Source organism: Coregonus lavaretus (genome assembly GCF_964263955.1).
Source record: "Coregonus lavaretus genome assembly, chromosome: 14".
Classification (NCBI taxonomy): Eukaryota; Metazoa; Chordata; class Actinopteri; order Salmoniformes; family Salmonidae; genus Coregonus; species Coregonus lavaretus.
In genome coordinates this window covers 34,896,765-35,040,943 of record NC_140001.1, presented here as the reverse complement: position 1 = coordinate 35,040,943, position 144,179 = coordinate 34,896,765, and the positions used below count along the sequence as shown (strand labels likewise).

At 43.1% G+C, this 144,179-nt stretch overlaps 6 protein-coding genes across 7 annotated transcripts in view; all 6 read right to left on the bottom strand.

Moving 5' to 3' along the window:
* Positions 1 to 4,758, bottom strand: part of LOC311141966 (rho GTPase-activating protein 25-like) — a 13,566-nt gene extending 8,808 nt beyond the window's left edge. The window contains exon 1 of the mRNA XM_084177498.1: positions 4,331 to 4,758. Within this exon, the coding sequence (XP_084033624.1) occupies positions 4,331 to 4,394 (64 nt within the window). The 5' untranslated portion in view covers positions 4,395 to 4,758. The remainder of the gene's footprint in view (positions 1 to 4,330) is intronic.
* A 9,743-nt stretch (positions 4,759 to 14,501) lies between these two features.
* Positions 14,502 to 31,842, bottom strand: LOC311141968 (phosphatidate cytidylyltransferase 2-like). Its single transcript, XM_084177500.1, has 13 exons — positions 31,595 to 31,842; positions 28,970 to 29,112; positions 28,403 to 28,499; positions 27,661 to 27,758; positions 26,979 to 27,118; positions 25,779 to 25,837; positions 20,368 to 20,450; positions 19,554 to 19,641; positions 19,304 to 19,372; positions 19,055 to 19,207; positions 18,367 to 18,486; positions 17,973 to 18,076; positions 14,502 to 15,864 (listed from the first exon to the last, which is right to left on the bottom strand). The coding sequence occupies exons 1-13, from the start codon at positions 31,658 to 31,660 to the stop codon at positions 15,741 to 15,743; spliced, it is 1,344 nt and encodes a 447-aa protein (XP_084033626.1). The 5' UTR covers positions 31,661 to 31,842; the 3' UTR covers positions 14,502 to 15,740.
* A 13,113-nt stretch (positions 31,843 to 44,955) lies between these two features.
* LOC311141970 (low molecular weight neuronal intermediate filament-like) lies at positions 44,956 to 49,142 on the bottom strand (the record flags this gene model as incomplete). Its single annotated transcript, XM_084177504.1, has 4 exons — positions 48,178 to 49,142; positions 46,187 to 46,510; positions 45,715 to 45,839; positions 44,956 to 45,280 (listed from the first exon to the last, which is right to left on the bottom strand). The coding sequence occupies exons 1-4, from the start codon at positions 48,919 to 48,921 to the stop codon at positions 44,956 to 44,958; spliced, it is 1,518 nt and encodes a 505-aa protein (XP_084033630.1). The 5' UTR covers positions 48,922 to 49,142.
* Positions 49,143 to 64,459: 15,317 nt separating this feature from the next.
* Positions 64,460 to 86,768, bottom strand: LOC311141937 (max dimerization protein 1-like). Its single transcript, XM_084177453.1, has 6 exons — positions 85,895 to 86,768; positions 85,107 to 85,206; positions 79,878 to 79,907; positions 68,054 to 68,168; positions 66,035 to 66,194; positions 64,460 to 65,763 (listed from the first exon to the last, which is right to left on the bottom strand). The coding sequence occupies exons 1-6, from the start codon at positions 85,959 to 85,961 to the stop codon at positions 65,558 to 65,560; spliced, it is 678 nt and encodes a 225-aa protein (XP_084033579.1). The 5' UTR covers positions 85,962 to 86,768; the 3' UTR covers positions 64,460 to 65,557.
* A 1,016-nt stretch (positions 86,769 to 87,784) lies between these two features.
* On the bottom strand, positions 87,785 to 92,589 carry LOC311141475 (U4/U6.U5 small nuclear ribonucleoprotein 27 kDa protein-like). The gene is made up of 6 exons (XM_084176816.1): positions 92,454 to 92,589; positions 91,536 to 91,659; positions 90,985 to 91,097; positions 89,561 to 89,640; positions 88,650 to 88,714; positions 87,785 to 88,146 (listed from the first exon to the last, which is right to left on the bottom strand). Exons 1-6 carry the CDS (start codon positions 92,488 to 92,490, stop codon positions 88,092 to 88,094), a joined length of 474 nt encoding a protein of 157 aa, XP_084032942.1. The 5' UTR covers positions 92,491 to 92,589; the 3' UTR covers positions 87,785 to 88,091.
* A 15,270-nt stretch (positions 92,590 to 107,859) lies between these two features.
* On the bottom strand, positions 107,860 to 134,033 carry LOC311141025 (beta-adducin-like). Of its 2 annotated transcripts, XM_084176305.1 has the most exons (16): positions 133,813 to 134,033; positions 122,666 to 122,877; positions 121,830 to 121,977; positions 121,433 to 121,584; positions 120,873 to 120,953; positions 118,384 to 118,533; positions 118,010 to 118,153; positions 117,638 to 117,736; positions 115,829 to 116,005; positions 115,165 to 115,410; positions 112,491 to 112,598; positions 112,287 to 112,373; positions 111,907 to 111,975; positions 111,553 to 111,679; positions 110,616 to 110,699; positions 107,860 to 108,958 (listed from the first exon to the last, which is right to left on the bottom strand). In XM_084176305.1, exons 2-16 carry the CDS (start codon positions 122,828 to 122,830, stop codon positions 108,690 to 108,692), a joined length of 2,106 nt encoding a protein of 701 aa, XP_084032431.1. In that variant the 5' UTR covers positions 122,831 to 122,877; positions 133,813 to 134,033; the 3' UTR covers positions 107,860 to 108,689. The 2 variants fall into 2 exon arrangements, with proteins under 2 accessions (XP_084032431.1, XP_084032432.1); XM_084176306.1 differs by lacking the exon at positions 111,907 to 111,975.
* Between the last annotated feature and the right edge of the window lie 10,146 nt (positions 134,034 to 144,179).

The window sequence follows — 144,179 nt, the reverse complement described above, 5'->3', positions numbered from 1 at the left end:
TCTGTGTACATATTTCCATTGACATTTATGGCTTTTGATCCTCTGATGAACTATTGAGGGTAGCCATGCAGTAGATAAAATGTGTGTACAGTGTACTGGTGTAAGGAAAATTACAGATGTCATGTAGCAAAGTACATCAGGCCTTCTCACACAGTCACTCTCACACACAAACACAAGTCTACAGAGTCACAGCTACTGTTCTGCCATTTCATCAACTTCCTGCTGAAAGCACCAAAGAGTACAGAGGAAATTAAAAACGCCTTGCTGGCTGAACATGTGCTTGAGATGAGGACTGGTGTTAAATTCTCAGGGTCGTGAGTGACTGACTGGTAAAGTATACTGTGTGATAGATTAAGCAATCATAGAAGTCACATCTTAGAAATCATGAGTAACTTGCTTCCCAGCAATGCTGATGTGTAACCAGTAAACTACGTAAACCTGTTCATTGTAGATAGGAGAAGTATCCACACTGTTTTTTTCACTGACAGGTTGATGACAACTGCAACACTCCACTAATAGATTCAAAACATAGAATCTTTTAATTTAAATTATTATATAAAATTCTTGCTACCAATGGAATGTTATTTATATGGGGGATACAATCTTCCCAGCTCTGCAGATTTTGCTGCGAAGAGACAGAATCATTAGATAATTTGTTTTGGTACTGTCCATTTGTAGTTTGTTTTTGGACACAGGTCCAGGAATGGCTAAAGGATTGCAATATTTACCTGGAGCTAACCTTGCAGATAGCATTACTGGGTGATCTGAAAAGTCATAGTCAATCAATCAATAATATAATAATACTTTTAGCAAAAATGTTTATTTTCAATTCACAATCTGTAGAAACAATGAGAATAGAAAAGTTCAGAACTTTTGTAAGACATCACAGTACAGTTGAAATATATATGGCAAATAGAAATCCTATATGGATGGTGTTAAGAGATAGATGGGAGGTGTTGAATGGAATTGAAGGATGGGACTAATAACAACTAACAACAAACAATAACAAGATAACTAATAATGTAAGCATACTGTGTCCATAATAAGTATAAAGGTTGTAGGTTGGGAGTTTTTGTGAAAGAGCACAGTTAGAAAGATATGGCATATAGAAGCAAACCGGATGGACATCATGAAAATGATCAGAGAGGTTGAGAGTAGAAGAAGTTCAGGAGAAAAAACAAACAAAATATAATTATTGTAAAATTGACTGTGTCCATAAAATGTAGATAGTAAGTATAAGCTGGAAGTAGAGGCCTAAGCATTGTTGTTCACTAGTTTACTCCAAGTAGGGAAAGGGTGGCGGGGTTGGAAAGTAATACAGTGGGGAGAACAAGTATTTGATACACTGCCGATTTTGCAGGTTTTCCTACTTACAAAGCATGTAGAGGTCTGTAATTTTTATCATAAGTACACTTCAACTGTGAGAGACGGAATCTAAAACAAAAATCCAGAAAATCACATTGTATGATTTTTAAGTAATTCAAATACTTGTTCTCCCCACTGTATATGTATGTATGTATATATATATATATATATATATATATATATATATATATATATATATATATATATATATATATATATATATATATATATATATATATATATATATAAAACATGGGGGATTGGAAGTGATGCAGACAATTACATTGATGGAAGTTACAATCTATCTGCAATATTAAGCTGATCTACCCAACAAATAAATAAATAGAAATAAAAAAATTAAAATTAAATTGTTTCAGTATGAAATAATCTGCATGCCATATAAGGCTATGTAGCAATTCGGCAAGTATTCAGACCGCTTGACTCTTTCCACATTTTGTTATGTTACAGCCTTATTCTAAAATTGATTAAATAGTTTCCCCCCCCCCCCCTCATCAATCTACACACAATACCCCATAATGACAAAGCAAAAACAGGATTTTAGAAATTTTTGCTAATTTATTTAAAATAAAAAACGGAAATATCACATTTACATAAGTATTCAGACACTTTACTCAGTACTTTGTTGAAGCACCTTTGGCAGCGTATGTATGACGCTACAAGCTTGGCACACCTATATTTGGGGAGTTTCTCCCATTCCTCTCTGCAGATCCTCTCAAACTCAGTCACGTTGGATGGGGAGCGTTGCTGCACAGCTATTTTCAGGTCTCTTCATGGATGTTCGATCGGGTTCAAGTCCGGGCTCTGGCTGGGCCACTCAAGGACATTCAGAGACTTGTCCCGAAGTCACTCCTGTGTTGTCTTGGCTGTGTGCTTAGGGTCGTTGTCCTGTTGAAAGGTGAGTCTGAGGTCCTGAGCACTCTGGAGCAGGTTTTCATCAAAGGATCTGCTCTGTTTATCTTTGCCTCGATCCTGACTAGTCTCCCAGTCCCTGCCGCTGAAAAACATCCCCAAAGCATGATGCTGCCACCACCATGCTTCACCGTAGGGATGGTGCCAGGTTTCCTCCAGACGTGACACTTGGCATTCAGGCCAAATAGTTCAATCTTGGTTTCAACAGACCAGAGAATCTTGTTTCTCATGGTCTGAGAGTCTTTAGGTGCCTTTTTGCAAACTCCAAGCGGGCTGTCATGTGCCTTTTACTGAGGAGTGGCTTCCTTCTTGCAACTCTACCATAAAGGCCTGATTGGTGGAGTGCTACAGAGATGGTTGTCCTTCTGGAAGGTTCTCCCATCTCACAGAGGAACACTAGAGCTCTGTCAGAGTGACCATCGGGTTCTTGGTTACCTCCCTGACCAAGGCCCTTCTCCCCCGATTGCTCAGTTTGGCCGGACGGCCAGGTCTAGGAAGAGTCTTGGTGGTTCCAAACATCTTCCATTTAAGAATGATGGCGGCCGCTGTGTTCTTGGGGACCTTCAATGTTGCAGACATTTTTTGGTACCCTTCCCCAGATCTGTGCCTCGACACAATCCTGTATCGGAGCTCTACAGACAATTCCTTCGACCTCATGGCTTGGTTTTTGCTCTGACATGCACTGTCAATTGTGGCACCTTATATAGACAGGTGTGTGCCTTTCCAAATCATGTCCAATCAAGTTGTACAAACATCTCAAGGATGATCAATAGAGCTCAATTTCGAGTCTCATAGCAAAGGGGAAGGTATTTCTGTGTTTAATTTGTAATACATTTGCGAAAAATCCTAAAAGCCTGTTTTCGCTTTGTCATTATGGGGTAGTGTGTGTAGATTGCTGAAGATGTTTTATTTATTTAATCAATTTTAGAATAAGGCTGTAACGTAACAAAATGTGGACAAAGTCAAGGGGTCTGAATACTTTCCGAAGGCACTGTATGTATTTACATGCACTCATGCACTGTTTTGTAAGTTATAGGTGCACCTCCCCTGCTGTAATCAGGTGCATTATCCTACTGGAAGCCAAGGCCCTGGACCACAAACACAGCTAAACACAATAATATAACCAAGTATAAGAATTACAGTCTAAATAAAACACTCTCAGTATGTTGCTGACACACACAGAGCCACAGTCAACCTCATGTCTAGGGATGTGTAGGTTACCTTGTAAATGGAATCCGTTATAGTTACTAGTTAGTTACCTGTCCAAAATTGTAATCAGTAACTTAACTTTTGGATTACCCAAACTCAGTAACGTAATCTGATTACTTTCAGTTATTTTTGGATTACTTTCCCCTTAAGAGGCATTAGAAGAAGACAAAAAGGATTCATCAAATGCATTTGGTGTGTCATCATAGTGGTCTCTGACTTGTGGTCAGACTCGCTCAGATGGAACAAACTTAAAGGTCCAATGCAGCCGTTTTAATCTCAATATCAAATAATTTCTGGTTAACAATTAAGTACCTTAATGTGATTGTTTTAAATTAAACTGGTCAAAAAGAAACAGTGGGGAGGGGTAAATTGAAAATGTGCTGCTATTGGCAGAGAGGTTTGGAACCCTCTAATTGGTCTAGTAGCTAATTTGCTGGTCAGGCAAGCCAAAACTCCATCCCACCAAAACAGGCTAAAATTTTAGGCGGTCTTTTCTAAGTTTTTCACAATTTCATAGTATTATTCTAACCTCATAGTGTGGAAATATATATATATATATATATATATATATATATATATATATATATATATATATATAAAACATAGGAATATCCTGTTTTTGACTGCACTGGGCCTTTAAACTTGCATTGTTTTAGTTACTCCCCAACTCCGCTCATGTCACACCTACAGGTCCAGCCTCTATACCTCTACATAGACGCCTGTTACACACACATGCACTAGTGTACAATGCAACTAATGATACAACAACAAATGTACCTATTTACACAAACGCAATGACTCCCAAGAATAGCTTAATGTAACTTACCTATTCTAGCTGTGTCAGCTTTGAGGGTGCTGAAGTCCCAGTTCCGAGGTAGCTTGAGAGACATTATTCCTCCTTCATAGAAAAGGTCAGTATCTCACTTCACAACACACACACACATACACACACACACACACTCACATATATACACAGCACACACACATCCATGAAGGGTTTTGCTGTAGATTTCCAGTCTGTCTGTCACACTAAAACCTTTCTCTATCTGACTTCCTACTTCCTGTATAGCTACTAATCTTTCTTTTTCTTTTTTCAACATGTCAAAACACGTTCTTTCTTGTTCCCTCTACTTCCCTCTAGATACATGTTCTGCTATTCTAATTCTTCACTGCACTGTAAATACCCCCTCTCCATGTAGGTATATCATAGCAAGTGCTCTATGATGGAAGGTTTCAAATGACAAACCATTCACCAGTGTCAATAAACCACTGGTCTCCCTGTATTCTCTCTCAGGAGGAAGTGGGTTTTGTTTCTGGGTTGCAGTCTCTTCAAGCTGTGGCAATGCCGCTCACCGGCAACATGCAGCTTACAGTGTGTTCACAGCCATACAGTTCAACTTGATTTTTTACATCTAAAATTGTAACATTGTGGCTTGATGTTACAGCATCGGTCAATTATTTTAGAATTTGTGCACTGATTAATATGTTACAAAAATGCCCTAATGACAACCACAGCCCAACACACTCTCTGTTATAGTCAGTTATAGTCAGGGGTGAAAGTAGGCTATAGTGTTCCTACCTCATTCAAAGATTGAGTATTAATTCTTAAAAGCTATTGCGGGGGGTTCTAAGCTGACATATATAATTGTTTTAAGATGGTCATACTATCACTCATTAAGCTGTTTGATTTTACATTTTAGGACCCCTTTATGTATAAATAAATATACAGTACCAGTCAAAGGTTTGGACACACCTACTCTTTCAAGGGTTTTTCTTTTTTTTAAAACTATTTTCTACATTGTACAATAATAGTGAAGACATCAAAACTATGAAATAACACATATGGAATCATGTAGTAACCAAGTGTTAAACAAATCTAAACATATTTTATATTTGAGATTCTTCAAATAGCCACCCTTTGCCTTGATGACAGCTTTGCACACTCTTGGCATTCTCTCAACCAGCTTCACCTGGAATGCTTTTCAAACAGTCTTGAAGGAGTTTCCACATATGCTGAGCACTTCTTGGCTGATTTTCCTTCACTCTGCCGTCCGACTCATCCCAAACCATCTCAATTGGGTTGAGGTCAGGGGATTGTGGAGGCCAGGTCATCTGATGCAGCACTCCATCACTCTCCTTTTTGGTCAAATGGCCCTTACACAGCCTGGAGGTGTGTTGGGTCATTGTCCTGTTGAAAAACAAATGATAGTCCCACGAAGCCCAAAACAGATGGGATGGTGTATCGCTGCAGAATGCTGTGGTAGCCATGCTGGTTAAGTGTGCCTTGAATTCTAAATAAATCACAGACAGTGTCACCAGCAAAGCACCCCCACTCCAATTTGGACTCCAGACCAAAGGACACATTTCCACCGGTCTAATGTCCATTGCTCATGTTTCTTGGCCCAAGCAGGTCTCTTCTTCTTAATGGTGTCCTTTAGTAGTGGTTTCTTTGCAGCAATTTGACCATGAAGGCCTGATTCACACAGTCCCCTCTGAACAGTTGATGTTGAGAAGTGTCTGTTACTTGAAATCTGTGAAGCATTTATTTGGGCTGCAATTTCAGAGGCTGGTAACTCTAATGAACTTATCCTCTGCAGCATTCCTGTGGCGGTCCTCATGAGAGCCAGTTTCATCATAACGCTTGATGGTTTTTACGACTGCACTTGAAGAAACTTTCAAAGTTCTTGACATTTTCAGGATTGACTGACCTTCATGTCTTAAGGTAATGATGGACTGTCGTTTCTCTTTGCTTATTTGAGCTGTTCTTGCCCTAATATGGATTTGGTATTTTACCAAATAGGGCTATCTTCTGTATACCCCCCTAACTTGTCACAACACAACTGATTGGCTCAAACACATTAAGAAGGAAATAAATTCCACAAATTAACTTTGAAGAAGGCACACCTGTTAATTGAAATGCATTCCAGGAGACTACCTCATGAAGCTGGTTGAGAGAATGCCAAGAGTGTGCAAAGCTGTCATCAAGGCAAAGGGTGGCTATTTGAAGAATCTCAAATATAAAATATATTTTGATTTGTTTAACACTTTTTTGGTTACTACATGATTCCATATGTGCTATTTCATAGTGTTGATGTCATCACTATTATTCTACAATGTAATTTTGTTTACAAATAAAGAAAAACCCTTGATTGAGTAGGTGTGTCCATACTTTGGTAGTGTATATAAAAAGGATTTGATAAAACATTGAATTTGGCCTTTAATACTGTAGCCCAGAGAAACACATTGAATAACACATTCATAAATGGCAAAAAATACAGTCAAAAAATAAATAATAAGAAACACAGTTTTGAAGTGTTTGTCAAATATCTAGGAGATATAAGAAAGCTCAGGGAATATATATATAAAACATTTTTTTGACACATATTCAACCCCTTTTTGGGGTAGGCACAAAACTACCTTCATACTTCCACTCATAAAAAAAAAAAAAAACTTTACCGGTTACCTTCAGACGAGTCCCGTGACACTTGTGGGGGTCGTAGAGCAAAATGGAAACCACCATCGTGTTCATGAGAGTCTCCCCTTTACATAGAGTGATCATAATAGTAGTAGATAATAATAGATTTTCGGGATGTCTCATGGTCTGACAAACACTACTCTAGCTCTGCCACCTTTCACCGCAGATGTGGAAGTGTGACATCGGTGGATGCAGTGGAAAAAAATAGATATCTCTACCTTAAACTGACGGATTTTGATGGGGATTATTTTATTATGTTACTTAGATTGATGCACCGGTGCGTCAATCGACTCTAGGGGAACTATTAGCACTTAACAAAAACAGGGAAGTTCAGAGATACAGGGAAGAACACACATACACACACAGATCATGTCATCTAACATATCAACAGGGTATTTACTGAAAGGCAAAGCACATTTTCTGGCATTATCAAAAATGTACAACTTCAAATGGTTTCCTAAATCAAATACAATTTAACACAAATCATTGCACAATATACAATAATAATAACAAAACATATAAATCATAAAATATCTATATCTATCATAGCAAATGCTAAACAATACCCACAGGAGGAGTATATGCGACGTGTGAACAGCCAAACATAGCAGGTATCCATACATTCCATTATGTCCTGGCTAGCTTGATAAGATTCATACTATACTAAAATAGAACTGTGTAATAGGAAATTGCACAGTGATAGCCTATTACGTGAGCTACAGAAAATAGCTATTCTCAATATTATGATTAACCTATTGCTGAGGGAAATTCTCATTTATGTAAAAGCGAGTTGCTAAGGAGGAATAATGATCCCTAGGCTCAATACAATAGACCAAGGAGGATGACTCTCAATTAAGAAAAAGCTATTTTAGCCTTTAGCTCACTCTAGTGGCAGCTATCCATAATACGGACATGGAACTGGCACAATACTGTTTGTACCACCAATGAAGTCCAAGGTAAATGTACCCCCTTCTCATTGGTTGGATTCCATTATTCCCCTTGTTGGCTTCCGACTTTCCTTCTATTAATACGTCTCTTATCTACTCATCATGAGACATCGCAATAGGTTCCCTCTCTTGAACACAGCACACAGATAGCACATACTCAGTAAGAGCTTCTATAGACAGACAATAACAGCCAATATCAGGAAATACAAGACTAGCTAATGCACCAGAAACCACAGCAATAAGAGAGAAAATAGTGACACACACATATTTGAACAAAGTCTCTCCTCTAGTCCTATATTACCTGAATATTTCTCTGAACATTAGCTAAGTAAATCTGTGAGTTATGTACATTTACAAAACAGAATAATATATAATAATATAATTTCTAAACAGCTGGATTTGGATGATATAATAATAATATAGAAAAACAAAGCTAAGTTTAATACCAGTACACTACAGTACACAATTCACCAGAGTAACAACAACAAGCAAGGTAGAGAAGACTGACAGAACATCAAATCATTTTCACACAAAAATGTATAGGAAAAAATCATGTAACATTTGGGTACTGTGCGTTTAAAGAAGTAGGCATTTCAAGGAGTAGAGCTGCATGGTTTTTGGACTGTATAGAGGTTTCCCTCTGTCATGTGTCCTTCCATATCAGTGGAGATAGATGGGATAGAAGGTGAGGATGTGAAGGACAGAGACATAATGGCAGTGGAGCTGTAGAGTAGCGCAGATGATTGCCCAATCCCAAACATACCTCTATGGCTATTTAGTGAACGGATTCCCTATTAACTCTCCTTCCTGTAAGTATAGGATCCTACATAGACATTTCACAGCCTACATTTATACTGTACAGTGGTGTGAAAAAGTGTCTGCCCCCTTCCTGATTTCTTATTTGTTTGCATGTTTGTCACACTTAAATGTTTCAGATCATCAAACAAATTTAAATATTAGTCAAAGATAACACAAGTAAACACAAAATGCAGTTTTGAAATGAAGGTTGTTATTATTAAGGGAAAACTAAATTCAAACCTACATGGCCCTGTGTGAAAAAGTGTTTGCCCCCCTGTTATAACAACTCAACTGTGGTTTATCACACCTGAGTTCAATTCCTCTAGCCACACCCAGGCCTGATTACTGCCACACCTGTTCTCAATCAAGGAATCACTTAAATAGGACCTGCCTGACAAAGTGAAGTAAACCAAAATATCCTCAAAAGACATCATGCCGAGATCCAAAGAAATTCAGGAACAAATGAGAAAGAAAATAATTGAGATCCATCAGTCTGGAAAAGGTTATAGAGCCATTTCTAAAGCTTTGGGACTCCAGCGAACCACAGTGATCCAATCCAATTGACATTTAGCAGACGCTCTTTTCCAGAGCGACTTACAATTAGTGAGTGCATACATTTTTCATACAGTGAGAGCCATTATCCATAAATGGCGAAAACATGGAACAGTGGTGAACCTTCCCAGGAGTGGCTGGCCGACCAAAATTACCCCAAGAGCGCAGCGACGACTCATCCAAGAGGTCACAAAAGACCCAACAACAACATCCAAAGAGCTGCAGGCCTCACTTTGCCCAGTTCAGGTCAGTGTTCATGACTCCACCATAAGAAAGAGACTGGGCAAAAATGGCCTGCATGGCAGAGTTCCAAGACGAAAACCACTGCTGAGCAAAAATAACATTAAGGCAGAAAACATCTTGATGATCCCCAAGACCTTTGGGAAAATACTCTGTGGACTGACGAGACAAAAGTTGGAACTTTTTGGAAGGTGTGTGTCCCATTACATCTGGCGTAAAAGTAACACCGCATTTCAGAAAAAGAACATCATACCAACAGTAAAATATGGTGGTGGTAGTGTGATGGTCTGGGCCTGTTTTGCTGCTTCAGGACCTGGAAGACTTGCTGTGATAAATGGAACCATGAATTCTGCTGTCTACCAAAAAATCCTGAAGGAGAATGTCCGGCCATCTGTTCGTGACCTCAAGCTGAAGCGAACTTGGGTTCTGCAGCAGGACAATGATCCAAAACACACCAGCAAGTCCACCTCTGAATGGCTGAAGAAAAACAAAATGAAGACTTTGGAGTGGCCTAGTCAAAGTCCTGACCTGAATCCTATTGAGATGCTGTGGCATGACCTTAAAAAGGCAGTTCATGCTTGAAAACCTTCCAATGTGGCTGAATTACAACAATTCTGCAAAGATGAGTGGGCCAAAATTCCTCCACAGCGCTGTAAAAGACTCATTGCAAGTTATCGCAAACGCTTGATTGCAGTTGTTGCTGCTAAGGGTGGCCCAACCAGTTATTAGGTTGTAGGGGGCAATCACTTTTTCACACAGGGACATGTGGGTTTGGATTTTGTTTTCCCTTAATAATAACAACCTTCATTTCAAAATTGCATTTTGTGTTTACTTGTGTTATCTTTGACTAATATTTTAAATTTGTTTGATCTGAAACATTTAAGTGTGACATGCAAACAAATAAGAAATCAGGAAGGGGGCAAACACTTTTTCACACCACTGTATATTGCTTTGTTTCTTTTCCAGTTACATTCACGGAATAAATGTGTTACTTATGATACTAAAACCTACATTAAAAATGTTACTGACAGAAACTGAGGTACCTTTTCAATATCTTTGTAGCTAGTGATTGTTCAAGTTCCAGATGCACGAGGCTTGGCTTAATAAAAATAATTTATCAGTCTACAACATGAGCCCAATCCTGGGTTACTGTACACATATGGCATCAGTGGATGATTGACCGATTATACAGCAAGTCAGTGTTAATAATAATAAATATTATTAATAAATATTATTGTCAGTGTTGGGACGTATGTGATTAGGCAGAGTGAAAGATAATCTGTATGTGGGTCAGTCACAGCCTGCACAGGCCCATCTCTTTAATTAAACACATCAATCCCTAATATTCATAGATGAGCCTCTGGGGCCGTACTCATAAAGCATCTCTGAGTCTGAGTACTGTTCTAGGATCATGTCCTCCCTGTCCATATAATGTTATCCACTATGATCTTAAAGGCTTATCTTATCCTAGATCAGACAGCACTACTACTCTGAGACACTTAAAGACACACTATGCAGATATCGCTCCACCATTTCCTGGTTGCTAAAATGTCAGTAGAAAATCATTGTACCATCTAAACCGCTGTAAAATATATTTTCCATAACCAACCACATTGTATTTCCAGCTGTTTGAAGCTGGTGTCCAAAACTGAAAGTAAACAAAAACAAAACTTAAGAACAGGAAGCATAGAAATAGCTTACATAGAACATATCTACCGCTTTTTAGACTTGCTTTCAATGAGAATGACAGATCTATAACTCACATTCCTATGTGAATTTGGTTGGGTCACCCAAAAAAGTACATATTGTAGCTTTAAAGAATACGGGCCCTAGTTTCCCCACTAACACCCTTAATGTCATTTCACACTCAGATTGGTCTATAGACTTGTCCTTGTAAATGAACAATTGACACTGGGTACAACCAAGGAGAAGAATTTAAACATTTATGTTGATGTGACCACAAAAGTCCCTTGGTGGTGATCTCACAATGGCAACAAGGAGAAAATACATCAAAGCATCAAAATGTAGCTTTACAAAATCTATTCTTAGTTTACCTGGTGAGATTGATTATGGAATAGGTGTATTACTACTGATTGTTCTCGACCCACAGGAGGCGTGTGTAACCATGAGCACTATCTGTGAGCCTGCGGATGCACCCCAAATGGCACCCTATTCCCTTTATAGTGCACTACTTTTGACCAGGGCCCATATAGGGAATAGGCGGCCATTTGGGACACAGCCCCCAGTGTTTGTACTATCAGGCTGTGGTAGTGTGGTTTGGGAGGGAGCAGACTTGGCCGTGCAAAAACCGTTAGCGTGAAATGCTTACAGAGTGATAACTCTACTCCATTACTGTTCCATAGCTTTGGACACTGTACACAGCATGATCCATTCACTCCACCATCCTGGCACTTCCTATACAACACTCTATAACAGTTGAAAACAAGTGTGTCTGCCTCTTAGAAGAAGCTTAAAACATTTTTTTGTTAAGTATATATATGTACAGTGGGGAGAACAAGTATTTGATAACCTGCAAAATCGGCAGTGTTTCCTTCTTACAAAGCATGTAGAGGTCTGTAATTTTTATCAAAGGTACACTTCAACTGTGAGAGACAGAATCTAAAACAAAAATCCAGAAGATCACATTGTATGATTTTTAAGTAATTAATTTGCATTTTATTGCATGACATAAGTATTTGATACATCAGAAAAGCAGAACTTAATATTTGGTACAGAAACCTTTGTTTGCAATTACAGAGATCATACGTTTCCTGTAGGTCTTGACCAGGTTTGCACACACTGCAGCAGGGATTTTGGCCCACTCCTCCATACAGACCTTCTCCAGATCCTTCAGGTTTCGGGGCTGTCGCTGGGCAATACGGACTTTCAGCTCCCTCCAAAGATGTTCTATTGGGTTCAGATCTGGAGACTGGCTAGGCCACTCCAGGACCTTGAGATGCTTCTTACGGAGCCACTCCTTAGTTGCCCTGGCTGTGTGTTTCGGGTCGTTGTCATGCTGGAAGACCCAGCCACGACCCATCTTCAATGCTCTTAGTGAGGGAAGGAGGTTGTTGGCCAAGATCTCGCGATACATGGCCCCATCCATCCTCCCCTCAATACGGTGCAGTCGTCCTGTCCCCTTTGCAGAAAAGCATCCCCAAAGAATGATGTTTCCACCTCCATGCTTCACGGTTGGGATGGTGTTCTTGGAGTTGTACTCATCCTTCTTCCTCCAAACACGGCGAGTGGAGTTTAGACCAAAAAGCTATATTTTTGTCTTACCTTCTCGCATTCCTCCTCTGGATCATCCAGATGTTCATTGGCAAACTTCAGACGGGCCTGGACATGCGCTGGCTTGAGCAGGGGGACCTTGCGTGCGCTGCAGGATTTGAATCCATGACGGCATAGTGTGTTACTAATGGTTTTCTTTGAGACTGTGGTCCCAGCTCTCTTCAGGTCATTGACCAGGTCCTGCCGTGTAGTTCTGGGCTGATCCCTCACCTTCCTCATGATCATTGATGCCCCACGAGGTGAGATCTTGCATGGAGCCCCAGACCGAGGGTGATTGACCGTCATCTTGAACTTCTTCCATTTTCTAATAATTGCCTTCTCACCAAGCTGCTTGCCTATTGTCCTGTAGCCCATCCCAGCCTTGTGCAGGTCTACAATTTTATCCCTGATGTCCTTACACAGCTCTCTGGTCTTGGCCATTGTGGAGAGGTTGGAGTCTGTTTGATTGAGTGTGTGGACAGGTGTCTTTTATACAGGTAACGAGTTCAAACAGGTGCAGTTAATACAGGTAATGAGTGGAGAACAGGAGGGCTTCTTAAAGAAAAACTAACAGGTCTGTGAGAGCTGGAATTCTTACTGGTTGGTAGGTAATCAAATACTTATGTCATGCAATAAAGTGCAAATTAATTACTTAAAAATCATACAATGTGATTTTCTGGATTTTTGTTTTAGATTCCGTCTCTCACAGTTGAAGTGTACCTATGATAAAAATTACAGACCTCTACATGCTTTGTAAGTAGGAAAACCTGCAAAATCGGCAGTGTATCAAATACTTCTTCTCCCCACTGTGTATATATATATATATACACAAACAAACAAACAAACACCAGCAGGGCAGGTAACAAAATAGGTAGCACCTGGTGACCATTTGTAACTATCCATCTATTCATCCATTACAATAGCTGATGTAAACATGGACGGTGTTCCATCTCACTCATTCCTATGAGAACCTCAACAGTGGCAGTCGGAGCCAGAAATAGATGGTGCATATTGAGCGAGATATACAGTATATATACTGAACAAAAATATAAATGCAACATGTAAAGTGTTGGTCCCATTTTTCATGAGCTGAAATAAAAGATCCCAGAAGTTTTTCATACGCACATAAAGCATATTTCTCTCAAACGTTGTGCACAAATTTGTTTACATCCCTGTTAGTGAGCATTTCTCCTTTGCCAAGATAATTTATTCACCTGACAGGTGTGGCATATCAAGAAGCCGATTAAACAGCATGATCATTACACAGGTGCACCTTGTGCTGGGGACAATAAAAGGCCATTCTAAAATGTGTCTCAAGTTTTGAAGGAATGTGCAATTGGTATGCTGACTGCAGGAATGTCCAACAGAGCTGTTGCCAGAGAATTTAATGTTCATTTCTGTACCATAAGCCGCCTCCAACATCATTTTAGAGAATTTGGCAGTACATCCAACCGGCCTCACAACAGACCACGTGTAACCACGCCAGCCCAGGACCTCCACCTGCGGGATCGTCTTGAGGGGGGAGGGGGTATTTCTGTCTGTAATAAAGCCCATTTGTGTTGAAAAACTCATTCTGATTGGCTGGGCCGGGCCTATGCCCTCCCAGGTCCACCCATGGCTGCGCCCCTGCCCAGTGATGTGAAATCCATAGATTTAGGCCTAATGAATTTATTTCAACTGATTGATTTCCTTCTATGTAGTGTAACTCAGTAAAATCTTTGAAACTGTTGCCTTTATATTTTTGTTCAACACACACCTCTGGTGACAGTCAACCACCATGAACTGATCTCTGATAATGAAACTTGATCGGCAAATAAATAACCCAAATAACCATTGCTAAAACCCTAACTTATCACTCCCACACCAAAAGGAGAATAGTTTTACATAAAGTTCTTACATTCAGGCAGACAATTGTGTAGTAAACTATCAGAAATGGCAATCAAATACATTGTGAAAACAGATTAGTCTTCTATACTATTCCTTTTTTGTCATCTTACAACGTGTAGTCCATCCATTGCTGTGCAGGAAACAGCTTTACCCTTGACCTCCTTTCCGTAACACTTATGACATATTCAATAATCCGGTCAAATCCCTAGTGGTGTTTTGCTCCTAATTTAGACAGTCCAATTCCTCTAATGGTTCTACCCCCACATGATGTCACGTACACCATTTGGCTGGGTGTGAATGAAGCTGTAGGCGAAGAATGAGTGGCTACAATGACACCCTATAGTGCACTACTTTTGACCAGGGGGCCAATAGGGCTCTGATCAAAAGTAGTGCACTGTATAGGGAATAGCGTGCCATTTGGGATGCAAAGATGGTAACAAAAACAGCAAGAAACACATGTAGCATGACATATGCCAATAGCAGAATGAATCTCTACAGAGTAAAATGCACATAGACAAACCACAGGGATATAATGGAAGATGACAATGTAAAAACTCAACCATCAACATTAATACAAACAATTATTACAACGAATGAAGCATAAGACAGGCAGGGTGGCAGGGTGAGGACGATACAGTGGGAGTATGTTGCCCAGTGCATTAAAACACTAATAAAAAAATGTATATCATCAAATATTCACACACATTATAGGTATAGAACATCCTGTATACATGTGGAAATGTCCACCTGACCTCATCGTGGTACACAGATAAAGTGGCATCACTCTGTTGTAGATACTATGGCTGACATGACTACATAAACAGGTACAGTAACTCACAGACGCAACCTGAAACACTGACAAAGGAAAACAGTTTAGGACACACTGTCATAATGTACACACTCTCTCAAAGTCACACACACACACAATGGAATGACCCAAAGGCTTGTGTTCTTTCTCACACAAGCACCACACTTCTTCTCCCACACCTCTAGGGCTTCCTGGTGCCAAGGGGCTGCCCTCCTGTTCCCAGTAGGGTGACCCGACCCTGGGCCTGGCCATGGGGGCCCTATGCTGCCTCTTCCAGCAGACCCCTCTCTGTCAGGTGGGTCTTCAGGGAGTTGAAGATGTGGAGCTGCTGGTCCAGGCGCAGGGCTAGGAGTTGTTGGACCACCTTGGCAGGGTTAGGGCCCCTGGAGACAGAAGATTACACAATGGATCACATACAGGGTGACCTTATGACAGCACAAAGATGCCCCCAACAAAGGCCTGGTTAGTCAAACTGGTTGAGGCTGCAGCCTCATGTCTCTATACAACAGAGGACCCCCCTGGGAGAGAATTACAAATTATAAACTGGGTGGTTGGAGCCCAGAATGCTGATTGGCTGAGAGCCGTAGTATATCAGACCATCTACCACGGGTATGACAAAATGTATTTTTACTGTTCTAATTACATTGATAACCAGTTTATAATAGCAATAAGGCACCTCAGGGTTTGTGGTACAGTGGGGAAAAAAAGTATTTAGTCAGCCACCAATTGTGCAAGTTCTCCCACTTAAAAAGATGAGAGAGGCCTGTAATTTTCAACATAGGTACACATCAACTATGACAGACAAAATGAGAAAAAGAATTCCAAAAAATCACATTGTAGGATTTTTAATGAATTTATTTGCAAATGATGGTGGAAAATAAGTATTTGGTCAATAACAAAAGTTTCTCAATACTGTTATATACCCTTTGTTGGCAATGACACAGGTCAAACGTTTTCTGTAAGTCTTCACAAGGTGTTCACACACTGTTGCTGGTATTTTGGCCCATTCCTCCATGCAGATCTCCTCTAGAGCAGTGATGTTTGGGGCTGTCGCTGGGCAACACGGACTTTCAACTCCCTCCAAAGATTTTCTATGGGGTTGAGATCTGGAGACTGGCTAGGCCACTCCAGGACCTTGAAATGCTTCTTACGAAGCCACTCCTTCGTTGCCCGGGCGGTGTGTTTGGGATCATTGTCATGCTGAAAGACCCAGCCACGTTTCATCTTCAATGCCCTTGCTGATGGAAGGAGGTTTTCACTCAAAATCTCACGATACATGGCCCCATTCATTCTTTCCTTTACACGGATCAGTCGTCCTGGTCCCTTTGCAGAAAAACAGCCCCAAAGCATGATGTTTCCACCCCCATGCTTCACAGTAGGTATGGTGTTCTTTGGATGCAACTCAGCATTCTTTGTCCTCCAAAACGACGAGTTGAGTTTTTACCAAAAAGTTCTATTTTGGTTTCATCTGACCATATGACATTCTCCCAATCCTCTTCTGGATCATCCAAATGCACTCTAGCAAACTTCAGACGGGCCTGGACATGTACTGGCTTAAGCAGGGGGACACGTCTGCACTGCAGGATTTGAGTCCCTGGCGGCGTAGTGTGTTACTGATGGTAGGCTTTGTTACTTTGGTCCCAGCTCTCTGCAGGTCATTCACTAGGTCCCCCCGTGTGGTTCTGGGATTTTTGCTCACCGTTCTTGTGATCATTTTGACCCCACGGGGTGAGATCTTGCGTGGAGCCCCAGATCGAGGGAGATTATCAGTGGTCTTGTATGTCTTCCATTTCCTAATAATTGCTCCCACAGTTGATTTCTTCAAACCAAGCTGCTTACCTATTGCAGATTCAGTCTTCCCAGCCTGGTGCAGGTCTACAATTTTGTTTCTGGTGTCCTTTGACAGCTCTTTGGTCTTGGCCATAGTGGAGTTTGGAGTGTGACTGTTTGAGGTTGTGGACAGGTGTCTTTTATACTGATAACAAGTTCAAACAGGTGCCATTAATACAGGTAACAAGTGGAGGACAGAGGAGCCTCTTAAAGAAGAAGTTACAGGTCTGTGAGAGCCAGAAATCTTGCTTGTTTGTAGGTGACCAAATACTTATTTTCCACCATAATTTGCAAATAAATTCATAAAAAATCCTACAATGTGATTTTCTGGATTTTTTTTTCTCAATTTGTCTGTCAGAGTTGATGTGTACCTATGATGAAAATTACAGGCCTCTCTCATATTTTTAAGTGGGAGAACTTGCACAATTGGTGGCTGACTAAATACTTTTTTCCCCCACTGTATATGGCCAATATACCACGGCTAAGGGCTGTATCCAGGCACTCGGTGTTGCTTCGTGCATACAACAGCCCTTAGCCCTGGTATATTGGCCATATACCACACCCACCCGGGCCTTATTGCTTAAAAATAACAATAATCTACCAACACATCAGGATTGTCAGCCAAAGCAGTTAATACGCCTGTGGTGTTCTAGCTAGTTACCTGATGAAGCTGGCGATGTACACGTTGACGAACGTGGCCATGAGGTACTGGCAGTCGAAGCGGTCCATGATGCCACCGTGACCGGGGATGGTGTTGGCAAAGTCCTGGAATGACAATAACAGGCCAGAGGGACATGATGACATCAGAGCAATAGGGCATCAGAGCAGAGGACAACATAACACACAGCTTGTGCACTGTGGAGGCCCTTTGCTCAAGCAAAGTCCAAATAAGTCAATGCACAGCTTGCATGAAACTGCAGAGGATCACAAACAAAGTTGAACAACCAAGTGATTCCAGAAGCATAGATCATGAGCACTGCCAACTGAGAGGCTACTCAAATCTAGTGAGTCCACCGGGCCCTGTAATAACAGTGGTGAGGTGTTCTGACAGTCACCTTGATCTTGAAGGCCCTCTTAAAGCCGCTGGCAAAGAAGCCTCCGAAAGGTCCCATGAGGGAGGCAAAGGCAGACAGGGAGATGCTGTGAATCTGGAATGGGTAGAGGCGCAGTGTGGGCTGGAGAGAGAGGGAGAAAGAGAGGGGGGGGGGCGAGTGAGAGAGAGAGGTGTTAAACTACAGTCTCACATATGGTCAAACAGTTTATGCAAAAAGAGGAGAAATAAGGAGACAGGATTTAGGACTGTTTTGAAGGCCCTCGGATCAATGTTGTTTTTTGGGGGGGGAACTCAGACGGGGTCTCAACTTACAAACGAGGTAGAGTAGTAGAATACAGGTGCAATTTCAAAAATGTTTCTCTGTCAGCTAACATGTTTTTAGATTGGTAAATTTGTCTAGTGGCCAGCTATCTAAACTTGTAGTAATCAAGGTTGAATTAGTGACCAGGGGGCATTGATTTTGTTAGTCACTCTCACTCAAATATCATATTAAAAACTGCAAACATTTCTCTCCACCCCATGGCAAAATGTGTATAATTGCAGCAAACTAGCTTTATAACAGCAACCTTTTCTCTACACACCATAGCCAAAATGTGTAAAATGGAACAAAAAAATGTTCTCTCTGGGGCAAGTTAGACCAGACAGATCAGAAACAGAGACCAGCCAGACAGAGGACAGATCATGCTCACCCATCCAGTGAGGGACTCAAGGGCAGCAGGCAGGGCATAGTCCTGCAGCTGGAACAGGTCAGAGGGCTCACAGTCCACCTCAAAACTGTTATGGTCGCTGTTGAACGCCACCGGACACACAAAGAAGCTGTAGCCCGCCATCACATAGGACAACTGGAGAGAGGAGGACAAAGGGAGTAAGATAATTGGACTTGTGGGGAATTTAAAGGAAAACTTTAGCACTTAGTTATGGCAATGGTCATTTCTTACCAGGATCCCAAATATAACAGTAGAAAAGAATCCACCAATGAAGCCTTCCCAGGTCTTCTTAGGAGACAGCTGAATGGAACACAGTCACATTAACACATTAAAGAGTGTTCAAATGGTATCCCTTTTGCAAAATGCAACATACCTATTACATATTCACTCATATTCAATGACAATAATATTAGATAGGCTCGCCATGTTGCCTGTTGATGTTGACCATAGTTGTGTGACTGACAGTGCCAGTCTTGCTAACCTTAATGAGTGGAGTACGTCCAAAGAAGAAGCCAAACATGTAGGCCATGATGTCATTGCAGATCACACAGGAGATGGGCACGATGAACCTAGACAGAGAAGGAGAGAGGAACTGGTATAAACAACTGGGGCATATTCAATGGGGTGTTACATAAATATGTTGTGCACAGAGCATGTCTCTTCTACACAGTACAAGCCCATGATGTGGACCAACCTAACACCCTAATGCACTTATAATTTCCATCACATGGTTGTAGTGCAAGTCACAATTACATCAGCTAATAGCATTTTCACTCTGCAGTCAGTTCTCCCACTAGAGGTCTTCACGGAGCCACCTGTACCCGAGAACCGATTCGGGATCTGAACGGATTGGTTCGGATCTGATATGATTGTCACTGGTCTCGGGTATGTGTAATTTGAACTGACCGTACAGATCTGAACGTGACTGCTGCAAGACATAGAGATATAGAGAGAAATGGTATCATTTATGCTGCTGCTATTGCTTTTCATGAGAGTGGAGCGTGTTGCTCGCCACTCACAAGTCATCAAAGCGGCAATAGGCTACAGTCATGTGTGGCAAAAGTTAGGAGATATCTAATCAATGGAACATGGAATTTAAAAAACAGAATTAAAAGTTAAAGGAGCAGGATAGGTTACAACGACCAAGAGCCAATAGGTAGGCTGCTACTTAATATTCTAAATGAAGTTGTCGTTATTTGTAACTGTAGGATGAGAAAGCACATGAACTGCAGCCTCAAATAGCTTCACTAACTTCTCCCGGTTGGATGACGGAGACAGACAGGGACATTCCTTACCAGATCATTCCCTCAAACAGGTTGTGGATGATGAGGTGGGACTGGGTCACAACGATCAGCAGAGTTACATGAGTCCAGCCAAACTGACATGGAGAACAGGCAGGGAGAAAAACATCATAATATACACTGTCTTATATTGTGTATTATAGGATCTCTATGGAGAAAATTGAGATCAAGGAACCCAAAAGTTGATAGAAAATATGATTCAATTACCGTGGTATTTACACATACGCCCCATCTTTGCTTATATCTAAGTGTTAATGACATGAATGCCATTTGGCAGAGCAATCCTTACTGATAGATGTGTCATCATTGGTCTGTGGTCTTTGCAACAACACAAACATATCCTAGAACCCCTCAAATTAAAATCTGGACCTCGAAGCCAGTTCCCACTGCTTTCTTTCCATTCTTCCCCTCTAATGAGGCACTGATTTAGACCTGAGACACCAGGTGGGTGCAATTAATTATCAGGTAGAACAGAAAACCAGCAGTACTCCGGACCTCATAGGGTAAGATTTGAATAGCGCTGTAGACGAAGCCCTCAGCCCAGTCAGTGTGTGCCATTTTGCAGATCAGCTTTAATGCAGTATGCAGTTTTTAGCACGCAGTCCCTCTCACTGATTGATGTGTTACTGCAGTATTCAGACCCCTGGTCTTTTTCCACATTTTGTTACATTAGTCTTATTCGAAAATTGATTAAATAAATTGTTTTCCTCATCAATCTACACACAATACCCCATAATGACAAAGCAAAAACAGGATCTATAAATGTTTGCACCTTTGGCAGCGATTACAGCCTCAAGTCTTCTTGGGTATGACGCTACAAGCGTGGCACACCTGTATTTGGCGAGTTCCACCCATTCTTAAAAAAATTTAAATAAAAAATAAAGATCCTCTCAGGCTCTGTCAGGTTGGATGGGGAGCGTTGCTGCACAGCTATTTTCAGGTCTCTCCAGACATGTTCGATCGGGTTCAGGTTCAGGCTCCGGCTGGGCCACTCAAGGACAGGTCTTGAGCGCTCTGGAGCAGGTTTTCATCAAGGATCTCTCTGTACTTTGCTCCATTAATATTTTCCTCGATCCTGACTAGTCTCCCAGTCCCTGCCGCTGAAAAACATCCCCACAGCATGATGCTGCCACCACCATGCTTCACCGTAGGGATGGTGCCAGGTTTCCTCCAGCCGTGACGCTAGGCATTGAGGCCAAAGAGTTCAATCTTGGTTTCATCAGACCAGAGAATCTTGTTTCTCATGGTCTGAGAGTCTTTAGGGGCCTTTTGGCAAATTCCAAGTGGGCTGTCATGTGCCTTTTACATGTGCCACTACCATAAAGGCCTGATTAGTGAAGTGCTGTAGAGATGGTTGTCCTTCTGAAAGGTTCTCCCATCTCTACAGAGGAACTCTAGAGCTCTGTCAGAGTGACCATCAGGTTCTTGGTCACCTCCCTGACCAAGGCCCTTCTCCCCCGATTGCTAAGTTTGGCCGGGCGGCCAGCTCTAGGAACAGTCTTGGTGGTTCCAAATATCTTCCATTTAAGAATGATGGCGGCTAATGTGTTCTTGGGGACCTTCAATGCTGCAGACATTTTTTGGTACCCTTCCCCAGATCTGTGCCTCGACACAATCCTGTCTCGGAGCTCTACGGACAATTCCTTCGACCTCATGGCTTGGTTTTTGCTCTGACATGCACTGTCAACTGTGGGACCTTATATAGACAGGTGTGTGCCTTTCCAAATCATGTCCAATCAATGAAATTTACCACAGGCAGACTCCAATGAAGTTGTAGAAACACCTCAAGGATGATCAATGGAAACAGGATGCACCTGAGCTCAATTTTGAGTCTCATAAAGAGGCTGAATACTTATGTAAATAAGGATTTTTATTTTTAATACATTTTTCAAAAATTTCTAAAAACCTGTTTTTGCTTTGTCATTATGGGGTATTGTTTGTAGATTGCAAAGGATATATATATTTTTTAATCCATTTTAGAATAAGGCTGTAACGTAACAAAATATGGAACAAGTCAAGGGGTCTGAATCCTTTCCGAAGGCACTGTATGTTTCCTTGCAGCGCTCAGCTCTGTCACTGCCTTACATGGTCAAGCCAGAGCCCAGAACACAGAGCCTCTAGCTGTGTGTGTGTGTGTGTGTGTGTGTGAGAGACAAAGGCAGCAGCAGCAGATAAAGTGCCTTCAGAAAGTATTCAAACCCCTTTTTTCCACATTTTGTTGTGTTACAAAGTGGGATAAAAATTGATTTAATTGTCATTACAAAAAACCAATGTCAGAGTGGAAGAAAAATACTAACATTTGTATAAAAAAATATAAAAAAACTAACATATCGTGACTAGATAAGCATTGAACCCCGAGTCAATACATGTTAGAATCAGCTTTGGCAGCAATTACAGCTGGGAGTCTTTCTGGGTAAGTCTCTAAGATCTTTCCACACATGGATTGTGCCATTTTCCAATAAAAATTCTTCAAGCGCTGTCAAATTAGTTGTTGTTCATTGCTAGACAACCATTTTTCAGGTCTTGCCATAGATTTTCAAGCAGATGTAGGTCAAAAATGTAACTCGGCCTGTGCTTATCTCCATTCCGTTTCTTTTTTCTTTCTTCTTTTTTTACTCCCCAGTCCTTAACGATTACAAGCATACCCATAACATGATGCAGCCACCACTATTCCTGAAAATATGGAGAGTGACACTCAGTAATGTGTTGTATTGGATTTGCCCCAAACATAACACTTTGTATTCAGGACAAAAAGTTAATTGTTTTGCCACATTTTTTGCAGTATTACTTTAATGACTTGTTGCAAACAGGATGCATGTTTTGGAATATTTGTTTTCTGTACAGGCTTCCTTCTTTTCACTCTGTCAATTAGGTTAGTATTGTGGAGAAACTACACCGTTGTTGATCCATCCTCAGTTTTCTCCTATCACAGCCATTAAACTCAACTGTTTTAAAGTCACCATTGGCCTCATGGTGAAATTCCTGAGCGGTCTCCTTCCTCTCCAGCAACTGAGTTAGGAAGGACGCCTGTATCTTTGTAGTGTATTAATAACTTCACCATGCTCAAAGGGATATTCAATGTCTGCTTTTTTTTGTGACCCCCCCAAAGTATGCAAATGTTTTAATCAAACTATAATATTAATCTGACTATCCACAATACAGTGAGGGGAAAAAAGTATTTAATCCCCTGCTGATTTTGTATGTTTGCCCACTGACAAAGAAATGATCAGTCTATAATTTTAATGGTAGGTTTATTTGAACAGTGAGAGACAGAATAACAACAAAAAAATCCAGAATAACGTATGTCAAAAATGTTATAAATTGATTTGCAATTTAATGAGGGAAATAAGTATTTGACCCCCTCTCAATCAGAAAGATTTCTGGCTCCCAGGTGTCTTTTATACAGGTAACGAGCTGAGATTAGGAGCACACTCTTAAAGGGAGTGCTCCTAATCTCAGTTTGTTACCTGTATAAAAGACACCTGTCCACAGAAGCAATCAATCAGATTCCAAACTCTCCACCATGGCCAAGACCAAAGAGCTCTCCAAGGATGTCAGGGACAAGATTGTAGACTGGAATGGGCTACAAGACCATCGCCAAGCAGTTTGGTAAGAAGGTGACAACAGTTGGTGTGATTATTCGCAAATGGAAGAAACACAAAATAACTGTCAATCTCCCTCGGCCTGGGGCTCCATGCAAGATCTCACCTCGTGGAGTTGCAATGATCATGAGAACGGTGAGGAATCAGCCCAGAACTACACGGGAGGATCTTGTCAATGATCTCAAGGCAGCTGGGACCATAGTCACCAAGAAAATAATTGGTAACACACTACACCGTGAAGGACTGAAATCCTGCAGCGCCCGCAAGGTCCCCCTGCTCAAGAAAGCACATATACAGGCCTGTCTGAAGTTTGCCAATGAACATCTGAATGATTCAGTGGTGAACTGGGTCAAAGTGTTGTGGTCAGATGAGACCAAAATCGAGCTCTTTGGCATCAACTCAACTCGCCGTGTTTGGAGGAGGAGGAATGCTGCCTATGACCCCAAGAACACCATCCCCACCGTCAAACATGGACGTGGAAACATTATGCTTTGGGGGTGTTTTTCTGCTAAGGGGACAGGACAACTTCACCGCATCAAAAGGGACGATGGAGGGGGCCATGTACTGTCAAATCTTGGGTGAGAACCTCCTTCCCTCAGCCAGGGCATTGAAAATGGGTCGTGAATCGGTATTCCAGCATGACAATGACCCAAAACACATGGCCAAGGCAACAAAGAAGTGTCTCAAGAAGAAGCACATTAAGGTCCTGGAGTGGCCTAGCCAGTCTCCAGACCTTAATCCCATAGAAAATCTGTGGAGGGAGCTAAAGGTTCGAGTTGCCAAACGTCAGCCTTGAAACCTTAATGGCTTGGAAAAGATATGCAAAGAGGAGTGGGACAAAATCCCTCCTGAGATGTGTGCAAACCTGGTGGCAAACCATGTTAAACACTATTATTGCACACATAGTGAGTCCATGCAACATATTACGTGACTTGTTAAGCACATTTTTACTCCTGAACTTTTAGGCCTGCCATAACAAAGGGGTTGAACGCTTACTCATTTTTTATTAAATTGTAAAAATGTTGAAAAAATTCCACTTTGACATGATCTAAATGTAATACTTTTTTTACTTCAGGCATTAACAACAAAATGTGGAGGAAGTCGAGGGGTGTGAATACTTTCTGAAGGTACTTTAGAGCAGGGGTTCCCACATTCGTTCCCTCAGACCCCCATTACAGCATTGGGGAACGCCCCCCAGCGCGCACGCAACGTCTATTTCAATAGGCACAAGAGCTGTTCATGACAAACTGTTCACGCCCCTCTTGTTGGTGGAGTGAAGATTTTGCAGGTTTAAAGCTAAATTTTCTTGCAATTCTATACATCTTTCCATGTCTAATGTTCATTTCATGTGATACTTGAGTGACTCAAACATCACAAGAAAATCTATGGGCTAAAAAACATTGAGGTAAAAACGTTAGCTGACATGGGCAAGTTGAGTTGATCTGGACATTTCTGACAAGTTATAAATAGCTCTCTAAGGTATGCAATGACTGACATAAGAGGAAAACTGATGCACAACCCAATTTCGAAATTGCACCTTTCAAGAGTAAGTTGAAAGCAGGAATGGGGGGGGGGGGGTGGGGGGGAGAGAAGAACCACTGCTGTAGATGAGGCCCTGGCCTTATGTCCTGGAACGGACCCAGAACACTGCTGGAGGGCTTCCATGTTTTTAGGCCGGGCCACATCAATAATGTAGTAGCAGCCAAGAGGAAGAGGGCTCATATAATATAGAACACACAAACACTATGCCCAATACACTACACATACACTATGCCCAATACACTACGCAACACAAACACTCACCATGTAGAACTGCAGGCGATAGTGTTTCTTCACCAGGCTCAGCACAAACATGCAGAAACCTGCACAACACCAAGAAGAGAGTAACAAGTCAACAAAGCATTTTGGATCAGCCTGTTTTTAGTAGTTATTATTGTCATTCTTTGCTTTCAAACTGAGGACCAGCAACTGCACCCTTGTAATCATCCTAGCCATGTTTACATCACAAACTCAATCTTTAGTGACGCGTAAATGCCAATTTGGTTCTGGGTTCCGAGGTTAAAAGCCTGCCAAAGTCAGTAACAGATAAAAAGATAATCACATGAATGTGCAGCATTGAACTCTTCATTTCTTACAGTTCCAAGAATTCTATTCATTCCCAAAGCAGAGTAAGAAGACACCCTTCTGAGTAAGATGCTTTTATTGAATCAAACAAATTAGATCAAGCCAATGTGACCATAATCCAGTTAGGACAACTTGGATACGTGAATATTTCTACATCCATCCAATTCACATCCTTTTGTTACATAGGCTTCATCAGAGCAGAACAAAGCTAGCCTGGTCCCAGATCTATTTGTGCTGTCTTGCCAACTATGGTCATTGTGGTGGCCACATGACAAACAGATCTGGGACCAGGCTAGAACAAAGCACACAGGGTTCTGAGAGTTTGTCTGTATAGAACTACTTGACTCTGTGACCTCCTATATTATCTGGCACTGGGGAGATAGCCCGATTACCTTAAAAGCCTTTCCCTGCCAGCACTTCTACAGTAAACGACCTGGCCTGGTTTTTAAATGTACCCAAAGGGAGGAGTGAACGAAGGAGGGATGGGTATTTACTTTCCTCTCCTTTCAGCTTGAGGCACAGCGTCGAGGTGTGATCATGCAGTCAGAAACAGACGTTAGCGAGTCAAGTGCTGTCTGCCTTTACCACATCCTGCTGCACTGACTGACTGAAAGACGGAGGGTGGAGCAAGTAAAGCTTCCCTCTGAAACTTTTATCATTTTAAAAAGTTGTACCAAACCCTTGGTCAGGTAAAAACTGATAAAAAATGCAGAAGCTCCAACAGTGACTAAAGCAACGCTAAAGGACTCCCCTTCTCCCTCCCTCTCACTCTCAATACTCCCTGAAAGCACTAGATCGATTTCCTGTCTGGCCAGATCAGTGATGATGAAGGAAAACACAAGGAAAGGAAGCTAGTTAGAACTTGAGCCACAGCCTCACCAGTGAGGTACAGGGCGAAGGAGATGAGGCGGTGGTATTTGCTGAGGATGCGCAACGGCTCCTCCCTCTGCACCAGATTAGAGAAGTAGTCCGTCACCGTCTCTCCGTAGAAGAAATAGTTCACACACAGTAGGAAGTACCTGGGGGGAGGATGAGGAAGGGAAGGTGAGGTCAGAACTGTTGAAACAGAACACAGATCAACTGCACTAAGTAGCTGCAGAGTCAGATTGAACATGCACTATGCACTCTAGTCTAGAAAAGTCTGGTGTCATGGTGAACTTTGGGGTTGCATGTGTCTGAAGCCAGTAAGGGACATCATGGGTTCAATAATTACATCAATAATGTTAAGAGCTTTTCACCAGGTTTTTCCAACATAGTGCAATGTGAATGGCAAGAGACCACTGAGCGATCATACTACAAATACCATCACCACTACATTGGCTAAAATCCTATACCTCTATATACACTGATAATTTGATCAGCTAACTAACATGATAGAGTCTATCTGCTGATTGGTTTAATAACCTAGATAAACACTATAAACTGGGTAAACATTACCAAGACCAACAAACCTCAGGAAGTCTGCAATGAAATAAAACATGCAATTCATTATTTCAGGTCAACAAATGGTTAGTTGCAGTGTAACCTTAAACACAGACATAAAACTGTGTGTGTGTCTCACCAGCTCAACGTTCTGAACCAGGGAAGGTGGTAGGAGTGATATACACTGTAACCGATGTGGATGATCTCTTGGAAGCATTTGATCTGCACACACAGCACCTGGACAGAGACAGATAATCCAATATTACTGCAAATATACAACAGATCTGTAATAAATTACTGAGGTGTGCCGATGACCGTCTGAGTTTTAGTATCATCCCTTTGGTATCAACTACATGGTATTCCCCTACCACACATTTTGATATCGCTCTGACAACAGCATCTGGTCTGTGTATGATTCCTCGTTGCTCAAAACCATCTAATTTAATCATACACATTTGGACGTCTTGTGCTGCGACTATTTAGAGTTTTTGTGTTCTCAATTTAGTTCCTGCAGTGTCTGGATGTGGCAGCATGGTATCTCCCTCCCAGCAAGTCCAGCAGAGCATTAAAGCAGAGCAGAGAAGAGCCTGTTATTTCCACTGAGCTACACTCTGAACCTGAAACTATTAAGGACAGACAGAAACAGACAGACCCAATTGAATCCCTTACCCTCTCCTTAGTCTTCCTAACCCTTTGTTTCTGCAGATCTGTAAGGTGTGTAAGCAATATGGTAGAAGCTCCACCACTGCACTGCTTATTCCTATCCTGAACCTACAGATCTGGAAACAGCGAGGGGTTAGGGTCAAGGGAGAGGGAGCGATTTGGGATTGGCTAATAAACTGACTGACAGGAGGCTGAGGGAAGGGAGGAGAAGCACTCACAATCAGCATTAGCACCATGGGGCCCAGGTAGATGATGATGAAGAAGAAGGAGATCATGGCCAGAGTCAGGATCCCTCGCACCCACCAGTTCTTCCATCTGACAACACACACAGTTAATACCCATATACAGTGTAATAGATTGTCAAATGAACACAGTGAAATGAAGAGGTGAACAATAAGCATCCATATCAGTTGTTTGTGTGCACAAAATAATTGCTGGTCAAGACATTCCTAAAGAATGTCAATATAGGCCTACACAGATCAATATGAGTTCTAGTGAGTATAGCAGGTGGTGTTTCATAAGCATTCAATTATCCATGACTGAACAGCAGGATGTTGTTAGGATGGAGGAGCAAACATAAGATGGTAAATAAAAATGCAATCCGTTTGTTGTGTCCCAAATGGCATCCTATTCCCTATATAGCACACTACTTTTAACAAGAGCCCTATGGGACGCAGACATTATGTTTTGTGAAATGGTCATCTTTCCCTTGTTCCAAACAATTGCCAAATCGGATGTTGTGATTACCATGTGAAGAAAATCTATGTTATTTTGGTAGTGTTTACCGTGAGGACAGTCCAGACAGGGCTTTGTTGAGGACCTCGGGGGTGTCATCAGCAGGGACAGGCACCTCAGGGAGCCCTGTATCAGGCTTGGTCTCACTGTCAGACGCCCCATCCTTCTCTGCTTTCCCTTCATTCTCAGATCCCTACACACACAGAGAGAGAGAGGAGAGAGAGAGAGAGAGAGAGAGAGAGAGAGAGAGAGAGAGAGAGAGAGAGAGAGAGAGAGAGAGAGAGAGAGAGAGAGAGAGAGAGAGAGAGAGAGAGAGATGGGGAGAAAGTGAGTCATACAATGTAAACAAACACAGCTAGCTACCTATGAGGAATGTTCTCCCACTTCCTTTCTAGGTCAATTTTTTATGTCAGTGAACAAAAACATTGCAAGCAAGCTTGTAGAGCTTTTCTGCTTTGGTGTTAGGATATTCTGCGTGATAAATGTAGGTCTGATGGTGACAAAGTAATCAATATATTTCAGTGTCTGTCTGCCCCCTTGATGCTCCGAGAGCTTGATGCTGTGAAACTGCATTAATCCGGATGACCCTCTGCTTTTCCATGGCAACAGCCACCAAAATGTGTAATCAGGAGACAGCAGACACTAGACTGCTGTGATGAAGTCATCGTTGTCGCTCCCCTCTGCCCTCTCCCCCTGAGCACTACCAAAGTTACACTGTCGTCTAACCTCCTAATAACACAACAGATGGCTGTTAGCCTACACTCTTCCTGTCTTGGTTGCAAACACACACACAGTACACACACACACACAGCAGTAGCTATCAAGCTGATGGATCCTCCAGGCTCGCTGGTTTCCATGGTGACCATATCACGTCAGTCAGGATGCCCTGGTTAAAAATAGCCCCTCCTTTCAACACTCCTGCTACTGAAGAGACCATTTTCCCCTCACAGTTTCCTGTGAGGGAAAGAGTAGCACTACACTCTTTCCCGTTTCACATCATCAGAAGCAAAATATTCATTCAACCATGTTAAGTAATGGAGGCCTATGCCATTTCTACCTTGTCTTTTCACCTAGGCTACCACATTAATAGTCTTTTGACCTAGGCTACCCACTCACCCATACATACCGTACACACAAACAAGCCAGAAATAGTCACGTTTCCTCTGGGTATAAATAGGTTAGATCTATTTTCCAGTGTCCTTAAACTATGTCACAGTTACATCATTTGACTCATATACAAACCCCCCGCCAATCATGGCCTATTCTTCTAACTTTGGCTCAACATGGCTCATACAATTTCAACTAAAATAAAGTGAGCGTGCACATGACAGAGACACCATGTTCTCCATGGAAAGTTGCATCTACAGTCAGGGAACTCCTACATTGATGTCTGACTCTAAACTAAACCAAACCACAGACAGCGCCACAGGCCTATACCACTAGCACAACACAGCTGCATGGGGCCTGTCTGGCAGTTGTTAACACTATCCTTCTATTCAGCAGTCAAACACAGATTGGGGGTAATGTCAATTACTGATCAAAAACCACAATGCAAGGCCCTATGCCTAGCCAGGAATGCAAGGCGAAGTGAAGGGGGTAACACAGCATGTCTTGTAAGGACACAGAACATCGAATAATGCCCCACAGTGGAGCCTGTGTGTCATGTGAGAGAACAGGCAAGACACCAAAGCAGCTGGACACTGTCTATTTTTATTAGAACGTATGAACACCCTTGACTTTAATGTATAACTATGTTTCTTTCTTCAAAAGAGCCCACAACTGGCATCATACACACTAGCTAAGTTGAGGCCTTCATGGAAGTATATTTGTATGTGGCTACAAATGTGTATGTGGGTTGTCTTTCCTGCAGAGTTGATTGGCCATTTCATTTCAGCCTAGTTACCTTGAGTTGAAATCCAACCCATACATTGGAAAAACTAGGCAGAGCTTATGACTAAATTGAAGGTCGTTCCACCTCAAATAGCACAAGAAAGAGAATTGACACCCACCCTCTCAGATTGTTCTGAAATCGTTTCTGTTGATAGAAACAGATAAGATTAGCATTCCTGCAACATTATTTTCTTGAAATATAATTTTTATCGAGTTAATTGATTTCTCAAAGATCAAATTATATTTAAAATACAATGTTGCTGGAATGCTAATCGTACCTGTTTCTAACTACAGAAATGATTTCAGAACAATCTGAGATGGTGGGTGTTATGGCTTGCTGAAAAGACATGGAACGACCCTCGATTTAGTCAATTGAATACGTAGTTAACTAGCTACATCTAGCTACCTAACTTTAGCTGCCCTCTTTGACCTGGCATCAAACGCAAACGTTAGATAAGATAGCTAACCACTGTAGTAAAGGAGTGCCTTTCACGCCAGAAATAATGTTGGCAGCAAATCAGCATCCATATCATGTAGTTAGCATGTTAGCTATGTTTCGATAGCAAGCTAACGGTAGCTAGCGCAAATTAAATTGTAGATGTGGCTGGCCAACTAGCTAGCTTGCCTTTGACACTAGACATAGTTAACTAACCAGTTAAAACATTTACTATAATTATTTCTAGCCACTATCATAATTTGTGGCAAGGTCTCCCTGCATCATATGCATGTAGCGGATGTTTATCTTGCCTTGGCTAGCTAGACGGCAGTCCATTAACACTCCGTACCTTGTCTTCGGATTGTTGATGTTGTAGGTCGTTTTCCGTCGTTCCGCGGTGGCGTAGCTCTGTCATTTGTGCAACTCTTGTCCCAGCTACTACAGAGGACTGTCTGTTACAGCTTGCCAGCTATCTTACAACCTTTGCTAGCTTGCTAAAGAATAAATATGACCGTTTCGTTCGACAGAAATTATCCTTTGCCACGGATGATGCACTTTTCTCTCACTGCTTGCGTGCCCCTCCCACAGAGTCGTCTCCCGACGTTGCTAAATGGTCTGAGTTGCATTCTGTATCGCGACGTTTTGTAACGTTGCTTCGCAATGGGTGCGAAACACTCGTGAACATCCCTTTCAAATGCAATGCAAATAGTCCGGGTAGCCATTTGATTAGCTGTTCAGGAGTCTTATGGCTTGGGGGTAGAAGCTGTTAAGAAGCCTTTTGGACCTAGACTTGGCGCTCCGGTACCAGAGAGAACAGTCTGTGACTAGGGTGGCTGGAGTCTTTGACAATTTTTAGGGCCTTCCTCTGACACCGCCTGGTATAGAGGTCCTGGATGGCAGGAAGCTTGGCCCCAGTGATGTACTGGGCCGTACGCACTAGTGCAATAGAGATTGCATAATCTGTGGATCTGTTGGGGCGGTATGCAAATTGGAGTGGGTCTAGGGTTTCTGGGATAATGGTGTTGATGTGAGCCATGACCAGCCTTTCAAAGCCGGTGTAGTACGATTCAATCTTAGTCCTGTATTGACGCTTTGCCTGTTTGATGGTTCGTCGGAGGGCATAGAGAGCTTTCTTGTAAGTGTCCGGGTTATTGAAAGCGGCAGCTCTACCCTTTAGCTCAGTGCGGATGTTGCCTGTAATCTATGGCTTCTGGTTGGGGTATGTACGTACGGTCACTGTGGGGACGACGTCATCGTTGCACTTATTGATGAAGCCAGTGACTGATGTGGTGTACTCCTCAATGCCATCGGAAGAATCCCGGAACATATTCCAGTCAGTGCTAGCAAAACAGTCCTGTAGCTTAACATCTGCATCATCTGACCACTTCTTTATTGACCGAGTCACTGGTGCTTCCTGTTTTAGTTCTCTAGTCTTGTCTAGTCTAGACTTGAATGAGTTCCAGAGTTGGTCTGCTGGTTGTGGTTTTTGGGTTGCGGTTTTCATATACATTCATTTATATATCACTCTGTTGGTAGTGGGTTAAAATTAATGTATATCTAATCTATCCCGGCTGACAACGGGGGCATTTTGAAAATTAAATGTTTTTGTTTTGCAATTGGAATTTTTCACACTAAGTGGCAGCAAAGGCCCACAAATGTATTGAATGAGGACTGTTTGAGATGCTGTGTGTGAGTGTGAGCGTGCATGTGTGAGTGCGTGTGTGTGTGTGCATGCGTGCTTGTTTGTGTGCATGTGTGCATGTGTGCCTCTCCCTCCCCAGCAGCACAGAGATTTGTTCAGCCCTGTGGCGTGACAGAGGCACAGAGCTGTATAAATACTTAATGGCCTCCTGCAGAGTCAGAGTAAATGGAGAGCAGCATTGTAGACTAAACACAAGAGCTACGTTTTTAAGCTTCTCAGGGTGTTTCCCCTCTTTTCTCCTCTTAATATTCAATGTTCATTAGAGAGTAAAGCGTCATCCATGGAGCTTCAAAGTCTGAAAAGTAGGCTAAGAATTAACTACAATTTCTACAAAAACATCAGTGCTCATGTGAAATAGGCCTACTGTGAAGTCATGTTTTTTTGTTACTTTATTTGATTCTTGCATAAATTTAGTTAGTTATGTACTTGAAAATGTATCAATGGATCAATTCGGCACATTTGGGCAGACTTAATACAATATAGTCCAGTATTGCAACTCCTCACTGGATCAATCTGAAACTTTGCACACACACTGCTGCCATCTATTGGCCATAATCTAAATTGTGCCTAAACTGCAATATTATATTGTGGCATTTCTCTTGCATTTCAAAGAAAAAGAAAACTAGTTTTTTTGTTTGTATTATCTTTTACCAGATCGAATGTGTTATATTCTCCTACATTAATTTCACATTTACACAAACTTCAAAGTGTTTCCTTTCAAATGGTAACAATAATATGCATATCCTTGCTTCAGGTCCTGAGCTACAGGCAGGTAGATTTGGGTATGTCATTTTAGGCGAAAATTGAAAAAAAGTGTCCGATCCTTAAGAGGTTAATGTATCTAAAGAAGAATTAGAAGAATAATATATTAGAATTATAGAGAGTTGTAAAGATCCATATATTTCTCGGTTCATAACTGGTAAAATATTTTTTTTCTCCTAAAATGGTAACTGTTTATTACATTTGTTAAAGTAACACAGAAAGCAATTTTGTAACCAATTTCACATTGTTACATTTCATGCTTGGATTATGACTGCAGTGTTGTGTTTGTGATCTGTGATCTGTGGTATGTGGCGTTACTTCCCCAGGTTGCTGCAATATGTGCCACCCGACTTTGCCCAGTCATGTTATATTGCATATTGCGTATTGCGTATTGGGTGACCCCCCCCCACGGTGGTGTGATGTCTTGCTGTACTGTATGTCAGTGGCAGAATTTGGCTGGGGATCCTCAGGAGCTCCAACACGACTGCAGGGCTCTGGGACATCTGCAATGCAGAAGTCTATATATAGCGGTGGAGAAAGGGTGCCAGAGAAACTGAAAAAGAGGGGGGGGGGGGAGAGAGAGAGAGAGAGAGAATACATATTTGCATTAATTTGACCCTCAATTTGCCAATTTCCTGTTTTGACCTGCTGTTCTCTCCATCAGCAATATGTTGCTAAAGAAAAGTTAAGAAATCCCTTGGACCCTTTGAGAAGCCAAAAAACAGGACTCATCAGTGGATAAAACTGCCCTGAGGCACAGACCGAAAGATTGTTAAGTTGGTAACTTCGGCTAGATATAATCAGTTTCCTCTGCCACATCTGCTAATGAATTCTGTAGTACAGGAGTATGAAAAAACCACAACAAAGCCCAATAACAGATTGTATTTGAAAATAACAATAATTTCATACCTTGATTACATTGAGACATAATCACATATGTCTATTTATTTATTCGTGGGAATACTTGGGAACAGATTTCCTAAATGTTACTAATTATTTTAGCTGAATTTCTGCTGATTTTATGGTCTTTTTTACTTTGAGGGGGCCATAAAAAATCACCCGCAGGGCCGCCTGTTGCCAGCCCCTGATGTAATACTTATCCTGGACACAGAGGAATCTTTTCTCTGATTAGCAGGATGTCTTGGTAAGCGCATTACCTTATTGTAATGTAGACATATATAATAGGAATAGTATGTCATATAATTAGGCTACTGACCCTTTCCCAATGTCTCAGTGAACCGTACTGGTGAGAAAGGGTTATAAGCAGTGGCAAGGTCAGAGAACTGTCTGCCTGCCAGTAACCATCTTTTAATTCAGTTTCTAGTGGAAATGTAACATGGTTAGAGATTACTGAAGCCAAGCTTTACGACTTTAACGCAGCAGGTCTCAGGAGTGCAGTAAGAAGAAGATGCAATTAAATGATGTATGCATTTCAAGAACAACAAATTTGCTAACAGCATATCTCCCCACGTCATGCCGAGCTGCGCGGCCGCCAGACAAATCAACGACAGCTCCACCACGGCCCAGAAGTCCTCACCAGGATAGTAAAACAAGGAACATTCTGACAAGTGGGGACATTTTGCCAGTCCCCACAAGGAAAAAGGCTTTCTTAAGTTTATGGGTTAGGGTTAGGGATTAGGGGTTAGGGTTAGGGTTAGGGGTTAGGGTTGGGGTTAAGGTTAGGGGTTAGGGGTTAAGTTTAGGGCTAGGGTAATGTCTAGGGTTAGGGTTAGGGTTAGGTTAAGGGTGTGTGTGTGTGTGTCAAAATAGGTTATTATATCCCAGGCCACCATACAGACAAGGCTTTAATGGTTTAAATGTGTTCTTCATCTCAGATTCTTCACAGCAAACCATAGAAAATCATGCAAAAGTATCAAATGAGGGTCCACTCTGTCTGTGCTTCTCCTTGTTCTCCTCTCCTCTCCTCTCCTCTCCTCTCCGTCTGTCTGTCTGTCTGTCTGTCTGTCTGTCTGTCTGTCTGTCTGTCTGTCTGTCACTCAGTGTGTCTGTCTGTCTGTCACCCAGTGTGTCTGCACTTCTTCTTGTTCTCTGCTTTCACTCTTGTCTGTCTGTGCTGAGCCCAGCAACATCCTCGTTGTGAATGAATAAACACATATGTTTTATTGTAATACATGATGACCTGTGTTTAATAAAAGCACTGTATTAATGTATAGTAGATGTCTATTGGCTTCTGTGCTATAAAAGCCAATCAAACTACTTTTTAGGCTATATTGCAAGTTAGTGCCTGTCATATGTGTTCCCCTGAATCCCCCCTTCCGTAATTAAGTGTTAATTAGCCTCCTATTTCATACGATATACAGCCAAAATATGAACTGGCAGCAGTAGGCTACATCTGTGTCAGTCTGTGTAACAGTGTCTCCCTCTGTTTTCTTCCTACAGCGACTGCACTGTCCTCTGCTGCAGCAGCAGCTGATGATCTGTCTGTGCTAAAGCCTAGCATAATTTCTCACAGACACAGTCACAGCACTCAGACCAGCAGAAGAACCAGAACTTTCAGAAAATAAGTTGGTTAATTTTACACATTCAGCAGCGTTGGCCTCAATAGCCTTTTTTTGGTCTCTCAAACCTTTTTCGTCACCACCTTTACATTTTTTTTTTTTACAATCCATGATCTTGGCTGACTAACTGATGACAGAGAGTCAGAGTGGGTCTCTTTGCTGATGCGCGTTTGACTGAATGTGAATTTGTGCAACCTCAGCTCATCCAATCAGAAAATTGGGGACCGTCCTTTGCACACTGATTAGCCAAATGCTCGTTATAGATTATTATGACAACAGAGAACTTGTGCAGAAATCATTAAAAAAAGTATTGATTTCTGTTTCATTGACTTGTCCTTTTTGCCGATAGCCCTTTGTCAATGTCACGGTCGTGTGAAGGAATTGACCAAGGCGCAGCGTGTGAAACGAACATGGTACTTTATTTAGTAAAGCACGAAAAACAAGAAACACGACTAGTGAAGTCCACAGTCAACCTGACTGAAAACGGAAACAAAAACCCACAACCCCACAGGAAAACATACAGAAATAAATATGGCTCCCAATCAGAGATAACGAGCCGAACAGCTGACACTCGTTACCTCCGATTGGGAGTCATTGAACAAACCTAGAAAAACAACAACCTAGACACCCAACATAGAACACAAACACAGACTGCACACACCCTGGATAAACAATAATGAGTCCCAACACCAGGGTGTGACAGTACCCCCCCCTAAAGGCGCGCACTCCGGGCGCACCAGCATACAGTCTCGGGGAGGGTCTGGGTGGGCGTCTGTCCACGGTGGTGGTTCTGGCTCCGGCCTAGACCACCACCCCACCATAGTCACTTCCCGCTTATGTAGCCTCCTCCAAATGACCCCCACCGGTTTAAGGGGCAGCACCTGACTAAGGGGCAGTACCGGACTAAGGGGCAGTACCGGACTAAGGGGCAGTACCAGGCTGAATGGCGAATCCTGGCTGGTCGGCTCTGGCGGATCCCGGCTGGACGGCTCTGGCGGATCCCGGCTGGACGGCTCTGGCGGATCCCGGCTGGACGGCTCTGGCGGATCCCGGCTGGACGGCTCTGGCGGATCCCGGCTGGACGGCTCTGGCGGATCCCGGCTGGACGGCTCTGGCGGATCCCGGCTGGACGGCTCTGGCTGATCCTGTCTGGCGGAAGGCTCTGGCTGATCCTGTCTGGCGGAAGGCTCTGGCTGATCCTGTCTGGCGGAAGGCTCTGGCTGATCCTGTCTGGCGGAAGGCTCTGGCTGCTCTTGGCAGACGGACAGTTCAGACGGCGTTGGGCAGACGGGCAGTTCAGGCGCCGTTGGGCAGACGGGCAGTTCAGACGGCGTTGGGCAGACGGACAGTTCAGGCCCCGTTGGGCAGACGGCAGACTCTGGCCGTCTGAGGCGCATCGTAGGCCTGGTGCGTGGTGCCGGAACAGGAGGTACCGGGCTGAGGACACGCATCTCAGGGCTAGTGCGGAGAGCAACAACAGGACGCACAGGACTCGGGGGACACACAGGAGGCTTGGTGCGTGGTGTCTGCACTGGTGGTAAAGGGCTGGAGACACGCACCATAGAGCCAGTGCGTGGAGGAGACACAGGGCTCTGAAGACACACTGGAAACCTGGTGCGTGGTGTAGGTACTGGTGGTACTGGGCTGGAGCGGGGAGGTGGCGCCGGAAATACCGGACCGTGCAGGCGTACTGGCCCCCTTGAGCACTGAGCCTGCCCAACCTTACCCGGCTTGATGCTCCCCGTCGCCCGACCAGTACGGGGAGGTGGAATAACCCGCACCGGCCTATGTGGGCGAACCGGGAACACCATGCGTAAGGCTGGTGCCATGTACGCCGGCCCGAGAAGACGCACTGGTGGACTGATGCGTGGGGCCGGCTTCATGACATCCGGCTCAATGCACAATCTAGCCCGGCCGATACGTGGAGCTGGACTGTACCGAACCGGGCTATGCCTGCGTACAGGAAACACCATGCGCTCAACTGCGTAACACGGTGTCTGCCCGTACTCTCGCTCTCCACGGTCAGTCCAGGGAGTAGGCGCAGGTCTCCTACCTGACTTCGCCACACTCCCTCTTAGCCCCCCCCCAAGAAATTCTTGGGTAGTACCCACAGGCTTCCAGTCTTGCCTCCTTGCTGCCTCCTCATATCGCCGCCTCTCGGCTTTAGCTGCCTCCAGCTCTTCACGAGGACGGCGATATTCTCCCGGTTGTGCCCAAGGCCCCTTACCATCCAGAATCTCCTCCCATGTCCATGAATCCTTAGGAGCTGGGTCCTGTTGCCGCTTGACACGCTGCTTGGTCTTCTTATGGTGGGTTTTTCTGTCACGGTCGTGTGAAGGAATTGACCAAGGCGCAGCGTGTGAAACGAACATGGTACTTTATTTAGTAAAGCACGAAAAACAAGAAACACGACTAGTGAAGTCCACAGTCAACCTGACTGAAAACGGAAACAAAAACCCACAACCCCACAGGAAAACATACAGAAATAAATATGGCTCCCAATCAGAGATAACGAGCCGAACAGCTGACACTCGTTACCTCCGATTGGGAGTCATTGAACAAACCTAGAAAAACAACAACCTAGACACCCAACATAGAACACAAACACATAGACTGCACACACCCTGGATAAACAATAATGAGTCCCAACACCAGGGTGTGACAGTCAATGCACTGATGCCTTTTTGCCCACACAGTATTACTGAGTGGCTGTGCAAAGAGTAAAGATTTCCGTTCTGAGATAAAGTATTTGCTTCTGACAGCAGCGCTGGTGGACACTGCTACTGTCATTCATCTTACATTCTCCTCTCATCCTATACATTTGAGTCAAACAGGCAGCAGAGAGAGAGAGTGCTGAGATGGGGAGATATCGTTTGCGTCCCAAATGTCGCTATTCCCTATGGGCCCTGGTCAATAGTGCACTAAATAGGGAATAGGATGACGTTTGGGACACAGGCATCCAACTCATCTAGAGGCCTAACTGACTTCATACAGTACATCACTTTAAGTCTGGTGGGGCAGTTTGCAGAACTTTCCCCCAACTAACTACACTACAGTAATACATCCTGTCTACTTCAAATTATCATAACAGCCTGTCAGTGAGTGATAGAATGTAACTGTGATGTGTTATTATATGGTATAGTCATTACCGGTTAGACAACCCAAATTGCTATATCATATCAGCTATTATAGTTTATAGTTTATTATAGGTTTTCCTATTCCTCTCAGATCAGTGAGTTGGTGAAAACAGTTGGCAGTGGCATGACTGCCAATAATATTTGCTATGTCATGCTAATGGTTCAGCAAAGAAGGATGGGCAGGCAGTTCAAGTAAAGTCCATGTATTGATTTGTTCCCTTTGTGGACTCATATTTATCTATTTTGCCATGTCCATTAGTGAAGTAATGAGTTGATAACACGGTTTGTTTCTCTTTACAACTAGAATCCTTAGTTGCTACATCCATTTTTCGACTTTTAAATTAATAATACAGTATACAGTGGGGAGAACAAGTATTTGATACACTGCCGATTTTGCAGGTTTTCCTACTTACAAAGCATGTAGAGGTCTGTAATTTTTATCATAGGTACACTTCAACTGTGAGAGACGGAATCTAAAACAAAAATCCAGAAAATCACATTGTATGATTTTTAAGTAATTAATTTGCATTTTATTGCATGACATACGTATTTGATCACCTACCAACCAGTAAGAATTCCGGCTCTCACAGACCTGTTAGTTTTTCTTTAAGAAGCCCTCCTGTTCTCCACTCATTACCTGTATTAACTGCACCTGTTTGAACTTGTTACCTGTATAAAAGACACCTGTCCACACACTCAATCAAACAGACTCCAACCTCTCCACAATGGCCAAGACCAGAGAGCTGTGTAAAGACATCAGGGATAAAATTGTAGACCTGCACAAGGCTGGGATGGGCTACAGGACAATAGGCAAGCAGCTTGGTGAGAAGGCAACAACTGTTGGCGCAATTATTAGAAAATGGAAGAAGTTCAAGATGACGGTCAATCACCCTCGGTCTGGGGCTCCATGCAAGATCTCACCTCGTGGGGCATCAATGATCATGAGGAATGTGAGGGATCAGCCCAGAACTACACGGCAGGACCTGGTCAATGACCTGAAGAGAGCTGGGACCACAGTCTCAAAGAAAACCATTAGTAACACACTACGCCGTCATGGATTAAAATCCTGCAGCGCACACAAGGTCCCCCTGCTCATGCCAGCGCATGTCCAGGCCCGTCTGAAGTTTGCCAATGACCATCTGGATGATCCAGAGGAGGAATGGGAGAAGGTCATGTGGTCTGATGAGACATAAATAGAGCTTTTTGGTCTAAACTCCACTCGCCGTGTTTGGAGGAAGAAGAAGGATGAGTACAACCCCAAGAACACCATCCCAACCGTGAAGCATGGAGGTGGAAACATCATTCTTTGGGGATGCTTTTCTGCAAAGGGGACAGGACGACTGCACCGTATTGAGGGGAGGGTGGATGGGGTCATGTATCGCAAGATCTTGGCCAACAACCTCCTTCCCTCAGTAAGAGCATTGAAGATGGGTCGTGGCTGGGTCTTCCAGCATGACAACGACCCGAAACACACAGCCAGGGCAACTAAGGAGTGGCTCCGTAAGAAGCATCTCAAGGTCCTGGAGTGGCCTAGCCAGTCTCCAGACCTGAACCCAATAGAAAATCTTTGGAGGGAGCTGAAAGTCCGTATTGCCCAGCGACAGCCCCGAAACCTGAAGGATCTGGAGAAGGTCTGTATGGAGGAGTGGGCCAAAATCCCTGCTGCAGTGTGTGCAAACCTGGTCAAGACCTACAGGAAACGTATGATCTCTGTAATTGCAAACAAAGGTTTCTGTACCAAATATTAAGTTCTGCTTTTCTGATGTATCAAATACTTATGTCATGCAATAAAATGCAAATTAATTACTTAAAAATCATACAATGTGATTTTCTGGATTTTTGTTTTAGATTCCGTCTCTCACATTTGAAGTGTACCTATGATAAAAATTACAGACCTCTACATGCTTTGTAAGTGGGAAAACCAGCGAAAAATCTGCAGTGTATCAAATACTTGTTCTCTCCACTGTATACCCATCTATTCTTGAAGAATATAACTTATAAATGCCTCATGAGCTTAGTTCAGAACCCAAAATATATATATATATTTTACTCCAATGTTTTTTAAAACAATCTAAATGTAATCCAACACTGTATAGCCTCAAAACATGGCTAAAACTATAATTCTGATATCATGGATGGTCAGTCCTTGCATCTATAGCTCTGTCTATGAATTTGAGAGGTTTGCTCCAGGTCCATCCCTCAGCTTTTTTACCAAAACTGAGGTGGGGTTCCTGCTTTGTTATTTTTTCAATTAAGGATTCTAGCTTTAACATTTGTCTTGTGTACTGTATGCATTTTCAATGCAAAATGCTACAAATATTATAGCATTGTTTTTCGGTTTGCCCTTCTTGCTCTAACCTGGCTGTGCCCAGTTAGAAAATGTTTCAAGTTTCAAGTTTTAATGTCACATACACTCTTAGAAAAAAAGGTGCTATCTAGAACCTTAAAGGGTTCTTCGGCTGTCCCCATAGGATAACCCTTTGAAGAACCCTTTTTGGTTGCAGGTAGAACCCTTTTGGGTCCATGTAGAACCCTTTCTACAGAGGGTTCTACCTGGAACCAAAAACGGTTCTACCTTGAACCAGAATGGGTTCTACCTAGAACCAAAAAGGGTTCTCCAATGGGGACAGCCAAATAACCTTTTTGGAACCCTTTTTTCTAAGTGTGTAGACAAGTACAGTGAAATGCCTTTCTTGCAAGTTCTAAACCCAACAATGCAGTAATCAAAAACAATGTCATACAAAAAATAACAAGGTAGAACAAAAATACACAAAATATAAAAATAAGAAGAACATGATAAAGTAAGTAAGCCTTCTATATACAGTTCCAGTACCAAATGTACAATGTGCAGGGGTACTGTAGCTTATGTAGTATGGTTTTGACGTTATCATAATAATTGAAGACATTGACGATGGTTGTGAGTGTTTGGTTAATAAATTGCTTTATTTGGCTTTGGGAGGAAGATCACTGCATGAGATAGCAGCACATACAGTCACAGTAGTATAGCAGAATGAATGGTCTGTAAAGTGTCAACGCTCCTGAACCACCTCAGAAACATGTGAAAAGGTTGTTTTATTGTTTTGATCATGGTTAAGGCAATTATCTTTTTTTACACTCAACAAGCAAAATCTATCCCATCCCCAGTTTTCAAGCTCCCAAGAATCAGGCCATGCTGTCAATGCTTGTCGATTGATTCATTTCTCAAGGAAAAGCAAAAGGAGTAAAATCTACAACGGTTAAGGATAAGGCCTTCCACAGTGTGTGCCAGTCTAAAAAAAAAAACATTTTACATTCTGTCAAGCTAGACATTTGCCCATGGTAAGTTTACAAAAACGTTGGCGAGGACAGGTCATTTTACTGCAGTATAGGATTCTAGAGTACATTGGCCAAATTGGAAAAATCCCCTGTGCTCTTTGTCCATTTGGGGTTTTCCATGTAATATTCTTTCCCTAAACACACTTCCTGCAACACTATTCCTTTTATCACTGTAAATCATAAATGTCTCCTTCTTTAACATTTACACTCATTCTTTAAGCCTTACATATCCATGCAGTCACTCACTGTATCCTGACCCACAGATAGTCCTGATATCGATAGCTTAGCACCATGATGGAAAGTGGCCAGCCATATAACTTACAGTATGCTATTATGGGCCCTCTCCTGCAGCTAGGATATGTCTGCCTAGGGTATCCTGTGTACATACTGTTGCTGTCCATCTCAGACTGCAGTGGTGGTGGTGGTAGTGGTGATAATAGCCCTTATCTGTGGCGCAGCACCATGTGACCACCCATGACCCCAGTGGCATCTGCACCGGCTGTCACCTAGTCCTGCAGTCCACAGGAGGCTGCTTAGGGGAGGATGGCTCATAATGACTGGAATGGAGTGAATGGAATGGTATCAACCACATGGAAACCATGTGTTTGGTGTGTTTGATACCATTCCATTTATTCCATTCCAGCCATTACTATGAGACCGTACTCCCCAATGAAGGTGCCACCGGCCGGCCGCCTGTGCTGCAGTCAGAGTGGAGGGCTGTCTCTCACTCATTGTTACAGCCAGCTGTCCTTCACAGCAGCCACATGCCTCTTCACTGTCTGGAGCAGAGCACACTGCTAAAAAGCAAACACAGGCTGCATCTCAAATGGCACCCTATTCCCTATATAGTACACTACTTTTGACCAGCGCCCGATGGGCTCTGATCAAAAGTAGTGCAGAATATAGGGAAAGGGTACCATTTGGGACTTAACAACACACACTCTACCACTCAAACCACCAGCCAGAAGGTCGTAGGGTACAGAGCACTAAAAGACTGCAGATAGTTAACAAACAAGACAGACTGCTCTGGGGAAAGGAAGGGACTAGGAGAGACATTTACCTCAGGTTTGGATTGAGTTATATTACTTTGAGGGCATATCCATTCATTGACAAATGAATCAATCAAGAGGGGTTATTTCTAAATCAAATATAAGGGTATAGTGTGATAAATAGCAGCATTTTAAAACTCTAAATGTTTCATTCCTGAAAGGTCCCCTTCTGAACACAGAAGAGGTGCTGCACAATGCATTTATCTCCTACCTTTGAAAATAGAACCATCCCAAATAAACGCTATGATTTCATGTACTTTTTTCTAGAATCCATGTTGTCATTTTGCCGTGCTATGACATTCACAGTGACCGAGAAAGGGGGGAAGGTGAGTGGTGAAATGTTTACTTTTCTGGTGATTAAAAGTGATGGAAAAGAAAGTGGGTCAATGGACAGAACATTCTATATCTGTCTCCTGTGAATGAAAAAGAGAGGAGTGAGGAGCATTCAGTGTGCCAGTTTGCGTCTTCAGCTCAGAATACGTTATTGCACCCACGGGAATGATCTGCATTTCTTTGTCCCCAATATTATACGCTAACATTCATGAAAAGGTTTAAAGAGCATGAAATTCCCTAGATGTTTCCAACTTTTTTTAATGTATTTATTCTAAATGCACCTTAAAAGTTGGACTGGTAAAAGTTGGTAAAGTTCAATGCTCCAGACCTCTGTGCATATAGTAGGCCGAGTATGTGTGCTACTACCAGGATCCTATTATTACCTTCAAGATTACAATTGTATTTCTCTTAACCACATCTCATATCATTAATAGCACATAAAGACGGGACCTTACTGGGCGATATCATCCCTGACCTCTTAATCTGACATCATACTTGCTTTAAGGCATTCTCTTACTGACTGACTGGCTTAATACTGTAATGTTGAGCACCTTCTCTCTGCTCCCTGTGGTAACCATCATCTATGGAGTACCGTGACATAGGATCCTGAGCCCCGTATAAAGGAAATGCAGCTACAGGTCTATCTTCTGGTAGGGTAATACACCTCTCTGCGTTGTCGGTCTTTCTGTTTTCCACCACACAGCTGATTATTGATACCCAGAGAACGAGAGGAGAAGGTATGTCTGTGTGAGGCATTTGGCATGAGTACGGTAAGTGTGTGTGCGTGTGTGTCCTTGTGAAACAGAGATGAGGTGACAGGGAAGGGATCCATTTGAGTGAATGAGTGGACTGCAGTAGGGCGAAAGGCATTGATGATCGATGACACAAGCAGTTTAGCTTTTGGTGCTTTTGCTGGGAGCACCCTCCTTCTCTTCCTTCTTCTTCTGAACTTCATCCTCATTTTCCTCATCTTCCTCCTCATCTCCATCTCCATTCTCCTCTCCATCCTCTCCCTCCTCTCCTTCCTCCTTGTTCTCCTCTTCCTCCTTCTCTTCCTCATCCTCCTCCTCCTCTGGTTCCTCAGGCTTGGCTCCCCTCATCCTGTAGGAACCCAGGGCGTAGGAGCGGCCGGACGAATAGGAGAAGCCAGAGTAGCCTGACTGCAGGATGTTTCCGCCCACTGTACTCAGACGGCACTCTTCACCTTCCAACAGCTTCCTGAAGAGGGGGATGGAGATGGCGAGATAGGGATAGAGAGGTAGAGGAAGAAAGAGTCAGTTTACACACATTTATCAAATTCTACTGCTGTGCTCACTAGGTATTCAATTTTTTTTTTTTAAGTGGGGGGGGTGCTCATAAATCTTTCAAAGAGACACTGTGGTGCATCAACAGTGTGCTGATTGCTGAGCTGACTAAAATACTGACTAAATCAGAGGAAGAGAGACTCAGTTTACAAATGTATCAAATTCCGACCGTTCATACTTTTCAAAGCAGTCGTGGATGTGTTCAGTCACTCTGCTGACTTGGAATTAAAATGTGGAAAAAGTGTTCATAATACAGGAAAGGCACTGAGGTTTGGATCAACTATATGCTGACTGCTGACTTAACATTATCAGACATAACTCTTAGACTCAGATCAGGTGATGACTGACCTGTAAGCAGCGATCTCAATGTCCAGGGCCATCTTGACATTCAACAGGTCCTGGTACTCACGCAAGTGACGGGACATCTCCCCCTTGGTGCTGCGGAGGGCAGACTCAAGCTGCTGGATGGTCTCCTGCAGGCAGATTAACATCAGGATGTGTTACCAATGATAAAGGCCTCACTATGTTAATTTCCTAATACCTCACAATGTACATTTCCAAATACCCTTTTACATGTGTTGTGCTACAGTGCAATTGCAATGCCATCACACATACCATCTGTGATATTACATTTACATTTTAGTCATTTAGCAGACGCTCTTATCCAGAGCGACTTACAGTTAGTGAGTGCATACATTTTCATACTGATATACACCTGTTACTTAAGAGGGGATCATTCTATAGAATCCACAGGGTAAACCCTGTACTGTAGCAATTACAGTGGTGTACAGTAATAGCCACCCTGTCATACTCCACGTACCTGCATCTCTCCCATCTCATTGCTTTGCCGGTCCTCCATCTCAGCCATCTGCCTCTCCAGGGCCTCATTGTGGCCCCTGAGGGCCTCGATCTCCAGGGTGCGGGCCTGCACCTGCCTGCGGTACTCATTTAGCTCCTCCCTGCTATGCTTCACCTGGTCCTGGTTGCGGGCGGCCACCTCGTTCACACTGGCGAACTTAGAGCGGTACCACTCCTCGGCCTGGTTCTGGTTCTTGGCTGACAGGACCTCGTACTGGGCACGGATGTCCTTCAGGGCCACGGCCAGATCGGGTTGACCATCCCTCATGTCCATCTCTACTGACACCTGGGACCAGGTAGGGACAGAGGGGTTAGTTAAAGGGTTGGGTATGATTACCAGGTGTGAAGAGAATGCTTCACTGGCTAAATAGATACATCTTTGTAGTGTAGTGGAGATTCAAAAATGATAATGTTTTGCTTTAGTATTCGTTATTATATTATTTTAATTTTCGTAATAATTCTAATTTACTGTAAATGTGAAGTAGGCTATCATAATAAATCCAAACCAAAATTGTTGCAACATCCAGTTTTACTAATTTTGTTGTTGTTCTTTAACCAAATATAGTAGAAGGTTTGATAATCACTATTGAAATCTATGACAAACCACACAGACCATCATGGGCTGATAGTAGACACATGGGAGCTATGAGCCTTGGGCTAATGTGATCTATCCAGTGAGGTAAAATGCTGAGGGCTGATGTATCAACCACTGAGTCAGGGCTCTGTGCACCATCGTGGGTGTTGCTTTCAATCGCTTACATGGCAATTATATCTCCAGCAAAAGAAAAGCCCCTGGAGAAAACGAACAATTAATTATCTTTCCGATAATGAAGATTCTCTGTTGCATCAATTGACATTAAATTATTCATCAGACTTATTTTGTATTTAAAGAAAAGTATTTAAGAGTACTATCACCTTATCCAATGATGTAGCCAAAATGCCACTGCCATCTAAAACACTGTAAGCTACAATAGTGTTGTTTAATTGTTACCTTGATTAATGATTATATTGCAATTAACCTTGTGTGGGACAACATGAATCAATACCATGTTGACAATCTTGTAAATAACAACAGCTAGACTTAGTGCCAGCAGTAATTCACCTATAGATATCATCCTTTAAAATGTGTTTACAAAGTGTGATAGTGATAGTTGATCATCATGAGATTGACTACTTAAATTCAAAATCTTTATTTTTTAAATGTTCTGAGTTGACCCTGACCTATCACGCATCCCCCCTGCATACTAGGTCGACCACACCTAGATATTGCGCAACTATTTTTCTGCATCATCAGTGGGAGCTCTAACACCCCTATCAACCCAATGCTCCCCCTCTTTCTCCCTCCCCCTCTCTCCCTCCCCCTCTCTTCCTCCCTCTCACTCTCTCCCTGCCTCTCTCTATCTCCCTCCCGTTCCTTCTCTTTTTAGCAACCACACTCTTGCTTTAGACTGTATAACACTTTCGGACTATGCACAGACACGATTTTCAGTAATCATTTAAACCATTTCAATTCTATTTTATAGTTATACAACTACCCCCATAGTTTATATAGTTAGTATCCTATCTCAATGCTGGGTTTGAATTGGCAGATGAATTGGCAGAGAGGGGAGGGAGTACTGCATGGTGCTGTTTTACGCAGAACCGCAGTGCGTAGTGTTCACTGGCTTCAGCACCAAGGACAGCGCATGTGCTGTGAATTAACTTTGACTCAGTGAATGTGGATCCACAGTAAATGTGAATGATAAGATAGCCATATGATAACACTCTATGAACATTGTTAGTTATTTGGCACTGGTTATCACCATGGCACATAAACGTTATCATCAAAACATACATTGCCTAACTTTTCCCATGGTGTATATTTGGTGTGATATTCGGAGGTGGGGAGAAGGGGAGATGAGGGTGACAAGTGACAACTGATGGGGGTCATGAGGGGTGATGTGATGTCGGCACCTGTGTGGCTTGCAGGGAAGCCTGCAGCTCTTGCAGCTCCTCCTCGTGCACTTTCCTGAGGAAGGCGATCTCATCCACCAGTGACTCGACTTTCTTCTCCAGCTCGAGCCGGGACATCGTGGCGTCATCCACGTCCTTGCGGTAGCTCTTCAGGGTGCCCTCCGCCTCCTCGCGGAGCCTCGTCTCCTCGTCCAGCTTCTCCTTCACGCGGTCCAGCGTCTCGTTCATCTGCACGCAGTCCAGGTGCATCTGGCTCTTTTCGTGCGCCAGCTCCTCGACTCGCGCCCTCAGCTCGCGGATCTCCTGCTCGTACAGGTTGTGCAGGCGGGAGGGCTCTGTGTGGCGCTGGCGCAGCAGGGTCACCTCGGCATCCAGAACCTTGTTCTGCTGCTCCAGGTTGTGGACCTTCTCGATGAAGGAGACGAAGCGGTCGTTCAAGCCCTGGAGCTGCTCCTTCTCGTTGGTGCGGATGATTTTCATCTCGTTGGTGACGGCCGTGGACTGGGTCAAGTCCATGGAGTCGGGCATGGAGGAGTGGAAGTTGCGCCCGGCACCCACCTTACGGTAGCCGGAGGATGTGACCATGGATGGGGAGCCATAGTTGCGGTGTGCGCCGCTGGAGCGGTATCCGCCGGACTGGCGAGAGGGGCTGCTGCCCACCGACATGCGGCCGGAGCTCTGGGGCGTATCCCCGAAGATCTTCCGATAGGAACTGCTGGAGTAGACGTTGCCAGAGTAACTCATGTTTGCAGGTGGAGAAGTGGAATGCTAGTCTGACCTTTGCTGCTTGCGGAGTGCTTTCTCACTGCCCAGTGTGAGAGTGTGTGTGGAGTGTGGGAGAGAGAAAGAGAGAGAAAGTGAGATGCGAGTGAGGTCTGGCCAAGACAGGTGCTTTTATAGTGATGAAACTCGAGCATCATTTGACGCAGGGGCGGCAGCAGGGTAAGGGAAACCTGCAAGCTCCTGCAAAAAGAGCTATTATCAGGGGAACACGAATTCATTCATGCTGCTCCTTGCCGTATTTCAGGCAGGCAACTTGTACGTATTTCAGGCTAATCCATGCTGTACAGACATGACAAGATAGACCTTTGGTCAATGAGAGAACATAAAACGATGACTTATAGGGGACATATAAATAGTTAATCATAATAACACCAATAGGCTAGGCCTACTAATATTCTAATTATAATGATTTTACTAATTGAAGTGGAAAACTACTTCACTATTAAATGCTAATTCTGAGGCCAACATTGGACATAATAGGCCTAATTGACATAGCCTAGACTATTTCTGATGAAGTTTTGTGAAACTATTCCCATGCAGGTTATCCAATCACAGTAAACACTGTCATTACAGTTTTGCCGTGCTGTCCCAGCAGTCCAGGCATGGGATCGATGCATGTGAACTGTGTGCCAGGAGTGAGTGTGTCTAAACGGTACTGCTGTATTGCAGTCTGCAGCCATGCACCTTTCGTGCCCGACCACCGCAGTGTCTGAATACAGGATGAGACACAGACACTAAGGCCTGTTTGCATGACTCCCCCATGCCCACACATATAATTAAATCAATGCATGTCACTTAATAGCCTAACACCTATTATCAAGTTTAGCATATACTACATTGAAAACATACGCCTGTGAAATTGGCCAGTCCAGCAGACATTTTCCAGAATCACAAACCACTTTTGGGTGATGATTCAGCACGAGAGAGGGTTATTGGTGGTGCATCGCTGTCTTCCTCTCGCGCGTTGCCTCGAGCCGCTGGATCTGGCCTTGGCCCTGATCCAGGACACCGACCACGCCCCTTTAGGGGGTAAAACAACCACGCGCCCAGAGCTGTCAGGGGACTGCAGCTTTTCTACGGTTCGATCAGGACTTCTAAACACCAGAGTAGATGTAGATCAGAACAAGCATCTTCATGCTCTGTACACAGCCGCAATCTAGCCGATAATTGCAATCTTAGCAGGTCCCAAGCCTTACAGTCGTATTTTTGTCCACCCGCGGAAAAGTCTCATCACGATTTGAGACCATTTGGACTCACGCTGCCGGTAGCCTAATGCACATTACACACTCGCCTAATCAGAATACATAGCCCAATAGCGATAATATTCCATATAGTAAACATTCAACACATTTTGAATTTGCATTTACAATCACTTTTGCATTTTAAAGTATTCAGGAAGATATTCACACATTTTAAACGAGTTGTTTAGTCACTTTTACTGTTGATGGTCCAGCCTTGCGCTTGAAGATTCATGAGATATTGATCTCTTGAACTATATGCTATTCTAAAATTGCTGCAGATTGTAATTTGGGGTGTGTCTAAGCAAGGGCATGTCATGATGGTCAAATTATTCCCTAATCAAATTTTATCCGAGTCACTGAGGCTTTACATATGGAACCACAAATGCACCAGCAAGGTGTAATCGTGGTTATTATCTGAACAGAAAATAAAACGTTAAAGTCAATACCATGCATTTCCCAGATTCCCATTTTAACCAGAAGGGGGCAGGATATTCTCAGTAATGTCCAACATCTCCATTTGGCTTTGAGAGATGCAGGCCAAGGAAACAATGGGATAACCTCATCTCTACTTCTACACTGATCCATCACCATCAGCAGCTAGACAGGCTGTCTTTCCTGAGATCTTCCTTCATGAGAAAAAATGATTGTCGTTATTTATTTCATTCATACCATTCATTCATTCTCTCACAACTCTCTCCTCATAGACATTGTTTTGTTTTCTTATGGCATGTATTTTAATCTTCTCTCTGTTTTATAGCAGGCCCCTCTCAGCTCATGTGCTCCCAGACACCATCACCAGACTTTAACCAAAGTCACCTTGACATCCAGAACACAGTCTCACCCACATGTACAGACATGCACCTACAGCACTCCCGCATAGTCACAGCCTACACCTCTATCAAAAACACCTCATAATTAGTGTGTGAGACATACACACATCCCACACCCCTATCTACACCAGTGGAGACTGCTGGGGGGAGGACGGCTCATAACAATGGTTGGAACGGAGTCAATGGAATGGCATCAAACACATGGAAACCATGTGTTTGATGTATTTGATGCCATTCTGCTCCAGACATTACCACGAGCCCGTCCTCCCAATTAAGGTGCCACCAACCTCCTGTGCTACATACACCCTGCAGCACTTCAACTGCGAGCTCAGGCCAGCCATTTCCATCAGGTCCAACAGCAGGCAGCAACAAAAGGCCCATTGAGACAGGAGAGACAGGAGACGGCTGTGAGTGACTCAGCAGCAAATGACAGGCCCTCTTTCTGGGCAAACGCTGGTGTCTTCCTTTCTCCTGCTCCAGTTCAGCAAGTTAGTGAACCTCGAAATGGAAACTTTGTTGTACTGAAAGAGAGAAACTGAAAACAACTCACTGCTGTCAATGTGTAAAGAGGATGCTTTTTTAAAATCTATGAGATTGGTAAATGAAATTTGTGATTCACATGCATTCACTTTGCGGTCTGCAGTTCCTTTTCTGTTGGGATAAATGCTATTTTTGAAAAGCAGTACCACTTTGAAAGCAATTTCCTTTGAATGCTGCACTACTGACCTACAATGTCTATAGTATCTCCATGCTTTCACTCAAAAGGCTCCTTTGAAATGTTCCTATCCCAGTTGCTTTGATTTGCCAGGTGCTCATGAAGTAGCTGTACCAAAACCAACTGTATGTTACTGGCCAGTAGCCATTCTGTTTATCTTTCTTTCTTCCTTAAAAACAACTGATCCTGTCTGATGTGCACTACCTCGTCCCTCTGATCCCATGAGACCCTCCTCCTCCTCATACAGACTATCAACTCCACTCAAGCCCACTCATTCACAGCAAGGTCCCTACTTTACCTAATTTTTTTCTCAGTGGAGGGATGGGATGGTCAGTCACGTCCTCTGTCTCTCTTAACAGATCCTTTATATTCTACGATACCTAATCACTATGAGACAGAAAGGTCCTTCTACTAATATATATATATATATATATATATATATATATATATATATATATATATATATATATATATATATATATATATATAATATATAAATATATATATATATATATATTCACCTAATTTTAACATTCTGTCATAAAGAACACATGTTCAACTTCATAAAAAACTAGTTTTCCCATCTCAAGAGGTTAAATAAAAAAATGAGGAATAAGGTTTTGAAGTGTCTGTCCTATATCTAGGAGATAAAAGAAAGCACAGGAAATATTTTTTGTTTTTTTTGTACATATTTAACCCCTTTTTTGGGGTAGGCACAAAACTACCTCCATACTTCCATTCAATTTTTACACTAGTATCGGTTACCTTCAGATGAGTCCCGTGACACTTGTGGTGGTCATAGAGCAAAATGCAGAACACCATCATGTTGGTGAGAACATTAGTTAGTTTGTAGCCCAAACGGTTCGGATGCTACAAACAGTAACGGTAACAGTAACGGTAACGACTTCAGAAGAGTCCTGTTTTCATGAGAAGACTGATTTTCGGGATGTCTCATGGTCTGACAAAAACCACTGTAGCTCGGCCACCTTCCACTGCAGATGCGGAAGGCAGGCATAGGCGGATGTGGTGGATTGAGACACAGCCCATGCAGATATCTCTAGTGGATTTTGATATGTTACCTAGATTGACGCACCGGTGCGTCAGCCATAAATCCCCTTGTGACAGGAGGAATGGAAGCTTGTTGTGTACAACAGATGTTCAATGTTTCTTTTTAAATAAATATTTTAAAAGGAATAGTTTCACCATATTAAAATGAGGGTTCAGTTCACGTAACAGGGCTGACCTTAAAATGAGGGACAGACGTACACTGAGTGTACAAAAGATTAAGAACACCTGCTCTTTCCATGACATAGACTGACCAGGTGAAAGCTATGATTCCTTATTGATATCACTTGTTAAATCTACTTCAATCAGTGTAGATGAAGGGGAGGAGATTTTTAAGACTTGAGACATGGATCGTGTATGTGTGCAATTCTGAGAGGTGAATGGGCAAGTCAAAAAATTGAAGTCCCTTTGAGCGGGGTATGGTATTTTTTATTTATTTCACTTTTATTTAACCAGGTAAGCCAGTTGAGAACAAGTTCTCATTTACAACTGCGACCTGGCCAAGATAAAGCAAAGCAGTGCGATAAAAACAACAACAACACAGAGTTACATATGGGATAAACAAAAAAAACATACAGTCAAAAACACAATAGAAAATCTATATACAGTGTGTGCACATGTAGTAAGTTATGGAGGTAAGGCAATAAATAGGCCATAGTGTAAAAATAATTACAATTTAGTATTAACACTGGAGTGATAGATGTGCAAAAGATGATGTGCAAATAGAGATACTGGGGTGCAAATGAGCAAAATGAATAACAATATGGGGATGAGGTAGTTGGGTGGGTTAATTACAGATGGGCTGTGTACAGGTGCAGTGAGCGGTAAGCTGCTCTGACAACTGATGCTTAAAGTTAGTGAGGGAGATAAGAGTCTCCAGCTTCAGAGATTTTTGCAGTTCGTTCCAGTCATTGGCAGCAGAGAACTGGAAGGAATGGCGGACAAAGGAGGTGTTGGCTTTGGGGATGACCAGTGAGATATACCTGCTGGAGCGCATACTACGGGTGAGTGTTGCTATGGTGACCAATGAGCTAAGATAAGGCAGGGATTTGCCTAGCAGTGATTTATAGATGACCTGGAGCCAGTGGGTTTGGCGACGAATATGTAGTGAGGGCCAGCCAATGGTGGGTAGTATATGGGGCTTTGGTGACAAAACGGATGGCACTGTGATAGACTACATCCAATTTGCTGAGTAGAGTGTTGGAGGCTATTTAGTAAATTACATTGCCAAAGTCATGTAGGATAGTCAGTTTTACGAGGGCATGTTTGGCAGCATGAGTGAAGGAGGCTTTGTTGTGATTTAACTTTGGATTTGAGATGCTTAATGTGAGTCTGGAAGGAGAGTTTACGGTCTAACCAGACACCTAGGTATTTGTAGTTGTCCACATACTCTAAGTCAGACCCGCCGAGAGTAGTGATTCTAGTCGGGTGGGCGGGTGCAAGCAGCGTTCGATTGAAGAGCATGCATTTAGTTTTGCTAGCGTTTAAGAGCAGTTGGAGGCTACGGAAGGAGTGTTGTATGGCATTGAAGCTTGTTTGGAGGCTTGTTAACACAGTGTCCAATGAAGGGCCAGATGTATACAAAATGGTGTGGATCTGAGAGTCACCAACAGCAAGAGCGACATCATTGATATACACAGAGTATAGAGTCGGCCCGAGAATTGAACCCTGTGGCCGATTTGACACAGTGAACTCTATCTGAGAAGTAGTTGGTGAAACAGGCGAGGCAGTCATTTGAGAAACCAAGGCTATTTAGTCTGCCAATAAGAATGCGGTGATTGACAGAGTCGAAAGCCTTGGCCAGGTCGATGAAGACGGCTGCACAGTACTGTCTTTTATCAACCGCGGTTATAATATCGTTTAGGACCTTGAGCGTGGCTGAGGTGCACCCATGACCAGCTCGGAAACCAGATTGCATAGCGGAGAAGGTACGGTGGGATTCGAAATGGTCTGTGATCTGTTTGTTAACTTGGCTTTCAAAAACTTTCGAAAGGCAGGGCAGGATGGATATAGGTCTGTAACAGTTTGGATCTAGAGTGTCACCCCCTTTGAAGAGGGGGCTGACCACAGCAGCTTTCCAATCTCTGGGGATCTCAGACGATACGAAAGAGAGGTTGATTAGGCTAGTTATAGGGGTTGCGACAATTTCGGTGGCTAATTTTAGAAAGAAAGGGCAAGTTGCAGCGGAGGGTGCAGAGCTGGTGGCCGGGGTAGGGGTAGCCAGGTAGAAAGCATGGCCAGCCGTAGTAAAATGCTTGTTGAAATTCTAAATTATCGTAGATTTATCGGTGGTGACAGTGTTTCCTAGCCTCAGTGCAGTGGGCAGCTGGGAGGAGGTGCTCTTTTTCTCCATGGACTTTACAGTGTCCCAAAACTTTTTGGAGTTAGTGCTACAGGATGCAAATTTATGTTTGAAAAAGCTAGCCTTTGCTTTCCTAACTGATTGTGTATATTGGTTCCTGACTTCCCTGAAAAGTTGCATATCGCGGGGGCTGTTCGATGCCAATGCAGTACGCCACAGGATGTTTTTGTGCTGGTCAAGGGCAGTCAAGTCTGAGGAGAACCAGGGGCTATATCTGTTCTTAGTTCTGAATTGCTTATTTAAGATGGAGAGGAAAGCACTTTTAAAGAACAACCAGGCATCCTCTACTGACGAATGAGGTCAATATAAATCCAGGATACCCCGGCCAGGTCAATTAGAAAGGCCTGCTCGCTAAAGTGTTTTAGGGAGCGTTTGACAGTGATGAGGGGTGGACGTTTGACCGCGGACCCATTACAGACGCAGGCAATGAGGCAGTGATCACTGAGATCCTGGTTGAAGACAGCGGAGGTGTATTTAGAGGGTAAATTAGTCAGGATGATATCTATGAGGTGCCCATGTTTACGGATTTAGGGTTGTACCTGGTAGGTTCCTTGATCATTTGTGTGAGATTGAGGGCATCTAGTTTAGATTGTAGGACGGCCGGGGTGTTAAGCATATCCCAGTTTAGGTCACCAAGCAGTACGAACTCTGAGGATAGATGGGGGCAATCAATTCACATATGGTGTCCAGGGCACAGCTGGGGGCTGAGGGGGGTCTGTAGCAAGTGGCAACAGTGAGAGACTTATTTCTGGAAAGGTGGATTTTTAGATGTAGGAGCTCAAACTGTTTGGGCACAGACCTGGATAGTATGATAGCCTGCAGAGCTCTATCTCTACAGTAGATTGCAACTCCACCCCCTTTGGCAGTTCTATCTAGACAGAAAATGTTGTAGTTGGGGATGGAAATGTCTGAATTTTTGGTGGCCTTCCTAAGCCAGGATTCAGACACTGCTAGAACATCAGAGTTGGTGGAGTGTGCTAACGCAGTGAATAACTCTAACTTAGGGAGGAGGCTTCTGATGTTAACATGCAAGAACCAAGGCTTTTACGGTTACAGAAGTCAACAAATGATAGCGCCTGGGGAGTAGGAGTGATAATGGGGGCTACAGGGCCTGGGTTAACCTCTACATCACCAGAGGAACAGAGGAGGAATAGAATAAGGATACGAATAAAGGCTTTAAGAACTGGTCTTCTCGTGCGTTGTGTACAGAGAATAAAACGGGCAGATTTCTGGGCGTTGTAGAATAGATTCAGGTCATTATGTACAGACTGGCACATTGAGATGGGAAAAGGATATGGAAGGATATGAGTACAGTGGAGGTAAACCTAAGCGTTGGGTAACGATGAAAGAGATAGCATCACTGGATGCACCGATTGAGCCGGTCTCCGCGTGTATGGGGGGTGTGACAAAGGAGCTATCTGAGGCAGGTTGAGCGGAATTCGGGGCTCTACAGTGAAATAGTACAATACGAACTAACAGAAACAGCAATAAGCAAGGCATATTGACATGGGAGAGAGGCATAAAGCAATCACAGGTGTTATTCGAGAGAGCTAAGACAACAGCTGGTAATGGCGACGAAAGTTTGGGCTGAGGCTAAACAGATAAACAGGATGGGGTACCGTATAAAGGAACAGTCCAGCAGGCATCAGCTGTATAGCTGAGTGATCATAATAGGTGAGTCCGGGAGCAGTTCGGTGGCTGCTACGGCACAGGCGAGCAGGAGGCACGGCTGTTGATTGCGTGTGCTAGCGGGCCGGGGCTAGCAGATGGATCTTCGTGGTCGTCGTCGCAACGGGAAGCCTGTTGAAACCACATAAGACGAATACGTCGGCAGACCAGTCGTTTGATTAAGAGTGTGCGATCTGGCACGACTGTTGTGAGTGTGAGTCTCTAAACATATTAGGGATAATGCCAATAGCAAGCATCTGCAGTGGTGATTCAAAGCCCAGAAATGATAGAGTCGTGTACTCAATGTTTATTTCCCAAGGGCATGTTGTAATTGTATTGCAAAGTGTCATTCGAGCCTAGGTGTGTGTGTGTGTGTGTGTGTGTGTGTGTGTGTGTGTGTGTGTGTGTGTGTGTGTGTGTGTGTGTGTGTGTGCTGCCTGCGTGGTCAGTGTAGTGGTATGAGGCAACGGTTGTGGTTTGTTGGGTCTGCAGGGTTTGGGATAAACTGATGGATTTGCCTAATCTGACAGCCAGGGGGATAGAGGGGTCACAGGGACTCTGACCCCATTGACAGAATGCACACTAAAAAGAAATACACGTCAATGATAAAGCCATCTTTGTACACTCGCCATCAATACACTGACCTGCAACCCAATAATAGACACAAGTAGAGAGTGAGCTATACCAGCTATTGCAGCAATGACAAAGACAAAAAACATTTAAGCCCCATGAGACAATGGCACTGATGGCATTCAGAGACTGTCCATTCATGTCTTTTGTTTGGAGCCTATATTATATTATAAGGTTTCCTTGACAGTTGTTGCTCCCCCACCCCACCTACAGTGAGGGAAAAAAGTATTTGATCCCTTGCTGATTTTGTACGTTTTCCCACTGACAAAGACATGATCAGTCAATAATTTTAATGGTAGGTTTATTTGAACAGTGAGAGACAGAATAACAACAACAAAATCCAGAAAAATGCATGTCAAAAATGTTATAAATTGATTTGCATTTTAATGAGGGAAATAAGTATTTGACCCCTCTGCAAAACAAGACTTAGTACTTTGTGGCAAAACCCTTGTTGCCAATCACAGAGGTCAGACGTTTCTTGTAGTTGGCCACTAGGTTTGCACACATCTCAGGAGGGATTTTGTCCCACTCCTCTTTGCAGATCTTCTCCAAGTCATTAAGGTTTCGAGGCTGACGTTTGGCAACTCGAACGAACCTTCAACTCCCTCCACAGATTTTCTATGGGATTAAGGTCTGGAGACTGGCTAGGCCACTCCAGGACCGTAATGTGCTTCTTCTTGAGCCACTCCTTTGTTGCCTTGGCCGTGTGTTTTGGGTCATTGTCATGCTGGAATACCCATCCAGGACCCATTTTCAATGCCCTGGCTGAGGGAAGGAGGTTCTCACCCAAGATTTGACGGTACATGGCCCCGTCCATCGTCCCTTTGATGCGGTGAAGTTGTCCTGTTCCCTTAGCGGAAAAACACCCCCAAAGCATCATGTTTCCACCTCCATGTTTGACGGTGGGGATGGTGTTCTTGGGGTCATAGGCAGCATTCTTCAGACGGGCCTGTATATATGTGCTTTCTTGAGCAGGGTGACCTTGCGGGCGCTGCAGGATTTCAGTCCTTCACGGCGTACTGTGTTACCAATTGTTTTCTTGGTGACTATGGTCCCAGCTGCCTTGAGATCATTGACAAGATCCTCCCCTGTAGTTCTGGGCTGATTCCTCACCGTTCTCATGATCATTACAACTCCACGAGGTGAGATCTTGCATGGAGCCCCAGGCCAAGGGAGATTGACAGTTATTTTGTGTTTCTTCCATTTGCGAATAATCGCACCAACTGTTGTCACCTCACCAAGCTGCTTGGCGATGGTCTTGTAGCCCATTCCAGCCTTGTGTAGGTCTACAATCTTGTCCCTGACATCCTTGGAGAGCTCTTTGGTCTTGGCCATGGTGGAGAGTTTGGAATCTGATTGATTGATTGCTTCTGTGGACAGGTGTCTTTTATACAGGTAACAAACTGAGATTAGGAGCACTCCCTTTAAGAGTGTGCTCCTAATCTCAGCTCGTTACCTGTATAAAAGACACCTGGGAGCCAGAAATCTTTCTGATTGAGGGGGTCAGATACTTATTTCCCTCATTAAAATGCAAATCAATTTATAACATTTTTGACATGCGTTTTTCTGGATTTTGTTGTTGTTATTCTGTCTCTCACTGTTCAAATAAACCTACCATTAAAATCATAGACTGATCATGATTTTGTCAGTGGGCAAATGTACAAAATCAGCAGGGGATCAAATACTTTTTTCCCTCACTGTACCACCACCTGGGAGGGTAGACTCACTCCCCTTTAAGAATATCCCCTGTAGACTCACTCCCCTTTAAGTGCTGGGGGGGGGTCAAACAGGTCAGGTCAAAATACTGTAAAGCACCAATGTTTCATCTGCTCTGCTGGAGTCTATCTAAACACTAGTTCAGAACAGAATAAACCTGGAGTGAAAAAGTATTCAATAATATAACAATTTAATATATGCCATTTAGCAGACACAAGCAACTTACAGTCACGCGTGCATACATTTTATGTATAGCTGATCCTGGCAATCGAGCCCACTACCTTGGCATTACAATTACCTTGCTTTACCAACTGAGCTACAAAGGATCTCCACTTCAGATTTCCTTTGGCCAGTAGCTCAATTGGTAGAGCATGGCACTTGTAACGCCAGGGTAGTGGGTTCGATCCCCGGGACCACCCATACGTAAAAATGTATGCACGCATGACTGTAAGTCGCTTTGGATAAAAGCGTCTGCTAAATGGCATATTATTATTATATTATTATAAGCAGTGAGCATCTCATACAGACTGACCTGGACAAGTATTATTCCAGTCTGAATTAGATACTGGAAGAATAACTAATCTCAGTCACCAGGGAGAAGGGTCAGAGGCCTGCTGGAATCATATCAGAGGGTGTGAGAACATTAATCCATAGTAGAATATCCACACTGCACTCTCCTCCATCTCCCTCCCTCGGAGTGGGCAGCCAGACAAGGACGGCCTGCGTCACAAAGGTGCCAAGATAATGTAATTGTATTACAATGTGTCATTTGTGACTATGTGCAAGTGTGTGTGCGTACCAGTGTGTGTGCGCAGTGAGCCAAAGGACGACAGAATGTTGTGAGGAAGGATGCCCATCAAGGTTCTATCACTCTCTCCATCCACTGGTTATTAAACAGCAGCAGACTTATCTGGTCAAACCAGGGATTTGGCAGGAGATTACTGTCAGAAAATAGTTATTCTGACTGCCAGAGAGCTAGCTTTGATTACCTCCCAAGATGATGGCTTTGTTTTCCTGTCTGTCATCATTCCACATTGAAAAGGTACAGTGGGGGAAAAAAGTATTTAGTCAGCCACCAATTGTGCAAGTTCTCCCACTTAAAAAGATGAGAGAGGCCTGTAATTTTCATCATAGGTACACATCAACTATGACAGACAAAATGAGATTTTTTTTCTCCAGAAAATCACATTGTAGGATTTTTAATGAATGTATATGCAAATTATGGTGGAAAATAAGTATTTGGTCAATAACAAAAGTTTCTCAATACTTTGTTATATACCCTTTGTTGGCAATGACACAGGTCAAACGTTTTCTGTAAGTCTTCACAAGGTTTTCACACACTGTTGCTGGTATTTTGGCCCATTCCTCCATGCAGATCTCCTCTAGAGCAGTGATGTTTTGGGGCTGTCGCTGGGCAACACGGACTTTCAACTCCCTCCAAAGATTTTCTATGGGGTTGAGATCTGGAGACTGGCTAGGCCACTCCAGGACCTTGAAATCCTTCTTACGAAGCCTCTCCTTCGTTGCCCGGGCGGTGTGTTTGGGATCATTGTCATGCTGAAAGACCCAGCCACGTTTCATCGCCAATGCCCTTGCTGATGGAAGGAGGTTTTCACTCAAAATCTCACGATACATGGCCCCATTCATTCTTTCCCTTACACGGATCAGTCGTCCTGGTCCCTTTGCAGAAAAACAGCCCCAAAGCATGATGTTTCCACCCCCATGCTTCACAGTAGGTATGGTGTTCTTTGGATGCAACTCAGCATTCTTTGTCCTCCAAACACGACGAGTTGAGTTTTTACCAAAAAGTTCTATTTTGGTTTCATCTGACCATATGACATTCTCCCAATCCTCTTCTGGATCATCCAAATGCACTCTAGCAAACTTCAGACGGGCCTGGACATGTACTGGCTTAAGCAGGTGGACACGTCTTGCACTACAGGATTTGAGTCCCTGGCGGCATAGTGTGTTACTGATGGTAGGCTTTGTTACTTTGGTCCCAGCTCTCTGCAGGTCATTCACTAGGTCCCCCCGTGTGGTTCTGGGATTTTTGCTCACCGTTCTTGTGATCATTTTGACCCCACGGGGTGAGATCTTGCGTGGAACCCCAGATCGAGGGAGATTATCAGTGGTCTTGTATGTCTTCCATTTCCTAATAATTGCTCCCACAGTTGATTTCTTCAAACCAAGCTGCTTACCTATTGCAGATTCAGTCTTCCCAGCATGGTGCAGGTCTACAATTTTGTTTCTGGTGTCCTTTGACAGCTTTTTGGTCTTGGCCATAGTGGAGTTTGGAGTGTGACTGTTTGAGGTTGTGGACAGGTGTCTTTTATACTGATAACAAGTTCAAACAGGTGCCATTAATACAGGTAACGAGTGGAGGACAGAGGAGCCTCTTAAAGAAGAAGTTACAGGTCTGTGAGAGCCAGAAATCTTGCTTGTTTGTAGGTGACCAAATACTTATTTTCCACCATAATTTGCAAATAAATTCATTAAAAATCCTACAATGTGATTTTCTGGAGAGAAAAAAAACTCAATTTGTCTGTCATAGTTGACGTGTACCTATGTTGAAAATTACAGGCCTCTCATCTTTTTAAGTGGGAGAACTTGCACAATTGGTGGCTGACTAAATACTTTTTTCCCCCACTGTATTTCAAATCATCAGACCGAGTCATAAATACAAAGACAAGGAAAGTAGCTATGTAAACAAGGGTTTGAGATGTTTTATTCCTTTCATATCACTGGCAAATATAAATTACTGCTCCACATTTCCCAAATAATTTCTCACAATTTTTAAGTGCTTTCTTTTAAAGTCAATAATCAAATTCCCCAATTCTAAAATGTAAGTGCACAAAATGTCCACCTTTTTATAGTTGAACAAACAAACCCTTAAGCCTTCTGTTCAGTCGTGTGTGTACGACAACGTGTGTGTGCGTATGAGGGAGAGCAACACGCCCGAGACACAGTTACAATGAAAATAATGACATTTGTGATAATAACATGTCTATACTTATGATATACATTCATATATAATATACTTTACTATGGTTCTCTTACATTTGTCTGTTTAAAAGGCTTAAGCCACTTCTTACGAACGTAACCCAAATATACAAAAAAAAACAAAAAAACATGGGAATTCCCAGGGTGATATCCCATATAGCTTACACAGGACTACACAGAAGCCAACTGCATTGATCTGCTTGTTCTTTAAGAATCCACACCTGCTCAAGGCAGATGCTGAAGCACCAGGGGTGTTAACAGAGCGTAATACAGGGAGGGAGGAGAGCTGCAACTATACTGTAGAAACAGCCCTGTCTGCTCCCTCAGGCTCCCTCTGCACCATGGTGGCTGGCCCACAGCATGTGGAGGAGGGGAACCACCAAATGAATCAGGATCTCTTCTCTATGGGAGCCACATTCACACACAGGGAGTGGAAGACACAGAAAACAGGCCATGGACGGAGGGAAGGAGAAGAGTGTGTGGCCCTGAATAACAGATACTGCTTAGATTAAAGTGATGCTAGAGAGGTTTGTATATTTTCAACCAGTAGTTTTGAAAGTAGCACTCACAAGCCAAAACCGGTCCCCGAAATTTGTGCACAATTGTGTGCAACGTCATCCTTTAAAAAATGTTTTTGGGCAATTCGTATGATACAGTATGTTACGAATTCCAATTCCTACAATATGTTATGAATTTGTAAGTGCTTAAGATCCCATTCGATCTTTTTAATAATACACAAGGTTTTCTTTGATGAGATGGGCTTTCCCCGCCCCCACCTTTCTACTAGTAAACAAATAAAAACATCCATACAAATGCTAGTTCTTTCCCCATTCAAAACAACCCTCCCTCTCCCAAACCCTTACAGTTTCTCTCTGAAGACAGTGACGGGACACACACACACACACACCCCGACTCAAACCGCCAGCATTCCAGCACACACAAACCATACACACACCTGCCCCATAGCACCAGTCTCAGCAAGGTGCTCAATTCACAACAATCCCCTTCTAGCATGGCTACATCGTTCTCCTTTTGGATAAGGTTTTTTAAATGACATAGAAGTGCAGCATTCCACACAAAGACTAAACAATCCTAACCCTATTATTTTTTTTGTGTGTATCGACCATCTTCTCATTCTAACGAGATTCTGCATGTAACACAGGTTTGAGGTTCCTTTGGCATTGTGCTGCAACAGTGCAGGAGGAGGGGAGATATATTATATGCTAGTCAACTACATTCAAACGCTGCTGCAATCCTCCCCAGTTTATCCCCAGGTTATTGAACCCACTATTTCCTCCTATCTCTACAATGTGTTATAATCTCTTGGGTCGAGGAGCCATTTTGTTTCAGGCTCTCAGGCACAAAGAAGGGTGAACCCCCACTGTAGCTTCCCACCATCACAGCAATGCCAAAGCACCAACTTTTTTTAAATATTATATATATATATTTTTGTAATTATTTCTGTTATTCACAGAGGATGTTTTTTTTTTCTCCAATATAATAAACCACAAATAAAACAATTTCATTCATTTCTAGGAGCACCGTGCCAATTTCTGAAAAGACAAAAGTCTATAGGCACAAAAAAGCTATGGATTGACTATGCTGTGCAAACCAACCACACATAGAAAACCTCACAAGAATAACTCAACAACTAAAGCGATAACTAATTAAATAGATATATCTATATATTTAGATCTAATACAAATACTTTTTATTCGATATACATAGAGATCTTTCTGTGTAAACTATTTACATAAACATGACTACATTTTGCTGAAATAATAAATAGCTCTATGGGCCAGGCAGAGGAGAGTATATTTAGTGTACAGTAGCCTTTCTACTCCGTTCTTTTCAGAGGTGAACTAACTCAACAGACGTTGATCTTCCTTGTACTGTGTTCTGGCTGAAAGGCAAAGCAAGTCAGCAAATCTGTTGTGTTCTGCTTGTGGGTAACCTGAAGCAGATAGCTAGATCCTTCCTGGCTTTAAAACTGCAAACGCTCTCCCTCATAAATATGGGCGAAGGTAATTCTCTACTAACATGCCCTACTTTCTCTCTAACATGGAATGTGCTTTAATATCTTCACTGGTTTACTTTCAACAGTTAATATCTGTATGACTTCCCTTCACACATTGAAGTGATTACCACTGTCTACAATACGTACATTAAAAGACAAGCTAGACGCCACCGTCATCAGAGAGAGGAAGACCTCCATCCCCCCACTCCTTAACAATCTCATGCTGCATATTGTTCTTCACAAGGTTTTTTTTTTAGCACTTTTTTCATCATAAAAATTCTGAATGGCAGGTGTGGACATTAAAAAAATACAGCTTAATAACCCCCCCCTTATAAGAGCCATAAACATGGAGGTATGTATCCAGCCGCTAAGCCTGGTAGAGGAGAGGGATGATGTATTGCTGCCGATCACAACAATGAAGTGGTTGTGGAATATGGATGACATCACAGCCGTGCTTAGTGTCGTAGAACTCCCAGTGAGGCTTTACATGTGGACAGTGCAGGTCGACAATTATTTACCATAAAGACTTACTGAAAGACTACACCTGATAACATTACTACAATAGCTGCAGTGTATATTGTTTAAAATGACCACGCCACAGCGCTTTGACCAAGACCATCCATTCCAATGCTGTCCCCAAGTCCAAAATACCATGCTGTGATTGGTCAGCTGGTTAGTCAGGTAGCACAGCTCTGCTGTCTGTACCACCACCTATGGAGGGCCAGTCTCATGGGAGAAATGGGCGAGATGGGATTTAGAGCTGGGGGGCGAGAGGGGTTCTCATCATGACTGCTTTGCTTCAGATGGCTTCTGAACAAGAGAGAGAGGCAGTGGGGTGTAGGTGTAGTGTTGAAATCACATTCTCTAGCTGAAGTCTTAGTTTTGGGACGCTGGAAGGGGGAAACTGCATGGATACATGAAAACAGTCAGTCACCTCTACTTTGCTCTTACACTGAAACAGACAGCAGAGCAGGAAGGACAGAAGGAAGGAGGGGGGGAGGGGGGCTGGTGGACACGAAAGGGACGGACGGAGGAGTGTCTTGTCTTCCTAATCCCACTCATCTGATTGAACCAAAAGCTCTGATTGGGCAGTGCCACAGACTGATCCTCCATTCTGGTTGGCAGATGGACAGTTGAGATAGGATGGTGGGTGTGTCTAAGAGGTGTTGCATTGGGGGTTTGAGGGGGGAAGAGGTGGAATACAGCTGGAAAGGAAGAGGGGGCTTGGTCAGAACAGGCCAGTCCTGCTGGGAGGTCTGATTGGCAGAGACTGGTTGGTGGGCGGGAGTTAACTGGACGATAGAGGGACAGGATTGGACGGGGGCTGGGGGTCAGAGGTCGAGGGCTGTGCTCTTATAGGCTGCAGCCCAGCTGCTTGGCCTTCTCCTGAGTGTTTTGGTTCTGCATGCGTAGGCGCAGGCTGGCGCTGGAGTAGCCCTCATCACTGCAGCTGCTGCGCAGGCTGCCCCGCTCATCAGAGTCACTCACACTGCTGGTGCTCCACTCAAGATCCCCCAGCAGGTAGTCAGTCCCCTCCACGTCCACATCCAGCTCCTCCTCTGCAACACACAACACAGGTCACTATTATGCAGGTACCACAATCAGGACCAATGCAGTCTCTATTGTGCTCATATTCAAACTCAATAACTTTGGTTAACATAAGGCCCCATCAGTAAGAGTGGGTGGAAGGATTGGTGGAAGAGAATGGATAACTTTATATTGTATGAGATTGCATTATAGTGTGGTGAATGAAGAAAAAAACATGTTATACTGTAAACCCCCACCAAAAAGCATTATGATCCCAGATCAGTGATTCCCCCGTGTGCTCACCCTGGTCTGAGTCAGGATTGTCGGAGGAGAGAGTGGATCCTGTGCTGTCCATACGTGTTCTCTCCACCCCCAGCTGCTCCAGACGTCGTTGCAGGTGCCTCTGCTCTCTCTGCAGCTGGTCTAAGGTATGCTGGGCTCTCCGCTCGTTCTCCTCCAACCTCTACAGCAGACACACATCCAGCATTACACACTGGTCCTCACTGTGTGTGTGCTCAGGGCAGCTGCTTGAAGACATGCTGATATCGCCTTTTGCCCTCCTGCAACCTCTAACCTCAGTTTGTACAGTGCCTTCAGAAAGTATTCATACCCCTTGACTTATTCCACATTTTGTTGTATTAGAGACAGATTTTTTTCTCTCTCTCACCCATCTACACACAATGCCCCATAATGACAAAGTGAAAAAAAAGTTGTTAGACATTTTTGCAAATGTACTGAAAATGAAACATCTCATTTACATAATCATTCACACCCCTGAGTTATGTTGCAGAAGCACCTTTGGCAGCGATTACAGCTGTGAGTCTTTCTGGGTAAGTCTCGAAGAGCTTTCCACATCTGGATTGTGCAACATCTGCCAATAATTACAATAAAATCATGTTAAACACTATTATTGCACACAGAGTGAGTTCATGCAACTTCCTGTATGTGGCTTGTTAAGCACATGTTCACTCCTGAACTTATTTAGGCTTGCCATAAAGCGGTTGAATACTTATTGACTTAAGACATTTCAGCTTTTCATTGTTAATTAATTTGTAAACATTGACATTATGGGTTATTGTGTAGGCCAGTGACAAATCTCAATTTAATCCATTTTAAATTCATGCTGTAACACAGCAAAATGTGAAAAAGGTCAAGGAGTGTGGAAACTTTCTGAAGGCACTAACAGTGATACATTAATATACTGGCCTCCTCCTGCCAACCACACATAGTTAACCATAGACAGGTTCCTCCCTCAGTCTAGTCTACAAGGTAGGTAACCCTGGTCCTGGAGTGATGCAGGGTTTAGTTTTTACCAGGTGCCGCTTTACTCTACCTCATCAAACCCAGAGAGATGTATACCAGTTAGTGCTACACTAATTACCCTCTAGCCAGCGAGGGTAACAGATATAGAATTAGAAATTAGAATACACCTGAACTAGAATGAATATGAACCTTCTTATGATGGTATAAAGGTCAGCCATTTTGGTCAGGAAGATGGTCAACCATGGTTTGCCAGTGCTGCGATAAGATAGTGTAAAATAATGAATTTGAAGAATGTATCTGCACTGTATGTTTGTTAGCCAGACAGTTTTAGAGGAATGATTCCATTAATTTTTCAAATTAACTGCCAATATGCCAACATTCCATTGAAACGATGCAGACAATCCACAGCCATACACTGGCTGAAATCAGTTGATGATAGGACAGACAAGTATAGATAACATAATAGCACTCGCAGCTTTCCAAGAAAACTAAAATTGAGACATTTATGGTCTGTTTACATTTATTTTAGAGGCTATTTATACAGAACCTTTGTATAAAACCTTTATAAAAACTATTTATAATTATATGACAATATTTTAAAGGTTGACAATAATTCTATTACACAATTTCTGATATCACATGCCTTACTTTTATTTTCCTGCATAAGTAAAATCAGAATTATGCCTCTAATGCCATTCATTCCAATTAGACTGGTTTGGAGTTCTCCTGGAACAACATTACATTTACATTTTAGTCATTTAGCAGACGCTCTTATCCAGAGCATGGCTGCCATTTGCACCCCTTTCTGGAACTGAGGGTTTATTACACAGCCCCTCTAGTAATTTAATAGGGTCTCTATGGTAACAGATCTCTTTCTATTTTAGTCAACTCTGTTGCTGTAACCACGCCAAACGTTGTCATGACAGTGAAAAGGGGGTTGGCTGAAGCAGAAACAGAGTGGCACCTTCTAATCTCGCCAACGGTCAACCAAATTGCCCTCTTGAAACTGTAAACACTTGAAACTGATTTCTCATCACTTCTCCGCCCACCATCACCTACCACGATGTGTTTCTTGGCCCTCATCAGTAGGCTGAGGGTGGTATGCCTGTTGGAGTCTGGTCCCAATGGAACGAGGGATTTCAATCGCTCTAAACACAGCCGTAGGTGTGCGCGTCTGGAGAGAGAGAGAGAGAGAAAGAGATGCATAATTTCATCAGTTCCCTATAAAGGCCCAGTGCAGTCCAAATTCAGTTGTTCCTGTGCTTTGTATCATATTCTGTAACAGCTGATGAAACTAACACTGTAAAAGTGAGTTTTTATTATTTTTTGATAGTTGCTGGTTGAAAATACAATCTACACAGGACCTTCTAATCAGCAGGTTTGCATGGGCAGGAGTTTCAGTTTGCTTGGTGTGATCACCAGGCGGTAAATTGGTTAATAGACCTCTGCCAATAACAGATAGTTTTCAGTTTTCCCCTCCCAACTAAATTCTTGCTTGAGAAATAGTTTGATAAAAATATATTTTTTATGGAGGGGAAACTTTTATGGAAAACTACAACAAGATCATTGCTACCCAGAAATTATTTGATATAAAAACGGCTGCATTGGGCCTTTAAACCCCCTCAGACGTCATTGTTCACCTCATATGGGGTCAGCTCTCGAGCTCCCTGTAGCTCTCCTGCAGTCATTTCACCCCTGAAAGATCACTTTCATCCACAAACACAAACACTTGTGTCTGCACCTGCCCAGGACTCTATAATTGAAATGGACTGCATCAAACAGTTCCCCAGAAATGTTGTATCTGTTCTGGTGAGGGAAGGAGTGTGAGTAGGCCTAAACACAAAACACATTTTGAAGATATGTCCATGGTAAACATGTTGACAGGGGAATCATCTTCCATAGTTCCATGTACATTTCAACAACATTGTTAATTAACACAGAGAAGAGGTGTGGTGATCACGACATTTACATGAAGCTCTGCTTGGCAGCTGAAGGGGAGTGGTGGGTGGTGATGGGTGACCACATGACCCCTGTTACACAACACATAAAACCCCACACCTCCAACTGGAGGCTGCTACATGCACACAGGCAGGCAAGGGGCACAAACTCACTATTTACTGCAGGTGTGTGTAGCTATATTAAGATGAATGCTCTGGATACAGTGAGGGAAAAAAGTATTTGATCCCCTGCTGATTTTGTCCGTTGCCCACTGAAAAAGAAATGATCAGGCTATAATTTGAATGGTAGGTTTATTTGAACAGTGAGAGACAGAATAACAACAGAAAAATCCAGAAAAACGCATTTCAAAAATGTTATTAATTGATTTGCATTTTAATGAGGGAAATAAGTATTTGACCCCCTCTCAATCAGAAAGATTTCTGGCTCCCAGGTGTCTTTTATACAGGTAACAAGCTGAGATTAGGAGCACACTCTTAAAGGGAGTGCTCCTAATCTCAGCTTGTTATCTGTATAAAAGACACCTGTCCACAGAAGCAATCAATCAGATTCCAAATTCTCCACCATGGCCAAGACCAAAGAGCTCTCCAAGGATGTCAGGGACAAGATTGTAGACCTACACAAGGCTGGAATGGGCTACAAGACCATCGCCAAGCAGCTTGGTGAGAAGTTGACAACAGTTGGTGCGATTATTCGCAAATGGAAGAAACACAAAATAACTGTCAATCTTCCTCGGCCTGGGGCTCCATGCAAGATCTCACCTCGTGGAGTTACAAAGATCATGGGAATGGTGAGGAATCAGCCCAGAACTACACGGGAGGATCTTGTCAATGATCAATGCAGCTGCGACCATAGTCACCAATAAAACAATTGGTAACACACTACGCCGTGAAGGACTGAAATCCTGCAGCGCCCGCAAGGTCCCCCTGCTCAAGAAAGCACATATACAGGCCCGTCTGAAGTTTGCCAATGAACATCTGAATGATTCAGAGGTGAACTGGGTGAAAGTGTTGTGGTCAGATGAGACCAAAATCGAGCTCTTTGGCATCAACTCAACTCGCCGCGTTTGGAGGAGGAGGAATGCTGCCTATGACCCCAAGAACACCATCCCCACCGTCAAACATGGAGGTGGAAACATTATGCTTTGGGGGTGCTTTTCTGCTAAGGGGACAGGACAACTTCAGCGCATCAAATCTTGGGTGAGAACGTCCTTCCCTCAGCCAGGGCATTGAAAATGGGTCGTGGATAGGTATTCCAGCATGACAATGACCCACAACACACGGCCAAGGCAACAAAGGAGTGGCTCAAGAAGAAGCACATTAAGGTCCTGGAGTGGCCTAGCCAGTCTCCAGACCTTAATCCCATAGAAAATCTGTGGAGGGAGCTGAAGGTTCGAGTTGCCAAACGTCAGCCTCAAAACCTTAATGACTTGGAGAAGATCTGCAAAGAGGAGTGGGACAAAATCCCTCCTGAGATGTGTGCAAACCTGGTGGCCAACTACAAGAAACGTCTGACCTCTGTGATTGCCAACAAGGGTTTTGCCATCAAGTACTAAATCATGTTTTGCAGAGGGGTCAAATTCTTATTTCCCTCATTAAAATGCAAATCAATTCATAACATTTTTGACATGCGTTATTCTGGATTTTTTTGTTGTTATTCTGTCTCTCACTGTTCAAATAAACCTACCATTAAAATTATAGACGGATCATTTCTTTGTCAGTGGGCAAACGTACAAAATCAGCAGGGGATCAAATACTTTTTTCCCCTCACTGTAAGACCATATGCTAAATGACTAAAATGTGTGTGTGTGTGTGTGTGCACACCAAAGGCCAGTGCATGAGTGGGGTGAACTTCAATTGAAAACGATTGCACAAAATGTGGGCTAGTTGAGAACATTTGAAATGTTATTTGTAGCTCAAGGCTAGGAGTATGAAGAATATTTAGTACTGGGAGTACTCCAGAGGGATATGAGATATGAGATAGTATGTGTTTATCCCTTCCAACTGCAGTGTGAATGACTAAAGACTATTATATATTTCATTGGCAGAGAGAGAGAGAGTGAGAGAGAGAGAGAGAGAGAGAGAGAGAGAGAGAGAGAGAGAGAGAGAGAGAGAGAGAGAGAGAGAAAGTGAGAGAGAGAGAGCCAGCCAACATGACACACACACCCTCCCTCCAATAAACACACATGTGTACATAAACAAACAAGTACACAACAGTGGAAAATATCCAGGTGTTCCTCCACTGGCCTGAGCTTAATATGAACTATTCCAAAGGGCAGGAGACTGGCATGACATAATGTGACACTGTTGTCATTTAATCAGGATGTACAGTAAGGCTAATGTTTGTTAAACAAACAAATGTCAACTGACGGCAGGGCAGAGTCATGCATGTTATAGTAAGCAGACCTACAGTACTAAGCCTGTGTTATGTGGTCTGACTAGGGTTGCAAAGCCGGTCATTTACTAAAGTTACCAGTATCTTCAGTAGAATATCTATGGCAAGCTATAGTAACTTTGCTAAATTATTATAATTTTTTTATTCATTTTTTATGTATCCGTGTCCATGAGTTTCTATTCTAGTAGATAGACCATATGGTTCAAGAGAAAATAGCCTAATTAATGAAAGAAGCAGCTAATCAACAATGGCATTATTTTAATTTACCTCTAGAACTCGTCCAACTATTTACTTTTTTCACAATTGCCACCAAAACATTGACAACAAAGTGTGTAAAAAAAAAAAAGGGTATTTCATGCTGAAACTCATTAAACACCAAATGGTATTCACTAAGTTGATGGTTTATATTTAGTTAAATGTTTTATAGCTTTGTCATTCTATTTTTTACCATTGTATTGAATTATCTCATATATTTGACATGTGATAAGGCCAGAGAGAGGGACAGAGATAATTGCAGACACTTGTGATAATCTGAAATACCCAAAGGGGCCACTAGATGCCTTCTGATAGATTACATAAAATCCTTGAAAGATACCAAAATTCTGGTAGTTTACTGGAAAACTTAGAACGTTTCCAGTAATATATCCCCCATTTGCAACCCTAGGTCTGACTGAATGGCAGGACTGTAATGGTGTGGTAGGAAGGACTCACAAACACGAGGCTATTTCTGCAACAGGATATTCCAGGGAAGTATACATCTAGTACAACGTGTCGATGGGGTGAGTGTTTATGGGTCTGTTTTCATGTAGCCTATATTTCTTTGAGCCTGTACCTTACCCTTCGACAAATCCCACAAACAACATCCAGCATTCAAGTCCAGACCAGAGTTTCTGTTAGGAAAATGTGGTGCCGGACAACTTGACCGGGAAGATTTTTATTTAATGGCCATTTGAGAAAATTTACCGGACCCATATGCATTGGGAGCGTCTACCCATGGTGCTCAAAATGACAGAAATGACATTTTGATTACGGCAATTCATCTTAACATACCATGCAACTCGTGTAATGAAGCATCTAATACATTTTCAAACTATTCTCAAAATGCAATTCGTGGGAAAACACCTTTCAAAACATCGCACCTGATCCGAGCGGTAATTGACAGAGATGGAAATCTCTGTTAGAAACTTTGAAAGAGGGTGAATCTAAAGATGCAACAACAAGAATGGGTTGCTAGTATGACTAGGATTGTTCCTTTGACTTCTGGACAAGGAAAGAAAGTTGATATGAAAACCAATAGAACAGGAGAGCAATGGCATATGAGGAAGTCTTTCTTAGGCAGCTCGCGTGGCAAAAGGCCTAGCTGATTGTTGCGGCTGTCAGTGAAAAGCATCTAAAATATGTTGTTTCATTGTGTGAATTGATTGCCCTTTGTTTCTTTTTATCAATTCCACATTACATACGTCACCAATCTCTAACCTGGTGGTCCCTGCACGCACCACCCACGTGGAGTTCCAGGTCTCAGGCAGCCTCTGGAACTGCCGTTCTGCTGCCAACAAGGCAGAGTTCATCTCAGCCTATGCTACCCTCCAGTCCCTCGACTTCTTGGCGCTGACGGAAACATGGATTACCACTGAAAACACTGCTACTCCTGCTGCTCTCTCCTCGTCTGACCATGTGTTCTCGCATACCCCGAGAGCATCTGGTCAGCGGGGTGGTGGCACAGGAATCCTCATCTCTCCCAAGTGGACATTCTCAATTTTTCCCCTGACCCATCTGTCTATCTCCTCATTTGAATTCCATGCTGTCACAGTCACTAGCCCATTTAAGCTTAATATCCTTGTCATCTATCGCCCTCCAAGTTCCCTTGGAGAGTTCATCAATGAGCTTGACGCCTTGATAAGTTCCTTTCCTGAGGATGGCTCACCCCTCACAGTTCTGAGGGATTTCAACCTCCCTACGCCTACATTTGACTCATTTCTCTCTGCCTCCTTCTTTCCACTCCTCTCCTCTTTTGACCTCACCCTCTCACCGTCCCCCCCTACTCACAAGGCAGGCAATACGCTTGACCTCATCTTTACTAGATGCTGTTGTTCTACTAATCTCACTGCAACTCCCCTCCATGTCTCCGACCACTACTTTGTATCCTTTTCTCTCTCCCTCTCCTCCAACACTACTCACTCTGCCCCTACACAGATGGTAATGCGCCGTCGCAACCTTCGCTCTCTCTCTCTCCCACTACTCTCTCCTCTTCCATCCTATCATCTCTTCCCTCTGCTCAATCCTTCTCCCTCCAATCTCCTGATTCTGCCTCCTCAACCCTCCTCTCCTCCCTTTCTGCATCCTTTGACTCTCTATGTCCCCTATCCTCCCGGCCGGCTCGGTCCTCCCCTCCAGCTCCGTGGCTTGATGACTCATTGCGAGCTCACAGAACAGAGCTCTGGGCAGCTGAGCGGAAATGGAAGAAGACTAGACTCCCTGCGGACCTGGCATCTTTTCACTCCCTCCTCTCTACATTTTCTTCATCTGTTTCTGCTGCTAAAGCCACTTTCTACCACTCTAAATTCCAAGCATCTGCCTCTAACCCTAGGAAGCTCTTTGCCACATTCTCCTCCCTGCTGAATCCCCCCCCCCCCCTCCTGAATCCCCCCTCCTCCCTCTCTGTGGATGACTTCGTCAACCATTTTGAAAAGAAGGTTGACGACATCCAATCCTCGTTTGTTAAGTCAAATGACACTGCTGGTCCTGCTCACACTGCCCTACCCTATGCTTTGACTTCTTTCTCCCCTCTCTCTCCAGACAAAATCTTGCGACTTGTGACGGCAGGCCGCCCAACAACCTGCCCGCTTGACCCTATCCCCTCCTCTCTTCTCCAGACCATCTCCGGTGACCTTCTCCCTTACCTCACCTCGCTGATCAACTTATCCTTGACCGCTGGCTATGTCCCTTCCGTATTCAAGAGAGCGAGAGTTGCACCCCTTCTCAAAAAACCAACACTCGATCCCTCTGATGTCAACAACAACAGACCAGTATCCCTTCTTTCTTTTCTCTCCAAAACTATTGAGTGTGCCGTCTTTAGCCAACTCTCTTGCTATCGCTCTCAGAATGACCTTCTTGATCCAAACCAGTCAGGTTTCAAGACTGGTCATTCAACTGAGACTGCTCTTCTCTGTGTCACGGAGGATCTCCGCACTGCTAAAGCTAACTCTCTCTCCTCTGCTCTTGTCCTTCTAGACCTGTCTGCTGCCTTTGATAATGTGAACCATCAGATCCTCCTCTCCACCCTCTCCGAGCTGGGCATCTCCGGCGCGGCTCACTCTTGGATTGCGGTCCTACCTGACCGGTCGCTCCTACCAAGTGGCGTGGCGAGAAGCTGTCTCCGCACCACGTGCTCTCACCACTGGTGTCCCCCAGGGCTCAGTTCTAGGCCCTCTCCTATTCTCGCTATACACCAAGTCACTTGGCTCTGTCATATCCTCACATGGCCTCTCCTATCATTGCTACGCTGACGACACACAACTAATCTTCTCCTTTCCCGCTTCTGATAACCAGGTGGCGAATCGCATCTCTGCATGTCTGGCAGACATATCAGTATGGATGACGGATCACCACCTCAAGCTGAACCTTGGCAAGACGGAGCTGCTCTTCCTCCCGGGGAAGGACTGCCTGTTCCATGATCTCGCCATCACGGTTGACAACTCTGTTGTGTCCTCCTCCCAGAGTGCGAAGAGCCTTGGCGTGACCCTGGACAACACCCTGTCGTTCTCCGCTAACATCAAGGCGGTGACCCGATCCTGTAGGTTCATGCTCTACAACATTCGGAGAGTACGACCCTGCCTTACACAGGAAGCGGCACAGGTCCTAATCCAGGCACTTGTCATCTCCCGTCTGGATTACTGCAACTCGCTGTTGGCTGGGCTCCCTGCCTGTGCCATTAAACCCCTACAACTCATCCAGAATGCCGCAGCCCGTCTGGTGTTCAACCTTCCCAAGTTCTCTCACGTCACCCCGCTCCTCCGCACACTCCACTGGCTTCCAGTTGAAGCTCGCATCTGCTACAAGACCATGGTGCTTGCCTACGGAGCTGTGAGGGGAACGGCACCTCCGTACCTTCAGGCTCTGATCAGTCCCTACACCCAAACGAGGTCATTGCGTTCATCCACCTCTGGCCTGCTGGCTCCCCTACCTCTGCGGAAGCATAGTTCCCGCTCAGCCCAGTCAAAACTGTTCGCTGCTCTGGCACCCCAATGGTGGAACAAGCTCCCTCACGACGCCAGGACAGCGGAGTCACTCACCACCTTCCGGAGACATTTGAAACCCCACCTCTTTAAGGAATACCTGGGATAGAATAAAGTAATCCTTCTACCCCCCCTTACCCCAACCCACCCACCCCCCCAAAAAAAACAAAAAAACATTGTAAAGTGGTTATCCCACTGGCTGTAAGGTGAATGCACCTATTTGTAAGTCGCTCTGGATAAGAGCGTCTGCTAAATGACGTAAATGTAAAATGTAAATAGAAAATGTATCATTAATCCCTGTCATTTGGTTACATTAATTTTTGTTAATGCATTATAATTACTAATTCGGCCTACAGTTATTTACCGTTCTCATTCTCGGAGTGGAAACGTTGTTTTCCTGCTCCACTTGTGAGAAACAAGTTTTTGGTTTATTTCATAACCATCATTTACGACTTGTCAATTTTTTCCATTGTCTTTTGTTTGGAGTGCTCCATGTGAGCAATGATCATGGGTCTGGTTTCTCTGTCCTGTTAATGTTGAGGGAGCACGCGCCTGCTGCAAATAAATGTAAGAAAATGCCCATTTGAGGATGTTTGATTTCTGATTGTCTTAACTCACCACGTCCACCACTAATGAGCTGAATTTCTGTCATTTTTTTCCTTCACCTCACACAATAAGTCAAAGTCTGTTTCTTTAACATCCATTGCGAATGATAGCCTATTAGTTCCTCACAGTAGGCTTATTTGAACAATCTTTCCAACAATCTTCCCCTCGATAATCACCAAGTCTCGGTGTGAAAGAGCAAAATGTCATCATGATCTGATGATCCCATATATCCAGTGGAAACATCATTAAAATACCTTTCCCTTGCGCAAAAACAGCGGTCTGTCCCAAGCTCACTGGCACAGAAAACTCTGAGGGCCCGGAATAGGCTAGTTGATACAATGTTGCAAGTTCGCTAGAGACAGCTTCAGCTGATCCAGTTGATTGTATCAAATCAATGTTGCACTTCACTAGCCATAGCTCAAGTCAAGACAGATAGATCAGATCGAAAGGCAGGCAGAAAGGCTGTAAAGAGATGAATGTGATTGAAAGAAACAGAATTTTCACCAGTATAATTTATATTGTTTTTATTTGTCGGCTGAATTTATACCTATTTGACAACGGAAGCTCATTTAGGCTATTTAGCCGCCAATGATCATGGTGTATCAATGTGTCCATATGGCAGAGGCTGGTGCTCTCACATTAGTTTAATTTGTACTTTTATATTTTAAATGAAGATTTTTATGATTAACCACGTGACAATGATTTTGAGAAATGAAAACGTTATTGAAATGAAAATGTTCCAGGAAAATGTGCATATTCAAATCATAACTGGCACACAGATTGGTAGAAATGGTAGGATAAATTGTATGCTTCCCCAAACTTGAAACTTACCCTTATGAAGTCTATAAAATAATTGCCTCCATGTTTCTATGGTCAGATTTTAAAGTAAGTTAAGACATTCCTCATAATATTAAGTAAAATGCAGGTTTCAAACAACTAAGTATGTTGTTTTTAAAATGCATACTGCCTCCAGTCACATTGTAAAGTGATGGTGACGTGCTGATAGCCTGCCTACCTTTGTTTTTTCTCCCGGTCAAATTTGCCGGAAATAATTTTATTTACTGGTTCTTTTTTTGTTGTTGACAAAAGCTGGCAATTACCTGCTAACGGAAACCCTGGTCCAGACACTTCAGTGTTGTGTAACGTATAGACCAGAGACAAGACCATGCACGGGCAACTCCCTCCCTCCCTCCGCTCCGACCAACATGGTCTGTTCCACAGCCAGCCAGGCCTCCTGAATGCAGGCCCTCCACTGGCCCTGCAGCCTGTAATTCATACTCCTGTATCGTCTCTGACCTCAGGCTAATTGCCCCGAGCAGAGGGATGAGGAGAGAAATACAATCCATTAATTCCATTTCAAAAGGTGTGTTGGAGAGAGGAGTCAGGTTACACAGATGGCCAGCTCCAACAGGCACACTCAGCTGCTATGGGACTCAGTGTAACAGAGGACTTGGACTGAGGCAGGGTGGTAGAAGTGTAAGTGGGGGATTCATATGCGCAAAAACGGAGCCTCCATTGTTCGAGTCTATCTAGACACACACAAAGACTGACAGAAGGCTTGAGTCTCACTGTCCTCTGGCTGGCAGTGTGTTAGTGTTTTACCATTGTCAAAACAACAATGTAGCCTTGCAATAACTGCCGTCTTATGTGTCAGAATAATATGTCTAAGGCTCCATGCTGGTAATAAGCTGTAGAATATTTGTCATACCTGTTGTCAGTGGTGGGAGGGGTATAACGGTACACGTATTCGTACCGAACCATTTGGTACGGGGTCCCGGTTCGGTCAGCGCTGTAAACCCGAATGAATTGATAAAAACGAATATTTACAAAATACAAACACTAGGCCTATAGGCTACGCCTACGATGCATTGTAGGCCTACGCCTCGAGTAAATCTGAGATGAAAAAATATTTCAGGCCATTTCGTTAAAACAATTAGCGCCTACGCCACATTGGAATAAAAAATGTAATCTTAATTGACTCATTTCAAATTGTCCTTTTGTGAGGCGCAGCCGAGAACTAGTTCTGTACAATGGTGAGTGGTGGGGTCGATAAACCAGGATTGGAGGATCCTTCATCATCATTTAAATATCGTTTGGGAACACGTTGGCTTCCCAGCAGATTACAACGACGATGGACAGAGTTGTGGATAAAACTTTAACAGTATGTCGCCACGCTCTACGAGAACAGCCTATGCAGCTGCCAACACCTCAAATATGTTGACACATTTACGCAGACATCACCCCAGTATACCGAAACGCAAAGAAACAACATTGTCACCCTCTGCACTCAAGCAGCCCTTGGCAGCTGATTCTGACTGGGCCAAACTAATGACAAGAGTGAAAGGTAGGCTGTGTTTAGATTTTTGACAGTCTTTGGCTTATTGCCACGGATATGCGCCCATTCTCAGTGGTTGAGAATAGGGGGTTTCAGGCAGCTCCTCGTAAAAGTACTCGAGCCACGTTACGAACAACAGGTTGTACCCGCTCTATATAAGCAAGCCAAAGACAAAGTTTTCAATGAATTGGCCAATGCACCTGTGTTGCGCTTACTTAACAGTGACAGCCCATCACATCACATTACCCCGGAGTGGGAGATGTACCGTGCCTTTATGAGCATCACAAGTGCGCATCTGGCACTGACGGAGGCAGTGTCATGGAGCGTTTGTAACCAAGATGGAAGTGGGAATTTACCACATACGACTGGGAAAAATCCACTTGAACGGCCCTCCAACTGGTAATTACTAGTGAGAAACTCGTCCATCATCCTGAGCACCCACTTCACCCATATCGTGACCTCTGACTTCACCTACTAAGGAAATGGCCTCTATAACAGCATTTCCGGCAGTTAAATGCAACAAAACATTTATAAAAAGCAATCTATTAATGTCCTTTTTGAACTCTATAATTTGTTTACAAGCATGATAGCTGTAGTTTTAGTTTATGGTTGCCGCAGTTTGTTGGCCATTAGCCAATTGGCATCCAACTTGTATTTACGACTTAAAAACGGGTAAATTCCCATCTCCCACATGGTTACAAACACAGCATCAAGAGTGGAAACTTGAGGCCCAACATAACAAATCTTGTCACAACAGACAATGCCAGGAACATTGTGAATGCTGAACATTGTGAAAGGAATTTCATTTCCCTGCTGTACCGAAACAAACATTTACCCCAAAACCGAAATACGTACCGAACCGTGGGTTTGGTGAACTGTTACACCCCTAGGAGGGATGCATTGATAGAGGCAATAGGCAGCAGGAGTTAGATGGCTGCCTTCATTCCGTCTAGTTAAGCGAATGTGTGTGGGTTTATAAAGCCTGAGAATTACACACACACACTCCTGCTATGCTGTTGTTCCCAGGCCTAAGCCATGCATTATTCAGTCTGTCTGTCTGTCTGCCTGCCTGCCCACTGAGTCATTAGCCCTGGTTGACCCAGAACACCACCAAGACCCTGCCTGGAACACCAGAGGGACAGGGACACCTCCAGGGAGAGACTATGGAAACAGGGAGAGTCCAGGGACAGCCAGGGAGAGGCCAAAGAGAGATCAGGGATGAGGCCAGTAGTCCCTTGTAGGATAAGCTGCATTCTGCACTGTTCATTTCACTCTCATTACCCTGAGAGATTCAATGTCTAATAGGGTGATCTGACAGAACTAAGACTGACTGACAGTGACGTGGGATTCAACGTACCTGTTTTTCTCCATTTCGTTGTGTGTGGATCTGTGAACAGACAGACAGAGGTTAGAAACTGTCCTTACACATCACACAGTAGATTCAGCGTGCTTCAGTAAAGGCCTTTAATAATAGAAGATTCCACTCCTCTCGCCTCCACTGCAGTCAACCAGGGAGTTATTGCGGAAAGAGGGAGTGGCTTGTGTTGTGTGGGACTTTATGAACCACCAAAAACCAGAGAAATTAAACTCTACGAAATGAGAAAAAGCAGGGAATACTTGCGAAAGTATTACATTTACATTTACGTCATTTAGCAGACGCTCTTATCCAGAGCGACTTACAGTTAGTGAATACATATATATATATATATATATATATATATATTTTTTTTTTATACTGCCCCCCTCCGTGGGAATCAAACCCACAACCCTGCCGTTGCAAACGCCATGCTCTATCAACTGAGCTACATCCCTGCCGGCCATTCCCTCCCCTACCCTGGACGACGCTGGGCCAATTGTGCGCCGCCCATGAGTCTCCCGGTTGCGGCCGGCTGCGACAGAGCCTGGATTCGAACCAGGATCTCTAGTGGCACAGTTAGCACTGCGATGCAGTGCCTTAGACCACTGCGCCACTCAGGAGTATTCACCCCCCTTGGCATTTTTCCTATTTTGTTGCCTTACAACCTGGAATTAAAATGGATTTTTGGGGGGTTTGTATCATTTTATTTACACAACATGCCTACCACTTTGAAGATGCAAAATATTTTTTTTTGTGAAACTAACAAGAAATAACAAAAAAAACTTGAGCGTGCATAACTATTCACTGTTCTCGGAGTGATGAGAGGTGTTGGGTTTGCGCCAGACATAGCGTTTTCCTTGATGGCCAAAAAGCTCAATTTTAGTCTCGTCTGACCAGAGTACCTTCTTCCATATGTTTGGGGAGTCTCCCACATGCCTTTTGGCGAACACCAAACGTGTTTGCTTATTCTTTTCTTTAAGCTATGGCTTTTTTTGGCCACTCTTCCGTAAAGCCCAGCTCTGTAGAGTGTACGGCTTAAAGGTTAAAGATACTCCAATCTCCGCTGTGGAGCTTTGCAGCTCCTTCAGGGTGATATTTGGTCTCTTTGTTGCCTCTCTGATTAATGCCCTCCTTGCCTGGTCCGTGAGTTTTGGTGGGCGGCCCTCTCTTGGCAGGTTTGTTGTGGTGCCATATTAATGGATTTTAAAATGGTGCTTCGTGGGATGTTCAAAGTTTCAGATATTTTTTTATAACCCAACCCTGATCTGTACTTCTCCACAACTTTGTCCCTGACCTGTTTGGAGAGCTCCTTGGTCTTCATGGTGCCACTTGCTTGGTGGTGCTGCAGACAAGGGGCCTTTCAGAACAGGTGTATATATACTGAGATCATGTGACACTTAGATTGCACACAGGTGGACTTTTTTAAAACAAATTATGTGACTTCTGAAGGTAATTGGTTGCACCAGATCTTATTTAGGGGCTTCATAGCAAAGGGGGTGAATACATACAGTGGGGAAAAAAAGTATTTAGTCAGCAACCAATTGTGCAAGTTCTCCCACTTAAAAAGATGAGAGAGGCCTGTAATTTTCATCATAGGTACACGTCAACTATGCACGCACCACTTTTCCATTATTTTATTTTTTTAAACAACTTATTTTTTTCATTTCACTTCACCAATTTGGACTATTTTGTGTATGTCCATTACATGAAATCCTAATAAAAACCCATTTAAATTACAGGTTGTAATGCAACAAAATAGGAAAACCGCCAAGGTGGGTGAATACCATTGCAAGGCACTGTGTGTGTGTGTGTGTGTGTGTGTGTGTGTGTGTGTATATATATATATATATATATATATATATACACACACACACACACACACACACACACCGTGGGGGTAGTAGACTTAGAAACAGTAACTAGAAACAGCAGACAGGAACGGCAGGGCAGGGCAGGCTGCTGTAACCTAGCTAGCCCTGGCTGTTCCAGCCACCCCCCTCTCTGTCCCAGCCGCCCCAGTGCCTGCTGCCTGATACCAGCCAGGCTATAGAGTGAGGAAAGGGTGAAAAGAGAGGAGCGGGTGGGAGAGGGACAGAGAGAGATTATTTAAAGGTCTTGCAGTGATTGTGTATTGGTGGCCACATTGCCTCCTGCATTGGAGTGTAAACTGCATTGTTCACCAACAGCCTATGGTCCTGCCAGCTCTACCAACAAGGGCATACAGACACACACTTCTCTCTCCAGGCTCCACACAGGGCCAGGAAGTGGGCCAAGTCTATTTTTCAGAAATAATCTGCAATGGGGTGAAAGGGAAAGGGCACTGGTCAGAGGGAGAGGAACAGGAGCAAAGTCCTCTCTTCTCCTCCCCACTACACCGGACCTCCCCAACCTCCAGTCCCAAAATAGACCAACCTGCGCTCTGCAGGCTGACTGCTGTCAGCGCCCCGACAGCCTTGGACACCCTCTGAAAGATCAACCACGTACTACAGACAACACAAATATGAGTGCTTGCTTGCCCCAGCCAGAGAGTACAGTTCATATGACAGCACAGCACAGTAGAGCTGACTGGTAGAGATGACTAGGTTTGGGATATGAATAGGGCTACTAGTGTAACCCATTTCCCATGTGACGGAGGTGGGAGTGGGAGGGGGCAGGCATGCCACTGCCTTTCCTCTGCCAGGCCGTATTACCGTACAGGACAAGGCCACCCCCCCTCCACTCTAGCTGCTGTCTACCTGGCATGCTGAGGAGCCATTGCATTATTGTACAGTCATAAAATAGAACAAATCATTACAGACCTATTGACTTGAATGGGGATTCCCGTTCTAGTGATTCTATGTGAACAGTACAGCAGTAACATGATCAATGTAATAAGCAGTGAATTAGGCTACACAGTATTCCAGCTATGTAATACTACTAGGCCTACGCACAATGGAAGAGCTTAAGGAATAAGGCTAAACATAGCTGCATTGTTGACGCTAACTATTTATAGTCTAATCAGTCAGTGTTTCCCATGGGTTCTCCTTCTAAGGCGGGGAGCTAAGGACATCCTGGGGAAATGTTCACCTGAACCCAATAGAGGCCATAAAACCAATATGATGAGATATTCAACATCTTCCTTCCTACGACTTCATAAGAGTGGAACAAACAGGTCTACAGAGGTTAGTCCACCACCAACACAATAGCATGTCAGGCCTGTTTCTGTGTGTACAGGGAGTGGGGGGGAGAGAGGAGGAGAGGACCATCTCTGTAATGGAGGAGCTGAAGCAGCGCTGACTGCCAAGAGTGAACAGTAGAACAAAGGAGAGGGAGAGAGGAGGGGACAGGGAGAAAAGAGAAGGGAGAGAGAGGAGAGGGGGGAGAGAGAGGAGACGAGTACATTCATAAAAAGTGACGGCATTTATGTCGTTACCTAGCAACGCACAACTACTACTACTTTTACAGATCCACTGCTCAGCCATGCAATTTATAAAACTTGATCGTCACCGTAAGAAGCATTTAGACCAGGGTTGGGCAACTAGTGGAAGTTGGGCGCCCATTGATTTTGTTAGTCAATCTCACTCAGATATCATATTAAAACCTGCAAACATTTATCTCGATCCTATGAAGAAATGTGTAGAATTTAAAACTGCAACCTTTTCTCTACGCACCATGGCAAAATGTGTAGAATTGCACGAGACTAACTCAAATGAAAAAAATTATCTCCGCTCTAGAGGGAGACTGCTCAAATGTTTTGCTCGCAATGCGGCCCCTCATAATGATTACAGATTTTTTGTGGCCCCCACCTCCATCAAAGTTGCACATCCCTGATCTAGACATTTTCTGACATCTGCAATTTTGAAATTCAATCTCCACTTTGTCCCATAGTAATGAACGTGTCTGGAGTCAGGACGAGACAGACAGGCAGCTTTCCTCAGCCAGCCAAAATCATGAATCAGAATAATTTTTAAAGATATATACAAAGAAATGTAAATAGAAAAACAGGTCAAACAAAACGAAAAGCAGCTAGTTTGCAGTCTTTCCAGTTTCAGTCTGAAGTTATTGTGTTAGCTGTGTAGTGTAGCATGCTCCGCCAACAGGAGTACAATTAAAGCAATCAATATAGCAAGGTTTAAGTGACAAGTGGATTTTGCACCCCTCAAACACAGGAAATAGATGGCTGAAAAAGACAGATCCTCAGGTGGGCGGGGCATGCACATTGCTACAGTCATTAGAATTTAACATTAACATTTATGATTGCCGCTAAAACTGAAACACTACCCATCTATGGGGAAGCATATTCTTTCTGCAACTAACAATTCAGTTCCTATGTAGACTAATATCTAATATGCATCAGGTTCCTATTACAACGGACTGAGGCATAAATAGACCCATGCGACACCTCCTTACCCATTTAGATTTAATATCCAGTTATCTAGAGTTACTGGCTCGCCCGGCCACCCAGCCATACTGGCTTATCTGTGTCAGGGTTAGGTAGGAGGACTACCATAGGAGGCTGTTTCTTTCCAGCTAGGTGTCTTGGTAAGCTGGATAACAACAGAAAGCTGGCCAGGCCGGGTGAGGGTGTCCTGTCCTTCCAGGAGGAGAGCTGTCTATCAGGGTGAATTGCCTGACTTCTGCAGTCTGTCCTTGGACACCCTGTTCAACCTCAATCTGCTTGGATTCCCCACTACTGCATGTTGCTACTTGCTTAACTCTGCCTGATTCTGATTTATGTTTTTCCTGTCTGGGATACTGCAAGGGCAAAACGTTATTAAAAATGCTCAAAGCAAAACTCAGACACAAACTCAAAGCATCCGTTTTATAGAGTCTCGGAAGGACTGGGTTGTTATAGATGATAATCCAGTTAAAGATTATCATTGGCTGTAAACAGACTAGCCTGTCCAGCATTGAGAGCATAACATTAAAGATCAGAACACAATCCCAATGGACAGCAAAGCAACAACCCAACAGAGCCCCTGCAAGTTGGTATGTTTTTGTCAGTTCTGCTAGTCAGCGTATCACCACGCCTACATGACATTCACTACATGAGTGAATGTGGGACGAGGGGGCTCTGCCTTCCTACCTGTCTGCACATGGATGAATAACACAGTATGATGAGGGGGTGCTTCAAAACTGGACCACACAAACTGCTTGTTTTCTTGCCATTACAGCTGAATGGGTATGCTTGAGGGGGGTCTACAGTATACAGGGGAATATACACAACTACTGTAGGTCAAATGACTGTACCTGCTATTGGAGTTGTTCTTGCTTTTGCTTTTCCGTTTCAAGCTGTCCTTCTCTTTGCTGCTGGTGAATGGTAACATGGAGGCATAGCCATGTTCAGCTTCTGCAAATAAATGAGCAGGATAAGTAAATCACATCATAATTCTCAACAGTGCAATGAAAATGGATGAGGCCAGAAATGTGAGAATACTGTATTTTGGGCTAGGTAAGAAGAGACATAATTTGTACAAAATATCGATTTATCATCATTTTTTCCCCTTCAGCCAATGATGTCATCTGAACTAGAGTAAACCCTACCAGCTACCCCGCAAACCACAACAGAGAAAAGTGAAGGGGGGGGGTCGCTTGGAGAGAACGTCAAGATCAAATCCAAAGCAAGCAAGCAACCAACCCTTACCGTGTGAACGTGACAAATAGTACTTTTTTCAATCAAATACGGTCATTTTTGCATTTCAGTAAGATTGCAAACACTATACTTAACAGTGTCTAGATAATACATGCTGTTAGTGTCGACTGTAATTACTGCTGTACATATGTTGTTGCTGTGAGCATATTGCTGCCAGCTGCCCATATTTGTCGATGTAGCCTAGCTACAATGCAATTGCTTAGCTATGAATTAATGTTTTTAATATATGGTCTTCAATAATAGTCAAATTATTTATAGCTAATCAACCTGACATAAATGGATTTTAACAGGTGCGTTCACCAGCAATGCAATTGAGGCAAGGTAGTAGCTCATCAATCATTTATTTAAAAAATTAAGTATGCAAAATATGTTATCACTACTGTACCTCTTTCTCTGCGATCAAGGTATTCTGCAGCTTCGATCAACATCTGCACCATTTCGATCGCGGCCATTTTCAACAATAGCACCGATAAAAAGATGACAATTCGGGTCTGAATTTGGATACACAACTACTTCTGTGGGTTAGCTACTTCAATTTCAATTACGTTTTTTTGGTAATTATTAAATAAGCAAAATATTCTCTCTCTCACAAGGCAATTTATCGGTAACAGAAGTCAGTTATCGCTGTAATAATGCTTGATAGCTTATTTATTGGCTAAATTGTTTTTGTCAAATTCGCTTGGCTGATGCTGGCTCGCGGTTACAATCGCTGTCACAGTGATGGCTAGCTAACGTAAATGCTAGCCAACGTTTGTGGAAGTCACCGACAAAAATCTTGCAGGCAGAATCAGTGTTGGTATCACACGTCAAGCCTTGTTGTTCATAAAGTAAAAATGACAACACGTAGCTGGCTAGCTAGTAACTAGTAGATGGCTTTCAAAAACAAATTACGTTCAAACTTAGCCGCACAGAAAAAATGACAGCTTCACAAGATAACAAGAAAGCTAACGACACGACTAACAAATGAACCTGTTTAAAAATGTGAGGTCTGGTCTATTCGAAATTTCGAACCAGCGAATGTAGCTAGCTATCCAACGTCAAAACAGCCTTGTCGAATTCAAATACTGTAGTAACAAGCTGGCTAGTTATGCTCGTCGATCACGCGTGGGTCGTGTCGAGCTGCAAAAGCTGCCACAAAAAAAGTTATACAAAATTGTTGAAAAGAGCAGCTAGCCAAACTGCTACCTTACAACAGTGTTGATCAGACCGCAGCTATATTGGTAAACTAGCTCCTGTGTTTTTTGCCAGAAAGCTTCTGTGAGCTGTGATGCGATTGGGTACCTTAAATAGTAAATGCATTTCTTATTGGACGTAGCCACTGTCGCGTCAACCAACAGGGCTGTCGCATACCGCGAGTCATATGCAACTGGTCAACATGTTTCGCCATTTTGGCTCAATCATATCCTAGGGAAAATCCCAATTGCATTCTCTTCGCGTCCTCTCTCCTCGCCTCCTTCTCAAAACCCATTGGAGGAGAAGGTAAGAGGGACTTCCGACTTGCTCATCCAATGAGTTTTGAGGAGAGAGGACGCGAGGGGTATTTAATTGAGATTCTCCCCCCACTAGTCTAGTGGTTACATTACATGATCCACAATGGAGTCTTGTTTCGCTATTGTTGGTACCAATGAGTGTTTTGGCGTGCTACCATTGGTTGTTCTCACCGAGACTGTCACGATTAGTCAACAACTCGCACGAGCTGCTGTGGCAACACCCCCTGTTTGTGCGAAAGACCCACGCCCCGTGGACATGCTGCTTTCGCTGTGTACATCGGTGATTGGTTTCTCAGTATTGTTTGCCTTATTTCAAGTTCAGTGGTTGGCCGAATTCACATGCTGTTCCACTATTGGTCTGTCTCGTTTAGTGACAGGGACCTTTATTTTCCTGATGAGATAATGTGGACCGCAGAAGTAATGAAGCATTTGTAACCATAAAAATTATATATTAATTTAAAAAAAAACTTGAATTCTAGAAAGCATGACAGGGGCGAGCAGACCTTAATTCAATTTGCATGTAGGTTTCTTTACTTTATAACACCTTTCACCACTTGGGAATCTCCAAATATGCTTTAAAACTAGCTAGTTGATTGATTCATAGCAGGTTATGCAACTGGCATACTTGCTATGACGGCAAGAGCCAGCGTTGAATTGCATATTTTGCGGCAAGACTACACAAAATATATTTTGTGCATGCTTGACAGGACTATCCCACCTAGAGCACTACATTTCAACAATTTGTCTGCTTACATAAATCGTAAAAATTAGAAGGGGCCATGATCTGAATTTAAACGTTTTTAATCTGAATCAAAAATACCTTAAAATGCACACTGAAAAGCATATTGACCCAAGCATGTTGTCAACAAGGCTCATTCTTAAAAAAAAAAACGGATGTTACAGAAACATTTACTTAGTTGCATGAGTATTTGCAGAACTTATATGCAATGCAGGGAGTCAATAAATGAAAAAGAAATACACTATACAAAAAAAAAAGTACTTTATCACCAAAACACACAGTGTCACAGTAAGGAGAGACCACAAGGCTAGTACATTTTAGGGAACATCAATGAGTCTGTTGTTTATCCTACTTCAAGCAATGAAGTCCAGAGGTCTGTTGAATCCACCTTTTCTGTTCATGTACTGCCTGAAAAGGAGAGGGGGGGGGGGGGGGGGGGGCATTACATCACTGCTACCCTTGCAGCAATTGTACATTACATCATCAGCCACCAATAGGAGAGCCGATCTGTCTGCATAGAAACACCTGCGGAAGTGATTGGCTGCAGTGAGAATGACCACTGTTCAGACTGCTCAATATCAGCCAGAACCTTGTGTCTTGCAGTTGCAAGTGCAACTGTTGATTTATAAACAAACCATGCTATTTGGTGCATACATCAACAAGACATGCTACTTAATAACAGGTGGCCAGAATGTGATGGAAAATAATGAATTGCCAAACATGAAGGACTAGATACTGTATATGCAGTCCCACACATTTGCAATATTATGAATCCTAAAAAGTCTATATTACAGCATTTACATAACTACATGTGGGAAGCTCCACCCAATTCTGTAATTTGAATGTTATTTGTGAAATGATAAGCCACATAACAACTCTTGTAGTTTCTAATGACATTGGAATCAACAGACCTGTATTTCCTCTTCTGAGAAACATTGATAGCATGTGCATTGACTGCTCCATCGGTCTTCCTTCCCTATTGGCAAAGACAACCACATTAACACATCACACTTGAAGTAGGTCAAGGTATCATCCAAAAACAAGAGATTGCCACCGTTGAATGAATAGTGAACAATCAACACTTAAATTGTTTCAAATGAAAACATCTCACAATAAAACTGCCACACATAAATGGAGACCTACAGTGCACTCTTGATAAGAATCACACCCATAACAGATTATCCTAGTCTTATAACAAACTGTGAAGTGTCACAAGTTCTTTATAATCACTATTATAACCATATGGTTCTTCAATCTGTGATTCTTGTTAGTGAAGAGCACTGTACAATCAGTTTGGTTTATGAACCTGAGCAAACTGTGCCACCCTGTGGTGAGTTGGACAATTTGGGCACTTACCTGCCTACAGAAGTGGTTCTCAAACCTCTCCTCGTGGACCTCCAGACATTTCATAATTTTGTTGTAACCCTAGGCTGTAATGATGACGCTGATTGTGTTGCAAAACTTTTTGCAACAGAAACCGTTAACTCCAAACGGAAAACGCAAACAAGCATTTCTATTGGACAAATTCAGTTCGGTCCCTCCCCGTTTAGTTTGCTCTGTTTGCTTCCGTTTAGTTTTTAAACAGTAAACGGTTTCTGTAATGAATACACCCCTGAACAAGGGCTTGGTGATTAGTTGACAAGTAGAATCAGGTGTGCTAGCTCTGGAATAATTCAAATCCATGGAATGGCCTGGGGTCCCCAAGGAGAGGTTGGAGAACCACTGGCCTACAGGATAATACAAATAATGTAATATCTATAGATATCTTTGGCAAGCCTTACCAGGAACCTCTAGGTTTTAGTCAAGTCGACAGAATCCTTACTTTCGTGGTGTCAAAGTTGCCGAATCCCATAATCTTAATCATCTCAATCTCCTCTTCAGTCTTGCCCTGCATGTCTTCCTCTGTAAACAATACACCATTTTAGACACTAAGCAGGTTTCCATCCAACCTTTTATGAGAGTAAAGTACATCAGATAAAAAAAGTCACGACAGGCCTGATAGAAAAAGCTAATTTGTCCGTGAACTTTAGAAATGTAGACCCCCTAAAAAAACGCTAGACAAGGTTGGATTTTTATGTGTGTAAAATTAATTACGCAACAAATGGCGGTGGAAATGCTTTAAAAATCAAATCAAATCAAATTTTATTGGCCACATGTGCCGAATACAACAGGTGCAGACATTACAGTGAAATGCTTACTTACAGCCCTTAACCAACAGTGCGTTTATTTTTAATAAAAAAGTAGAATAAAACAAAAAAGTGTTGAGAAAAAAAGAGCAGAAGTAAAATCAAATAACAGTAGGGAGGCTATATATACAGGGGGGTACCGGTGCAGAGTCAATGTGCGGGGGCACCGGCTAGTTGAGGTAGTTGAAGTAATATGTACATGTGGGTAGAGTTAAAGTGACTATGCATAATTAATTTTATGTGCAAATATTGAAATAACCATAATTTCTAAGTAAACTTGGGAGTCACACAAGACTATGTTGTGTGATCCTCCCACTACGACTCGGGAAAGCATGCAGTTTATTACGCTACAGATTAAATACACTGTACGTTATCATGAACTTTACAGGGTAGTGAAAGCGTACGATGATGAGCTTGATGCTCCTTTCCAATAAATATTGAGGGTTTTATTCTGGTGACATGATGATTGATGCTTGCCTGCCGTTTGACAAATAAAAATATCATAATGTAGGCTATACCCATACTGTATCTGTAAACTGTTGGCTAGAGTGCACGTGCCAATACCAGAGTTGGCACATTCGCGATATAACGCAAAATGTTTTGTTACAAAAGCATCAGTAGAGCTAAAAATGTGATGAAACCCTGAGAATGGCTTACCAAGAAAAACAAAGACTAATTTGAGGTAAAAAGGAGTTGGAGCACTCAACAACAAAAGGCAGAGTGATTTATTTTTGCTCACTTTAATCCATTGTACAGGTTGCGAACATGTGACCGATTTAACTTGTCTTTTTTTATTCGGTACATGGGAATTTAACCGCAAAAGTTATTTTTATGTGCACTATGTCATCACACACAACCTTTGATCTGCAATTTTGATGGAAACATCTGTTTTTATGCCGATTTTTTAATATTCACATTGAAATCTGTCGCCAATTGGATGGAAACCTAGCTAGTGACATGCAACAGTAGTATTTATCCATATCCTCACAGAAGGGGTGCGTCCCAAATGGCAGAATTTTCGCCATTTGAAACGCATCCAAGTTCATAGCAGATAAACCACCCGAGATCTGATGCTCCTTAATTGGCTTATCCTTCGAATCCTTTCTATCAGCATCACGTCTGTCCTTCTGCCTGGAGGGGGAGCTGGAGGAAGAGTGTAGCTGGCGAGGAGACCTAAAGACAAGAGACAGAGATAGCTGGAGGACGGGTTATCTAGGCAGAGATCCCATGCTATATCCATCTTCTTGAAGTGTGTACTAATCATTTCCCCTAATGGACTGGTTTAAGAAATATGATTGAAATTGGAAACACCCTCCAGCCCATTCTAACACCAATGAAATGCTTTTAAATTCTTGAGGATGAGGTGAGCAAGTGCAGCCCTTGTGATACTTTTGGAGTACATACATTGACAAATGATAGTTAGTCCAATTTCACCCATAAGCCCACAATATATCACAGTCTCTTTAGCCAGAGATACTTCTGCCAATGGGTGTGTAGCCTGTGAGGTTACACCACATATGCCTACAGCAGTAACCAATGACCCTGTGTGAGTGAGAGGCCACTGTCAGTCTCCTTTCAGTTGAGTTGGCTCACTGGGGTCTTTTCTCTCACCTTGAGCGTCGCCTGCGGGCTGGGGAGCGTGAACGACTCCTACGCCGTTCCCTGTCTCGAGAACGGGAGCGTTCCCTTTCCCTGCGCTTGCGTTCGCGGTCCCTCGAACCCGAGCGCCGTCTCTCTGCAGACAATGAGAAACAAAGACCCTACCTTAGTAGGGTGGAGGACGAAGCATCCATGTTATGACCAAGCATCCATGTTATGAATGGTCCATGAATACCCCATAGGGGAATTTTGTTTAGTAACTGGGTTGGGTTTAATATACTTTCGTACTAACTCAACGAAATAAAGATGTTGCTAAAGTGTTGGGAGAAATGCTCTATGTGCAGGGTGTCATGTCTCCAAAATACGAGAGTAAATAACTTATTTTGAGCACATTGTATACCGCCAGACTAGCTCTGGTCCATGTACATACGTCGGAGACGCACGCAACTAGTAGTACATATCCGACGAATGCTCATGGACCAGAGCTAGTCTGGTCGTTTAATTCGTATTTTTGAGAAATGTCTGTACCCTGCGCATACAGACACTAGCAACAGCTACACTTTGGTGAGTTACAAATGGATATTGAAACGACTCAAATTCGTCGGGAAAAATGAAAGAATCAAGAGCGTAGAGGCAACTTGTTCTTGTTGTCGGGCGATGGACCAGAGAAAGACGCACTAGCTGGAATGTACACAAGCTACCGTTAACGCAATTAGGATAGGAACTAACCTTAACCCAATTAGCATAGCTTATCTACAATGTTTAGAGTTACACATCTCAATGTTAGCTGCGAGACCGAAATAGTGTAGTTATTGTTATCGCCAACTTGCTAGCTAGTTTGAACAACAAATATGGACCTGTATGTAACTAGAATGCTAAACGTTGGCGAATTGCTATTATTATCGTTGGTTATTCGTTGCTGAAGCAAACCTCGTTTTGGTGGGGATCTGCTTCTACTTCTGCCCATTTTTAGGTCCTTCTTGTGAAGTTCTTCAAACAATAAGCAAAGTCAAAACCTCGACAATTTAACAGATTCCTGCCATTTGATTTCAGTAACTCCGAGTCCGCAGATGAAAAACGGAAGCCCTCAACACAAAAAGCTATCTTGACTGCTTCCTAGTGGGGTGGAGTGGAATGTATATGAATGAACACTGTCTACCTAAATTAAATTATATTCATTAGTCCTGTTCCTCTAAGAAAGTGAAATAGAGCCCTAGACACCACTTCCCTCCCCCAACTACACCACCCAAACCCCATCCAGCCTCTAACTCAGTCCCCTCCTGTACTCCCTGTTCACCCATGACTGCATGACCAGGCATGTCTCCAACACCATCATTAAGTTTGCCGACGACACAACAGTGGTAGGCCTGATCACCGACAACGATGAGACAGCCTATAGGGAGGAGGTCAGAGACCTGGTAGTGGTGCCAGGAAAACAACCTCTCCCTCAACGTGATCAAGACATGGAGATGATCGTGGACTACAGGAAAAGGAGGGCCGAGCACACCCCCATTCTCATCGACAGGGCTGTAGTGGAGCAGGTTGAGAGCTTCCAGTAAGAAAAAAAAAACTCACTAACTGTAAGTCGCTCTGGATAAGAGCGTCTGCTAAATGACTAAAATGTAAATGTAAATCACCAACAAACTATCATGGTACAAACACATCAAGAGAGTCATGAAGAGGGCACAACAACGCCTATTCCCCATCAGGAGACTGAAAAGATTTGGCATGGGTCCTCAGATCCTCAAAAAGTTCGACAGCTGCACCATCGAGAGCATCCTAACTGGTTGCATCACCGCCTGGTATGGCAACTGCTCGGCCTCCGACCGCAAGGCACTACAGAGGGTAATGTGTACAGCCCAGTACATCACTGGGGCCAAGCTTCCTGCCATCCAGGACCTCTTTACCAGGCGGTGTCAGAGGAAGGCCCTAAAAATTGCTAAAGACTTGATATTAGGTTTTTATAGTGTTATGATGTCATGTCATAGTATCGTGGGGACCAGGTTAGAGTTAGTAGATAATTGGCTTGGTGCCACGGAGTCTACATTCCGTTATGTCAAAGGAGATTACTGATGTTTATGATAGCATGATTGGTGGACAGGATATACTGACTTGGGGTAAAGAGTAATAACATCAAATAATGGGAGTGCCCATGATGATTACCAGATGTTCGTGGAGAGACTTGTAACAGAGTGTATATAAAGAGAGAGTGGATCTTTGTTATAGAGGGAGGGAGATGAGAGAGGCAAAACTCTGTCATTCTGTTATACAGTGAGGGAAAAAAGTATCTGATCCCCTGCTGATTGTGTACATTTGCCCACTGACAAAGACATGATCAGTCTATCATTTTAATGGTAGGTTTATTTGAACAGTGAGAGACAGAATAAGAACAAAAAAATCCAGAAAAACGCATGTCAAAAATGTTAAAAATTGATTAGCATTTTAATGAGGGAAATAAGTATTTGACCCCTCTGCAAAACATGACTTAGTACTTGGTGGCAAAACCCTTGTTGGCAATCACAGAGGTCAGACGTTTCTTGTAGTTGGCCACCAGGTTTGCACACATCTCAGGAGGGATTTTGTTTTCTCCTCTTTGCAGATCTTCTCCAAGTCATTAAGGTTTTGAGGCTGACGTTTGGCAACTCGAACCTTCAGCTCCCTCCACAGATTTTCTATGGGATTAAGGTCTGGAGACTGGCTAGGCCACTCCAGAACCTTAATGTGCTTCTTCTTGAGCCACTCCTTTGTTGCATTGGCCGTGTGTTTTGGGTCATTGTCATGCTAGAATACCCATCCACGACCCATTTTCAATGCCCTGGCTGAGGGAAGGTGGTTCTCACCCAAGATTTGACGGTACATGGCCCCGTCCATCGTCCCTTTGATGCGGTGAAGTTGTCCTGTTCCCTTAGCAGAAAAACACCCCCAAAGCATAATGTTTCCACCTCCATGTTTGACGGTGGGGATGCTGTTCTTGGGGTAATAGGCAGCATTCCTCCTCCTCCAAACACGGCGAGTTGAGTTGATGCCATAGAGCTCGATTTTGGTCTCATCTGACCACAACACTTTGACCCAGTTCTCCACTGAATCATTCAGATGTTCATTGGCAAACTTCAGACGGCCCTGTATATGTGCTTTCTTGAGCAGGGCGACCTTGCGGGCACTGCAGGATTTCAGTCCTTCACGGCGTAGTGTGTTACCAATTGTTTTCTTGGTGACTATGGTCCCAGCTGCCTTGAGATCATTGACAAGATCCTCCCGTGTAGTTTTGGGCTGATTCCTCACCGTTCTCATGATCATTGCAACTCCACGAGGTGAGATCTTGCATGGAGCCCCAGACAGAGGGAGATTGACAGTTATTTTGTGTTTCTTCCATTTGCGAATAATCGCACCAACTGTTGTCACCTTCTCACCAAGTTGCTTGGCGATGGTCTTGTAGCCCATTCCAGCCTTGTGTAGGTCTGCAATCTTGTCCCTGACATCCTTGGAGAGCTCTTTGGTCTTGGCCATGGTGGAGAGTTTGGAATCTGATTGATTGATTGCTTCTGTGGACAGGTGTATTTTATACAGTTAACAAACTGAGATTAGGAGCACTCCCTTTAAGAGTGTGCTCCTAATCTCAGCTCGTTACCTGTATAAAAGACACCTGGGAGCCAGAAATCTTTCTGATTGAGAGGGGGTCAAATACTTATTTCCCTCATTAAAATGCAAATCAATTTATAACATTTTTGACATGCGTTTTTCTGGGTTTCTTTGTTGTTATTCTGTCTCTCACTGTTCAAATAAACCTACCATTAAAATTATAGACTGATCATTTCTTTGTCAGTGGGCAAACGTACAAAATCAGCAGGGGATCAAATACTTTTTTCCCTCACTGTAACTAACATTTACGTCATTTACGTCATTTTTTTACCATGTACATATTAAATACTAATATGAACTCCCCATCAAAAGTGTCTAAGTACATCCTTACATTCGTAATCACTTGATACCTAGAAACTAATCATAACAGATTGGCGTCTAAACGAACAGGATGCAGTTCACAGCCAAACTAACAGGTAAGCAGACTTTCATTTTTTTGATTATGTCAAATTCTGCATATCTGTGGTAAGGCTTAGCTGTAACGGACGTTTGAAATGCAATATTTTTAAAGGGGGACGATGAGTGGTATTGAGTTATTTAGTGGGATGTAAGGAGAATTATCAAATTAGACAATAACATGGTGCTATGATTCAAAAACAGGGTTTAATTAGTATAAAGACAAAAGAGAATACAGGAGTGGGTGTAGAATTTAGAGAGATGTGTTGTATCATCATGGAATAATTCATGAAATAAGTATTCTGATGTGTTGTATCATCATGGAATAATTCATGAAATAGAGAGGTGTGTTGTATCATTATGAAAAGGATCGCAGATGTGTTGTATCATCATGAAATATGATCTATAATGTGTTGTATCATTATGAAAAATATATTCTAATGTTCTTTGATGTGTTGTATCATCATTAGATTTGAATACCTTGGTAAAGAGAGAGAATTCAAGAAATAGGTTACGGACCTTTTAGATGTGGTAAAACATCATTAAATGAGAAGAGTATTAGTATTAGGTTAATTACTCAAAACGACCAGGAGATAGAGCCAATGCAATGTAACATATTGAATCATAGCACCAAAATGACATTTTAAAGGGCAAACTAAATTATAATACATATCAGGATGGGGATTTCATTTAAGTGTTTATTTACTAATATTGCATGTACTAATAGCAGTAATGAATGGCCAGCTTAGTAGACTGGTATATATATATTTTTTAAAGTCACCATTAAGAGTAAATCAGAGCTTCATTTAACTCGAAGAGAGAGACAGGAAGTCACAAAATTATTACAGGCAAATCTGCAGTTAGAGTAAGTATTTTGTAAAAGTAACGTAAAGTTAAGTAATTGAATGGGACAACATGGGCTATCTAATGAACAAAGAGCAGAAGGTAATTTGAATCTGAGGGGTGCATAATAAGTTGTAAAAATGGGTATGATAATTTGATAGAAGTTTGCATAAGAAGTTACGATATATACAGTGGGGGAAAAAAGTATTTAGTCAGCCACCAATTGTGCAAGTTCTCCCACTTAAAAAGATGAGAGAGGCCTGTAATTTTCATCATAGGTACATGTCAACTATGACAGAAAAAAAGGAGAAAAAAAAATCCAGAAGATCACATTGTAGGATTTTTTATGAATTTATTTGCAAATTATGGTGGAAAATAAGTATTTGGTCAATAACAAAAGTTTCTCAACCCTTTGTTGGCAATGACACAGGTCAAACGTTTTCTGTAAGTCTTCACAAGGTTTTCACACACTGTTGCTGGTATTTTGGCCCATTCCTCCATGCAGATCTCCTCTAGAGCAGTGATGTTTTGGGGCTGTCGCTGGGCAACACAGACTTTCAACTCCCTCCAAAGATGTTCTATGGGGTTGAGATCTGGAGACTGGCTAGGCCACTCCAGGACCTTGAAATGCTTCTTACGAAGCCACTCCTTCGTTGCCCGGGCGGTGTGTTTGGGATCATTGTCATATTGAAAGACCCAGCCACGTTTCATCTTCAATGCCCTTGCTGATGGAAGGAGGTTTTCACTCAAAATCTCATGATACATGGCCCCATTCATTCTTTCCTTTACACGGATCAGTCGTCCTGGTCCCTTTGCAGAAAAACAGCCCCAAAGCATGATGTTTCCACCCCCATGCTTCACAGTAGGTATGGTGTTCTTTGGATGCAACTCAGCATTCTTTGTCCTCCAAACACGACGAGTTGAGTTTTTACCAAAAAGTTATATTTTGGTTTCATCTGACCATATGACATTCTCCCAATCCTCTTCTGGATCATCCAAATGCACTCTAGCAAACTTCAGACGGGCCTGGACATGTACTGGCTTAAGCAGGGGGACACGTCTGGCACTGCAGGATTTGAGTCCCTGGCGGCGTAGTGTGTTACTGATGGTAGGCTTTGTTACTTTGGTCCCAGCTCTCTGCAGGTCATTCACTAGGTCCCCCCGTGTGGTTCTGGGATTTTTGCTCACCGTTCTTGTGATCATTTTGACCCCACGGGGTGAGATCTTGCGTGGAGCCCCAGATCGAGGGAGATTATCAGTGGTCTTGTATGTCTTCCATTTCCTAATAATTGCTCCCACAGTTGATTTCTTCAAACCAAGCTGCTTACCTATTGCAGATTCAGTCTTCCCAGCCTGGTGCAGGTCTACAATTTTGTTTCTGGTGTCCTTTGACAGCTCTTTGGTCTTGGCCATAGTGGAGTTTGGAGTGTGACTGTTTGAGGTTGTGGACAGTTGTCTTTTATACTGATAACAAGTTCAAACAGGTGCCATTAATACAGGTAACGAGTGGAGGACAGAGGAGCCTCTTAAAGAATAAATTACAGGTCTGTGAGAGCCAGAAATCTTGCTTGTTTGTAGGTGGCCAAATACTTATTTTCCACCATAATTTGCAAATAAATTCATTAAAAATCCTACAATGTGATTTTCTGGATTTTTTTTCTCAATTTGTCTGTCATAGTTGACGTGTACCTATGATGAAAATTACAGGCCTCTCTCATCTTTTTAAGTGGGAGAACTTGCACAATTGGTGGCTGACTAAATACTTTTTTCCCCCACTGTAACATAATTAATTTATTGAATATCAAGGAGTGGTATGGAGATTGTGAGGTTATTTTAGAGAGTTGTGGAAAGGTCTGTATTTTCTGGACAGGAAAGGCAGTGTCCGGGAAATTAAAGTCTATTTTTTGGTTCCGCTGGGAAAATGTTTGAAGAAGTGATTTGTGTCGATTAAGAATTGGTTAAAAATGCCATGAAGGGATTATTTGATGTGAGTACCTAGAAGTTTCTAACGTGGGCGGCGCACAATTCGTCCAGGGTAGGGGAGGGAATGGCCGGCAGCGATGTAGCTCAGTTGATAGAGCATGGCGTTTGCAACGCCAGGGTTGTGGGTTCGTTTCCCACGGGGGGCCAGTATAAAAATAAAAATAAATAATATGTAAGTCGCTCTGGATAAGAGCGTCTGCTAAATGACTAAAATGTAAATGTAAAAATGTAATGGTGTTTCGATGGTAAACGTTGTCGATATGTGTAGAGGGTCCCTGGTTCGAGCCCAGGAAGGGACAGAAAGCAAATCTTTTACATTGATGCTATTGACCTAGATTACTAGATGAATTGATAACATTACGTGAAAGGAATTGTCTTACCAGCACATAGCAAATAGTATAATATAGTAATTAAAGTTGCATATCGGTGAATAGATGTTTTGTTAGTTTTGACTATAACTTCACAATAATTTATATTTTGTTGAGGTAACGTTATATGGAAAGTTAGCGATAGAGAATAATAGATATTGTAGAGAGTTTGCAAAGTAAGTAAGTTAATTGGGTGATTTGATGTTGAATTGGATTGTTTAATAAGACTGGTATTAAAATAATTATTTATATTTAGGTGAATGAAAATATGTTATTAGGTAGTAGTGCTTTGTGGAGAAAATGTACTAATGACATGATTTCGTAAGAGGGTGAAAGGAAGTAGTGATAGTTGGGATATATTGATATATGTAGGAAGCATAAGGATGATACGAAGAACATATCTAGGTAGTTGAATATGGAACGTTATTTGATAATTGGTAATTATTATTAAATTATATAGTTTGTTTAAACAACATTGAGTTATGCAGACAGTTAATTACTTCTAAAAACGATAATCTGTTTATGGTACATTGAACAATGGGATATAGTTGTTACTATTAGGATGATGGATTAAATAAACATTTTTTGTAAATTATGAAGTTATTAAACAAGAGGTTTATATTTTAAAACATCAGTGCAACAGGTTGCGATGATTAAATTACTAGAAAGGGGTTATAGGTTTATATTAGAAGGTGTAGTGAAATTAATGAAACGTGGTATTATCTAGTGTCTTGTGAGTGGGATTTTTTATTTATTTTTTCCAGGATTGATGGAAGTCTCCTATAGCATTATGTTAAGGGGAGAGTAGGAGACAACGTATCAAACAATTTTTTAATAGATGCATGGGATAAAATATCACGTCTTACTTAAGTGGAGTACGTGATTGTATTGGTTAATGAATAAAATATGGTATTTACAGGGGTGACGGGAACAATAGAAGGGGAAACAGATTTTCCTATGTTGTTGATCAAGTAAACGATAATGGATAATTTGATATGGGATCACATGGAGCAGATTTAGGGGTTCAATAATCATTGTGAGATTTAAAGAGGATATGATCTGAAGGGTAATCAATTAAACTTAATCATTGTATAATAGAGGAATTTTGAGTGGTTTTCATCTTTTGAGAGATTTTATATAATATTTTTATGGAGTAGTTATGAGGAATTAGATTGATACAAACGATTATTGATGAGATAGGACTGTGTATATCTGTATCATGTTTTGTGTGTACTTACTATTTTTGGATTACTGATTGTAATTGAATGTTAACAAAATGTATAATTTCTCTTCCAGGAGAAAGGGGATTTCCTTATCTCATTGGAATGTTGCCCAGGGCTACGGGGAGCAGTTTAGTGAAGTTAGGCAGTATTAGGTCGTAAAAGGGAGTTACCAAATGAAGTAAGGCCTGGCTGTTTTTGTTTGTTGTTTTCAATTGGGTTTTTCAAATAAAACACAACACACCTAGTATGATGTTTATAAAGGGTTGTTATTTTGATTTTAGGGGTTTTTCAACAGGTCAAAGGTGATAAGTCTTAAAGGAGCACACACAGTGAAATTTATGGAGTTTCCTTTTTATTTTTTGACTGAGTTTTGGGTATACACATGATTTCTTATGAGAAGAAATGTCATGAGGACTTAATGTACACTTGGGATAAGCAACATTTATGAAATGTTTTGAATGTTGGTAATGATTAGTATACTATAGAATGGAGCAATTCTTTGAATTTTGTTTTGACTTTCTAGTGTGAATTGATCATCCATACTGGTAATTCTAAAGGCATGAGAGGAGGATTTTAAGATAGTTTATTTTAACGAGTTGAGGGTAATTTATAATACTGTGAAAAGTGTGAAGAAGTTTATAATTTGGTAATAATATATGATTCGAACCATAAAATAAAAAGAGAGAGAACTTTCCCTGAATGAGGGATACCTGTTGCTAGTCAATTGTACTAATCTTGGATTACTTTACGGGATAGAAGTAAATTGAGGTATTATCAAATGTTATTTTAATTTAAACAATGTTGGTGTTTTGTTTTTGAAAGCATGAATCACGTTGTGACTCATGTGTTCAGAAAAGGGGGTAGTAATGATGGTAAGAGGATTTATTGGTACATTTGCATATTGTAGTAAGAATATGAGCAGTAGTAATTAATGTGTTATGGGTTAGATTAAATGTTTTAGGTGAAAATGTATTTGTGGTATAAGGTAGAATGTAGTGTATGCATGTCTATGGAAACTAGTGACTATAACAAGATGCAAGAATGTGCACTTCCTAATAGAGGCTTTTCCTGATTGATAAGAAGACTGTGTAAAGTAGCATATTGTGTCTCAACTAACAATGTTATGAAGTTTTCTTTCAAAAAGGTGAAGGCAACTCTGGGCATTTTCTGTGCATGGGTGACTATGTGGCAGTGGAGGACTATAGAAGTAAGATCTGTAGACATAGATCGGTAGCAGCTAGCCTGCCCGAGCAAGGAGGAAGGGCAGCCTCGGTTGAATTCGTGACACCAAGTGAACAGTGACAAGCTTGGGGTTCATCTGTATTGAAGATGGATGAAGTAGATTGAAGTTATTTTATTTTGATATATTCATTTGAATATATTGTAATATCCATGTAACTTACAAAGTGTCATGTATCTTTGTATTTGTAGGGATGATGTCATGATGGTCAAAAGTTATTTTGATGGATGTTTTTCTTGGTAGCATGTATAAGATGATGGGTCAGTTATCTAGCATAGTTTAGGCTCTAGGCAGATATATATATATATATATATATATATATATATATATATATATATATATATAATACTGATTGGGAATATTGGGCCTCATTCACCAATATCTACCTAAGAATTTTCTAAACCTTGTTCTTAATAAACTCCCTAAGAAAAGTCTACGTCGGATTCATGACATGTTCTTAAACAACAGAATTGTTCGCACCTGTGTTCTTAGGATTGATGAATCCCACGTCTTCGTAATTGAAAGAGTGTGCCAGTTGTTCCTAATTAGCATAAGAAAATGCCCTGCAAATTCCCATAAGGACATGACACTTCAGGGCCGTGTGCAAGAAAAGTTGGACAATGTCCTAAAGATGCACAGACGGTGGTGGTCCACCGATCACCAAACGAAAAAGGAACTTCAGTAATTCTGAAATAGAAATTCTACTGCAACAGGTAAATGCCAAATGAGGCATAATATTTAGTAGTGTTTCCAGTGGTTTTAAAGCCACCAACAAAACGGAGGCATGGAAGGAGATCACGGATTCCGTGAACTCTGTTTCTGGACAACGTCGCTCAATTGAAGATGTAAAAAAGAAATGGTTTGACTTAAAATCAGAGACCAAAAAATCCATTGCCAAACATAAGAGACATATGTTGACCACTGGAGGGGGGCATGCAGGCCCTGAGTTATCTGAGATTGACCTGCGCATCGGGGCCATTATTGGTGAGACGGCACTCTCAGGTGTGCCATCAGCGGAGCAACTGGACACAGACCAGGGCCCTATATCAACAGCTTCATATCCTCCAAGGCCATCTCCCACCAGTGAATCTGTCACGCCCTGACTCTGGGGACTCTTATTTGTTGAGTCAGGGCGTGATTTTCTATGTTGTATTTTCTATGTTTTCTATCTAGTATGTCTAGATCTATGTTGGCCGGTGTGGTTCCCAATCAGAGGCAGCTGTCGCTCGTTGTCTCTGATTGGGGACCATACTTAGGCAGCCTATTGGCACACGTTCCTGCTCCTCGCACCAAGCCAGTGGTGCGCGTCGCCAGCCCGGTCCGGCCTGTTCCTGTCCCTCGCACCAAGCCAGTGGTGCGCGTCGCCAGCCCGGTCCGGCCTGTTCCTGACCCTCGCACCAAGCCAGTGGTGCGCGTCGCCAGCCCGGTCCGGCCTGTTCCTGTCCCTCGCACCAAGCCAGTGGTGCGCGTAGCCAGCCCGGTCCGGCCTGTTCCTGTCCCTCGCACCAAGCCAGTGGTGCGCGTCGCCAGCTTGGTCCGGCCTGTTCCTGTCCCTCGCACCAAGCCAGTGGTGCGCGTCGCCAGCCCGGCCTGTTCCTGCCCCTCGCACCAAGCCAGTGGTGCACGTCGCCAGTCCGGCCCGGCCTGTTCCTGCTCCCTGCACCAGGCCAGTGGTGCGCGTCGCCAGTCCGGTCCGGCCTGTTCCTGCTCCTCGCACCAAGCCAGTGGTGCGTGTGTCCAGTCCGGCACGGCCCGTGCCTGTTCCACCGGTGCCTGGTCCGGCACCGGTCAGCTGCTCCACTCCAGAGCCAGAGCAATCCGCTTCACCGGGGTCCAGTCCAGCTCCGGTCAGCGGCTCCACTCCGGAGCCTGAGCAGTCCGCTCCACCGGTGCCCGGTCAAGCTCCGGTCAGCGGCTTCAGTCCAGACCCAGACGTCAGCCCCTCTCCAGGTTCGGGGTCTCCCACACCAGGGTCCAGACAGGGCTTGGAGTATAGTAGGAGGAAGGAGAGGGGAAGCAACGGGTCGAGGTTTAGACCAGACCAGGGGCGCAACAGGGAGGCGAAGAGTGAGAGGTCGTCACGCCCTGAGCCGGATCCGCCTCCGAGGCGGAATACCCACCCGGCCCCTACCCTGTTATGTTTATGTTGTGTGGTCGGAGTCCGCACCTTTGGGGGGGGGGGGGGTACTGTCACGCCCTGACTCAGGGGACTCTTATTTGTTGAGTCAGGGTGTGATTTTCTATGTTGTATTTTCTATGTTTTCTATCTAGTATGTCTAGATCTATGTTGGCCGGTGTGGTTCCCAATCAGAGGCAGCTGTCGCTCGTTGTCTCTGATTGGGGACCATACTTAGGCAGCCTATTGGCACTAGTGGGTTGTGGGATCTTCTTCCGTGTAAGGTATGTTGTTTGTGTCTACCTTGGACTTCACGTTTCGTTTCGTTTATTGTTTTGTCGTTGTTTATTAAGTTTAAATAAACATGTATGCATATCACGCTGCGCCTTGGTCTGACCCGTCCGTCAACGAGCGTGACAGAATCTTTCTGAATTTATACAATTCCATGCCATAATTTAACTGGAAGCAACGGTGAAACCATTGGAAAGGAATTTTACACCAGTTTGTCAAACCAAATGTGGGACTATGTGAGTGTGAATGAGTCCTCACCTGAATTCCTAGTTTATTCAGTTTGAAATCCTATTGCTTTTGCAGTAGGCCTATATTGAACAAACTGAAACATCAAAAAAAAAAAAATCAGTGCACTGTGACTGTTTTACTTTCAGTATCGTTTTTGTTATTTACAGATCTCCAATCCAGGCAACCCCTCTGTGAAGAGGACCCTGACACCATTCGGCCTTCCTGCAGTAGGCCTGCCTCTGTACGTGCCCCCAGGTCCCGTCCAACTGCACATGTCATCTCTGATGCAGTCTTGGATAACCAGGAGCGGATTGCGCAAAGTCTCTGTGAAATCGCTTCTACTCTGGCCACAATATCAGAAACACTCAGACATAAACACACATTTAAAAATATAAAGAACGCGCACTGAAACCTGTGTCATTTCATGTGTTTAATTTGTGGTATTTAAAGGACAAAACAAATCAAAAACGAGAAATGATTTGTTGTCTGACTTCCACGCCAAGTCGGTTGTCTGGTCCCAGCAATGGGTCAGGACGCACATCCTGGTGTGGTGGAGGTGGAACACCACGCTTCATAGCGATGTTGTGGAACACACAACAGGCCATGATTATTCTGCAAACCTAAAAACGGTGTAAAGATGATCAAAAGCTAGATAAATAAAATGAATTGTTGGAATTAGATTATTCTACAACATGTTCTCAATTTTTCAAACCTGAATAAAACAAGTAGTTCTACTCACCTTCTCTGGCTTGTAAAGCAGCTTACCACCTGCTGTGTCCAAACAGATCCAGCGTCCCTTCAGAATACCAATGGTTCGCTCAATGGTGGAGCGGGTGCGTGCGTGCCTCTGGTTATAAGAGGCCTCTTGGTGCATCTTATGGTTTGTTAGTGGCGTCATTAGCCAGGGCGCAAGGGCATACCACCGATCTCCTAATGAAACAAGTCATTAATGAAGAAACCCACTTTTTGAAACCAACAATTGGAAATTGAAATTACTGAACGATGCTTACCAATGAGCCATGCGTCTCCAGCAGCTCCTTGTTCCAGGCGCATTCCTACAGAACTGTTCTGCAAAATATAAGAGTCATGTGCACCTCCTGGGAAGCGGGAGACCACATTCAAGAGATGGTTGTCGGAGTCGCAGATGACTTGTACATTGATTGAGTGATAGTGCTTGCGGTTGAGGTATGGGAATGGGTCTGGTGAGGCCTTAATGCGCACGTGAGTGCAGTCTATTGCCCCGATTACGTTGTGCAGACCCGCAATAGAGTAGAACCCTCTCTTGACCGGCAGCTGTTGTTGCACTGTGTAGGGGAAGAAAATATATTGTGTGGCCAGTTGATTTATTCCATCCACAACTCGTGGGAGAGCGCGGCTGATGGATGGCTGTGATATGCCCACCCGGTCTGCTAACTCCCGCTGAAATGTCCCAGTGGCTAAAAATCCCAAGGTGGAGAGTACCTGCACATGAGGTGGTACGGGATTGGACCGTTGGGTATGGCTTCGCAGCGCTGGCTCCAAAGTATCACACAGCTCCATTAAAATGTCTCTTGGCCCATTCCTCCTGATAGAGCTGGTGTAACTGAGTCAGGTTTGTAGGCCTCCTTGCTCGCACACGCTTTTTCAGTTCTGCCCACAAATGTTCTATAGGTTTGAGGTCAGGGCTTTGTGATGGCCACTTCAATACCTTGACTTTGTTGTCCTTAAGGCATTTTGCCACAACTTTGGAAGTATGCTTGGGTCATTGTCCATTTGGAAGACCCATTTGCGACCAAGCTTTAACTTCCTGACTGATGTCTTGAGATGTTGCGTCAATATATCCTCATCATTTCCCTTCCTCATGATGCCATCTATTTTGTGAAGTGCACCAGTCCCTCCTGCAGCAAAGCACCCCCACAGCATGATGCTGCCACCCCCGTGCTTCACGGTTGGGATGGTGTTCTTCGGCTTGCAAGCTGCCCCCTTTTTCCTCCAAACGTAACGATGGTCATTATGGCGAAACAGTTCTATTTTTGTTTCATCAGACCAGAGGACATTTCTCCAAAAAGTGCGATCTTTATCCCCATGTGCAGTTGCAAACCATAGTCTGGTTTTTTTATGCCGGTTTTGGAGCAGTGGCTTCTTCCTTGCTGAGCGGCCTTTCAGGTTATGTCGATATAGGACTCGTTTTACTGTGGATATAGATACTTTTGTACCTGTTTCCTCCAGCATCTTCACAAGGTCCTTTGCTGTTGTTCTGGGATTGATTTGCACTTTTCGCACCAAAGTACGTTCATCTCTAGGAGACAGAACGCGTCTCCTTCCTGAGCGGTATGACGGCTGCGTGGTCCCATGGTGTTTATACTTGCATACTATTGTTTGTACAGATGAACGTGGTACCTTCAGGCATTTGGAAATTTCTCCCAAGGAGGTCTACAATTCTTTTCTGAGGTCTTGGCTGATTTCTTTTGATTTTCCCATGATGTCAAGCAAAGAGGCACTGGGTTTGAAGGTAGGCCTTGAAATACATCCGCAGGTACACCTCCAATTGACTCAAATGATGTCAATTAGCCTATCAGAAGCTTCTAAAGCCATGACATCATTTTCTGGAATTTTCCAAGCTGTTTAAAGGCACAGTCAACTTAGTGTATGTAAACTTCTGACCCACTGGAATTGTGATACAGTGAATTATAAGTGAAATAATCTGTCTGTTAACAAGAAATTTGTGGAGTGGTTGAAAAATGAGTTTTAATGACTCCAACCTAAGTGTATGTAAACTTCCGACTTCAACTGTATATCTCTCCACACACAGTGTCACGTCTTCACCCCATTCTCTCCTGCCGTCAATCATGTCCACATCTACACTTGGTTTTGGAAACAGCCACGGAAGAATGTTCCCCAATGCAATTGCCGGCCCTATCTCTCTCACCCAGTACATATTCTACCACCTTCTGCCTGATTGTCCACCCGTACGCCCTCTGCTTACCCACTCCTCGCTCCCAGCATTCCCCAGTTGCCGTGACCGCAGGATGTCCTTCTGAACTCCCTTTCAACCTCGCCCAGTACACTAATGCCAGTTTGTCCCGCCTTATCCTCAGTGGGAGTTCCCCACTTGTCACCTGCAATGCCTCAACAGGTGTCGTCCTGAAGGCACCTACACACAATCTCAGGGCCCTTGAATGTATCCTATCCAGGCGCTGTAGTACCGTTTTAGAATATGACCTGATCAATGCCTGGTATATACAGTATACAACAGTGTTTGTCTATTTGACCCCCAATCATATCCTTCCACTGCCCTCATGAGGTTCAGCACCTTCCTACACTTAATTTCAATATACTCAACATGTCTCTTCCATGTGAGCCTCTCATCAAACCACATACCTAAATACTTAAACTTAGACACCCTACCTATATCCTGACCGTATATTTGCAGCCTAACATCTTTAACATTCCAATGTATTCTTCTTCCTTGGTATTATGGTGGTCCCCAAACAAATGTTTTAGGTGCCTGCCGCCGCCTACTGTATTGGCTGTGTATCAGCCTACTATTCTGTAGTATAAATTCATTACACTTTGTGAAAAAATTGCCCTACCAACTAACCCTACACCCACTAAAACATCATCACTATTCAACTACTTTGGCCCTATCTGTTCCTGCACCAGGCCAGCAGCCTGGGAGGACGGGACACTATCGTTCAAAACACCTTGTAACTCTTCTGCAGTAAAATATCGTACACCCAAGTACTTCTCTGCAGCTGCCACCACAACATCTAACCTCTGTGATTTACGTTCTATTCATGCGGTACGGTTGACAACCATGGACATGAAGTAAAAAAAACTAAAAACATATTGAAGCACATGTTATTCCTATCACTCATGAGATCATGCCTTGATAAATGAAGGCATATCTAACCAAGATACATTATAAAAAGGTTAGGCAAGGTATATCAGAATGGCTACTTTATTGTCCCTGAATCTCACATCAAGTACATTTGCTAGTGTAACGAAGAACAGATCAAACCAAACTGGATTGAAATCAACTTTGATCTTTAATGACTGGTACATTTTAACCTGGCAACTTTTCACTTTACATTCTAATATGAAATAATACATTAAAAACCAACAAATATCACACATCAGCATTTTGATAACAGCTACTGATCATAAAAATAATTACAGCTGTAGAGGCATTTTGTACACATATTTCAAAGAAACATTTGGTGAAAAGTGGAATGTTTAGTGCCTTTTAGTTTGGCTTCAGTTTGCAACATCAAGCAACACGTTTCTTCCATAATGCTTAGATCATATCCTTGCTTGGTATTAGTGGCATTTATAGCTGTCAGCTTAATGTTCGGGACTTTTTTTTTAAGCATTTATTTTCTTATTTGTCCCTGCTGTCTATGACTTGAATAGTTAGTTTAATTGGAACAAGACTTCTGCTAAAAAATAGCACATTATTATACCTGCATAATTCTAGATGTACTGCACCTGTGCTCGCATTACTGTACATACCTGTCACCTTCATCTGACTATTAAAAACTAATAAACATGACCAGACCAGGGGGTACCTATGAGGATGCTTCAATGCAGCATTGGTTTATAATCATATTGTGTCAAGTGCATTCCTTCTTATAATAAATAGGGAGTGCATCATTCAGGTGGTGTTGTTGATTCTATTTCATTTTGAATTATTGTGGATTGTTTCAAGATCATTTGAGAGTTGTACAGAAACAATATCGCCAAATAAAACATAGAATTAGAATTACTTCTAGACGTGATGAGTGACTGAGCTTTACATACAGGAGACTTGAGTGTGAGTGAGAAGTGGAGGGTGTGTGTCAGAATCTTTTACATGTCCCCTCAAGTTTCAGCTTTCTCTTTCTTCTTGCTCTTCTTTAGGAATGAGGGGGCCTTGAACTTCTTTTTCTTCTTCGAGGGGGACTTGGAGGGGGATCCCTCAGGGGTGTTGCTGGGCGGTTTAGCGGGTGGGGCAGCAGGGGTGGTGGAGGGGGGTGTAGAAGTGTCATTGGTAGACAAAGCCTTCATCCCTTTCTCCAGCTCCTCCGTGGTCTGCTTCTCCTCCTCTCCTTTCCCGTTCTGAACTGCCGTGGAGTCTTTCTTTGTCTCATCTTGTTCATTTATTATTGGAGTAAAAAAAAAAAGAACAAAAAACACAATCAGACAAAATTGATTTGTTTGTGTTAGCTGCATGGAAAAGTAGGGGAGAGTGGGGTAAGTCCATAGTATGCGGGAAGTAGGTGTGCTGCAGCACCCCCTAAAAAAGATACAACCCCCCCCCCCCCACCATCGATATCTCCGTCTGTAGTGCATGCGACAAAACATATTCCTGCGGCTATGGGTAAGTGGAACCATTTTTTACATTCAGCATCACTCTGTTAAGGGAAATAATAGTATTATTTCTAACAAAGATATATACATATATTTCAGGATGTTGTGTATCCCTGGAAATAATCAGAATTCATGTAAAAACATAGCTTGCCCCAAAAAAGGTGATACGGGTATGGGGTAAGTTGAGCCGCAGGACAGGGTAAGTTAAGCCGCCTACACATTTCTGTACTGACTGAAATATTACCACTACCTTTTTAAAACTCTTTATCTTTATTTCCCAAACACAATTCAACACAATCACAATCACTTTTAACACAGGCTTAACACATAATAAACACTTGGTACTTTTTAAAACACTTTTAACATAGGCCAGGCCCTGTTGTTACCTCATATCCCAGTGATAATGCCTTGCATTACGCCTGGGAAGAAAACACTTACATTTGCTTACCCCATGCCCATTGGCTCAACTAAACCCAAGGCAAACATTTTGACTATATTAGCCCACACAGCTACAAGAATGCACTTTCATGCTAGGACATGTTTAGGACCTCATATTGAAGCTTATAGAGACCCCAACTGAACATATAAGAATCTTAAAATGATCTACTTTAGTTTAGATGCAAGTATCATAAAACTTCTAACACATTAAATTCATTAGACTTTTTTAGACCTAAATTGCTTACCACTTTTCCCATGTGGTTGCTTCCTTCACAGACTCCATGAAATGATGACCTCTTTCTAAATATTTGGTCAAATTCTTTTTGGGGTATGGTTTCCTAGAAACAAGGGTGGCTCAACTTACCCTTTTGGCTCAACTTACCCCACTCTCCCCTTCACTGCAGACATGTCATGTCATTGCAGTTGTGCCCAACAGAACATGCTTGGTTAATGAGAGTGCAACAATGTCTTAGAGTTTGTTTCTCAGTACTTACTTACTATTGAGACAAGATCTTAGTACCAGAGGGGTGCCCTATGAGTCAGTATAGAGGAACATAGACAAAGACAAACACAGAGACAGAAGGAGAGAGGTACATACAGTAGTTGTGAAGACAGATGGGCGTCACAAGACGGCACTGAAATGTGACATTTACAACAACAACAAACACCACCACACACACATCACTCAGCCATTGAGCTTATTGTACAATAGTCTACTAATTGAGATCCATGCACGTAACTCCATACATTGATATCAATGCATGTTTAATGTGAACGTCCATGTTACATATCTCAAGTTAGGATTTAAATATTTTGGGAAATATTCAACGATGGTGAGCGCAACAGGGGTTGGCAATGAGCAGTTGAAGAGGCACAGAGTGGAGACAACAGTACAGGGTCCCACATATTGTCATGTAGGAATTTGAGCAGTCCTTCTCCCCTGTATGCAAGGCAAGCAGCGACAGCTGTGTGTGTTCAGCACTGCAGGCCGAGTCTCACCTGAGGGTGGGGGATTGCAGGGGGTAGGGTTGTTGGTGGGGGGGGTAGTTGGGGGAGACTCCTTCTCATTCTCCACCTCCTCCCCTACTGACGCACAGAAAGACAGACAGACAGACACAGGAGAACAGTACATAGAGCTAATTCTAGTAAGCCGCGTGCAAGAGTTGTGAGGCAGAGTGAGAAGTGAATTAGGAATAGGTGAAAGAAAGACACATTAACTGTACAGTCTGAGGTTTCATTGCTGTGAGTATAGCGAGCCTTGCCTGGCTACCCAAACTCCTTGCTCCGGCCAAATGCTACGCCACGCCCACAGACGTTAGTTTCTTCTCCGCAATGAGTCTGGATCTGAGTACCTCCCAAAATATTTATAGAAGGCAAACACATTCTAACCGTTCTGATTGGTCCCAGGAACCGATGGTTTGGGCCAGAGCCATAACACACGTGGGTAAAGTGGCGTTTAGAAAATGTGTCATTGGCTTTAATACTCTGATTGGTTAGAGATGAACCAATCGCTGATTACTTTTTGTACAACACCCCTCATTTTAACGTCACCACAAACGACTTCAACGATGACAGTCTCAGACTGAAGTATGTAGCGAACATAGAGCAGCGGAATAATTTGTTTGAGTCGTCAGGCAACAGCGAGACACATTTTGAGTGAGGGATAGTGTAAGGGAACATTTCTAGAGCTTGGGATATTAGGTTCTATCTGCAAAAAGATGATTCTGAGATAATTGGCTTTAAAGTTCCAAACCCTCATTGGTTTGAATGGTGTAGCAATTTTTTGATCTTGTATACTTTGAACTTAACAACATGAATTGGGATATTTAGAGTACTATATAATAACATATATTGTTTTCAAAAATGCAGATAGAACCTTATAGTCCCAAGCTCTCGATTTAGTGTGAGGGATAGCTTTTGGTAGCAGTGCACTTACCATCTGTTTGACCTTCTGCTTTCCTCTGCACCTCCTTGCGGTACTCATCCAGCTCCTTGTCTGTCAGCTGGTTAAACGGGTTGGGGGTCTCTGGCTCAGGTTTCGCAAGTTCTGCCGGGTCTGGAGACTAGGGTGAAAAGGAGAAGGGAAGGATGTTACAATTGTTTTGGTTTTGATAGTCATTGTCGACCCAAGAGGCTTCCCATCTCATTTCAATGTCACACTCAAATGACTCATTCCCAGTAAAGTTCCCATCTTCTTTGTGTTTGCTCTAAGAAGAGCTCATTGGTTTAATCGTCTTCATGGTTCATGATGCCCTCTCTCTCGCTCTGACTATGTTATTTATTTGTTTACCTTTACTTTGTTGTTATTGTTGACTGAGAGCACACTCTTTTTTACAGCAACATGCAGTTTTTGCTGGACCTGGGGAAGAGTAGCAGGGTGGAAGATGAGGGGTTGAATGAATGAATGGATGATACAATGAGAAGCAGGGGAAAGAGGATGATTAGTGGGGATGGTTAGGTGGCCAAAGTAGCTTCTGCAGCTGGGTTAGGAATCGTATTTAACCAGGACAACAGGGTAAACAATCCATCTCTTGCGACAAGACCATAGGGTCTCAGTTTAACATCAAAGACAGAAATACAGCACATCAAATGAAAATGTAAAAAGCAAGCATTCACACATACTCCAGCACTAGTAGCCACATCACTGTAGGCCTAGTACTTGAGCCTTACCGGTAGACTACCATCCGTTATGACACCAGCTAGTACTTGGGACTGGGGTCCTGCTGTCTTCATGTCCTGACGGTTCTGCTGCCGGATCTGGAGATAAACAACAACAACCTGAAAGGCTGAAAACCCAACACCAAACCATGTGATCCCTGTAGTACATCCATACGGTGACATCATTGCTCACTGGGAGCCGTAAGGCAAAGGTACCTTATTTCGTGTTTCCAGCACCTCTTGAGGGTTGGTAAAAAGAGGAACAAACTGATTTGAGTTCTCAATCTTGATGGCTCCTTGTTGCATCTCCTCTGTCTTCAGCCACTGAGGAAGGAGAGAGGAGTATTAAGGGTCAGGAGTTCTGCTGCATGACCCATCCCATAAACATCCCATAAACATTGCTTGAAATGCTTTTTCCCCATCAACACGTTTGTGCTTTCAATTACATTTTTTGGGGACAAAGTTGATCTTATATATGAGAGAGCGTGAGAGAGAGAGAGAAAGGCATTGGGCTGGGCAATATGCCTTTTTCTCGGATGACATCCTCCTGATATTCTATTGAATCCAGTAAAGAATATTTGCACCATGGTCATTTGACTCTGAAAGCATGTTTAACTGAAATCAAGATACAACAATAACCATTATTTTAAACCAGTGTGTTACACAGTGTTGTTGTCATTCTGAGTGCAGTGTTATTATTATCACGTGTGTTCTCAGACAGAGAAACACCACTGCAGTGCCTTTCTTTTCCACCACCAGAGGGCAGACTCAGCACTGCAGTAATCGACACCAGTACTGGGCACTCCCCTGCAATGCAGAGGACAGGAGAAAGAGAGGGTGGGAGGTACAGGAGAGAGAGCGAGAGCTAGTCTCCTCCCCCTGCCTGATGTACATTTACATTTACATTTTAGTAATTTAGCAGACGCTCTTATCCAGAGCGACTTACAGGAGCAATTAGGGTTAAGTGCCTTGCTCAAGGGCACATTAACGTCATTTAGCAGACGCTCTTAGCCAGAGCGACTCACAAATTGGTGCGTTCACCCTATAGCCAGTGGGATAACCACTTTACAATGTAAGAGGGTCTCTGTCTGCCTTGTATTGTTCTGTCTGAAAGGACTCCATTCCTCTGTAACAATCTCTCTCCCTGAGGTACTACAGCAAACAGCCTGTTTTAAACGCCTTTTCAAGCACACAAAATCTCTTGCATAGTTTGTTTTGTTTCGGTATGTTGCATTGAAAGTGACTAATATTGCGTTGATTCGATCACAATTGCCACAGTAAAGGTTAAACGTTGATAGTGTTAACAGGGAAAACTCTAGAAGTGGTCACCAACCTTTTCTGAGTCAATCAATTTCTGAGTCAGATTTATTTTTTAAACATGACTTAAAAAACATAAGCCTATGCTTAACCAATAAAAAAACAGTACTGTAGCAATGAGGTTTGTGCAGTAAGCTATAGGCCCAATACATTATCACAGCATTTTGGCTTTGCTTGAATTGCTCTGCCAATGCATTGTTGTTCAGGCCATTTTTAAAAATCATATTTCAAAATTTGAGGCATGCTATATGATCCCACCGGTGATAGATCCATTGTTGTATTACTTGTGAGGCACAGCTGAGTGAGCAGACATTTAAATCATTTGCTTTTTATTTCTATTTTACTGGGCTGATGGTGCCTGCATCTGATGGTTAGTCTCAGCAGAGGGAAGGGAGAGAGCAGCAGACTGGGGGTCCACCTCTCAACATCCCTCCGCTCTCCCTTTCCTCCACTGACACTGACCAAAAAGGGACACCGTCTTCCAGCTGATGATGAAACTTCAGTTGCACCGCATTATTTCTGCCTCATGCGCAAATTCATATTGTTATTCCTATGAACAGAGAAAGTGAAATATTCCTTGACATAAAAAAAAGACCCAAACCGCTAATTATAACAACATTGCAATCCTATAGATACACTTTCCTACTCATTCATTACTGCTGCAGTGCTTGTTGTAGCGCTGAGTGGAAATAGGAAGAATGCGCATTTTATGGCTTAATAAAGTGTTGAATACAAAGTGTTGACAGTGCTGAGTAAGAACTTAAACATGAACTCACTCATAAAAACAGCAGCTCTTTGCTGTATTCGTTGACAGTCTCTCTCTAGTCATGGTTTTAAACGTTTTGAAATCTCACAGTATCAATTTTGCTGTAGATTTCTTATGGCTGCGACATTACTGCAGACACAGTAATATGAGCCATCTGATTGGCCAGCAGTAGGCCAATGTGCACTTGATTTGCTCTCTGGGCCCGCTGGGAAGGTAGAGTTTGTACCTTCAGATATATGAAATGGTTCAAAATGGCAACAGTTTGCCTACCCGGCGCACAGGGCAGATGAATAGGGTGCACCTACCGCCAACAGCCCGAGAAGAAGAATAAAATAATAGGAACACAAGGCTTTATCGTTGGGTGTTTTACATAAATGTTTGGCGATCGACTAGGAATGCCTTGGTGAACACTGCTCTAGAAAGTTGAGTGAAGTTGAGTGTGCTTCTCTCTGTGGGCTGATATTTCTGCTCAGCAGTCCCGGGGGAGCTGCATGGCAGTCTCAGGCTACTGCGGGCACGCACGCACGCAGCTTAGAGGGAACATTGCCCTCAGGTACTTACTGTGGTGCGCTGGTGTCTGGGGCTGGCCCTCAGGTACTTACTGTGGTGCGCTGGTGTCTGGGGCTGGCCCTCAGGTACTTACTGTGGTGCGCTGGTGTCTGGGGCTGGCCCTCAGGTACTTACTGTGGTGCGCTGGTGTCTGGGGCTGGCCCTCAGGTACTTACTGTGGTGCGCTGGTGTCTGGGGCTGGCCCTCAGGTACTTACTGTGGTGCGCTGGTGTCTGGGGCTTGCCCTCAGGTACTTACTGTGGTGCGCTGGTGTCCGGGGCTGGCTTGGTCTTGGTTCACCCTCAGGTAGGAGTTGGGGGTGTTGAGCCAGCGGGTCTTCTCCTGCTGCTGCCGCTGGGCGTAGGGGTGCTGGCGGGGTAATGGGTGCACTCCCTCCTCCTCAAACTGGAAGGAGTGGACTGTGGCGGGGACCTCCACCTCCCTCCGTGTCCGTGAACGCTCCAGTAGCACGGGGAAGCGGTAGGCGTAGCCGGTACGGTAACCCTGGAGGGTGGGGACAGGGAGGTTTATAGTCAAGTTTCTGTCTGATTGATATATTGTAAATGTCCAATGTCCAAAGGTAAAAGTGATCCATATGATCCACATCCTGGAGGGTTAAAGTAGGTAAGACCTGTGCCTGGGTCCCTCTTAGTTTCTGCATATTCTAAGTACTGTTTATCCAGTATTGTGTATGGTGGATGTTAATGCATTAGTGCAGGGGGACACAAGTGATCTGTTTGATAAGATCCAGACCAGTGCATGTCATAAACAACATTTTACCTACCCTATTCGTAATTACTTTCCCCATTCCACTAAATTGACAATGCTTGTAGCATTGTAAATCAGTACTCTACATTGAATCATTCCACTAAATTGAGAATAGTTGTAGTATTGTAAATGTGCTTCTGTGTTTTGATCTCACCAGGTTGTCCAGAGTCCTCATGAGAGCCTCAAACTCGTGCTCCCCGAGTCGACTCTTGGTCAGGGGGCCGAAGGTGGATCCGGCCCAGCCCACGGTGCCTGCAGCGTTGGGTTTATGGGTGGAGCGGTCCAACATGATCAGGTTCTGCTCTCCTCCAGCGCTGCACAATGCTGACACCTGTCAGCACAACACAGGATTGCAGCAGTGTGTTATGCTTTGTGTTTGGCAGCGTACAGTTACAGTACTGCACATACAAAAATCAAATCAAATCAAATTTTATTTGTCACATGCGCCGAATACAACAGGTATAGACCTTACAGTGAAATGCTTACTTATAAGCCCTTATCCAACAATGCAATTTTAAGAAAGAATATCCCCCCAAAAATACCCCAAAAACATTAAATAAAAAGATAATAAGAAATAAAAGTAACAAATAATGAAAGAGCAGCAGTAAAATAACAATAGCGAGGCTATATAAAGGGGGTACCGATACCGAGTCAATGTGCGGGGGCACCGGTTAGTCGAGGTAATTGAGGTAATATGTACATGTAGGTAGAGTTATTAAAGTGACTATGCATAGATAATAAACAGAGAGTAGCAGCAGCGTAAAGGGGGGGGGGGGGGGGGACAATGCAAATAGTCTGGGTAACCATTTGATTAGATGTTCAGGAGTCTTATGGCTTGGTGGTAGAAGCTGTTTAGAAGCCTCTTGGACCTAGATTTGGCGCTCCGGTACCGCTTGCCGTGCGGTAGCAGAGAGAACAGTCTATGACTAGGGTGGCTGGAGTCTTTGACAATCTTTAGGGCCTTCCTCTGACACCGCCTGGTATCGAGGTCCTGGATGGCAGGAAGCTTGGCCCCAGTGATGTACTGGGCCGTACGCACTACCCTCTGTAGTGCCTTGCGGTTGGAGGCCGAGCAGTTGCCATACCGGGCAGTGATGCAACCAGTCAGGATGCTCTCGATGATGCAGTTGTAGAACGTTTTGAGGATCTGAGGACCCATGCTAAATCTTTTCAGTCTCCTTAGGGGGAATAGGTTTTGTCATGCCCTCTTCACGACTGTCTTGGTGTACTTGGACCATGTTAATTTGTTGGTGATGTGGACACCAAGGAACTTGAAGCTCTCAACCTGCTCCACTACAGCCCCGTCGCTAAGAATGGGGGCGTGCTCGGTCCTCTTCTTTTTTCTGTAGTCCACAATCATCTCCTTTGTCTTGATCACATTGAGGGAGAGGTTTTTGTCCTGGCACCACACGGCTAGGTCTCTGACCTCCTCCCTATAGGCTGTCTCATCGTTGTCGGTGATCAGGCCTACCACTGTTGTGTCATCGGCAAACTTAATGATGGTGTTGGAGTCGTGCCTGGCCATGCAGTTCAGTCATGAGTGAACAGGGAGTACAGGAGGGTACTGAGCACGCACCCCTGAGGGGCCCCCGTGTTGAGGATCAGCGTGGCGGATGTGTTGTTACCTACCCTTACCACCTGGGGGCGGCCCGTCAGGAAGTCTAGGGTACTAAGGCAAGGACAAGGACAAGCATTCAGGAGTGAAGCTGCCAAAGCTCTCACTCTCTCTCTCTCTCTCATACACACACATACACAGACATTGAGCTATGAGTCTGGCAGTTCTCTCTCTCTCTCACTCCCTCCCTCTCTCTCCCTCTCCCTTTCTCTCTCACGCACACACAGTCACTGAGCTATGAGTCTGGGAGTCCTCCCTTTCTCTCTCAGTGTGGCTGTCAGAGTTGTGCCTCAAGCCTTTGGCAGGAGGGAGCAGGCAGAAGCGATGTCAGTATGTGTGTCTCTGTACCTGGATCTGACAGGCAGCCTGGATGTGGTAGATGGTGTAGAAAGCCTCCTCCACTGACTCCCCCAGGGCCACGATGCCATGGTTTCGAAGCAACAGCACCTAGGAATAAAGATAGACTTCAGCAAGACAAAAAACATAGTAAAACCCTCTTTTGCCTCAGAGTACACTCTGTGGGGATTTTTGTTCATTATCTCTCATTTCCTCCTCTTTCTTCGGCCATGTCATTGCAATTGTTATTGTTTTACAAATATATTGAGTAAAAGTAACTAATGTTTTCCCTATTTATGGGAAAACTAATTTTTGCTCTTTCTCAAGCAGCAAATTAGCAGTATCAGGACATTTACAACCCTTGCTCTGCCGTAATGTTGTCACCTTGCAGGTGGGCCCGAGGCTCTTCTGGAGCTCCACCCTGTCCTCCTCGTTCTCCATCAGCCCATTGTAGTCATAATACGCCACCTCACCCACCAGCAGAGCCTCATGGGACAGTGGCAGGAGGCCACACTTCATGGCGGACACCTGCACACAGAGACAACTATAAGTCACATTCTGGAATGAAGGATTAGACAGGTTTTTTCAACACTGGTCATCATTAAATGTGAATAATGCCTACATCTTATCCTAAAAAGTATCATCTCTAGTGCTCCCTAGTCCTAAAACATTTGAGACTATGTGAAAAGATGTTAATAATGATAGTTCTGAGTGTGCCCTGTCCCCCAGGCCCCAGCCCCAGTGTATGTGTGACTCACGGCGGCGGTGGCAGGGGTGTGGAGGTGCACCAGACAGCGTACGTCTGGCCGGGTGGAGTAGATGGCTGAGTGGAGGCTGAAGGAATCCAGGTCTACCCCCAGGGTGGTGCTGCCCCTCTCTACCACCTCCCCCAGGATATTCACCTTCGCCTGGGAGGACAACAACGCAGAGCAACACTAGCATCAGCACTCAGTGTCACATTCATTTATATTTGTGTAATGCTTATTGCAAAGCGTATTGTTTATTACAATGTTTAACTAAGTTAAGCCCTTCTTGAAGGAGTTCTGTAATAACAGGGGCAAGTTAAACTAAGCATCAGTTAGTTGACTGAATAATTAGTACTTACAGTGGGGGGGAAAAGTATTTAGTCAGCCACCAATTGTGCAAGTTCTCCCACTTAAAAAGATGAGAGAGGCCTGTAATTTTCATCATAGGTACTGTCACGGATTCTGCCGAGGCTGCTCCTCCTCCTTGCTCGGGCAGGCTTCGGCTTTAGCCGTCCCCGGAGTACTAGCTGCCACCGTTAGATGTTTCGATGTTTGATTGCTTTTGTCTGTCTATTGCACCTGTGTCCGTTTGTGTCTGATTATGTGTCCTATAAGTTGCCTGTCTTGTGTTGGTTAGTTTGTGTGTTGTTATTCGCCTGTCCGTTAGTGCTGCGTGTTTTCTCTGTTTGTTGTTTTGTAGTTTACGCACAGTTTGCGTAATCGCTCGCCTCTGTTTTATGTTGAGGCCGTTGATTGTATTTTGCCTTGTGTTGCACTAGTAAACTTTGTTGGACTAAGCTTCGGTGTCCTGCGCCTGACTCCCACACCACATTAACCTCAGCCCTTGACAGGTACACGTCAACTATGACAGACAAATTGAGGAAAAAAATCCAGAAAATCACATTGTAGGATTTTTAATGAATTTATTTGCAAATTATGGTGGAAAATAAGTATTTGGTCACCTACAAACAAGCAAGATTTCTGGCTCTCACAGACCTGTAACTTCTTCTTTAAGAGGCTCCTCTGTCCTCCACTCGTTACCTGTATTAATGTCACCTGTTTGAACTTGTTATCAGTATAAAAGACACCTGTCCACAACCTCAAACAGTCACACTCCAAACTCCACTATGGCCAAGACCAAAGAGCTGTCAAAGGACACCAGAAACAAAATTGTAGACCTGCACCAGGCTGGGAAGACTGAATCTGCAATAGGTAAGCAGCTTGGTTTGAAGAAATCAACTGTGGGAGCAATTATTAGGAAATGGAAGACATACAAGACCACTGATAATCTCCCTCGATCTGGGGCTCCACGCAAGATCTCACCCTGTGGGGTCAAAATGATCACAAGAACGGTGAGCAAAAATCCCAGAACCACACGGGGGGACCTAGTAAATGACCTGCAGAGAGCTGGGACCAAAGTAACAAAGCCTACCATCAGTAACACACTACGCCGCCAGGGACTCAAATCCTGCAGTGCCAGACGTGTCCTCCTGCTTAAGCCAGTACATGTCCAGGCCCGTCTGAAGTTTGCTAGAGTGCATTTGGATGATCCAGAAGAGGATTGGGAGAATGTCATATGGTCAGATGAAACCAAAATAGAACTTTTTGGTAAAAACTAAACTCGTCGTGTTTGGAGGACAAAGAATGCTGAGTTGCATCCAAAGAACACCATACCTACTGTGAAGCATGGGGGTGGAAACATCATGCTTTGGGGCTGTTTTTCTGCAAAGGGACCAGGATGACTGATCCGTGTAAAGGAAAGAATGAATGGGGCCATGTATCGTGAGATTTTGAGTGAAAACCTCCTTCCATCAGCAAGGGCATTGAAGATGAAACGTGGCTGGGTCTTTCAGCATGACAATGATCCCAAACACACCGCCCGGGCAACGAAGGAGTGGCTTCGTAAGAAGCATTTCAAGGTCCTGGAGTGGCCTAGCCAGTCTCCAGATCTCAACCCCATAGAAAATCTTTGGAGGGAGTTGAAAGTCCGTGTTGCACAGCGACAGCCCCAAAACATCACTGCTCTAGAGGAGATCTGCATGGAGGAATGGGCCAAAATACCAGCAACAGTGTGTGAAAACCTTGTGAAGACTTACAGAAAACGTTTGACCTGTGTCATTGCCAACAAAGGGTATATAACAAAGTATTGAGAAACTTTTTTTATTGACCAAATACTTATTTTCCACCATAATTTGCAAATAAATTCATTAAAAATCCTACAATGTGATTTTCTGGATTTTTTTCCCTCATTTTGTCTGTCATAGTTGACGTGTACCTATGATGAAAATTACAGGCCTCTCTCATCTTTTTAAGTGGGAGAACTTGCACAATTGGTGGCTGACTAAATACTTTTTTCCCCACTGTATGTGCATCGGCCAGTTAAAAGTATTGTTTATGTTAGCAGCTAAACTCAAATGTGGATCAGGCTATTTACATAATAACCCACAGCAAGTATATAGGTTCACTTTATGACTGTGGAGCAGAATTAGTAGTGAACTCACCAGGCTAGAGGCAGTGACCTCACCATAGGCCAGGCCATCGGGCAGAACCAGGAAGTGCTCCTGTTCCTTACTGACACGCAGCTGACAGGAGACAACACACACATAGCTCTGTCAGATACCAAACTTTACAAACAGAGAGAGGGATAGAGAAAAGAAAGGGATGGATAGAAAACAAACAGAGAGAGAATAAGGCCAAAGGTAAAAAATAGAACAAACAGAGAGAGAGAGAGAGAGAGAGAGAGAGAGAGAGAGAGAGAGAGAGAGAGAGAGAGAGAGAGAGAGAGAGAGTGAGAGAGTGAGAAAGTAAAGGTAAAAACTGAGATGATGTCCTTTAAAAATGAGTTACACAACTGCATAGTCAAGTATCTGCTCCAAAATGTCAAAACTTGCATACAATTTTACCCTAATGGACATTGTAATGGTAGTGATGTACTAAAACCATCTCTTTTGACAGTAGTGTTTTTTGCATTGTCAAAATAGGGCTCTAAAAGAACAAAGTAAAATAATGATATAGAGAAAGAAACACAGAAAGAGGTTGTCAGCCAGGCAGGTCTACTTACGGTGAGGCAGGTGTGGCTGAGCTGGGCCCAGCCGTAGAGGTCCAGCAAGCGGTGAACACTGGCCAGTTTACAGCGCATCAGCCTCTCTCCCTTCACCATGCTGCTGGGCTCCAAGCCATGTAGGTCATTGATGGGCGTCACCATCATCATGCCTACACAGAGAGAGAAGTCAATAGCAGATCACAGAACATTATCTTGTGTGTGTGTGTTTGTTATCTGTTGGTGAGGTGATTCGGGGAGTTAGTTGTCTGTGTCTTGATGTTAGAAATCGATTGCAAAATTGCCCTATTTGGCTCAATGTCTGAGTGACGTGTATTTGAACATGAGTATGTCTGTGAGTATGTTTGAGTGTGTGTATGTGTGTGCGCATGCATGTGTGTGTGTACCTATACAGTACCTGTACTGGAGGGGGAGGCGGACAGGGCGGCAGGTGAGCCGTGAGAGGCCATGTAGTCAGCTAGCTGCCTTAGAGCCCAGAGGTTGGAGCTGCTGCCTCCCTTCTTCATCTGTTCCTGGATCAGAACATCCAGCTCCTCATGGAACGACTGCACACACACACACACACACACACACACACACACACACACACAACTATAAGCCTGCATGCTTCTAAAATACACACAATTAGCCTGAGTGCTAAAATACTCACCCAAACACACTCACAAATACAGCACGGATCAGAATAGTTCCTAGAGCAGACAGACACATCAAATGTTCACATAAATGGCTTTTAAACCGGAGTCACCTCTGTTCATCTAACATGATTGCATCATCTAATGCATTTCCCTCCCGCCATTCCTTAGCACTGTCCGCTGCTCCAGCCCTCTTTAGCCTTTTTGTGTCCCTCCCACACACACACACGCGCACACAGGCACGGCACATGCACACACACACACACACCACTATGGCAAAGGCTACCGTCTGCAGCCGCAGCTGTCAAGTGGTGATTCAGAGCAGATTAAATCTGAGCTGTGGAGATAATCATATCTTTGGAGATCTAATGAGGGGGAAGGGAGAGTGGAGGGCAGAGGGATTGGACACAGGGTGGACATGAAAGGGTGGAACGATGGGATGAGGGGGAGGTCAGGGTAGTGTGAGTAAGGGATGTCCATAATGCGAAACTGAAGAGGGACCTTTTAAAACTGCTCCTTGAAAAGTTGTGTATATGCACACACATGAACACGCATACGCACACACACACACACACACACACGCACACAGTGTGCTACTCACCGGGCTCTGCAGGAGACTGGAGACGCGTTTCTTGTGTTGGTGCCCGGAGGAGCCGGGTGTAGAGTGCTGTGGAGACACAAGGGCCTCAAGGACCCCATCACTAGGGCCCCCATCGCTAGAGCTCTGCTGCACAGGCGTGCCCTTAGGGGTGGGCGAGGTGCTCATCTTCTACTGCTCACAAGGGGGTGCCACAGGACGAGGGCTGGGGAGAGCTGGGAAGAGGAAAAGAAGATAAATTAATTGCTGTTTCAAATAGATAAATATACATTTAGAAAATAGCATTTTACATCCTGCTACTGACACACATCACTTCCAATCCCCCATGTTTTTTTTTCTCGCAAATATATATATATACAGTGAGGGAAAAAAGTATTTGATCCCCTGCTGATTTTGTACGTTTGCCCACTGACAAAGAAATGATCAGTCTATAATTTTAATGGTAGGTTTATTTGAACAGTGAGAGATAGAATCACAACAAAAAATTCCAGAAAAACGCATGTCAAAAATGTTATAAATTGATTTGCATTTTAATGAGGGAAATAAGTATTTGACCCCCTCTCAATCAGAAAGATTTCTGGCTCCCAGGTGTCTTTTATACAGGTAACGAGCTGAGATTAGAAGCACACTCTTAAAGGGAGAGGTCCTAATCTCAGTTTGTTACCTGTATAAAAGACACCTGTCCACAGAAGCAATCAATCAATCAGATTCCAAACTCTCCACCATGGCCAAGACCAAAGAGCTCTCCAAGGATGTCAGGGACAAGATTGTAGACCTACACAAGGCTGGAATAGGCTACAAGACCATCGCCAAGCAGCTTGGTGAGAAGGTGACAACAGTTGGTGCGATTATTCGCAAATGGAAGAAACACAAAAGAACTGTCAATCTCCCTCGACCTGGGTTGCAGGTTGCAATGATCATGAGAACGGTGAGGAATCAGCCCAGAACTACACAGGAGGATCTTATCAATGATCTCAAGGCAGCTGGGACCATAGTCACCAAGAAAACAATTGGTAACACACTACGCCGCGAAGGACTGAAATCCTGCAGCGCCTGCAAGGTCCCCCTGCTCAAGAAAGCACATATACAGGGCCGTCTGAAGTTTGCCAATGAACATCTGAATGATTCAGAGGAGAACTGGGTCAAAGTGTTGTGGTCAGATGAGACCAAAATCGAGCTCTTTGGCATCAACTCAACTCGCCGTGTTTGGAGGAAGAGGAATGCTGCCTATGACCCCAAAAACACCATCCCCACCGTCAAACATGGAGGTGGAAACATTATGCTTTGGGGGAGTTTTTCTGCTAAGGGGACAGGACAACTTCACCGCATCAAAGGGACGATGGACGGGACCATGTACCGTCAAATCTTGGGTGAGAACCTCCTTCCCTCAGCCAGGGCATTGAAAATGGGTCGTGGATGGGTATTCCAGCATGACAATGACCCAAAACACACGGCCAAGGCAACAAAGGAGTGGCTCAAGAAGAAGCACATTAAGGTCCTGGAGTGGCCTAGCCAGTCTCCAGACCTTAATCCCATAGAAAATCTGTGGAGGGAGCTGACGGTTCGAGTTGCCAAACGTCAGCCTCAAAACCTTAATGACTTGGAGAAGATCTGCAAAGAGGAGTGGGACAAAATCCCTCCTGAGATGTGTGCAAACCTGGTGGCCAACTACAAGAAACGTCTGACCTCTGTGATTGCCAACAAGGATTTTGCCACCAAGTACTAAGTCATGTTTTGCAGAGGGGTCAAATACATATTTCCCTCATTAAAATGCAAATCATTTTATAATGTTTTTCTGGATTTTTTTGTTGTTATTCTGTCTCTCACTGTTCAAATAAACCTACCATTAAAATTATAGACTGATCATGTCTTTGTCAGTGGGCAAACGTACAAAATCAGCAGGGGATCAAATACTTTTTTCCCTCACTGTATATATATATACATACATACACGTACATACATATAAATACATATACATACATATATATACATATCCTTTAAAAAATATATATATTTCCCTTTATTACTTTCCAACCCCACCTCCCCTTCCCTAATTGGAGTAAACTAGTGAACAACAATGCTTAGGCCTCTACTTCCAGCTTATACATACTATATACATTTTATGGACAGTCAATTTTACAATAATTCTATTTTGTTTGTTTTTACTCCTGAACTTCCTCTACCCTCAACCTCTCTGATCATTTTCATGATGTCCATCCGGTTTGCTTCTATATGCCATATCTTTCTAACTGTGCTCTTTCACAAAAGCTCTCAACCTATAACCTATATACTTATTATGGACACAGTATGCTTTACATGAGTTATCTTGTTGTTATTAGTTGTTGTTAGTTGTTATTAGTCCCATCCTTCAACTCCATTCAACACCACCCATCTATCTCTTAACACCATCCATATTGGATTTCTATTTGCCATATATTTTTCAACTGTACTGTGATGTTTTACAAAAGTTCTGAACCCTTCTATTCTCATTGTTTCTACAGATTGTAAATTGAAAATAAACATTTTTGCTAAAAGTATTATTATATTATTGATTGATTGACTATGACTTGTCAGATCACCCAGTATTGCTATCTGCAGGGTTAGCTCCAGGTAAATATTGCAATCCTTTACCCATTCCTGGACCTGTGTCCAAAAACAAGCTACAAATGGACAGTACCAAAACAAATGATCTAATGAATCTGTCTCTTCGCAGCAAAATCTGCACACACACTCTTAATTTATTCAACAATAAATACAGTGCATGAATCGACTGTATTTATTTTTTATTTTTTATTTGTATCTACTGTAGGTACCAACTTGAGCCTCAACTTTCTAGTGATGGGGTCATCCCACCCCCACACCAGGGATGAGTTACTCCACAGAGTAAAGCCTGTGTGTGCTATAGGCTAGCGGAACCAGTGGGCAGTGGAGAAATGAAGTATTAGCAGTAAGAGCTCAGACAGCGACATTACAACGCCCGCCAGCAGGAAGTCAACTCAATCATAGAGGGCCAGCACTGGGAGAACCAGTAAAGACTTACCGTAAAGGTTTTCAAAAAGAGCCAACCAACCCTCCCCCAGTGAACATACACACACACACACATTTCTGCTAACAGCAGATAAGACCCCAAACATGCACTCTCTCCTGTGCTATCTGAAACTGCTCCGATTAGACACATGTACAGTGCCTTCAGAAAGTATTTAGGCCCCTTGACTTTTTCCACATTTAGTTACATTACAGCCTTATTCTATAATGGATTAAATAAAAATAATTCCTGAGTTTCTTTTTAATTTTTGCAAATGTCTTAAAAATTAAAAACAGAAATACCTTATTTACATAAGTATTCAGACCATTTGCTATAAGACTCGAAATTGATCTCAGATGCATCCTGTTTCCATTGATTATCCTTGAGATGTTTCTACAACTTGATTGGAGTCCACCTGTGGTAAATTCAATTGATTGGACATGATTTGGAAAGGCACACACCTGTCTATATAAGGTCCCACAGTTGACAGTGCATGTCAGAGCAAAAACCAAGCCATGAGGTCAAAGGAATTGTCCATAGAGCTCTGAGACAGGATTGTGTCGAGGCACAGATGTGGGGAAGGGTACCAAAACATTTCTGCAGCATTGAAGATCCCCAAGAACACAGTGGCCTCCATCATTCTTAAATGGAAGAAGTTTGGAACCACCAAGACTCTTCCTAGAGCTGGCCTCCCAGCCAAACTGAGCAATCAGGGGAGAAGGGCCTTGGTCAGGGAGGTGACCATGAACCCGATGGTCACTGACAGAGCTCTAGAGTTCTTCTGTGGAGATGGGAGAACCTTCCAGAAGGACAACCATCTCTGCAGCACTCCACCAATCAGGCCTTTATGGTAGAGTGGCCAGACGGAAGCCACACCTCAGTAAAAGGCACATGACAGCCCACTTGGAGTTTGCCAAAAGGCACCTAAAAGACTCTCAGACCATGAGAAACAAGATTCTCTGGTCTGATGAAACAAAGATTGAACTATTTTGCCTGAATGCCAAGCGTCACGTCTGGAGGAAACCTGGCACCATCCCTACGGTGAAGCATGGTGGTGGCAGCATCATGCTGTGGGGATGTTTTTCAGCAGCAAGGACTGGGAGACTAGTCAGGATCGAGGCAAAGATGAATGGAGCAAAGTACAGAGAGATCCTTGATGAAAACGTGCTCCAGAGTGCTCAGGACCTCAGACTGGGGCAAAGGTTCACCTTTCAACAGGACAACGACCCTAAGCACACAGCCAAGATAACGCAGGAGTGGCTTCGGGACAAGTCTCTGAATGTCCTTGAGTGGCCCAGCCAGAACCCGGACTTGAACCCGATCGAACATCTCTGGAGAGACCTGAAAATAGCTGTGTAGCAACGCACCCCATCCAACCTGACAGAGCTTGAGAGGATCTGCAGAGAAGAATGGGAGAAACTCCCCAAATACAGGTGTGCCAAGCTTGTAGCGTCATACGCAAGAGGACTTGATGCTGTAATGCTGCCAAAGGTGCTTCAACAAAGTACTGAGTAAAGGGTCTTTTTTTTAAATAGTCAATGGTGAATTTCAGGATATGCACTTGTGTTGGTAAGGTTTCCCAAGCTCCCAAACAGTTTATTTATTGCCACCGGGGGCTCGCCGGTGTAACTGCTAAACTGCTTACTGACTGTACACTGTACTGCATGATTGTAGCAGGGTTACTAACGTGTTAGTTCTATTAGCTGTGTTGACTATGACGTTACTTTAGCTAATATGGTGACAACAATGTAGGCTGTTTGTAGCGATTAGCAGTTATGATATGGTTTGGCTTGGAAAGGTTTTTTCGCCTAATGTGTTGTGCATTGAAGTCCACAAGCGAAGGGAAAAGGTGAGAGGAGGAGAGCACGCAGATGCAAGAAGGAACACAATGCGGCTGCTATGAAAGTTAAATGTGTTTACGTGTGATCAGGGGTGTATTCATTCCGAAAAATGTTTCTTAAACGGAAGCAAACGGAGCGAAATGGGGATAAACATACCTGCATTTGTCCAATAGAAACTCTCGTTTGCAACTGTTGGACTAATGATTACACCCTAGATCAGCTAGATGCAGGCAAGAGTGAGCAAGGCAGACCTCAAATTTTTCTCTCGACCTGTGTGCACCTACGTTGTAAACTTTCATTCATAGGCTAGGTTGTAGCAACCTCATGATGGGTATAGGGACATTTTAAGTATCTTAGTAGTAGCCTAAACCTATCGATGTTACATTGAACTGGGTGAATGGAATATGAATGACAGTCATCCAATTTGCTGTAATAGAAATAAGGCCATGCTCATAAAAAAATTAGCGTCCTCCCTCATCTTAAACTGCACCGACCGCCACTGATCTAAATGCACTCTTAATTCCTCCTCCCTAATGCATTAACTCTACTCCCAAACACTTACTCACACAACTAAGTCACTCCCACCACCAGGCCTAATAGTATGGATAAACTGCTGCCCACAACCTTTCATTCTAAGGATTTTATTCTGTGGCGGTACAAACTTGAATTAGCCTTGGTACACAGAAAGCATTGTGCATTACTGTGGTCCAACATCAAGCTACTACTAGCTCTGGTTCTCACATTCCATCAAGACACAATATCAAAGAAATATCATAATTATGTGTAATGTATCACCACGTTCAGGTAGATTTTTCATCAGTTTTAATATAGGTTACTTATTTATTTGCCTAAGCTTTCCATCCATTCTCTCTTGATATAAACAGTCTCATTTCTGTTGCCTCTGCCCTGGCAGGTCCCAGTTCATGCTGTGCTGTGGTTGTGAGTGTGTTGGCATCCCAAATGGCACGCTATTCCCTATATAGTGCACTACACTTGACCAGGGCCCATACAGCTCTGGTCAAAGGAAGTATACTATTTAGGGCAGGGACATAGACAATGATAGAGGCCTCTAGTGGCCAAAAGGCTGTATTAGCATGGGCTGCGCCATTGAGGGCTTCCACCATTTTTTTTTTTTTTTTTTTTTTTTTTTTTTTTTTTATGTAGTCAACTGGGTGGGACTTCCAGCTTCATTGGCTGGTCCCTCCTGGTGACCCTGTTGGTGTAGACCAGGGTTTCCCAAACTGGAGTCATGTCAAACCGGGTCATCAGAACAAATATACTACTCCTCCACCATTACTTCCTCCTCCACCTGCTCCCCAGCCTCATCACCTGAGTTCCAGAAAAAGCTGGAGGAAAGAGTAGGAGATGGGAGCTCTGACAGGCAAACCCTATACCCTCAGTTCACTAACTCCCCTCTGCTGCTGGTCATAAGATGAGCCTCTGCCAGTCCAAATTAGGAGCTGGGCATGTGGAAACCACATTTAATGTGCATGTGTGCATTACAAGCATTTATTGATCAGTGTAAATGCACCGGCCTCTTTCACTGTATTGATATGACAGCCAGGCCTTTCTCCTGACTCTGAGAGCTGTAGATGCAGTTAGAGGAAAGAGGGAGTGAATAGGAGTATTACATAAGTAATCCCAGATTGATTTCTCTGGCCAGGCTTTCATTAGGTTAATGAGAGAAAGTGCAGTTAGTGGATACAAACTAATTATGGAACTACTTTGGAACAAGTCAGCATTGATTCTGTCTTGTTTACCCATGCTAACCCACTTTTAACTCAGCCAGTTGTCACTACCTAGCTAACTTTAAATAAGATATCTGGGTGAAGATACAGTATCTTTGTCATTGGAACTTGAGATGAAAAGGGTGTTTAGATCTAAAGTTCTAAAAATAACAGAAAACTCAGCATTAATATCTTCCTGCAAATTCAAGCATAGTTATATGCATAACAATGAGATAATCTTTCATAAATGAATAGGCCAAGTTGCATTGGATTGTGTTAATCAAAGTTCCTCTTGAGCACTTTTGGTAGGGCTGTTAACGTTTTAAATTAACCCTTGAAAAATATCAGTCGTCTCTTCTTCTGTGCTCCAGTCCTCATTATTTTGTCAGATGATTTAACCTTTTACTGCAGTGGGGTAAATCAGGGTCACACAGAGTGTTTCTTGGTAGTATTAAACAAATATACTTTGAAACAAAAGTATACAGCCTACACAAATGGTTATGGGCTTTAAAAATATATAGTTTAAATGTATTCAATTTGAGTTTGCATCCCAATATTAAACTTTATACATCACAGAAGACTGAAATATAACAAAACCGTTTGAAATAGAAACACCGGATTTTTGGCGTGGTTTTTGAAATAATTTTTTTATGAATTATGTAATTATGAAAAATATTAATAACATTCCACCAATGAAGCCACTAGAGGGTGATTTGGTCATTTGACTGTAGGAAAGGGTTTTAATAGCCTGGGTGTGTTCTAAAGGAACAGACACAGACAGGAGGAACAAAGGGACACATTCATTTGTGATCGGTCTGATAATACATTATGTAACATGATCGTGACCAGGGGTAAATGGTTACATGTTCTGTTGTATCAGCTGGACAGATTTCTAAACTGGACAGGATGCTGGAAAATCATTGCAGAAAATCTGTCGAACCATCAGTATCTAAACACGTGAAATATGCCCTGAGATTAGAGCAAGGCTTCTGAAAGGATGTAATTATGGTTTTCATTTATAGTTATCAACAATTATGTGCAAACTTGTGAACTATACACAATCAATGATGAGTGGGCATTCTTCTGAACCAATGGCTGTCACTACCTAGGTTGGAACAACACATTGTGGATGATGAAGGATGTTAACTGGAATGAAATATGAAAATGCACACTTCGCAACAATAGAAAAATCTATGAAAAATAGACAATTAGTCAGTTTTAAAGTTCAGCTGAACAACTGGGATCTTGAGAATGTATTTTCATTACATTTTTAAAGAGAACATGGAGCCTAGATAAAATGTACTTAAAAGATACAAAGACAGCTGGAGTTGAACCAAGGAAAGGGCCAGGCAGGGTCTGTCTACCTTAAGCACTTTCCTTGATTCGGTAAATGGAGGCATAGTGCATCTCTCCAGACAGTAATGTCTCCACTGTCTCCTCTCTCCTGCATCTGTCTCCCTTCCTCTTCAACCATTAGGTCTCCATACATTATTGATTTTCTGACTTACTTCATACCGATAATGTTTATGATAAGTATTAGTATCTGGAACATAAAAGATATTCCACATAATCTTGTGTGTAGTTTATCTGTACACGTAGGCTAAAATTGAACAGATTCCATTGCTAATAGTTGCATGAAACTATGTAGGCCTATGCTACGGAGTTAAGAACATGCCATAAACTCACTCCACAGCTAGCTTGAAATGTCACCAATGGAGCTATTGAATTAGATATTTTTCTGTAGCTCAAATCGGTTAGTAGGTTGTCAAGGAAGGCGGTCTCGTGTGTTTGTGAGCAGGGGACCAATAGTTTGAGCCCGGTAAGGGGACAGGGGCAGTTGAGTTATATTGTTAGAAGCACACTGACGTCGGTTTCACCTACTAATGAATGATAATGCAGTGAAATAGACTCCATTTAGTAATGCAACCTTTGGCGTCCCCCTAAGGACAGATACACTGGCATATTATAAATTGAGACTATCAGTTCCAAGATGTGGCTGGGTCACCAGAGACAATATTTCTCTCAGGGTATAAAAAGCTTGTGCAGTGGCGATTTTACCATGTAAATCTTGGTGGGGCAAACAAACAAAAATAATGTGGGATGCCTGCCAGCAAAGCCACTACACAACACTAAACAATTAATTAATTGCACTATAACGCTGACAAACGGTGCCCACAAACTGTGCCAACAATGGTGCCCACAACAGCAGAGTCCCAACATCTTACCACTGCTACACCTGGCTATCAGTGGAGCCTTGTCTGGCAGCAAAACAGTTCATTCAGCCTTATTTAAAAAACAAGGTTGAATCATGATGACGTCAGTGATCTTCAGGTCGTAGCTCCAGAAAGAGGCCCGAGTTCCGGATTTACAATTCCGAGTTGGGAGACCGTTCAAAATGTATCTTCCCAGTTGTCTTGAACTCACTGAAGTCAAGTTTTCATGGTTCCGAGTTAACAGTTGTTTTGAGCGCGGCACTGACAGCATGGCCAATGTTGAATGTTTATTATTTTAAACTTGGAAAAGAGACCCTTAATCCCAGATTTGGGACCACACAGCCACTCCACTGAATAGCAGGCTAATGATTGCTTTGAAATGCTTGCAGTTAGCCACTGATTCCTTCCAAACCACTCATTTTTGAATTTGCGATTTCCAACTTGTTGTGTAATGCTTATGTCCAATGGCCAATGAGCACCGATATGTTTTATCTATAATTTCTCTTCATTATTTCTCTTCATATGACAAGGATTAAAAAGGATTTGCCAGTAGATTGTCGAATTGATTCATGATGATGACTGCTAGCTAAGATTTTGAAAGTATGATGTTGACATGATCAGTCCAATCAAAGCTACTGTAGATATAACGTGATTTGACATCATTTTATCTGTGGCCAATGACCTTGAGCCTTCTTGGATGGGCACTTCTAATGTAACTCTATGGCAGCACCCAAAGGGCTTGTATTTTCGAGTGCCCTTAGACTTGGCGGTGACGTAGTGTCCCCATGAGCGACAGAACACTGAGCCAATCACAGAGCAACTAGAGAACATTACCAACACCTACGCTCCGTATTTTCTGCTGGCTGCCCCACCACCACAGATAGCACTGAGCTAGGCTGAAACATCTGCATTTTGGAGCTGCCTTACTCAAGAAAGCAAAAAAGAGACCATGTTTGTATGCGGCTTTATTAACTCAATTATTATTTATTTTTTTACATTGTTTGCAAACTGATATGTGACACATATTAATGCAAAAATAACATGCAAAACAGGCAAGCCTGGGGCTCTGCCCCACCTGCCCTGAATGACGGGTAGCCACTAGGCTTATGCCATGAACAAATGCTGGGTGCTTGTCTTATCTATACACACCCACCCACTACTCCCCAGATAAAAGTCTACCCCTCCACTGTCAGGGAAAAATACACAGTAACGATGATGTGCTGATAATAGCTACTTCAAGCAATAGCTAATTACAGGCTATTGATGAACATACATGAAATAAGCCATTTGATTATGATTACTAAAGCTTAGGTCTGTTCAAAACAAATTATCATCTGACTAGGGCAATGCTTTGGGGTGGTGAATGTGGATTCAAGTGACTCCTTAAAAAAATAGGCCTAGCCTCCCTATTTTGTCCAGTTCCTCCATAGCAGAATCCCTCATATGATACCCCATGGCCCCTGCACGGCTGCCTAGCAACCAGGCGAGCAGCGCTGCAACATCACCACCTAAGCAGCACCCACTGGCGACTGATGTTTCAGCGCTGCATGGCTGAAGGAGGATCTAAACTGATGGCCACCCGCAATATGCAGAGCTATGTTGTGGTGTTACTAAGACAGTGCGCTGAGACGGCCACTTTTGGTCCTCAGGAATCCATTATAGCCTGGCTACACAGGCCCCAATCTGCATAATAAAAAGTGAAATGACCAATCCCCAAAGATTACAAATAAAGGACGCATCCATGCAAGACGGTCCTTCCTCGTGACATAATCCAATTCCCATTATGCTGTTTGACATTTGAAAATAAGAGCATCGTGCCCCACATGAACATCAACTCAAATATAACAGAACCACCATGTAATACGTTTAAAGCCAAGAGAAACGCATTTCTAACATCGAAAAGAATAGATAGGCTATACTATTCTGATGAAGAATGTCCATAAATCATAGGCATCCATGTCTGCTGCTGCAGAACAGATTGCTGGTGATGATTAGCAGGCCAATAAAAATGTAGGCCACAGTAGGCAGTACAGTTGGGAGGAAACGGTGGATCATCTAGGCTCTTGGAATTATATTATTATAGGGACATAGAAATGTTATTCATTTCAGGTTGGAGATTATTTTATTTTCTACATCACTGGCCATTCTCTCATCAGTGTTATGGCAGGCATGCATCACACATTACAGTATAGCCTTGCATTTAATTGCGGAGCAATGTCACCAAATGATAGCTGTGTATCGGCAAATGGATTGTCACGAATATGTTGATAGGTTTAATTACTCAAAACGAATTTACATCAAAGACAAAAACCTTCAGGTATCTTAGGTTATGTTCAGTGCTTACCTCAGTGCATTTTCTGCGCCTTGTCCTTTGTGGGTGCGCGTCACACCCTCTGCCTTAGGAATTAACCCAATTAACACGATCTGCAGGAATTAAAATGCAACGCTAATGTTTATAGTCCAAAGTGATTCCGTTATGTCTGCCTCTACCGCGGCCGCCTGCTATATATCCCCGCTGTTTTTCATCGTTGAGCGCGCCTGGACCAGCCCAATCGCTAAGCCTGCCCACACTCCAACACCCTGACCTCCGTAAGGTCTTCTGCACGATTCCGACACCTCCTGCACTCCCCAAAATTCTGTAGCAATTTATTTGATTTGATAGCACCTTTTGTGAGAAATTTAAATGTGAAAATGGTGCACACCCCAACAGTGTTAGTTTTATTTTTGTCCTATGGACGCCTGGAATTGTAATATTGTATAAACATTGAAGCTTTGACCACGAATTAAATCAAACTGGCGCCACCTTGTGCTTGAGGTTGGAAATAAGGAAATAAAGGAATAAATAAAAAAATGCAAAACGAACAAAGACCATTAGGTCCTACCCTTCATAGGCATGGCATTAACAGGCAAAAGCCATAGGCCTATGTAGGGGTGAGGGTCAGTAATCAAATATGACTATGTTAGTCAGTCAAATTACATTTTGAAGTGCATGTGTATTGTTTAACATTGTTGGAGGCTTTGTTAGGTGAGATTTCTTTTGTTTTAGAGTTAATTTCATGCAATGCTATGCATTTTGCCATGGGGTGGAGAGAATGTTTTCAGTTTTTAATATGATATTGAAGTCAGAATGACTAACAAAATCAATGGGGGGCCCCCTGGCGGTAACCTTGATTCCTGGCTGCTAGACTAATTTACCAATTTACTAATTTTTGCTGAGATGTGCTAATTGAGTGACTATAAGAGAAAAACTGCTGATGCATAACCACATTTAGAAATTGCACCTTGGGTGTTCTACTATTCTAACTCGCAACAGTTTGAGACCCCACTTTTTGTGTGGGAAATTGATCCAAAAATATAAAACGCAACATGCAACAACTTCAAAGATTTTACTGCGTTAAAAAAAAGGTGTGGATCAGAAAACCAGTCAGTATCTGGTGTGACCACCATTTGCCTCATGTAGCATGACACATCTCCTTCGCATAGAGTTGATCAGGCTGTTGATTGTGGCCTGTGGAATGTTATCCCATTCCTCTTCAATGGCTGTGTGAAGTTGTTGGATATTGGCGGGAACTGGAACACGCTGTCGTACACGTCGATCCAAAGCATCCCAAACATGCTCAATAGGTGACATGTCTGGTGAGTATGCAGGCCATGGAAGAACTGGGACATTTTCAGCTTCCAGGAATTGTGTACAGATCCTTGCGACAAGGGGCCATGCATTATCATGCTGAAACATGAGGTGATGTCGGCAGATGAATGGCACGACAATGGGCTTCAGGATCTCGTCACGGTATCTCTGTGCATTCAAATTGCCATTGATCAAATGCAAATGTGTTCGTTTTCCATGGCTTATGCCTGCCCATACCATAACCCCACCGCAACCATGGGGCACTCTGTTTATAAGGTTGACAACAGTAAACCGCTGGCCCACATGACGCCATACACGTGGTCTGCTGTTATGAGGCCGGTTGGATGTACTGCCAAATTCTGTAAAACAATGTTGGAGGCGGCTTGTGGTAGATATATTAACATTAAATTCTCTGGCAATAGCTCTGGTGGACATTCCTGCAGTCAGCATGCCAATTGCACGCTCCCTCAAAACTTGAGACATCTGTGGCATTGTGTTGTGTGACAAAACTGCACATTTTAGAGTGGCCTTTTATTGTCCCCAGCACAAGGTGCACCTGTGTAATGATCATGCTGTTTAATCAGCTTCTTGATATGCCACACCTGTCAGGTGGATGGATTATATTGGCAAAGGAGCAATGCTCACGAACAGGAATGTAAACAAATTTGTGCACAAAAGTTGAGAGAAATAAGCTTTTTGTGCATATGGAACATTTCTGGGATCTTTTATTTCAGCTCATGAAACTTCTTGTTCAGTAAAGACCTTGGTGTACAGCAAGCAAACTTTATGACTGAGTCCCAAATGGCAGCATAATCCCTATATACAGTTGAAGTCGGAAGTTTACATACACCTTAGCCAACTACATTTCAACTCAGTATTTCACAATTCCTGACATTTAATCCTAGTACAAATTCCCTGTCTTAGGTCAGTTAGGATCTCCACTTTATTTTAAGAATGTGAAATGTCAGAATAATAGTAGAGATAATGATTTATTTCTGCTTTGATTTCTTTCATCACATTCCCAGTGGGTCAGAAGTTTACATACACTCAATTAGTATTTGGTAGCATTGCCTTTAAATTGTTTAACTTGGGTCAAACGTGTCGGGTAGCTTCCACAAGCTTCCCACAATAAGTTGGGTGAATTCCTCCTGACAGAGCTGGTGTAACTGAGTCAGGTTTGTAGGCCTCCTTGCTCGCACACGTTTTTTCAGTTCTGCCCACAAATTTTCTATAGGATTGAGGTCAGGGCTTTGTGATGGCCACTCCAATACCTTGACTTTGTTGTCCTTAAGCCATTTTGCCACAACTTTGGAAGTATGCTTGGGAAGTATGCATTGTCCATTTGGAAGACCCATTTGCGACCAAGCTTTAACTTCCTGACTGATGTCTTGAGATGTTGCTTCAATATATCCACCTAATTTTCCTTCCTCATAATGCCATCTATTTTGTGAAGTGCACCAGTCCCTCCTGCAGCAAAGCACCCCCACAGCATGATGCCGCCACCCCTGTGCTTCGCAGTTGGGATGGTGTTCTTCGGCTTGCAAGCATCCTCCTTTTTCCTCCAAACATAACGATGGTTATTATGGCCAACCAGTTCTATTTTTGTTTCATCAGACCAGAGGACATTTCTCCAAAAAGTACGATCTTTGTCCCTATGTGCAGTTGCAAACCGTAGTCTGGCTTTTGTATGGCGGTTTTGGAGCAGTGGCTTCTTCCTTGCTGAGCGGCCTTTCAGGTTATGTCGATATAGGACTCGTTCTACTGTGGATATAGATACTTTTGTACCTGTTTCCTCCAGCATCTTCACAAGGTCCTTTGCTGTTGTTCTGGGATTGATTTTTTGCACCAAAGTACATTCATCTCTAGGAGACAGAACGCGTCTCCTTCCTGAGCGGTATGACGGCTGCGTGATGCCATGGTGTTTATACCTGCATACTATTGTTTGTACAGATGAACGTGGTACCTTCAGGCGTTTGGAAATTGCTCCCAAGGATGAACCAGACTTGTGGAGGTCTACAATTGTTTTTTCTGAGGTCTTGGCTGATTTCTTTAGATTTTCCCATGATGTCAAGCAAAGAGGCACTGAGTTTGAAGGTAGGCCTTGAAATACATCCACAGGTACACCTCCAATTGACTCAAATTATGTCAATTAGCCTATCAGAAGCTTCTAAAGCCATGACATCATTTTCTGGAATTTTCCAAGCTGTTTAAAGGCACAGTCAACTTAGTGTATGTAAACTTCTGACCCACTGGAATTGTGATACAGTGAATTATAAGTGAAATAATCTGTCTGTAAACAATTGTTGGAAAAATTACTTGTGTCATGCACAAAGTAGATGTCCTAACCAACTTGCCAAAACTATAGTTTGTTAACAAGAAATTTGTGGAGTGGTTGAAAAACGAGTTTGAATGACTCCAACCTAAGTGTATGTAAGCTTCCGACTTCAACTGTAGTTCACAGGAATAGGGTGCCATTTAAATTGATAATACTGCACAATTTAAACACTTGCCCGCTATTCACCCCTTTCTCTGATACATGTGTAAATATTGTACTATAAATTGTGCCTTCCTGTATACTTATGCTAAAATGTTTATTATATTCTACTGAGTCATTTACTTTATGTTCATATTGTTATCTTTTATTATTTCTTAATGTTGCATTGTCGAGAAGGAACCTGCAAGTAAGTACTTTGTTGGACGGTGTATACCATGTGTATCCTGAACATACGACGAATAAAACTTGAAACATTTGGTACGCACACATAACAACTCTTGTAAACCTACCTTGGAAGGTGTTTGTTTACAGGCTTAGTATTTCAGCCAATCCTCTCAGTTGGGCTGAAACATCTATAGCCTTCAAACTCAACTCTGGACCTTGATGCCAGTTCCACTGCATTTTTTCCATTGTTCCCCTCTAATCAGGGACTGGTTTAGACCTGAAACACCAGGTGTGTGCAATTAATTATCAGGTGGAACAGAAAACCAGCTCCGGACCTCATAGGGTAAGAGTTGAAGACCCCTGATCTAGAGAGAAAGGTTATACAGGGCTGCCTGCTAGCACAGTCTAGACCTGAGAGAATATCACAGGCTATAGACTGAGTATATACACATTAAGAACACCTGCTCTTTCCATGACAAATCAAATTTTATTTGCCACATGCGCATATTACAACAGGTGTAAACCTTACAGTGAAATGATTACTTACAAGCCCTTAACCAACAATGCAGTTTTAAGAAAAAAAGTGAAGTAAAAAAATAGATAAGTAATAAAACAATGAAATAACAGTAGGGAGGCTATATACAGGGGGTACCGGTACAGAGTCAATGTGCTGGGGCACAGGTTAGTCGGGGTAATTGAGGTAATATGTACATGTGGGTAGAGTTAAAGTGACTATGCATAGATAATAAACAGAGTAGCAGCAGCGTTAAAGAGGGGGTGGGGTGGGTGGGACAATGCAAATAGTCCGGGTAGCCATGATTAAACTATTTTGGTCATAAGAGACGGTGGCAGAAACATTATGTACAGAATAAATTACCAATAATGCGAAAAAACACACATAATAGCACAATTGGTTAGAGGGCTGTAAAACGGCAGCCATCTCCTCCGGCGCCATCTTTTCATAGACTGACCAGGTGAATCCAGGTGAAAGCTATAATCCCTCATTGATGTCACTTGTTAAATCCACGTCAATCAGTGTAGATGAAGGGGAGGAGACAGGTTAAAGAAGGATTTTTAAGCCCTGAGATATTGATTCTGTATGTCTGCCATTCAGAGGGTGAATGGGCAAGACAAAAAATGTAAGTGCCTTTGAACAGGGTATGGTAGTAGGTGCCGGGCGCACCGGTTTGTGTCAAGAACTGCAATGCTGCTGTTTTTTTTTTTAACGCTCAACAGTTTCCCATGTGTATCAAGAATGGTCCACCACCCAAATGACATCCAGCCAATTTGACACAACTGTGGGAAGCATTGGGGTCAACATGGGCCAGCATCCCTGTGGAACGCTTTCGACACCTTGTAGAGTCCATGCCCTGACGAATTGTGGCTGTTCTGGGGTGCAACTCAATAATAGGAAGGTGTTCCTAATGTTTAGCATACTCAGTGTATACAGGGCTGTCTGCTAGCACAGTCTAGACCTGAGAGAATATCACAGGTTTTATACAGGGCTGTCCGCTAGCAGAGTCTAGACCTGAGAGAATATTACAGGTTACAGACAGGGCTGTCTGCAAGCAGAGAGGAAGAGGCGAAACGAGAGGATTTACTCCACCCAAAATCTGTCTGCATGAGATAAGCTTTTTTGTATAGAGGTCTATGAGAGTGTCGAATAACATGAGGCTTATTTGATCTAATATAAGTTTCGTAATGTTTAGGCTGTTACATATGTACTGATATAAGTGGATGCACATGATATTCCGGCAATTTTGCTGTGCCTGTTGTTCACATGCATATATGCCCTCTCATTGGTTAAAATGGTCCCACATGATCTCGCCTGCCTCCAATCATTGAGGACATGTATATCCATTGTTAAAGCGGTCACTCGGCTATCTTGTCAATATAATAGATCCTCTTTGGTAAGGGGGAGGTCCAGAGGGGGTCAGTCAACTTCCCCCTCAGGAAGTTGGAGCATTTTGCATTTTTGAAAACCCTGTAACTGAGTCTTAAACTATATCAAACAATGTAGCCAACACAGAAGTCTTGTTTAATCCTAAATAAACAGGATTAATTTTGTTTGGGGAGAAAATTCGGAATTATTCAAATAGTGGATGCAATGTAGTAATCTATTTTACTGTAGGCTATTTGGAATATGAACTAGGCCTACAGTGTATTCATAAAGTATTCAGACCCCTTACCTTTTTACACATTTTGTTACGTTATAGCATTATTCTAAAATTGATAATAATTTTTTTCCTCTTCCATCTACACACAATACACCATAATGACATATCTAAAACAGGTATTTCGAATTTTTTGCAAATGTATTAAAACAGAAATACCTTATTTACATAAGTAATCAGACCCTTTGCTATGAGATTCAAAATTGAGCTTAGGTGCATCCTGTTTCCGTTGATCATCCTTGAGATGTTTCTACAACTTGATTATAGTCCACCTTTGGTAAATTCAATTGATTGGACATGATTTGGAAAGGCACGCACCTGTCTATATAAGGTCCCACAGTTGATAGTGCATGTCAGAGCAAAAACCAAGCCATGAAGTCGAAGGAATTGTCCGTTGAGCTCGGAGACAGAATTGTGTCGAGGCACAGATGTGGGGAAGGGTAGCAAGAAATGTCTGCAGCATTGAAGGTCCCCAAGAACACAGTGGCCTCCATCATTCTTAAAATGGAAGAAGTTTGGAACCACCAAGACTTTTCATAGAGCTGCCCGCCAGGCCAAACTGAGCAATCAGGGGAGAAGGGCCTTGGTTAGGGTGGTGACCAAGAACCGGTTGGTCACTCTGACAGAGCTCCAGAGTTCCTCTGTGGAGATGGAAGAACCTTCCAGAAGGACAACCATCTCTGCAGCACTCCACCAATCAGGCCTTTATGGTAGAGTGGCCAGACGGAAGCCACTCCTCAGTAAAAGGCACATGACAGCCCGCTTGGATTTTGCCAAAAGGCACCTAAAGGACTCTCAGACCATGAGAAATAAGATTCTCTGGTCTGATGAAACCAAGATTGAACTATTTGGCCTGAATGCCAAGCATCACATCTGGAGGAAACCTGGCTCCATCCCTACGGTGAAGCATGGTGGTGGCAGCATCATGCTGTGGGGATGTTTTTCAGTGGCAGGGACTGGGAGACCTGTCAGGGTCGAGGGAAAGATGAACGGAGGCAAGGACAGAGAGGTCTTTGATGAAAACCTGCTCCAGAGCACTCAGGACCTCAGACTGGGTAAAAGGTTCACCTTCCAACAGGACAATGACCCTAAGCACACAGCCAAGACAACGCAGGAGTGGCTTCGGGACAAGTCTCAATGTCCTTGAGTGGCCCAGCCAGAGCCGAGACTTGAACCCGATTGAACATCTCTGGAGAGACCTGAAAATAGCTGTGCAGCGACACTCCCCATCCAACCTGACAGAGCTTGAGAGGATCTGCAGAGAAGAATGTGAGAAACTACCCAAATACAGGTGTGCCATTTATATAGCGTCATACCCAAGAAGACTTGAGGCTGTAATTGCTGCCAAAAGTGCTTCAACAAAGTACTGAGTAAAAAGGTCTGAATACTTATGTAAATGTGATATTTTTTGCTTTGTCATTATGGGGTATTGTGTGTACAGTCGTGGTCAAAAGTTTTGAGAATGACACAAGTATTGGTCTTCACAAAGGTTGCTGCTTCAGTGTTTTTAGATATTTTTGTCAGATGTTACTATGGTATACTGAAGTATAATTACAAGCATTCCATAAGTGTCAAAGGCTTTTATTGACAATTGCATTTTTCAAGACCTCTGCAATCCGCCCTGGCATGCTGTCAATTAACTTCTGGGCCACATCCTGACTGATGGCAGCCCATTCTTGCATAATCAATGCTTGGAGTTTGTGGGTTTTTGTTTGTCCACCCGTCTCTTGAGGATTGACCACAAGTTCTCAATGGGATTAATGGGACTCAATGGGACTTTGCAATTCATCTGATCACTCTTCATAACATTCTGGAGTATATGCAAATTGCCATCATAAAAACTGAGGCAGCAGACTTTGTGAAAATTAATACTTGTGTCATTCTCAAAACTTTTGACCACGGCTGTAGATTGAGGAAAATAAATTTTTTAATCCATTTTAAAATAAGGCTGTAACATAACAAAATGTGGAAAATGTCAAGGGGTCTGAATACTTTCCAAATGCACTGTATATGAGCTTGTTTCAGATCTCAATCCATGACCTAATCCATAAAGTTAGGTCTGACTACTAGGCTTCTATTAATCCAACATGCCTTGTTGTCATTGGTGAACTGACTGTTATCACATCATTAGCAGCCGACTGTTGCCAAACAGCTATATCAATAGGACAGATCAAGAACTGATTAATGAAGACTGTTAAAGATTAGTAGGCCTAACATACATTTCTGTGAAGAACGGTATTAGCGGAACAGCTCTCTCTGCCATGTCTGTTTCCATCCACATAGCAACGCAAACTGAACTACCACAACACTGCACGTTTCCCCAAAAAAACACTGCAGGTTTCCTTGCTCGTCAAGGCGCTAACACCTACTATCTTTGCGGAGACCAAAGCATGTGAGGGCAAGAAAGTTCTCGCTTTGTTGACTAATAATAAATAGTGGTTATGTGCTTGACTAACACATGCAATTTTGGAAAATGTATTTGGCAAACAGTTAATTATTCTTTGTCCCTTTTTCCTCACACATCAGGGGTATAAAATAACATGCTCACATACCCCCCATCACTCCCATTGATTGTTAGCTTGTGGTGCCTAAAGTTAGCTGAAGTTTGTAGTGGCAAGTTGTAAAATAGTTGACTACTTATTTTATTTAAATTCAACCTCCAACTGTTTGCTCATTGCTGTTGCTCTAAGATGGCAACTCAGCGCAAACGCGCATGTCCCCATTAGACCTCAAGGAAACAGTCAGTGGTGGTATTTGATTAGGCTATCATTTATTTAAAATGTATGGAATTCCGCAAACAAAGAAAGGCACATAACTACAGAGGACAAACATAAGTACAAGGTGGGCGTTTAATAATTGTACTTTTAAGTATTGACCTTGTGCGAATCGATGTAGTCGGAGCTAGATTCCACAAAGCCTGGTCTTGGCTCCACGCTGTTGGTCAAGTTCATCAGAAACATCCATCACAATGGAGTGGAGTTTAGTCGCTAGCCGACAGGTAGAGTTTTTGCTTTGAAATGGCGCCTGGGCCTACAGCTACACTCACTCTCATTTGTTCCTTGGCGTTTACCATTCGTCTTCTCTTCACAATAACCTTACAGTCCTCTGTGTGAACATAAAGGCCTTTGTTTCCTTGTCTGAATTTAGCTACGTTGGAGTGAATTGGGAGCAAGGACTCTCCTTTTTCAAGTACCAAAATGTCACCCATTAACTGATGCACGGGGACCCTTATTACTTCAGCACTATCGTCATATCGGATATGTGTAGTCATATCCGCTATGTTACAGTAGATAACATCAGATTTACATTAGAATGAGGCTCTTAAGATAAATGACCATGTGTATCTTTAATTAATTGAATCCCACGTACACATTTTTACATAAAAATGTTAGTCATTTAGCAGACACTCTTATCCAGAGCAACTTCGTGCATTCATCTTAAAGTTCACCTGTGTAGCTAACCAAATATTCTTCTTCTTCTTCTTCTGTGGGTTTTATAGCAGACTACATCCAAAAGTTGTATTGCCGCCACCAACTGGACGGTTTGAAATAAATAAATAAAAATCCATACTTAGTGATACTAACAATCCAACCTAATAAAAATAGTACATTGTCAAAACAAACAAAACTCCCACTTCTTCCTTCTTTTAGTTCTCCATATCTCTCTTCTCAGGCTCTAGGGCCTGAGAAGGTGGTACAGCTTTTGCTAATATTCTATGTAACTCCTTCGCTGTGAAATCTTTCAGCCCCAGGAACCGCTCCGCCGCAGTCACAATGATTTCTATCTTCCTAGATCTTTTCTCCACCTTGGCAGTACCATTTATCCCCATTGCAATAAAGGCCACAAAGTCCACCTTTTTAACCTTTAAAATGTCAGGATGCTCTTGGTGTAAGACAACCCCTGCAGACTGCAGTGAAGGCCTATCCACTACCATGGACTCTTCTGGTGCAACATTCAAACGCTCAACCCTTTTCACAGCTTCTGCATATGAAATGCTCTGTACAACCCTGACTTTGGCCACCTCATTCTCCTTTACCCTTGTGGGGCATTCAGAAGACGTGGCTTCATGATTCCCTCCGCAATTACAACATGTCACATTTTCTTCACTTTTATAACACATAATATGATATTTTCCACATCTTGTACATCTCGGTTTCTCCCTTCTGCAAACACCTTCTACATGACCAAAAGCTTTACAATGTTCACACTGCATTGGTCTTGGGATAAATGCTCTAACTCTGTAGTTAATA

Bases quoted from the DNA above. Each gene is read 5' to 3' on its own strand.
- LOC311141937 (XM_084177453.1), bottom strand. From the start codon at position 85,961: ATGGCCGCGATCGAAATGGTGCAGATGTTGATCGAAGCTGCAGAATAC. The intron at 66,195-68,053 runs GTAGGTGATGGT...TGTCTGCTGTAG, and splicing joins GGGCCAAGAAACACATCGTG to AGGTTGGAGGAGAACGAGCG. The intron at 65,764-66,034 runs GTGAGCACACGG...TGTGTGTTGCAG, and splicing joins CAATCCTGACTCAGACCAGG to AGGAGGAGCTGGATGTGGAC.
- LOC311141025 (XM_084176305.1), bottom strand. From the start codon at position 122,830: ATGAGCACCTCGCCCACCCCTAAGGGCACGCCTGTGCAGCAGAGCTCT. The intron at 111,680-111,906 runs GTAAACAAATAA...TTTTCACCCTAG, and splicing joins ACAATAACAACAAAGTAAAG to TCTCCAGACCCGGCAGAACT. The intron at 110,700-111,552 runs GTAAGTGCACTG...GTGCGTCAGTAG, and splicing joins AGCAGAAGGTCAAACAGATG to GGGAGGAGGTGGAGAATGAG.
- LOC311141968 (XM_084177500.1), bottom strand. From the start codon at position 31,660: ATGACAGAGCTACGCCACCGCGGAACGACGGAAAACGACCTACAACAT. The intron at 27,759-28,402 runs GTGAGTGCTTCT...GTCTCTGTCCAG, and splicing joins CCATGGTGCTAATGCTGATT to GTGCTGTGTGTGCAGATCAA. The intron at 15,865-17,972 runs GTAACTAGCTAG...TTCTGTCTCCAG, and splicing joins TACATCGCCAGCTTCATCAG to GGGCCCTAACCCTGCCAAGG.
- LOC311141475 (XM_084176816.1), bottom strand. From the start codon at position 92,490: ATGGGCAGAAGTAGAAGCAGATCCCCACCAAAACGAG. The intron at 88,715-89,560 runs GTAAGGATTCTG...CTTTGCCAATAG, and splicing joins GCAACTTTGACACCACGAAA to GGAAGGAAGACCGATGGAGC. The intron at 88,147-88,649 runs GTCTGTTGATTC...TCTCCTTTTCAG, and splicing joins TCTCAGAAGAGGAAATACAG to GCAGTACATGAACAGAAAAG.